Genomic DNA, 137,115 nt, shown 5'->3' on the forward strand with positions numbered 1-137,115 from the left:
GATGGGGGGAGGCTCCTGCGAGGAGGGAGGGGAAGAGGAGAGAAGGAACAAAAGGCAGGGGAAGGGAGGAGAGGCAGAGAGAGGGTGGGAGGAGCGGAGATATAATGAAGGATGAGGCAGAGAGGAGAGGAGGGAAGGGGAGGCAGGCGGACAAAGCCCAGCTCGTCCCAGGGGGCTCCACGGGTGGGTGCCGTGCCAGCTGTAAGGTCTGAAGGGTGGGAAGAGGGACCCAGTCCCTACCTGAATGTCTACCCCTTGTTTTAATGCAAGGTGTGGGCTCCATAACTGCTGCGGGTGCATGTGTGCCCTTGGCATCACAGCCACAGCACAGTGCCCAGGACCAGCCAGGCTGAATGCCACCCCCTCCTTGCCCACTGTGGCCAGAAGCACGAGGACTGTTGAACATTGCTCTGCTGGCAGAAGTACCCCAAACGGCACACAGGAAATAATCCCTGGCCTCTGATCTCCTCTTGCACCACGTTGTGGTGTAACTCCACCTCCTTGTGCTGGCAGGAAGCATCCCTCCCTTAGCACAGCCTCGTGTTTTATGAACGCCCAAGCAGTAGGCATGCCCTGAACTCCCCAAACCCCAATGTCCCTACCTCTGGAAAATACCTCCCTGGAAAATGTTGGGAAAATGAATGAGTTTGAGCAAGGCTGACTTTATCAGGAGAGCTTTCTGTTTCATCTTGGTCTTCTGGGCCTTCTTTCTTCCCAGCAAAGCTCTGCCATGGAGCTGATGTGCCTGGGAAGCTGAGGGAGGGAAGTTTGAGTATAGATGGTGGCAATGATGGGGACAGGGCAGCAGAAAACCCCAGTGCCACCTGGCATGAGTCTCACCAAGGATCTGGAGGGGGCGGGGGGGGGAAGCCCTGAGCATGTCGGGGAGCGCACAGGGACCAGATGCGGTGCCAGGCCTGGCAGCCATCCTCTTTGCTTGACTCAGCTCTGCTGGAGCGGTTCGCTGGGCTGGGTGCCAGATTTAGAGGGAAAATATAGACAAAGTGGAGAGCCTGGGATGGAAGGGACACAAATAAGATGTTTGGAAGATGTGACCTTTGAGGAAGAGCAGAAGGCGGTGAGTTCATGTACTGCAGGAGGGTGAAGACGTTGGCAGTAAGGCTGGTGGCCAGTTTCTCCTCTATCTCTTTTGAGAGCAGGACAGGAAAAACCATCTCAGGTAGAAGATGGGATCCCAGCCAGGAGCCAATTTCTCTCTGAGGATTTTGGTTGCCAACAGTGGCACCAAACACGATGATTATAGGGGGTCTAGTGACTATGAGGGGGATATTCCTGCAGGACTTCGAGAGACACTGCCTGTGGAGGTCTAGAAAAGGGAACTTTGACCAGAAGGGCAGGAAATTTCTGAACTTCTCCAGGACCTGGCTGTCCCAAAGGACTGGGCAAGACACACCTGGGGCTTGGGGCCCCTTGCTGGGTCAGGAAGGGAAGAGCCCAGCATGCCTCGACCTTCAAAGCCCCTTAGCAGCCAGCAGCATGGGCTGCTCTTTGCTTTGAGCTCATCTGGGCTCCCAGCACTAGAGAAGGAGCCAGCAGGACTCCTTTCTTAGCAGAGGGCTCTCACCCCAATTTGTAGAATAAGAGGGGTGGCCTTTCCCAAGCTAGAAGTTTACTTTGCTCTTGCACTTCGCTCCAGACCCTTCCAGCTCTCCAGCCCATCACCTCTGAGAGAACACCAGCACACAGAAAGTCTTCAAGACTCTTCCTTCCACCAGCCTTCTCCAGCAGCTCACCCAAGAAACCCAACGAGCCCAGGAGAGGCCAGACGGCCCTGGGCAGAGCCCAGTGGAGCCGCTGGCTGCTTCCCAGCAACTAGAAAAAAGCAGCACCTTCCAGACACCTCGTCCTCCTCCAGAAGGGTTCCAACCTACAAAGAACTTACCAACGCAGAGACACGCATCTGCTGCTCCGTGCTGGGAGCCGTCTGGATGGGAAACGCTGAGACCCTCTTCCCATCCACTGCCGATTGCCTGCAGACGGGAAAGGCAGATATATTTAGCTTCTCTTGGCACCAGCCAAAAAGAGCATTGAAGGGAGGGATGGGGTGGTGGGAAAACAATGCTTTGATTTTATTTGTTCTTTTTATGGACTCTTAAAGGCACAGGCTGGTATTTGATCCATGTTGAGGCATGGGGCCCAACGGGCCATGGCACGGGGAACCTCAGCCCAGGACCCGGCCTGTCACTCTTGATCTACAACATGTCAGCCTTAAAAGGATCCTCTCCGTCTCCTTAAACAATATATTACCGCTGTCCAACTTTCCCATTAATGCATAAAAAATCATTAGATATTTCTATGGAGACCCATCGCCATAAACACAGGCTTCCAAATGCACTCCGGCATTAAGCGGCCAAAGTAAACTGAAGGCGATTTCTGCGGTAATACCCTCTCATCACGCATCCCCGTCCCAGCCCTCCCCCGTCCCCGCTGTCTCTCTTCCCTCGATCAATTTTATGGTGCTTGCCTGGGGTTCATTAATGTTTCCGGAATCTCTCTCTGCCCTGTTTAAAAATTCTTAATTAAGCAAGGTTTTTTTGTTTACACTTGAACTAATTACACTTTTAAACCCGACAATAAAACATCAGCTCTGGGCCATTAGGGCCCGCTGCGGCCGGGCAATTCAGGAACTGCCACGCTTTGCAAGGAGATAGGAAGGCCGGAGACACGGCGTTCTGCCTAGCTTCAGTCAAGAGGACGCCAGGATCTTCACCTGGTACGTGGAGATGGGGGCCAAGGGTTCGAGCAGCCAGATGTCCCCTTTAGCTCTTCCTTGTTTCCTCCGGATGCGCATCCCCCAGATAAGGGCTGGCAGAGCGGGTAGACACAGACATGTCCTGTCCCAATGCCCATCGTTGTTTGCCACTCATCGGTTCTCCACGCAACCGCCCCTGTTTCTCCAGAGACACGTTGGTGTAGCAGGGCCTGAGGGTTGTGAAAGGTGGAGGCAATGGAGGCCTGGAGACTGGGCCCAATGGAGGATGTAGGCCTGGGACGCCTGTGGTTGGGTCTTCTCCAAGAGACCAGGCCTCAGCGGGTGTCCGTAGTGGGGGAGATGCTCTCCCAGGTGGCCAAGGAGCAGAAGGGAAGGAGCAGACCCCCCTGGGACATGTCCATCTCCATCCCCAAGGGAACGCACCATGGCCCATTGGTGGGAGCGCAACATTGCAGGAGCTTGGACTCAGCTTCTTGCTGCTGCCAGAAGCTCTTTCTTCCTGGTTTTTGTCTGCCTTGGGCATTTTGTGTCCATCCCTGGGGAAAGGAGGTGCTGCTGTGGTGCTGAGCCCTGGGCTGCTGAGGGTGAAGACCTTTTGAGCAAGAGGTGGTGGGGCTGGTGGTGGATGCAGTGCCCCTGGTGGCAGGGAGCTGGCCACTGTCACCAGGTGAGAGCTCACAAGTCCCCGTGAGCACAGCAATGAGGGACACCCAGCCACCATCCTGCTCCATCCCCACTGGAAGGTGCTGGTCATTGGCTCACCATAGAGGTGGCTCTCCAGAAACTACCTCCAGACTGGCATTTCCTGCTTTCTTTCCATCCTGTCTAGAAATAAGCTGCGTTACACCAGGAAAGCACGTGAGACATGATGGGGAAGGGACCAGGCTTGGGGCTGCTGAGAGTTTTGGGTTGTGCCTGCGGTGAGATGGAGGGGAGGAGAGCAGGACAAGGCAGGGTGATGGCACCTGCGCCTCGGCAGCTCCGGGGGACTCAGGTTCCTGTGTGAGGCTCTGAAGCCTGGTGGCAGAGGGGTGGCTGAGCTGCCACCCACCCAGCCAGGCAGTCACTCAGCCCCTCAAGGAACTACTGAGAGGAAATGGAGAAAATCAAGATCTTATGGCCCATTCTTTGATCTCCTCAAGTCCTCATCAGGGGGCAAACCAGAAACCCAGGGCTCTGTCTGCAGAGGGGAGTGCAGTGTTTGAGTCCCATGGGACATTTTCTTTTTCTGCATCCATCTCTCAACAAGGACTGGAGAAGGTTTTTGCAGTGCAATAACCACCAACACCTTGCACCTCTCCTTACCCTATCATTTCTTCTTTGTAGCCATCCCATACAGCCACAGCAGCACCCAAACCACCTCTGAAGCCCTCCTTCACCCCTTGCTCTTGCATGGAAGTGACAATGTTGTGAGCCACCCTACCTGGCCCCACAGCAGTGGGGGCTTTGCATGCAGAAATAAATCCTTGCTGCACTCAGGCTCTCACACCTCCCCTGGCACTGGGGCAAAGGCATCCCAAAGACCCCTGTGGTCAAGGAACCCACTCACGTGGTGAAAAGGGGCTGTTGAAGCTAACTGTTCCATGAAGATTTATTTTTTTTTAAAGAAATCCATATACAAAGCTTTTGGGGGAGAATGTTGCTAATTTTATCTATAAAAAGATTCTCAAGTGTTTCTGGGAGCCAGTGGATTCGTTAGGAAGGGACGGAAGAAACAGGACTGAAACTGCTTAAACACATCGATCATTCCTTCCTCCTCTCCCATTTGAAGGGGGAAATTTCCCACTTTGGGAGAAAACCTGGGCAAACAGCTGATTTATCCCAGCCCTCCCTTGGGGCAGGAGCAGGGAGGCAGCAGCAGCAAGGCAACCTCCGTCCTGCCCGTAAATCCCTCTGAGGTTGGTGTTATTTCATCCTTTCTGGGCTTGAGCTGCCTGGCGTTGGCTCCAAGCATGGGTCAAACCAGCCAGCCAGCCTGGCCCTGGCCCCACTGTGCCTCAGTTCCCCAAAGTGTCTGTGCTACCACTGGACCAGGAAACCCCTGGGGATGCTCCTGGGAGGCTTTTATCTCTGCACAGCAGTTGCACCTTGTCCCAAATACAGGGTGTAAGCAAGGAAGGTGCATTGTCTCACCGGGGCCATCAGGGAAACTGAGGCACAGGACAGGAGAGATGCACCCCAAGCAACTGCACCAACCTGGGGTGTACCCACAGCCCCTCTGCACCCTGGCACTGCCCAGGAACCCCCCCAGGCCAGCCCCAGCGATGCCCCTGGCTCCTTCTGGGTGCAAACTGGCTGCAGGCAGTGCTGAGACCTGGCAGACTCATTTCATACAAGAGCAGCACATGGAGACGCTGCTCCTGCACGCAGCTTGCACCGGGGGAAGCCAACCCCAGCTGCTGCACAGCCACGGCCAGGGGGGTCAGGCTGCATCTCCCCGTGGCGTTGGGAGGAGGACGAGGAGGATGAGGAGGGAGGGGGACAGGGCACGGTTTTCCAGCCAGGTCCCTCTTGGGTTGATTGACTCAGATCGCATTGATCCCGGTGTTATCAGGACATTTTATTTTCTGCGCAGGGGATGGTGAGAAAAGCCCCTGGAGGGAAGGAAAGAGCAAGAAGAAGTGGAAAACCAGAGGTCAGCATTTTCCCACCCCTCATAATGCTCTAGAGGGGGGCAAAAAGCCAGAGAACCCCCCCCCCCTCCCCTCTTTCCCAGCAGCCCCAGCCCAGGGCCAGGCAGGAGCATCCCCAAAATGCTGCCCACAAGGCACGCAGAGGATGTGGTGCAAAGACCCCAGTTGAGGCACACCAGTCCCAGCTGAGACCTGGGAGATTTGGGGTCTGGGACCCTCCTTCAGCATTGTTCCTCCTTCCCAAACCTCCAGCCACAGCCCCCTGAGAGACTCAATCTGAGACCAGGCAACTCCTCACACCCGTGGCAGGTGGCTCCGAGGAAAGGTAGCCGGTAAAGGCAGAGGGGCAGGGGAGATGCCAGCTGTGCCCCAGCAAGGTCCGGGCACCAAAAAAACATGAGTGGTGTGAACAGAGCATGGCCATGGGATGCCCCATAGCCAGTGAGGGTGCAGGGCCATTGGGTTTGGAGCCACAGGGAGCGATGTCTGGGGGAGGATTTACAGCAGGGAAAGTGCACGGAGAGGTGGAGGAGGGAAATGTGCCCCAGCACCGGATGGGGTTTAAAACAGGGGGAGGGAGGAGGAGGGGGAGAGGGATGAAGAAGAAATGAATCCGTGCACAGGGACAGCACAGAGACCTTCCCTCTGCTCCCTGCTGTCCCCACGGCAGCGCAGGCGGTGGCACGTTTTCGGGGCACATCACCGAGTCTCCTGCACTGTGCAGCCAAGCAGGGAAGGGGCTCAGCTTCTCACAAGCCCATCTCCCCCCCTCCCTCTTTTTTTTTTTTTTTTTTTTCCAATTCTTCTCATAAATGTCTTTCCACATCAAGGCCTGGAGGAAAACTGCAGCTACTGGAAACCCAGGGCAAGGTTTGCTCTTTGGGGACGTGGGGCTGAGCGAGCGGTGAGATGGGAGGGAAGGGACGGGACGGCCTTCCCGGCAAGAGCAGCCGTGCTGTGGGCTGCAGGGGGGGTGCCTGGGGGGGCAATAATGGGGGGCAATAATGGGGGGAAGGCGCCTTCCCCCTGCTTCCTCCCCCCCCCAAAAATAGGTCAGGAACTGCTGCAGGGCTTGGGCTGGACCCAGCTCTCTCAGCCCCCCCCTGCAGCAGCCGTGTCACTGGTGCTGACGTGGGGCTGCAAAAGAATGGGGTGCAGAAGTTGGTAGGGATTTGCACCCCAAAATGCTGTGCATGCACAGCCAGGTCCCCACACCTCACCCCTTTTCCCCGGCCAGGCAATGTGCCTGCAGTGGGGACATCATTTGGTGCTGCCCGGCCCCATGGGCTGGGTCTCTTTACCCCTGAGCCCACCCCAGCACCCCTAAACACCCCCTGCACCAGGCTTCCCCCCTCCTCACCCTGCATCCCACCTTTCCCCTTCCCGATTTCCTTTCACTGGGAGGGCTGCGGCCGGGCAGCAGCCTCCTCCCCGCGCTCTGGCCTTGTTTCAATTTTATGAGCTTTTTCTTGCTATAAATATGGTTTTGAGAGCCCATTTATCAGGTCCCGCAGCTCTGGAGTCAGCCTGCCGAGCTGCCCATGACAGGTCAAAATTGACTTGTATGATATTAGAATTGCTATTGATCCCTTCGGCACCTCGCAACGCTCCCGGCTCCGTGACCCAGTGTCAGGCTGGGTGCCCCTCCTTCCCTGTTCCCCCCCCCCCCAGCTCATCCTCCATACGCAGCTGGGATAGGGTCCTGTGCCCCGTGACAGCCTGGCACCCTCGGGGACCCGGTCACTGTGTCCCCCCATGGCCCCGGACCCCATTACCTCAATGCCTCATCTCTCCATGCTGGGTCGGGTGATGCTGAGCAGGATGTGGCCCCTGTGCACAGCAAACCTAAAGGGAAATCCCACCCCAGGCTGGCTCTCAGCCCTGTGTCCAAGGGTTTTGGTGCCAGGATTGGTGCTGCCCCACCCCTCAGAAAGCCCATCAGATCCCCTGTGCCTCAGTTTCCCTGCTTGCAAGCAGGCATCTTCCCACCCTTGTTCTCACAGCTTTCTGCACAGGACAAGGCGCAGGCGGCTCGGGTGTTGTTTTTATCAAAGTGGACGAACTCCGACAACAATTCAAGCTGAATTAGCCTGGTTCCTTCCACCCCCGTTTCCTGGAGGATCCGTGCCTTCGACCCAGCTGCCTCCTGCAGACTTTATAGATCCTGGCACGAACCGCTGGGGCCAGCCCTCGCAAGGGCGGTCGGGGCTGTGGGGTGCCCGCTGTGCCGGGCTGTACCAGCACAGAACCAAACCGCAGGGCTGTCCTTAAACAGCTTCCCAAAAGAGTGATTTTCACCCCCAAGGATGCTTTGCCCTTCTACCAAAGCAAACCAAAACTTTTTTTCCGTTTTCCCCTGGAGAAGGAGACTAGGACATCTTGCTGGCTCTTCTCATATCAGAATGATGGGCGTCAAAGGAAAAGAGCAGGCAGCAGGATCAAACCAAGCAGGAGAAGGTCCTGCTTTGCCAGCGTGTCACCCTGCAGTGACAGGGTACCGCGGGCACTGCACAGGTGGCCAGGGCCCACAGCTACATTCGTGGGAGACAAACCATCCAAGACCAGGCATGGCGAGGACACCAACCCTGCAGGAGTCCCTGCAGCCCTGGGGCTGGGGGAATACCTGGAGCAAGGTGGAGGCCATGGGTGGTCATGTGTGTTGTTGGCACAGGGTCCTTGTGTGGTCATTTCATGGTCATACGTTGTTGTGTGTGGTCAACCGTGGTTGGGCATGGTGGTGAGTGGCCATGCGTGGTCATCCACAGTTGTGCAAGGTAAATATGGTCACACAAGGTAAACGTTGGGCATGATCACACATGGTCATGAGCAGTGTTGAGCAGTTGGGCACGGTCAAACATAGGCATGTGTGGTCACACACGGTTGGGCATGGTCAAACATTGCATGGGTGTAGCTCACCAGCTCTGTGGGCGATACATGGCAGATCCAAAATGAGATCTGGATTTCGGAGGAGTTTGTTTGGAGCCAGGACTGGCAATCGATCAAGGGGAATTTCCGCATCTTCCAGAGCAGCCCGGGATTAATTTATGTTTGTCTGAAGGACGCTAATTAAGCTTGTTTAAGAGAAAGTTAACTTTAATACCGTGATCTAGCTGATATTAAGAAGCTGACGAGGAGAGCTGAAAGCAGCTGCTGCAACATCCAGGGCCAGCACCAAAGCCTGTGCTGCGGGAGCTGCTTGGCACAGCCCCGGCACAGGACCCTGCTGCCCTGGGGATGCTGCCCTGGAGAGCACCCCGCTGGCCTTGGCACCCAAGGGCTGCAGAAGGAAGAGCAAATCCAGCCCAAGGTGGGCCATCAAATGGAATAAAAAATACATTTTTTCAGTTTCTTGTCAATTTCCCTTTCCCCCACCTCAAAAAAATATTAAATAGAAGTAATCTGATTTGAAATGAAAACCAATTTGAAATCATTAGCGAGTCGAAAGTCAGCAGAAACCGATTGTTCCTGGTCGTGCAGCACATTTGGGTCTGACTTCAGGCGTCTAAGTACGGCTGGAACATTTTAAGGTCAAACTGACGGAAATTCTTCGAAACAAAGTTGTTCCGGTCACAGCGCTCAGCTGCTTCGGGTGGCCCCATCCTAGCCAGCCCAGAGGTGCTGTGAGGGGGGGTCCCTACAGCCCTACAGCAGCCCCTCGGGATGCTCCGGGGGCTGCCACCAGGTTGGGGACACTGCTGGCAGCGAGGGGCCAGGCTTTGAGGGCAGGGACGCCGCTCATCACCCAGGGCAGAGCGACATCCATCGAGTCAACAAAAAATCTCCTGGCAGCTCCATCTCTTTTTTTCCCCCTTAAAGCAAACATCTTCATTACAGCTCGGAGTTGTTTAAATAAATGAATTAATATTGACAAACCATCAACGAGGCTAATAAATGATTAGTTAAAGGCATACATACATCACATTACGGTTAGCATTAGCCGAGGCTTAATTACTTGTGGAGAGGATCCCATTAGAGTAGGTGCTACGTTGCCGTCACCCTCCGCAGCACTCCTCCCCTGCGGGGCTCCTGCTGCGCCCTCGGCCCCGTGCCTGGGACCTGCTGGCGTAGGGACGTGGGATGCTGCGGGATACGGAGATGCTCAGGGATGCAGGATGCTCAGGGACATGGGGATGCTCAGAGGATGTCTCATTTTGCCCAGGCAGCAGCAGAGGAAACCCTCCCGGGATGCCAGCTCCCAGAGCAGCCCATCGGTGTGACGAGTGGGACGGGCTCAGGGGGCAGTGGTGACGCTGGGCAGGGGTGGCTGCAGCCCAAGTAATTCGGCCACTCGCTTTGCGCAAGTTGGTGAAACACCCAGCTCCACGCGGCCTGTGAAAAGAGACACCGACAAATAAAATAGGCAATAAATAATAATAACAATATCATAAAATTTTCAAATTTATTGAAAACCGGTCCACTCTCAGAATATTGGATTTTTCTATTATTTACACAGCTGCTGATTTTCTGTAAATATTTAATGCCCCATGGATTTTTTTCAAAGTACAAATCTGAACAATTTCTAAATTTAAAATCTATTGCACAGCACAACCCAGCATGAGCCAGATCCTGCCACCCGCCTCCATGGGAGCAGTCCCCAGGGCTGGGCAGGGATCGACGCTGCACCCAGAGGTGTCCGTGGAGGCTCCTAATAGATGGTGACGTTTTGGGTCATCCTCCGGGTCCTTGGAGAGGACAGGTGGACAAAAATATCTTCCTCCCCATGTATCTGCAGTTTGCCCAGCACCCAGCCCTGGGTGCCACCCAAGGCCACCACACTTGTCACCCACATGACACCGCTGGGACAAGGAACCCAAAAAGAGAAAATTAAGATGAAAGGCAGCTGGTGCGAGGCGTGCGTCCATCTGCATCTCAGCTTCGAGAGGTTTGTTAGGACTAAAGAGGTGCTTTCATCCCTCTCCAAGGTGTGTAATGCATCCCCAGCTGGCTTTCATCTCCGCCTGCCTGATTGATACTCAGGGCTCTAATGAGCATGACGGGAAAAGTGGCAGAGGCTGGGGGGGGGGGACCCCACTGCAAAGGTTTCAAAACACTTTTCTGTGTTGCAGCTAATGAGGGGACCGGGCGAGGGGAGATGGAGCGGGGGGTGAGGAGCTTAACGGGGTCCAGGGGCTCCCTGAAGGCTGATGGGTGCAGCTGCCCACCCCAGAGACTTTGCACCCCCCCAGCTGCAGGTGACCCCCCAGGACCCACCTACCCTGGAGCCAAAGTTTGCTGCCAAACAACGACTTTGCTGAATTTTTGCATGTCTCCATACCAGGGAGCTCCGTGGGTGGCTGATCCTCCTCCCGGCACCATCTCCCCTCTGCCAACCCCTTCCTTGTTCCCATACTGGTGGCAGGCACCCCGTTATACCACCCCATTATGCAAGGACCCGGCTGTCACTTGCCATGGGGTCCCCAGCTGCGTCCCTGTGCTGTCACCCCCATGCTGGGGTCTGCAGGTGAGCGCTGTTTCCCTGGGCTGGGGCCACATCCTTCACCCCACCACTGCAGAAAGGCACCTGCCTCTGTGGGGGCAGATCCTGCCCTCCCCACCCCTACACCTCCTTTCCACCACCACCAGGACCCCGTCTGAGCTCCGCTGCCATTTCCAGGTATAACGGGCTGCTGAGCGATGGCCACATGCCGATACGGAGCCTGACAAATGCGGCCGTATCCGGGCTTCTCCCTCTCGGCTCCGGCCCATTTGTTTTCCTTAATGCCCCGCTCTGTCTGCAGCTGCTGGCTCCTCTCAGCGAGGAAAAATAAATAAAAAAAATAAACCAAGCAGCAGCTTCTGCAGAAATCCCGGGAGCTGGACAGTTTCAGAGCCTCGCTGCTCCCTGTGCCGATCCAGCCCCCGTGCGCCCACCTGGGTGCTGCGCCCAGGGGTGGCCGTGGCCTGGGACTGTCCCCTGCTCACTGCTGGGGTGGGTGGCACAGCCCGAACCTCGTGGGATCAAAGCAGTGCTGAGAGGGGGGGATATTTGGCACAATGGTCCTGGGGGGCAGAATTAGACCCCGCACTCCGACCACCTCCCCTGGTCCCTGAGCCGTGCCCATGCCGGGTGCTGGGCTGCGCCTCCAGCCCCCACCTCAGCAGCAATTCCCCAGCACCCGGGCTGCGGCCGAGGGACACCCGCACCGTGCCCACGCCGTGTCCCCTGCCCCGCGTCTGAGCTGGGATGCTCAAACTTCAGGGACCGGAGCTGAGGGACGAGGTGGCACCGGGGGTGTCCCCATGGCAGAGGGTTGGGAAGCCCCTCGGGACACCTCGGAGAGGCGCAGCGGTGACCGGGGGGGTTTATTCCCAGCTTCTCCCCCTCGGGGCCAGGCAGCTAGGCTCTTTAAATAGATCTGAAGCAGTCCGTGCACCTTGGCTTGATCGATCGCGGAGGGCTCCAAGCTGCTATCAGAGACGTGCTGATGAGCCAAGCGCTGCTGTCATCACCACCGCCCCCTCCTGTCCGTCCCCCACTACCTGCACAGGGACAGGCAGCACCCGGCGTCCTGCCCTGCAGCAGCTCACGCCAGTTGGACAGTTAAAAAAAAAAAAAAAAAAAAAAAAAGCACACGTCATTTATTTTCCTGGCCAGGACAAAATTTGGGGCAGGCTGTTTGTGCAGGGAGCAGCCACTTTGCACGGGCATTGGGAGTTTTGGGCTCAGCCAGAGCCTCAGGAGCCAACAGCTCCGAGGGAAGCAGGGGCTTAACGCCACCCCCAACACCGATACATTTGTGGTACCCAGGACCCATCCCTTCTCCCTGAGCTCCTGAAATGCAAAGTGGGGTTTGCCCAGGGTTTTCAGGCTTTGGTAATTCCTTGTGCATGGAAAAAAAGCAGGAAATTCACTTTAAATCCTCCAAAATTTGCTTTAAATTCTCCGGAGATTTCCCAGAACCCAAAGTTTTACAGACCAAAGCCCAGCCTGGCTGTAAGCAATTTCCTTCTAAGCAACCTCAGCCCCAGAGCAGCCCAAGGTACCCTACAACCTCAGTGCCAACCAGGGTCCCCAGCCTGCTGATGGGGACAAGTGGCTCCCGCGATGGCCGGGCCACCCCTGCAGCTGGGGACAGCACCTGAGCACCTGCAGGCTCCTGGGGCAGAGAGGAATTGCTGAAAAGCAACAATGTCCTTTCTACCTCCTGCTCTCCCAGCCTGGTGAGTGGATGCTGCAGGATATTTGGGAGATGGAGGTTAGCCCCAGGCTTCAGAAAAGCTGTTGAAGTTCATTTTTCTTGGCCAGCAGCAAAGACGGGTGTGTGGGAGGGCAGGGAGGCACATCCTCGGCTTGCTGTGATGCTCTGAGCATCACTGCTCATGGCTGGGATGTGCACCCAGGTGCCCACACCTTCTCCTCCCTGCTTGAGGCAAGGAGAGATGCTTTGAAGAGGGGAAAAGCACACAGCCCTGCCCAAAACAGGGCCCTGGGCTCGGTGGACCCACACAAGCCCAAGTCAGTGTTCCTGCCACCTTCACCCAGCAGGGTCTCAGGGATGCCAGCACGGTGCAAAGAGCTGGAAGATGGCACCAGGGGCAGGGGTGCTGCGGGCACTGCAGCTGCTGGAATTTCGGGCAGCCCCGATGGCCCCAGCCTTCTGCCTCCCCATCACACGCATGCTCGGAGCGCCTGGCTGAGCGATCAATATGTTTTTATGTTACACTGGGAGACAAAAAAAAAAAAAAAAATGGGAAGGAAAGGGAGGAGAAGACGACGTATTTAGCACCGGAACAGTCGCTGATAATTGCCTCCAAGAGATATGTCTCAATACCTGGTGGCTGCTGGACCCAGAGATGTTTGCTGTAGCACTGAATCGCCAGCTGCAAACACTGGTGCCAGACAAAAGCAGCCGTGCACGATACAAGAGACATCCTCATTTTTCCCCCAAAAATCCCTTGTCACACTTCCAGCAAGCCTCCTGCAGCCCCAGAACCATGTGTGCCCACAGACATCACCTCCTCCCAGGGTCTTGTCCCCTTCCCTCTATCCCTGCCCCTCTGCATCCCAGGACCTGCCTGGGTTTGCAGGAGCAGTCGGCATCCCCACGCCGCTGGGGTCCCCATGGGACAGCTGCTCCCTGCTCTCAGCCAACAGCACGGGGAGCCCGGGGCCCTTCCCCTCCCTCCTTGCTTTTAAAGGATTTCAAAGCCTCTCATTTTCCAAGCCCAATTACTCCAGCACAATACCCCCGACCGGGCTCGGTGCACGCTCCGCTGCCTCCCCACTGCCCCATGCCCAGCGCCGAAAGGTGACGGCGCGAGGCCAGCGCCGGCGGGATCGATACGGCGCCTTCAGCCCCTGCACCACCCTGCAAACCTCGGGCTCCTTTTGGAAAGGACTTTGCAGCATAAGCAGGATGAGTCGGGAACTGGCACTCAGTGGTTTGGGGCATTTGGAGGTGCTTTGTGTGCTGTGGATTTCCAGCAGCGTTGGTGAGGTGGGGCGGGCACGGTGACAGCCGGCACACGTGCACAGAGGGATGCTTCGCTGAGCTCCCAGGCACCCCAACTCTCTGCTGCAGGATTTCCAGGCACCATCGCACAGCTGCAGCCCGAGCAGCTTTCCCTGAGCAGCCCAGAGCCTCCCTGCTGCCATGGAAGAAGCCGTCCCTGCCCTGTCAAACCAAAAGCGCATCCGAGCTGTGGAGCTGGTGGGGTTTGGGCTCAACACGGTACCCACACTGCGGGAAGCCACCAGCTGGTGAAGTTCTTACACCTGCCTGGTCAACTCACCTCCCTTGCAGCCTGCTTGCCCTGCTTCTGCCAGGGCAATTAAACCAAAATTGGGCTTTTCCAGCTCTCTCAAAAACAGCCAAGCCAAAGCCCTGGCAGGCTGTCTGGAGAGGCTGGGACTTGTCTTTATCCAGGTGTCGTGAATGCTGAAAGGCCCTTCTTGAGTCTGGGATGCAGCTGGGCACTCCCATCCACCTGGTAATGCCCTTTTGAACAAAAATCTCCTCCGCCTCCACCACTTTGCCCCAGGGATGCCCCCAGCCACACATGCCTCGAGCTGTACCTGGTCTCAGCCCCGCAGAGCCAGCACGCCGCAGACCCTTCGCACCCCAGCCCCTCAGCGGGGAGCTGGTTTACAAGAAGAAGAGTGCTGGCTTCCCAAACAAGCCTCCCAGTCCACAACACATTTCCAGCCATACATAATCTAATATACGTTACCATAGCGCCAATCAATAACTCAGTAGGCCAGCTCCGAAATTATTCCCTTAAAGGGCCAGCAAACCTCGTGCTCCCCATACCCCGGTCCCTCTGCCTCGCGGTGCCTGGAGGTCCCACGTGCTGGGCAGGCGGGGGTGGGGGTGGCACCTTCTGCACCCATCGTGTGCCCGACACATGGGTGCCCACCTGCCTTCGCCACTCGGCAGCATCTTCCTGCTCTGCATCCCCCGATTTCCTCTCCGGCACCACCGCAGCACCCCAGGAGCAGCACCCTCGTGTGCATGCACACAGCAGCCACAGGCGAAGCGCGTGCAAAAATCAGACCTTGCTCTGCCAACCCGCCTGCTAAGTGTGATTTCCCCTTGCTCCAGTTCCCAGTAGCTCACATCAAAGCTCTGATGCGAGCACAGGACCAGGCAGCATCTGAATCTCCTGCTCCGTGGCCCCCAGCTCCTTGCATCCATCATCAGGGGTTTGGGGATGGGCACGCATCCCCTCGGGGACCCCAGCACCCTGCCAGCCCTTTCCTTTCAGCACAGCCTCGTGGTGCTGCCCCTGCTGCCTCCCCGGGGAACGTTGCTGGAGCTCACATGTCCTCAGGCAACACGGGCTCCACAGCCTCCAAGAGAGGAGGGTGTTTGGGATCAATTCCAGCATTTTGGGTTTTCCAGGAGCTACCTGTCCCTGCGTGCTTGTAGCCTTGCTCACAGAGCAAGAAGGAGCACACGCACAGGGGCACTGCCCAACAAACCCCCCCACATCCCAAATATCCAGACTTGATGCTGCCTTCAAGGTACCATCCTCTTCCTCAGGTGCCTGCAATCCTCTGCAGACTGAGGTTGGCAATCGGGCCTCGCTGGTACTCCACCAAACCCAACTGAGCTGCTTCCCCCCATTCCAAAGGGGAAAATGGAAAATAGAAATTGCAAACCAGAACCCACCAGCAAAGAGCCAAACCCCAGTGACCTCTCAGTGACCACAGTAGCTCCCCAAGCCCCTCTCTCTACATCACAAGCAAGCTCATCAAATCATGTTAACTCTGAAACCTACTGATGCAAGCTACGCTCGCCTTCTTTATCTCTCATTCTCAGCAAAGATATGAGAGGAAGAGTAATTACGTGAGACCATAACGAGCCTCAGCAACCAGCGATGGTCGTAAATTGTCTCATCTCGGGTGGAGTTCGGGAGGTTTCTGCACAGACCACGTGCTCGGCAGGTGGTTCTGTTTAACTTGCATTAGCAGTAATGGGAATCGCCCACCTGCACCGAGGGCAGGGTGGCAAGCGGCCAAGAGACTTGAAAGGGAAATGCCTCTGCTCCTGGCCCCTCAGTGCTGTGGGGAGCAGGCAGCAGTGCAGTGCTTTTGGTGTGTGTTTTTGAGGCTTTTCTGTTTTTTTTTTTATTTTTTTTCCGTGTTTTTTTTTTTTTTTTAATTTTATTTTATTTATTTTTTTTTATTCCAAGCTCGCCACCCAATGCTCTGCAAAGGCAAACGAGATGTCGGAAATGTTTGTACTTGCTCAAAGCTGGTTGTAGGCAGGGTCCTGTTTACATCCAGCTTCTCTGGGCATGGAAAGAGAACACAACAGCATGAAAGAAAAGATGACAAAGGGAGGGATTTTTCTATCTTTTATTTTCACCTGCCCCATAAAAAAAAAAAAAAAAAAAAAAAAAAAAAAAGAAAATCCTGATCAGAAACCATCTATGAGAGTTTTTTGTTCGCTGCAAGGAAAAAAAATAAATGTATACATATATTTTAGAGCCAAGGTGCCTGGCTTTTTGGGAAAGTGGCTGCAGCTGCTCCTGCGGAGCCAGGCATCCTCCGGGCATGGAGGGCGCTGCCCCAGTGGCCTCCGACCGGGAGCCTCTGTCCAAGCCGGGGCCATCCCAGAGACCCGAGGTCCCCGATGTCTCCCGGGGGGGGGCTCAGCAGCCACCGTGCGCCCGTGCCCGACCGCGCCGGCGTCCCCCGGCCCCGCTCCCCCCCCATATCGCAGGCACGGAGCCATCGCCGGGCCCCCGGCGGCATCGCCAGCTGCCTCCCCGCGGTCCCCGAAGGGCAGCCCGGCCTCGGCAGCGCTGTCAGCCAGCCTCTACGTCTTCCATTAATTCACTTCACACTGTCCATATTGATCGGCTCTGCTCTCTCCCGGCTCCCCCCTTCCTCGGCCGCCCTCCCCCCCGCCGGCTGCTGCACCGATGGGCAGCCCGGGCTGCATGCTGCATGATCCATACAAACTCACTTACTCAGGGAAATCAATGGGCTCGAAAGAGCACACGCAGCAAGGCGAGGAGCCTGTCTGGGGATCGACCGCCCAGCAAGGAGACACAGAGAGCAGCATCCTGCAGCCCGCCTGCGCCCGGCGGCCCCCGCCGCCACCCTCGCGGTCCCCCCGCGGTGGCACCCTCCGGGCGCTGGGGATCGGGGAGGGCAGGGGTGCAGCGGACGGGGGCTGCTCTCAACGATTTTTTCCCCCTTTCCCAATAAAATGGGGGGTCTGGGAGGTGGCGGGGGGATGCTCGTGGCCAGGACGCCTGCATCCCGCTCCCAAATGTGAGCGGGAGCACGGCCCCCCCTGCCCTCCGCTGCCGTGCCCTCCCTTCGGCTCTCTGCCTGCGGGCAAAGTCGCGCTGCAGCCGTGCCTCAGTTTCCCCGTGTTTAACCCAGCAAATTGCAAGGCGAGGGTGAGGATTAGGGTTAAGGACAGGTTGCTCTGGTTTTCAGCCCCACAGCAAGAATAAATGTTACCGGGCTGAAATCGAAGCTTTCAGCTTGCAGAAGCCTCCAAGCAGCCGACATCGCAGCTCTGCCTTGCCGTGGCTCCAGCCTTGTCTGGAGGTGACCACAGCTCGGGGGTCCCTGTGCCTTCCCACCCCTCCACCCCCGAGTCCCTCCAGAACCCCCCAGGAAATCGTTGCTGCTGCACAAGCAGCACACCAGCGTGATTAATAAATCCTGCCAGAGGAGCTGCTGCTGCGCTGAGTTCCCCCATCAAGGAAGGAAATCTTTATTTCTATATATTCTATAAACTAATTTTTGCATCGTTGCAATAAATCCATCTCCCAGCCGTCAGCTGTGATCTGCCTTCATTCCCGATCTCAGGGTAGCTGGGGGGCAGGCTCAGGAGCACCCCCAGACCACCGGTACAGGGACGTGTGGGAGCGGTGTCCCCAGGTTGGAGCCCAAAATGGGAACCTGGGACGATGTTATAGGGACTGAAGCTGATGCTGGCACCCAGCTCCCATCCTGTGTGGTGCCTGGTGCCTCGGGATGGAGCCGGGAGCCCCGAATCCCTGCTGTGACCGGGCTGTCACCGCACCAAAGTGACAAAAAGGGCCCAAACCCGCTGCCCCCTGAGCACCTCCAGCACGGGAGGGGGGAGGACCCGAAGGAAGCGGGAAGGCCCCGAAATGGCACTGGTGGTGGTGTACGGCCCCAGCCTTACCGGGAAATCCTGGAAATGCCCCCGTCTGCGGGTGACCCGGTGGAGGGGGGGGAGCCTTTTCCCAGCAGACCCCATCTCCGAGATGAGTGTGGTTGTGCGCTGGAGACAACGTGTCTGTGCGCTGCAGGCTCCAGCCCCCGGCCGGAGCAGCGGGGAGCATGGGGGGGGGGCTGTGGGCAGTGATAGCACGGGGGGGGAGGGGGTGGTGCCCCCCTTCCGCCCTGTCCCCAGGGTCACCCCTCATGGCTCCAGGATGTCCCTTTTGGGGTCAGTTTGTGGAATTGGGGTGGACACTTGGGACCCATCCATGCCGAGCATCCCACGCTGGGGCTTTTGACAGGGAGCTCGTCCCACCGCGGGGCTGTGTCTCTGCACCCTGAACATCGGGGCTTGCACAAGAAGTTGGGTTCCCACCCCATCTGCCTCCTGGACACGTTCTGGGGATGTCCCCTTCTGCCCTAACCAATCGGGCTGCTCCTGAGGTCCTGCACCCCAGTTTGGGGGAGATTTCAGTGCCCCATCATCCCATCCCATCCCACCCCATCCCACCCCATCCCATCCCATCCCATCCCATCCCATCCCATCCCATCCCATCCCATCCCATCCCATCCCATCCCATCCCATCCCCCTGCCCACGATGGGGCTCTGCCACCCAGACCCGTCTCAGCACAGCCCGGAGACAGCGGCCGATCGAAGCCCGCCGGGCAGGGCAGGCGGGCGTCCCAGCGGGGAGATGAGTCTGCTGGGTCTCAGCCAGCCCAGGAGGGCCCCGAGCTGTGGCTCCGGCACTCACCGAGCCCAGCTCTGCACCTGCATCACCGGGCGGCGAGGAAGACGCAGAGCACCGGGGATGGAGGAAGGCTCCTGTCACCCCTCCCCAGGGTGACCTCTCCCATTACTTGGGGGGGAACCCCCCTGCCCTATCCCGCAACTGGTGGAGAGCCTCCTGAAACAAAATTCTCCAAGCAGCACTTTTTTCCCCCATTTTTGTCCCTTTTTCTCTCCCTTCCCCGCGCTCTGCCAGCCCTGGCACTCGTTACGGGCGCTGGCAGCTAACGAAGGGCGCTGTGCATAGCAATGAGATTGATTGACCCCGCTGACCCCGGCCAGGGCCAGGGCTCCCTCCAGGGCTCCCAGGTCACCGGCTGCTGACCATCACCGGTTGCCACGGTGACACCGGCGGTCCCCCGGGACGGGGGGGCTGCGGGATGCAGGGGGGGGGGGCGCCGGGGCAGGTCAGCGTGTCAAGGCTAGTGCATTAGTGGGATGCGAGTGGATTTGGGAGGGCGAGGGTTAAACTCCGGGGGCGGGGGGCACCCCGAGGGGCAGGTCCCGGTCTGGGGGGGCCCCGGGGGTGGCAAAAGTCACCGGGGAGGGGAGGTGGAGGGGAAACTGAGGCACGGGGGGGGTGCAATGGGGAGGCAGGAGAGATTGGGGCTGGACAGGAGCAGGAAGGAGGCCAAAGGGGGAGGCCGGGGGAGCGGGGGGGTGAAGGGATGGAGGTCGGAGGGGGGGGTGCAGGATTGGGGGGGTCAGGGTGCGGGATGGAGGATGGAGGGGTGCAGGGTGCGGGTCCCTCCCGGGGACCCCATTCCTGGGCTCCCGCTGCCCTCTAGCGGGCGGCGCTGTCCCCGCCTTGTCCCCTCTTCGGGTCCCGCTGCCACCACCGCCAAGGGGGGGGGGGGGTCCCGCTGCCACCCCCGGCCCGACCCCCGCGTGCCCGCAGCGTCCCCCGGCGGTGACACGGGGGGGGCACAGCCGGGCTGCGTGGGGCCGGTGGAGGGACACGGGGTGCCGGGGGTCGCGGCCGCAGCCACCCGGGGGGGGTCGGCAGAGCGGGGGGGGGGGGAATTAATCAGAGGGGGGAGATGCTGGCGCTGCCCGCCCCCCCCCCCCGGTTTTGGGGTTACACACACCCATCAGGAGGGAGCCCACGGGAGGTCCCAGGGGGGTGCTGAAGGCACCCACGGGGCCCTGCCCAAGGGGGGCACCCACGGGGGGGGCCCGGCCATCCCCGCCCCCTCCATCCCGACCCCTCCCCGCACTCGGGGGTCCCGCGGCGCCCCCGACCCCGCAGCGCCGCCCCCGGCCGCCAGGTGGCGCCACCGCCCCCCGCCCGGCTGTGCTGGAGGCCACGCCCCGGCCCCGCCCCCCGCCACAGGCCACGCCCACTGCCAGAGGCCACGCCCCTGTCCCCAACCATGTCCCCAACCCTGGTCCTCTCCCAGGCCCCAACCCTTCGCCCTGGCCTCAATCCCAGTCCTGTCCCTGTCCCCAACCCTCTCCCCATCCCCATCCCCGTCCCCATCACCTGCACTGCCCACCCCCCAGCCCTCCCGGGCTCCACCTTTCCACCAGCTGGGGACAGGGACCCCGTTGTCCCCAGTCAGGTCCCACCCGACAGAGGGGCAGCTGCCAGGCGTTGGGGACACAGACACCCCCCCACAGCCCCATTTCTCCCTGCCTGGCCCCAAAGGCTGCGCTTGCCCGGTGCCAACGCTCAGCATCCCACAGTGTGTGACACCCCACGCCGTGTGACACCCCACACCGTGTGACACCCCACGCAGTGTGACACCCGAAAGCTGTGCCCAGCCCCTGGTGGCATCCGGCGGGCTGAGTCACCGTGGGCAGCCGCAGGGTGGTGGCACCTGGGCCAGCCCGTCACTGGGGACATCTCATCGGGGACATGTCACTGGGGACATCTCATCGGGGACATGTCACTGGGGACATCTCATGGGGCTCTGGGCTTCAGACAGGAAACCCTCGGTTCTCCTTGTGCCACTCCACCATGAGACACTGTTGTCACCTCCTCCCGCTGTCCCTTATTTCGGCAGGGTGACACCTCCGTGCCCAACACCGTCCCTCGGCGCTTGGGGACACCGATGGCAGCGGGAGGAGGGACGCGCGGTGCTGGTGGCTATGGGGGGCGGGCGAGGCCCCCTCCTCCTCCCCAGCCTGTTGCGGTTGGAGCCGCGGAGTGGAAGTAACGCGCGGTGACACCGCGGCCCAAAAAGCCGCCACCAGAACAATGGCCGGGCACCAGGGGACGCGGGCGGCCGCGCTAGGCCCAACGCTCGCCCTGTGCCGGGAGCACCCCCGGGACAGGCAGCGTGGGCACCGTCCCGCGGCGTGGGGCGGCTAACGAGGGCACAGCGCTAATGAGGAAGGCCCAACGTTTCCGACAGTGGCACCGGGAGCGCGGAGCCACCCGCTGAGCCCGGGGCTGGGTCACCTGCGGCTGTGACGGGGGAGAAAGCGAGGGACGGAGCGAGGAACTGGCAGGCCAGGCAGCGGCGGAGCGGTGCGGCTTCGCCTTTAAAATAATGCAGCAAAATTAGCAGCTCTGCAGTCATTAATATGCAAAAATGCAAATGAGGAGGTAATTAAGCTGCAGTCCTCCGGAGGATATTTCCATCATAATGAATTCTATTGTCAGGGAAAGAGCAGCCAGGCGGATTTATGTTGCTTACATGAATATAAAATCTGAGTATCCAAGGCTTGTCCTTGCCGCCTGCTGCAGTCCCCTGCCCCGGACAGCGGAGGGCAGGGGGCACAACGTCCCCGTCCCTTGTCCCCGCTGGCACTGCCCATCGCCAAGCAGGGTGACAGGCTGGGGACATGGGTACCTGCAGGAAGGGGGGCAGGAACCAGCCTTCCTGTGCTCCCCGTGCCATGTACCCGTTGGCAAACCCCGACGAACCCAGTGCCATCGGTGCTGTCCCCCACGGTGACACCGAGCCCCCTGTTGGGGCCGCGCCAGGTCTCCATCTCCCCGGGGGCTCAAGGCTGAAGTGGGGACAGGGACACCCCGCTGGGGTCGGGCTCCCCGATGGGTGCCCCCATGTGGGGCAGGACCCCCACCCCGTGGCCATGTCCCCGTGGGGACACATTGCCTGAGCCTGCTATGAGCCCCCCTCCCACTCCTGGCCAAGCCCTACTAAGCAGCACTTTGTCTGTCTGTCTGTCTGTCTGTCTGTCCCTTGCCATGGGTGACCCCAGGGCCAGGAGCACAAAGGGACACTCGGACACCACGGGGAGAAGCCGAGCCCCATGGCTGGGGTCCCCAAACCACTGTGGGAGCCGACACACGGACACCACCGGGACCCCAAATTGCTCAGCCCCCATTTACCGGCACCGTCCCACCGCCACGCGGGTGCCGCGACCCCCGGCAGCCCCCGCTCCCCCCTACCCTACAGCGGCTGGGGGGGCACAGGGGGAAGTGGGGGGCGGCTCGCAGCCTTCCCCTTTCATTCATGCGAGCGGCCGCCGTGGAAAACAAACTGAAACCCACCCAAAATGAAATAGTTGGCCGGGTGCCACCCTGCAGCTGCCGTCTCCCGTCTCAGCCTGGCATTTTTCAAATGTCAGCCCAAGCGCGGCGGGGCTGCCGGCAGCCCGGCTCGGGGGGCTGCGGGGGGCTGCGGGGGGCGAGGAGGGGGACGGGGATGGTGAGGGGGGTGGAAGGGGTGCGGAAGAAGGGGGAAGGGACGCCCGCAGCCCCTGCAGCTGTCATTGTCATCGCTGCGGTGGAGGTGGCAGGTTGGGGGAGGCGCAGGGAGCTGGGTAGGGGTGAGCTGGGAGGGAGCAGCTCCATCTTAGCGCCGCTGTGGTCGAGGCAAGAGGAGACTTTTTTTTTCTTTTTTTTTTTTTTTTTCAAAACAAAAAAAAAAAAAAGCAGGAAAGGAGAAGGGCAAACAGGAGCAGCTGCTCCCCGGAGATGCCGCTCTTGCCTTTTTTCTTGCTCTCTTTCAAAGCCACAGAAGTTCTTGCAGAGCCCCAGCCCCTTCCCACGGCCACCTCCTACCCCGGGCCCCAACCGTGTGGGTGACAAAGGGGCTGGAGACACCCAGGGACTTGGGGACCTGGACCTGAGCTCGTCCCCACCCTGGGACACCCCCGTGGCTCTCCCCGAGGCAAGGGTCCTCCCTGCCCCTCGCTGCTGGGGACGGGGCGTGAAGGCAGAGCTGGCAGGGGACGTGGGGCGGGTGGCAGGCACAACCCAGCAGCCCCCACCTGCCGCGGTCCCCGGCCCCCCACCGCTGCTCTGAGCCCCCCCCCGTGCACCTGCAGGGCCGGAAACCTGCACCGCGCTGCGGCGGGGAGGGGGCGCCGGGGGGGGGCTCCTTGGCCACCCCCTTCCTGGGGAGAGGGGCACCCTGGGGTGTGTGCACCCATGGGTGCATTGGGTGCTTCGTGGGGGGGGTGCGCACATGCAGGTTCTTTGGGTTCTTGGAGGGTACGGGCACCCATGGGTGCTTTGTGGGTGCGGTCCCCACGTGGCACCGCCACCACCGAGCGGTGTCAGCACCGTGGGGCTGTGAGCGCTGCCGTACCCGGCTGTCCCCCCCCTGTCACCACCCTCCCAAGCCCTGTTTGGGCCAGGGGCACTGTCAGGGCTCTGGGGACAGGGGGGTGCTTCCAACAGCACCCCCAGCCCCATGCCCTGCCCCAGCCCCCTGCCAGGGGTGTAGACCCCCGATGCACTCAAGGTTCTATGGGGGGGGCTCAGGAGGTTGCTCAGGGGATGGATGAGCAAAAGTGTTTGGTGAACAGGCGTCAGGTGAGCTCTTGCACGGATCTGTCCCAAATTCACACCCCCTAAGCACAGACCCCCCCTCCTCACCCACACGCTGTCCCCAGCCACTGCCGGAGCGGGGAGAGCTGCCAAACCCATCTCACAGCTGCCGGGGGGAGCAGGTCAGGGTGCCACATGGACCCCGAGGGAAGGGGACACCCTTGTGCCACCACCCTGTCCCTGTCCCCATGGGGACACAAGAGCCACACAGCCCCTGGCAGGGCTGCGGAAGAGGACGGTTGGGAAGGAGCGCCCGTGTTTACATAGGGTGACTTGCAAATCCCCCCCTCCGGCACCCCCGCCGCCCTCCCCCTCTGCGGCTGCTCCTCTTGAGGTTTGAGGTGACATCCTGCCTGCTGCGCCTCGCTGTCACCCCAGCCCGGGGGCCTCTGGAGCAGGTAGGGAAACCGCAGAGGCAGCAGCAGCTGGGCTGGGGGTGCGCAGCTCTTTGTCCAGCGCCGAAAATGAGAAGAGACAAGTCCAGCAACGCGCCCTCCTTGCACAGTTCGGGGGGAGCATATCACGGGGCAGGGCTCACAGCAGAGAGCCTGGATTCCTGGCTCCTTCCTTCAGCTCCCCATCCCCATCTCCTTCCCGTATTGCAGGGAAAAAAAAAAAAGTCGATATTCGCATATAAAACCCACCGGGAGAAGGAAAGCAGCAGAAAGAAATCAGGGTAACATCCTCCCCGGTGAGCAGCAGGTTGGAGCAGGTGAATCCTTTAGCATCGGTGCTTTATTTTGGGAGCACACGTGCGGAGGCAGGATTAGAACAAGCCCCAGAGCCTGTCCCCACCATGCCAGCCCCGGCCGCAGCACCCACAGCATGGGCACTGCCAGCAGCTCCAGCACGGGTGGCTTTGGCTTTGCTGCTCATGAAAATAGAGGCATGAAAATGATGCCCAGCATCCCCGCCTCCCCTTCCCTGGGGGATGGAGGAGGGATGCGGGGACAGGAGCCCTCCTCAGCATCCCGATTTAACCCAGGGGAAGCCGTGCCACCGGCCGGGAGCACGGTGCCCCAGCAGGCAGGGGCAGGAGAAGCGCCTGGCACTTGTTTGGCTGAGCACGGGGCGCGATGCAGAGATAAGATAAGCTGTCTGACGGCTGCCAAGTTAAACCGAGGTCACTGCAAGCCCCAGAGAGAGCGTGCCCCCGCTGTGCGAGGTTACACGCACACGCAGAGGCGCATTTTCATTTCAGGCAAATCTGCGTCCTGCAGCTCGGCGCTCCCATGAAATGGCACCGTCCTGCTCCAGCAGGGCTGGGCTCTCCAGACCCCGCGTTGCCTAAAATCCCGCTCTGCTCAGCGCTCTGCAGGAGAGGGGCAGCTCTGGGGCACAGCACGGGGTCGGTGCTTCTCCTCGGGCTGCCGTGGGTTTGGGTGCCAGGGCACGGTCCTGGTGCTCCAGCATCACCGAGCCCATCCCTACGGTGATGGGGACCCCCCTGTGCACCACGGGGACCCCGAGAACCACCAGGGCACGGCGAGGGGGCTCTGAGTCACCCCGAGCTTTGAAAGCAGCTTGGAAAGCTGGGAATAAATGCAGATCCAGGGCCCCATCGCTGCATTTCAGAGCCTTTGGGACAGCCAGCAGCACCTTGCTGCCTGTTTGCTCCATCTCCAAACGCACTTTTCTCCCCCCAGGCTCTGGATTTTGAACAAAAGCATCGTGTCCCCCTCCCTGGCTCCCTAACCGGGAGCTTTCCCAAAACCTCAAAATAGGAGACGGCCCCCGGGTGCCCGAAAACTGGGGCAAGCATGGGGGAGATCCTGGGACGGGGCTGTCCGTGGAACAACGAGCACCGGGGTTTAATAAGGGTAACCCCCCCACAGCGGCTGGGGAGGGGACGCAGGGGCTGGGGGGCGAGGGGGGAGGCACCGCAGCCGGATTCGAGCGGGAGACGCCTGACAGATGGGGCTGCCCTAGATTTCACGACTGGCTGCCGTTAAGCTGGCTTCCTGCGCCCTCCCCCCGGCCCACCCCGCTGCTGCCGAGCAGGGGGGGCCCTGTGGGGACACGGGGAGGGGGCCCCAGCGTAGCGGCGATGTCCCCAGCCCACGGAGGGGTTGAGGGAACCCCCAGCCCGGTGATAGAGCCCCAGCATCCAGCTGTGTCCTAAATGCCCCCAGCACCCCATCAGGACCCGAAATGTCCCCTCTTGTCACTCGCACTGGCACAGCCCTCTGCCAGGGTGGAGGAGGGTTTGCTGCCACGTCCTTCTGCATGCCCAGGGCTCCGCATCTTCCTCCTCCTCTTCCTCCTCCTCCTCTCCAGCTGTCCTCCCTTAACCCACCCCCATATTTCTTCCCGTCTCCCCTCTGCTCCCCCCAAAAAGCTGTGGGGTGGCTTTGGGGTGCAGCCACAGCAGGGACCGGGCTGATCCATGGGGCTGTTGGGGACATCCCCTGGGGACACAGCCAGGGTCACCGCTCAGTGCGCCCCCCTGCTCCCCCCATCCTGCAGGCTGCCCCCCCTGGACCCCCCCCGCCAGCCGCTCAGCCCTGCCATGAGTTTCTGCTTCTCCTTCCTCTCACCCGAAGTGACGTGAGCCCCGGGGTTGCCAGTGCCTAATTTTACCGGTGCGGTTGGGTCCCCCCCCGCCCACGCGTGCACCGGCCCCGGGGAAGCGAAAGAGAAGCGGAGCCACGGGCTGGGCCGGGGGGGACGCGGTGTGGGTGCAGCTGCAGCCCCACACGGGCATGGGGCGAGGGTGGGATGGAGCCAGCGGGACCACCACATCCCTGCACCCCAGCAGAAAGGGGGGATTTGGGGGCTGCCGTCCACCCTCAGCCCCCAGCATCCCCCGATCCCAGGAGGTTTGGGCTCGTGTTGCGCCGGGAGAGGCACATCCAAAGCTCAGCCCCATCGCTGGGGGTTTAATCTGTAAATTTGGGTTGCTCGAGGGCTGTCTCTCCAGAGCACCAGACTGAGTGGCATTTTTTTGTTTTGTTTTGATTTTTTTTTCAGTGCCCGATCATGTTTGCCTTGGGCTTTGCTCTGATGCCTGAGGGTTTTGGGGAGAGCTGTCAGCACAGGGGGAGGGATGAGGACGTGCTGCAGACCCAAGCACTGCACAGGGGGACGGTGACTGCTGCAGGTCCCCTTGGCTGGGCCCTGCTCCGGCTGCAGGAGGGTGTCAGGATGCGGCCGCCCCCTCTCCGCGGCCGTGCCCAGCGGGGGGACAGAGCCCGCAATTCACTGGGGTGGTTTCTATTACTCCTCAAACGATGCTGAAACTTGACACGCTATCACGAAACCCACTAAGGGAAGAAATCTGGGTGAGGCAGGGAAATCCCCAGGTGGGTCCCAAAGAAGCCACCAGCCTTGTCCTCTCCTTGCCCTGCACCGAAGGCAGAAGGGGCCACCAATGGCCCTGGTGTCCCCATGGGGGACCCTGGCTCTTCCCAGCTCACCCGGAGCAGCTCCACTTTCACGGACATTTGCAAACAAAAACTCACTGAACCTCACTTTTGTGTCATGCAGCCAGCTGCATTTCTTCCAGTCTGGTGTTGTGCTGCCCGCAGGGCCCCCTGGATGGGCGGTGTCCCCCCGTGCCTCGGTTTCCCCAGTCCTCAGCATCCCTCCAAGTGCACCGCAGAGGGGCTGTGGTCTCAGACCCCCACCCCAAGCCAGGAGGAGGACAGAGCTGGGAGCAGCAAAGGAAAGAGGTTTCCCGTCCATCGATGTCTCCCCATGCCCCCCAGCCGAGCTGATGCTCCAGGGCAGCGGGGGCACACGCAGAGCTGGCCCAGCCTTGTCCCAGTGGCTTCATGCTCCCCAGGGACGCACCCAGCTCCAGCTGGCACCCAGGGACACAGCTCCTGACCCCGTCCCTGCTGTCCCATGATGGCTGCACTATGGCCATCCATCCCCCTGTCCCCCTTCCTCTTTCTCCTCCCTCCCCCATCCCCATTCCCCAGGTCCCTCTGACATCCCCAGAGCAGGATCTTGCCAGGAGGAGCGCCCCTTCCCCTTCTCCTGCCCCCAAGCGATGCCAGTCGGCTGCACCCTCTACCCAGACACCGTGGTGGGGGAACCCCCCCCCCTTCCCTCAGCCCTTCCGGGCACCCCCGCAGAGCTCCCCGCCCAGGCGGGGGCACCCAGACGGCCCCAGGCACGGGGGTGCCGTTTCTTTCCATTCAGAGGAGATTCCCCGGGCCCCCACGCAGGCGAAAGTGCAGAGGGTTTCCTGTTCGTAGGCGGCTGCTATCCTGGGCCGCGGGCTGCAGCGTGCGTGGGGGGGGCTCCGCCCGGGCTGGGGACGCCGCGTTTCCGTGCCGAGCCGTGCCCAGGGCTCTCTCACAGCACCCAGTTATTTAGGTTTGTATTTTGGGGGGGTATTTGAAGGCAGCTTTCCCATCCCCCCATGCAGGTTTGCACCCCGCGGTGCTGCGCTCTCGCTGCGGGTGCCGCATCCTGCTGTTGGGTGGGGGAAGGTCTTGGAGAGCCGTCACCCACCCAGGGCGCACGGGGAGGGTTTCCTCAGCACCGAGCCACCAAAAAGTCACATTCTGGGGACTGCTTTCTGATGAGCCCCATCAAAGACCACACAAAAAAAACCTGAAAAACATCATTTTGGGTGTAGTTAGGAGGAGAAGTGGCGTCTTGGAGGGCAGCAATGGGGACAGCAAGTGGCAGGAACCTGCTGTCACCACCTCGGTGGCAGGAGGGCTGCAGCGTTTCTCATCGCCAACGCGGCAGGTCAGCGTTTTGATGAGGCCTTTTTGCATTTTTCACGATTTGCACGAGGCGAGGGGGTTCGCACGCACGTAAATTCCCCTCTGAATTTTCCAGCGAGCTGCCCCAAAGCTCGCTGAGAAGTTTCCATCCCAGTTCTGCCCTGGCTTGGAGGCGGGTGCAGGCGGGCGCTGTGTCCGTGCTTGCGTGGGGGGCTGGATCCATCCAAACCCACCAGGTTCCTGCTCCCCAGCAGGACCCCCCTCGTCCTCCCGCATCCCCTTGGAGGGAAGAGAGGAAGATGAGGGTCGTGATGGGAGGAAGGTGATGCTCTCAGCATCGCTTCGGTCCCCTACAGCTGGAAGGAAAGGAGCAAAAGGGGATGGAGAAGGGGACCTGGTGCTGCCCCACTGCTGTCCCTGAGGTCACCCATGGGGCTGGGGCTGGTCCCCACGGGGCACGCGGGTGGCCTTGGCAGGCAGGGATGGACTCGGGTCTATTGCATGACCCCAGGCTGTCCCCAGGGAGATATTTGCTGTCATAATTCAGTTGATAGACTTCCAATAGTCACGCGCCTCGCGAGGGCTGTCGCTAATAATAAACGACACCCAAAGGATGGCGAGCGAAGCTGATGAGGCTTTCGGAGAGCGCTCGAGCAGCGGGTGAAGCTGGTGCTGCAGGGGGTGGCCAGGAAGGAGGGGACACCCCTGGGGACAGCGTGGCCACAGGGTCCGTACCTGGGCAGAGGGAGCCCAAAGCTCCAGGGCATTCGTGTGGGCTGGGCAGGAGCTGGGGACAAAGCTGGGACGTGAGAGAGGGGTGGGTTTGTGTGTGCTAAAAAAAAAAAAAAAAAAAAAAAAAAAGTGTTTTGAGGCTTTTTTTTCCTCTCTCTGTTGTTGTTGTCGTCCATAAATAATAATTAAACCACCATTTCCAGCCGAGACCACTTGTTTTAAATTTCCTGGCTAAAGTGATGTAACAGCTGTGCGTGATGCAACCCCATGTGGAATGCATCATTCAGGAAACCAAGCACAGAACTGCCTTTCTCTCCAAATACTCAGCATAGCTCCTTCCCTGGCCCCCGCGCCAGGGGCTCCTGGGGTGGGGGTACCATCCTGCACCCCCGTTGCCAGCCCCCCTTGCTCCCCGTGCTCAGCCTGTTGGAAGCTGCTGCTGGTTTTGGTGTGCACCCCCGTTTGCCCCCCAGAGTTGATAAAGCCCCGTGGCTCAACCCCTCCATGGTGGGGTGGGTTTAACCCCCCCACACACCCCCCCCCAGTCCTAATTGTGATGGGGAGAATCGAGCCCTGGGTGCCCACGTCCATCCCCTGCAGCTCCCCGTGCCCCATGAGCCCTCGAGATGGGGCTGGCCAGAGCCAGGGTGAGAAAGGGAAGAAAAAGAGGAGAAAGGGAAAGAGAAGGGGGAAAAAAAGAAAAAAGGTTGCAGTGGGAAATACGGAGTCAGAGCTGAGGTATTTCGGCAGCCGGGGCTGGAATGTCTGACTCACACTGTGACTAAATGCAAATATGAAGCCCAACTCGCTCCTTAAAGTCACCGGGATCCAGCGCGAAGCCCCGGCTGCTCCGAGCCCCCGGCCCCACACCCCGGGGCTCCCCGGGGCCGTCAGCACCCCTAGGAGCACCCTGTGGGGTGGCAGCACCCAGAGATGTGGGCATCGGGGTCTGGAAGGAGCAGGCGGCCTGGGGGCAGGATGGCACCCCAGGCACTGCTCCCCGCTCCTCTCCTCCATGGCATCATCCCCTCTGTGCCATCGGCCCCTCCGTGTCATTGTCCCCCCCATGCCACCATCCCCTGCCAGCGGCTTTGCCACCTCCGCCACCTGAGCAGCATTTCTCCCCTCATCTGCCCGCGGGGATGCACGAGGCTAAAAGTCCCTTTGCAAAGATGCCCCTCGGTAAAAGCACCCCGGGACATCTCTCCGTGCTTGTGGCTGCCACACGGCTCCACCGGTCACTTGTGGAGGGGACAGCGGCACGGGGACAGCTCCCAGCCCCCGGCCTCCCTCTGGGTCACGGCCCACCCGAGAAACGCAGCCCCGTTTGATGGACATTTCACGGAAACGGGGATTTTTCTCAAGTCGCTGTATTTTTTTTTTTCTAAGCCAGTCCCACTGACCTGAAGCCTCGTTTGTTTCCAGTTTGGTCTGCGGAGGCCGGGAGGCTCCGGAGGAGGAGGGGTGAGGCCGGCATCCCACAGATCCCACCGAGGCCAAGGCCTCCCCCAGGCATTGCTGCAATGCCGGGGCCGGGCCAGCATCGCGGCCAAGGACAGCAGCGAGCCTGCCCGGACCCTCCCACTCACGACACGGGGACGGCCACGGGTGGGGGCTCGGAGGCTGAGCAACCTCCCCGAAAGCCACCCCGGAGCCAGCCTCCATCCCTGCCCTGTCGGGTTCAGCCTCTGCCCCTGTGCCAGCGATGCCGATAGTGCCGGGTCCTGCACCATTAAGTGACAAATTTTGCATCTTGGCCAGTTTTTGGCTGTGGAAACGGGGCCATGGCTGTGGTCTGGGCAGTGAGAGCAGGGCAGGGAGTTTGGGACAGAGCTCGGAGCTGTGCCGTGGGGCAGGGACGTGTCACTCCTGCAGCCTTGCAGAAAGCCGGGGCTTTGCAGGCTGGGGAGGGCAGCACGGGGACGCTGATGGGATGTGCACAGAAAGGTGTCCCCACAGCTGCCAAAACCCAAGGGCTCAGCTCAGATCTGCTGCTCCAGGAGGGGCAAGGAGGGATTTTCCTTCTCCTCCTTTGTTTTCCAGGAAGAGCGAAGCAGGTTGAGGAAAGTGCAAAGCTGCCCCTGCTCGTCCCGCACCGCGGCCACGGGAGCTGTCAGAGGTTGGCTGGTGTCAGGCAGCGGAAACCCAGGTTTTTTTTTTTAGCTCATGGTGGAGCCAGAGGCTCTTGTGCTTTCTGCTGGGCACCTTTGGTTTGCAGTGGATTTTTGCTGGATTGGCTTGATGCAACTGCATTCCTCTGCCTCCCGCTCCGGCTGCACCATTACCTGTTGGTATCTCTTTGCTTTGGTTGTGCCGCGCTCATGGCATCGCCTTCCTTTGGTGGGCGAGGAACCCGTGCCCGGCTCCAGCACGACCTGGGCGATTCCTGCAGAAATCTCACCCACCCATGCGATGGCCGAGCTTTGTGGGGCTGCCTTTGGGCACCGCAGCCACGGGTGCTGGGGACGGGAGGGTGGTGCTGGGGGCAGCAGGACAGAGCTGGGGGACGTGGGCTGCATGCCATGGAGCGACCAAGGGACACAGCCGGGGCTTTGTCTCCATCAGTTCCACACCCAGCATGGGCAGGAACCTCGCTGTGGGTCCGTGCTGCTCCTGTGCTGATGCCTCCAGACCCGCTGGGGTGCTCTGGACCCACAGGATGCCGGCAGGAGGCCTCTGACAACGCTGCTGCCAGCTGCCAGGGCAGCAAAACCCTTCTCTAAGGTGGCAAATGCTTTTGTAACAGCCTTGGTTCCTCCCCAGAGAGTGGTGCATGGATGGGCTCACCCTGTTCCAGCAAGGCTTGGCCCAGGGCACGTCCCCAGCGTCCTCAAAGCTTTGTGAGGAGCCTCACGGAACACCCTGCCCACGGGGGAACGCCTCCACGCCCTCCTTCAGGTCAGGTTGTGCTCTGGGGTCCCCCTTGTGCAACGATTTTTTCCCCTGCCGTGGCTCGCTCTGAGCAGTGCCGGAGTCATTGTGAAACTGCTTCACTGGAGCTCCTGGCGCTGCAGGAGCCGATCTCAGCTCTGCTCACTTCTTGGTAGCCCTGACAGCTGCAGAGATGAGAGCTGCTATCCCCATCCCAAAGGGCTGGGCTGTGAAAATCAGGAGAACCCGAGGTGTCACAGCTCCGTGCAGCTCTGCGTGGGGTCTGCCCGCGGCACACACCGCGGGGGACCTGGGGGGGCCAAGGCTGTCCCTGTGGGCTCCTCGCATCTCTGCATGGGGAATCGCACCCGAGCCCCTCCAGGGTCAGGGGTGGAGAAAGTGGAGGTGGAGAGGATGGAGGAGGAGGAGGTGTCTGCCCGGCACATGGCTGTTCAGCGGGCGACCCGTCTCCGTGTCGTACCCCTTTCCGTATTGCCGCCATCCCTGCTGGTTCTGCCCTAAAATAGCCCCCAGATGGGAAGCTGCAGGGCTGTGCCACGAGCTGGAAGGGGGAATCATTGAAAGACAGAATATCTGAGTTGGAAGGGACCCACGAGGATCATCAAGTCCAGCTCCTGGGTCCCCAGGTACCCAAAATCAGACCGTGTCTGAGAGCGGTGTTCAAACGCTTCTTGAACTCCGGCAGGCTCGGGGCTGTGACCACCGCCCCGGGGAGCCTGTCCCCATGCACGAGAAACTTTGGGCACTTCAGGAACTTTGCTTAGAGCGAAACGTGGTGCTGGAGGAGCCCTGAGCCTCGTGGGCAGGCCTGGGCACATGCTTTTTGTCATGCCCCTGCCACCGGGAGCCTGGTGCCACACTCACACCCACCTAAGCACCCGCTGCTGTTACCAGCCCACCCCCAAATCCACGCAGGGTTCACCCTTTTTCTTTCCCATCTTCAGAGCCAAACTATTTTCAACCCATGCAAAGACACCCAGCAGTGAGCAGGGCTTGGGGAAGGGAAATCTTCAAAGCTGATCATGGCGTGGGGCGTCCCAGGGAAGGGAAATCCCACAGGACCCCTGTCGCTGCCCCTGGGGCTTTGCACAGCCCTCGGTGGCAGGGCACCCGGGCTCTGAGCTTTAATTGCGATTGTTGACAGGGAAATTATGGCCACACAGGCAAAATTAGAATATAATTGCATTAGGGAAATGTTTAATCTCTTCCTTGTCATCCCGAAGAGCGGAAGGCGGAGGGGGGGGAGCGGGCGAGGGGCGACGCTTCACAGCAAGGGGAGAGCGGCTGCGCTGGGGGGGACAGGGGGGTGACAGCACCCCGAGGGGGGGGCCACCAGGCAGGGACAAAACACGGGAGGAAAGGCAAGGGGCGCTGCACGAGGCTGCTCCACTGCTCCTTTAGCACCGGGAGCATGAAGCACGGGCCATGGGGTGACATCTCTGCACCCCAGTCAGGGCTCAGCCCCGCTCCCAGCAGTAGTTTTATGTCACCCCCAGCCCCCCGGTGCCCCCGGGAAGGCTCCTGGTGGGGGCACAGCAGTGCCGAGGCTGCAGGGAACCCGAGCCAGCCATGGCAGGGAGACTGGGGCTCGATGAAGGGATGGGGCTGAAGGCAGAGGGGTGAGGATGCTTCCAGTATTGTTTGTTCTCCAGGCACGGGAGGCATTTGGGGTGTCACAGGTGCTACGGAGAGGGGGAGAGGGGACATTTCTGCTGCCATGTGCATCCCCCATGGGGTCCTGAGTCCTCCCTCCCCACCCCTTGCTCCCTTTGCCCCCCGACGGGCACCGCTCTGCTGCTCAGCACCCCAGCAGCCAGCGGGTACAACCCCAGGGAGGGCATCCAGAGAGGGGGGGAGAAAACCCCAAATCCTCCACAGAATTGGGGCATCTCCCCCCCAGCCCCGCTCAGCGTCCGCTCTGGGAGCGCAGCGACCCAGCGCCACCCCTAACCCCCGGTTAATAACCAAATAATGACAAAGCAGTAACTTTATTCGCCTCGCTAACCCCCTGCCCACCCAACACCACTGCCCGCGGGCGGCCCCCGCCCCCGCCCCCGGCCGGGCTCTTTTCTGCCCGCCCGCCCCGTCGGGGGCCCCGCGGCCGCCGGGGGAGCTGCGGGCGGCGACGCGAACCAACGCCCGCCCCCTGCCCGCGCAGCGCCCCGCCTCCCCGCTTGGTGGGCGGGCCCCGCGGCAGGGCGCGTTGCGATTGGCCACGCCTCCCGCCACTCGCGCTGCGCCCCCTTTCCATTGGGCAGCGCCGCGCGGCCTTATCAGTGTTCATCTCACCCAATCCTCGTCTGTATCCCTCCGCCACAAAACATAGTCCCCCTCTCCTCACGGCGGCCCTCCCCCCCCACACCCCCCACACCCCTCCCCGCCGCGCTCCACCCTTCCCCCCCTTTCCCCCCCCACGCTGCCTTCATCTCTGCCCTCTCCGCGCTGCGGCGGGGGGGAGATACGGAGAGGAGAGGCGGCGGAGGGATACAGCGAGGGGAGGCGCCTGAGGAGAAGTGGGCGTGGCCTAACGGAGGCGGGGGGGGGGGGGGGGAGGCGGCGGCGCTGGGGCCCGGCCAAACCCCGGGGGCGGGGGCGCGGGGCGCACGCGCCGCCCGGGCCGGAGCCAGGCGCTGCCGCTTCGCTGCGCCGTGCCCGCCGGCGGCGCCAGAACAATAGGGGCCGGGGCCGGGGCCGGGGCCGGGGCCGCCCGCCGGCACAGGGCGCCGCGGCCGCTTCCAAGGCCGGGCCGGGGCCGCAGCCACCGCCTGGGTGCCCGCGGGAGCTTCATGCGCTGCCCTTCTCCTCCTGCCCCCCCCCCCCTCTCCCCGCCCGCCGCCCCTCCGCGCACGCACCGGGGGCGCGGTTGTGCCCCGGAACAGGTAAAAAAAAAATAATAAAAAAACAGAAAAAAAAAAAAAAACTTAAGGAGGGGGGGGGGGAACGGGGACGGTATGGGGGGGGGGGGCAGACCTCGAGCAGCCGCGGTCGGGGCGGGACCCCCGGGGGGGGGCTGGGAACCGAGTGGGGGGAGGGCTCGGGAGGGTCCGTGCCCGGCGCCCCCCGGCCCGGCTCTTTTGTCCCCGGCGCTCCGCGAAGTTTGCTGGGGGGGGTGGGGGGGGAGCGGGGGGGCTGCAGGCACCGGGACCCCCCCCCCTCACCCCCTTTCCACGCTGCGGGGGGGGGCCCGGCTCTTTATGGGGGGGGGGGCCCCGTTCCCTCGCCCCGCTCCCGGTGGCTGCGAAGTTGGGGCCGGGCCCCCCCCGGGGGGGTTGTTGGGGGGGGGGGTCGTTGTTCCCCCCCCCCCATGGCTGTGAAAGTTTCGAGGGGGGGGCACAAGGAGGGGGCGGCCCGCTCTGAGCCCCCCCCTTAGCGTGAGGCCGGTGGGGAGGGGGGGCTAAAAGGAGGGGGGGGCAGCTCGGCCTCCACCCCGGCCCGGGGGGGGCTGCACGGTTTTGGGGGGGGGGCACGAAGGGGTCCGGGTGGCGGTGGGGCCGCTTGGGCTCGTCCCGGGGCGATGCGAGGGGGTTTGGGGGGGGCAAAGGCTGCTTCAAACTCCCCCCCCCCCCCCCCCCCCCCCGGCCACGCCGAGCGGTGGCTGCAGGGGCCCGGCCCGGCCGGGAGGGGGGCACGGAGCCGGCCGGGCCTTGGCAGCCTTTGTCCTGCCGGGGGGGGCCCGGGGGGAGCGGGGAATCGGCCTCGGACCCCCCCCCAGGACCCCCCCCCCCAGTCCCACGGGGTCAGCCCGGCCCCGGCCTTTGTGCGGATGGAGGACGGGGCCCGGCGGCCCTTTTAACTTTTAAGTTAAAAACAGAGTTTTGTTTTGCTTTTTTTTCCTTTTTTTTTTATAAAAAGAGGTGAAAATAGTTATTTTTTTCAAAAAGGCCCTGGCTGAACCCTGCACTGCGAGTTGTTAAAGTTGTCCCGGGGCGAGCGTTGCCTCAGGGGGCTTCGTGTGCTGGAAATGGGGGGGTCCCAAGGTGCTGCTCCCCCCCCCCAGCACCCAAGGGACCCCCAGAAGGGGGCTCCCTGCCCCCCCCCCCCCCCCCGTCACGGCCGGGAGCGGGGCTGTGGGTGGGTGAAGGCGCTTTAAAAATAATGTCCAGATGCACTGGTGACTCTTAAACTCCTTTTTTAAAACAAAAAATAAAATAAAAAATCCCCGGGCTGTTTTTCCGTGCTGGGCAGATTTCGGTATATTTTGTATTTTAAAACTTTATTGAAATGTGGTGGCTGAGCCGGCACAGCTTACAAACAGTTTGGATCACATGCAGTTGTCTTCTTTTTTTTTTTTAACCTTATGATTAATGAGTTAAATTTATTGGCCAGCTGCCCTTTATAACCATGAATGAGTTCCTAAAAAAAAAAAAAAGAGAGAAAAAAAGGAATCTTTTATCTCCTCCCAGGCCTCTCTTCCTCCCTCCCAAAGAAATGTTTTTCTATCACAGTGACTTGGCCAAAAAGATCAATCTCCCTTTTAAAAAACAAAACAAAAAAAATCCGTAAAATTAGGAAGAATAATATTTACCTATCTTGCCAGGTTGCCTGAAGAGCTTTATTTTTGCAGCCCCCTCCAAAAACAAGGCGTTTTTTTTAATTTTCTTCAGGCCCTTTTTTTTTTGGGGGGGGGGGGGGGGGCCGTTCTCACCACTCCTCTCTCCGGCGCTGGGCATCCCCACGCTCAGCCCTGGAGCAGCAGCTGCAGGTGCTCAGCAACCTCCAGGAAAGAGGCACAAGATCAGACTTTTTTTTTTTTTCTCTCGTTTTTTAAACAAAACTCGGCAAGGACAAGAGCGAGCGTGGGGGAAGGCGAAGGGGCGAGCCGAGCCAGACAAGCGCCCGAGTGATAACTTGCCTGAACCCTTTGATAAATGAGTTGACTTTTTTTTTTTTTTTTTTTTCCCCCCTTCATTCGCCGCACGCCAGGACCAGAATTGGCCCGAACTAGTGGAATTGGCAGCAAAAAACTAACATCCAAGTGTGGCTGGTCAATAGCCCGCTTGTTCCTGCCCCTGGGTGCGATGTGAGGGCTCTGCCTGTGCTCCCAGCCCGCCGGGGCGCAGCGCTCGGCTGCGTTTTCTTTTTCTCCTTCCCCCTTTCTCTCTCCTCTCGCTGTGTCTTTTTTAAATATTCATCAATGGGGTGGGTAGTTTGCTCTAGTCATTAAAATATCTCCTTCCCCTCCCCCTTGCTTTCTCTAGGACTGCCACTGTTGAGTCTGTGGGAGTATGAATCAGCAGCAGCAGAGAATGGCTGCAGTTGGGACAGACAAAGAGCTCAGTGACCTGCTGGACTTCAGTATGGTGAGCGAGGGCCCGGGGCTTCGGAGCCGCACGGGGGAGGAAATGGGAGCCTGGAAATTGGCCGTGATGGGTTTCAGATGTGCCGTGTTTGTGTGCATGCACATGTGCTGCAACTTGTTTATTTTCAAGTTAAAGCAAAGCTGCTGCCCCTCCTCCCCCCCCCCCCCTTCCCCTCGATGTATATTGTTTCCTCGCAGGGAGTACAGAGAGGTGGGGGGGTTGGTGGGTTTCGGTGTTTTTCTGTTTTTTTTTTTTTTTTTTGATGGGAAATTCTGGGGAAACGTAACGTCCTTGTGTGTAGCCTGTTTAAATGCTGGTGGTGAAAGAGCCAGGTAACTGTTTTTGAAGCCATGGATACAAAGCTAATGCAAAGATGTAACTTCAGTAGCTGATTAATCAGGCTTCTTTCCTCTCCCCAGATCCAGACTATTAAACTTTTGCTCCCACAGGTTATTCTATCTCGGTTTGAAATTTGTCCAAGCTCTCCAGCACATTATTTTTGCAGGAGTTAGGCGCTCGCGTTCCCCACGCTCTGCTCTACTGGAAACCTTTTAGCTGCCTTTAGGGGCTGTTCGTTTTCAAAGAAACAGAACCTAAGAGTTCCCCCCGAAGGATGTGCGCGGCTCAGAGGGAAGAGAAGTCCCTGGTAGCCGCAGCAGAGCGCGGGTTAGTCCCCAGCACAGCTGCCTGTGCTGCCGTCTGCAGTCGGCGACGTGCCACATCGAGCCTCTGCCACACCGGGGCTGGCAGGTGACTTGCGGAGGGGAGAGCTCGTGTTCAAAAAGAAAATAACTTTGTTGGGTTCCTCTGTCGTTTGCTGCACCCTCACGGGGCTTGGAGCGCGCGGCTTGCTTTTAAGATAAGCAAACGTACTGCGAAGATAGAGAAAACAGCTCCTCGAGGAGGAATAACCATGGGTGCCGTGGCTTTGGCTGCGGGCTGGCCCCTGGGTTGATTTTCTTGCCCTGTAGGGAGGAGGGGAGAAGAGTAAAGGGGAAAAAAGGTGGCAAAAGCGGGGGTGCCTGCTGTCCTTGTAGCTGTGACGCCTGTGGAAAGTGCTGAAGCCTGGTAGCTTTGCACCCAAGCACTGAGGTTTAGCAGTGAGGAATAACCCTTTTTGTACAGCTGGGGCTGTACCTGTCCCTGCTGGGCTCCATTCTGGGGAGTTTTGGTGGTGGTGCCTCTGTCCCACATAAAATCAAGTCTCCTGCAGAAGGATGAGTCCAATTCTAGTGCTGGGCTTCTGTCGGGAGGCTGGCTCTGTTAAATGAACAGCAGGATGTTTTACCGTTGGTCGTGGGACTGGGTTAAAGCATACCTTTAAAAACAGGGCTACCTCCAGGTTCGTTGGGGAGCGGTGTGTGGTTATTCTGCTCTCATCCTCGAGGTCCTGCTGCTCAGCAGGCGTCCTGGGGCTCGCCGGCTCGTCCACCAGGCAGTGCCAGGTTTTGGGCTGAGCCTCGCTCAGTAGCCCATAGCCTGCTCGCAGGTTGGGGCTGTGCCAGCTCCTGCTTTGCTTGGTCTCCGAGGAAAAAAAAACACACAAATCCCACTCCCCGTTCAGAGCTTTAAAAAACCCAAGCCCTTACTTTCAAAATTGACAACCCATCCTCACTCAGTTGCATGCTGAGAGCTGTATTCCCTGGAGGGGTGCTGACCTGTTCCCTCTGTATATGAATATTTCTGTCCTTGGAGATTAATCTGCGGCCAAGGGTTGGATTTGGGTTTGATTCCAGCTCTCCTACGCTGATGTAAACCTGGGGAATGACCAGAATTTGTTCTGCGCTCGTCTGAGGCTTATGCATTCAGCAGCGGCACCGGGGGCGGCTGCCTGCAGGATCAGGGCCTGCAAATGTCATTTGCCAGCGAGTGATTCGAAGACATTCCCTCCAGGATAAGTTGGCCGATGGGCTCCGATGCAGGCTGGATGTGAGCCAGGTCTGTTTCACAAGCCCTCGTCTCTCCGCACATGCACAGCCTTCTCCTGAGTTTGCATAAAGGGCTATTAGCATCTCTCCTGGAGGATGGGAAGTGGAAATGGAAAGGTTCCTCGCTGGGAGCTGGGCACCCTGGTGTTGTAGGCTTGTGCAAAACGTGGGGGTGTCAGGGAGACTGCGCTGTGGGTTTCTGTACTGGTGTCATTGGGATGTAGAATTTTTGGCTACAAATCTCATTCTCAAGTGTATTTATATGTTTTTTTGGAAAAAGCAGGAGTGGAGCCCAATAATCCTCTCTAGAAGAGTGGAAGGAGGGAAGATTCAGAGAGGCTGGAGGCATTTGTTTCAGATCAGCCTTTCAGTTCCTTTTTCCTAGGGAATGTTCAGCCCCTGTAGCCCGTGGTCCAGCTTTGTGCTGTCTTTTGGGTGGATTTTAATGTCTGGCCCTGGTGGGTTTGCGGAGTTGATAAAAGGGTTGTGTGAGAGGCTGTAAATGGGGCTTAGAGCCCTGGAAAGAAAGACTCGTGCCTTCTTTAATAAACAAATACATTGGGTAGCTGCTGAGCTGCGAAGCACTCACCCGAAGCTTTCTGCCAGTGTAATTTGACAATGAGGGTGAAAACCAAAGCAACGTGCTTCTGAGCGAGCTGGAGCCAAACGTGCAGCCCTGTATTCGGCTTGCTGCTCTGGGGTGTGCGCGGCACAGCGCTTACCTCTACCTCGGAACAAATTGCCTTTTATAATTGCCCCAAAGTGCAGGTAATTTGTAAGCTTTCTTTCACCACCGCTCCCTGGCAATAGTCCAGAACAGACTTGCAAATCTGGAGGAGAGCTTTCGAGAAAGCATCCTGCCTATTGCTTCGCCTTGCCGGCTTCCACCTTTTTAGCAGCCCTTCGTTTTGGTGCGTGACTTTGTGCCAGGCTGGGGCTGGCGGGCACGTGCGGTGCGAGCTGTGCCCGGGTGTTGCCCACACGTGCATCGTCAGATCCTCGCTGCAGCCATCCCGGACCACATCTGTGCCCTGCTGCTGGTGCCTGCGTGTCCTGGGAAGGCACAGGCATGTCCCGGGGTGGGTGCCCAGGCACGGGGCTCTGCCTTGCCCACGGACGGGGCTGGGGGCTCATCCGTGCCGCGGTGCGCGCCTGCCAAGCCGGAGAGAGGCAGGCGGCTGCGTGCCAGCCTGGGTCTCTGGCAGAAGTGAAATACTGTTAACAGCCATGATTATTAGCAGAGTATTAACCATATGCTGCGGGGATGCCGCTTGTCAGGGCGGGCTTCTAACTCGGTGAGAAGTTGCAGGGTGGGCAGAGGCTTGAGCAGTCGCCTAGGGCTGCTTCCTCGGCAAGTGACGGCTCTCGCTGCCTGCTGGCCCTCGCCATCCAGCCGCTGAAATAAGAGTGGAAACCGAACTGTTTGCAGCCAGCAGGGCTTGAGCAGCTCCTTCTGCCCCTGCTCCTGCGGCTCCCGAGGTGCTGGATGCTGCTGAAGCAGCGCCGAGTGCCCTGCTCTGGCCAAGGCGCGGTGCCTGCGTTTCCATGATAAAACTCTCGCTTTTGTTTCGAGGGAAGCGGTGGTGAAGTTTGCTTTACGCCGCGGTGGACGTTTGGGGCTGTAGTCAGGAAGGCCTGCCTTAAATGAACACGTATGAAATATCCTGCTGGCAACGTTTATTGAGTCGAATTCCCTCTTCTCCCCGAATTAACAGCTGGATGCTTTCCACTCTGCAAAATAGATTTCAGGTTTTGAGTTCAGGCCTGAGGTTGGCTCAGCCTGGAGTTCATAAGGTGGAGGAGCGGGGGAAGTGAAAACAGCTCTTTAATTTGAAAACACTGATGCACTGGTGGAAGTGCCCAATAAATGAAATGCTGCTTGATATTGTTACTTGTGTCTGGCAAATTCCCTCTCTTGCTTACAACTTTGCTGCCGGGAGCATGGGGTCTCTCAGCTGTAATTCCCCGGCAGCGAGCGCGGGTGTTGGGAGCTCCCCGTGCTCTGGGTTTGCATCTTTTAATCTGGGAGAAGTGGAGGGGGAATAAATCCTTCGGTGAGGGGGAGTTAGAGCATTAGGGCATTGTTGTCAGCTGTCAGGGAGGCCGGAGACATGACTTGAGAAACTATATACAGAGCCTTAAGATGGGGGATTTTACATAACCACTTACATCTCCGTTATTCAAATCCAACAAAGGACGAGTAATGACCCAATTACAGCTCCTCCGAGGCTGCGCCTGGGTCCCTCTGGTGTGTGCCAGCCCCGGTCATCCTCCCACCCCCCCCCCCTCGAAGTTTATTTTTAAAGCTGCGTTTCGAAGCAGAAAGGAAATTCGCAGTGGGTGGGTGAACTTTGGCTGTGAGTGACACACGCCAGCGAGCGCCTCGCGAATGACTTGCACCCAGCTCCTCGGCACGGCCGCGCACCAGCCCGCACCATGGTGGAAAAACAACTTGGCAGCAAAAAAAAAAAAAAAAAAGTAAAAAGAAAAAAAAAATAAAACCACCAAAAAACTGAAACGTTTCCTGGAGCTGGCGAGCGATAAAGGTGCTCGGAGCCTGCCTCGAGGCGCGGGGTGACCCGGGGCACCCCGCTTGGTCGCGGATCCCTGCGGGAGGGAGCGCAGGAAGGGTTGCATCAGTCTGAAACCTCGCGGCGGTGGCGCGGTGGCGAGGGCATCCCCGCGGGGGCGTGCTGGGGATTGCCGCACGCGGGGGGGACACCTCTGTGCAGGAGTAAAGGTGCAGAGTGGAACAGGGCTGCTCATTTTCTCCGCTGGTGCTTGCTGCTCCAACCGCGGGGTTTTCGGCATCGGCGCGTAGGAAGCAGAAAACCTCGCGGAAAGGAGGCAGGGGAGCTCTTGGGGTTTTGTTTTGCTGCTCAGGATGCGGGTGCCCCATGCTCATGTGGGCAGAACTGCCTCTCACTGCCTGGAAAAGGGGTCCCGGACCCCTTGGTCGTCTTCCCCACCTCAATGGGAGGGTGTGTGAGCGGGGCCGGGCCAGGTCAGCTGTGCAAATTCCATTTTTAGTCATTTCAGGGATCTTTGCAGAAAACAGCGCTGGCAAAAACAAACCAGAGCACTGAAAGGAAGGTAGGCTGCAAGCATTTGGTGTCGTCAGGGTTTGTTTTTGTTTTCTAGCCCGACTTCCTGAGGAAACAAGGCCCGTTCGATGGTGGGGCCACCGGCCCCCTGGGTGCGGGGCTGAGCCTCTGGGGGTGCAGGGGGGGCCCCAGGAGGGGCTGAGCCCCCGGGGAGCAGGGTGCTGGCAGCAGGGTGACACCGCGGGGAGGAACGTGCCTGCGGGCTTGCTGCTGGTTGTCCACACGTGCACTTAAATGCTGCTTACACCTTTATTTAAATGCGTGTGCTTCTGTACTGCTCAAGTGTGCACCTTCATAAATATATATGATCCCAAATTTGAGTTCTTTTCTGAATGGCAGTTGGTTTCTTAACTGCTCTCTTTGCATCTCTACCACATTTAACTGTGTTTTTTTTTTTTTTTTCTCCCCAGCTTTTGTAAAAACAAAGCTGGGCAGACGGTTCTGTGCAAAGGAATGTTTCTGACCACAGCCAGACATCAGCTATGTCAGGGCACGAAACGCTGCCTTTCTGTAGGCTCTTGTGCCATTACATTGTTTAATCTTCAAAGCATTAAACTTTTGAGTTACTCAGACATTGCAAAGCTAAAAATAATAAAAATTCAAATGACTTGGTGGTGAAAGTATCTTGAGTAGTAAAAGGATATTAAAATGTTAATTCACGAAGCGTTTTCCCACCAGTTGTTTTATTGGCTGGAGCTCCATTTGTGTGGAGCAGAATTAGTTTTCTGCTGCACGCAGGTGCATATAGATTTTTAAATAACAGCTTCTGAAGCCCTCCCACCTTACATTAAATATATTGACCCGGGTTGGCTGATGAGGTACGCGGTGTTTTTGGGGAAGCTCCCTGGCAGAAGATAAGCTGTGATACTGTGGCCACGGCAGCATAGCAAGCGAGTAGCCAGCGCTACTGACTTTGCAAAATATGCAAATGTTGCTCAGCGGGAGTTAAATACCTTTGAACTTGGCACGGCTTCTGCCAGCCCATGGGCTGCGTTCGCTCGTGGTGCTGCTGGAGCCCCCGGGGACCGGGGTTGGGAGCTGGCATGGGGCTGCTGGGTGGCTTTGGGCACGGGGTGAGACCTGGACCGTGCTGGGGGTCGAGGGACGAAGTGAGCTCTGTCGGGTGCTGTCGCTGGCCTGGGAGCTTTTTATGAATGAAGTCGGGCATTCGGCACGGCTCCGGGGGCACCCTCCCGGCTGGGCAGTGCTGAATAGGCTGGGGCAGAAACTATCGGTTTTGACCGCAGCAGCGATGCGTCTTGGATGGCTTTCAACTGCACCTAAGGAACCAGACACGCTGTGTACACAGGAGAAGTTTATGCACGTAGGAATGTGTGTGTATATTAGCGCACAGCTGCGCTGCTCTCCTGTCCCTCCTGCAGCTGATCTATGTAGCAGGGATGTGGGGAGAGGAAAGTTTTTTGCATCAGTAAAGTGCTTCTCTTCCCCCTTCCTCCCCCTGCCTGCCCAACACGACCCCCCCTTTGCAGCAGCACAGCAAAACTAACATACTGAAATCTCTTTTCTCTTCCCTTCCCTCTCATCTCCTTGTTTTTCTAGATGTTTCCCCTGCCAGTGGCTAATGGAAAAAACAGACCCACGACCCTAGCAAGCACTCAGTTTGGAGGATCAGGTATTGTCATCTTAATTTTTTTTTTCCTTTAACAACATAGTCTCTTACAATAAATGTGTGTTTGCTACCAGAGACCCAACCGGAGCGGTTTCGGTAGTTTTGTGTGTTGTGTGTTTTTCTGGTGGTTGTCTGCTGCTGGTTTGTCGGATGCTCTCCTTGTTGCTCTGAGTGTCTCTGGGCAGGCAGAGCTGCTCGTGCTGGTCTGCCTCTGGTTGGGAGGCTGCTACCAGAGCTGGGGGTGGTGTGCTGGACCCTGGGAGACTTTTTCTGCACATCACTGAGGAGACACTTCCTTGGTGGTGAATTCCTGGGGCTCAGCTGCCTGGAGGGAGACTCCGGTGCAATTTGGGTGTCTGCTCCATTCAGCCCCCCAGCAGCTCAGCTCCCTGCCGCGGATGAGATCTCTCTGTTCCCAAAAGTGCCTTCACAAAGCCCTCCTGGCACAAGGGAGATGGGCAGCGAGGGCGGCTGGAGCCGTGCACGAGGTTTGGGGCTGCTGGGGGGCAGAGCAGAGCCGTGCGGCTGCATCCCTGCTGGCGAGGGTGCAAGGATGCCTGCATCAAAGGGGTTTGGGAGCAGGGTGTCTGCGGGAGGAGCAGCAGGCTCTGAAGGGCACGGAGCTTTTAGATGTCTGGTTTTGGAAGCATGGTGTGGATTCATCTGAGGCTGCAGCGGAGAATTCCCAGGCCAGGCGGACGGCGCGGTGCCGTGCCAGGCTTTTGATGCCCGGGGAAGGTGTGCTCTGCGCAGGGCTCGCTGCAGCCCCTGGCATGCAGGAAGTTCGCTTAATTTGCCCTTCTTGCCGAAACATGCTGCTGCTTTGGGGATGGTTAAAACTTGACCTTCCTGCGTTGGCTCGAGTCGAGCTGTCTGGGGAAAGGGCAGTGCCCGTGGCCAGCCACAGGGAGCAGGGTGGGATTTCTGCGTGGTGGCGGAAAAGGGAAGCTCCTGTGGAAGCAACGTGCAGTGCTCTGCTCCTGCTCTTTGGGGCCAGGGGAATGTGGAACTGTTTAGCTGCTTGTCAAGATGTTTTTGAGCAAACATTTTTACAGGGAGGTAAGCCGTTGAGTGGGTGCTGGAGAAAAGGGAGGAAATTCAAGGGCAGAAACTCTCGGGTTAACCCAGATGGAAGCTGATCTCCCCAGCGAGTGTTCCTGTGTATGAATGTGCCTGCGACTTCTGCTGTTAAAATAATCCACCAAAGACATGCTACACGCTAGTGAGAGAATAGCTCTGGAGCAAGCTCCCATTAATTCGTTTCCTGCTCGGAGGCTGGCTTGGCTGCCTGGCTTGCAGAGCCGGCCAGCGAGCTGAGGCTTCAAGCAAGGCTGTGCTGGTGCAGCCAGCGTGGTGACCGGACCCCCTCTGCCTAGCTGGGCTGCAGCCAAAACGATGCAGAACCTTTTTCTTTCTTTTTATTTCTTCCCCTCTCTCTTCGTTCGGGTGAGTGAAAGGTAATGTTGACACCACCCTTCCTCTGGGCTGGTGCTTTCTGAGCCTGGCTGTGAGTAGTTCATAAAAACAGAGGACTGATATTATACAACAGCAGTTGCACAATCACTGCTGTCCTGGTTTTGGGGCTCTGGGGCAGCTCTTTTGTCCTGCAGACAGGCAGCCTGTGTTTGAAATGCATCTTGAGGCTTGGTTTAGGGGAAACCTTTTGCTGCACCAGCAGCATTCGCTCCTCAGCCTGTTGTGCTTAGCCTCACCTTTGGAGAGTGAGAGGGACACATTTCAGTTCCTCTTGACATTTGTGACTTCTGGGTGTTTGAAGAAGGATTTTTGCAGTTACTCACCCAGCAATAAGATTCCAATAAGGTGTGCAGCGTACAGGGGTGCAGTGCAGCTGCTAGAAGGATCCAGGCTGTCTACAGAAGGTCCTAGATTGTGGTTTTCATGGTCTGTGGATGGTGGTTAAGCTTAATTTACTAATTGACAGCAAGGTGCCATCAGAGGCTGGTTCATCCTCAAAGGCACAGCCAGGCAGCTAGCTCAGAACTCGATGGCGACTTGTCACCAGCGCTGCTTGGTCGGAGGTGAGGAGCAGATGGCCCTTGGATTTGGGGACCTGGACTTGCTGAGGGAGCAGAGCGCCTCGCAGCCATGGGTAATCTGGACCTGGAGATTAGCTCCTTAAGTCTGCTCGCCGCACAGCAAGGCCTGGGTTTCATCTTCAGTGTGCCTCGTGTTTTTCAAACGCTTGTGTTCGGCTGGGTCCCATGCCCCTGGTAAAACAGTGCTGTGTTTCCCCTCCACTGCCATCCCTCTCCTTGGAAGGAGGAACCGAGCGCCAATTCGCTGAAGTCTTGGCTCAGCAGCACGCCCTACAACATCAATACCTCGTTATTGCAGTAACCCCCAGATAATAAACTGATGCCTTCTGCGCCAGGAGCATTTATGTTTTGTGCTTCTGCCCACCCTTGGAAATGTGAATTCGTGGCCTCCCACTCTTCATCTCCCTCCTCCTCGGGGAGATCCTGGGGCAAGGTGGAGCTCTTCTTTTTTCCCCTCTGGAGGAGCCTTCAGCTCGGGGCTCTGTGCTGCCCAGGGGGAGCTGGAAGTGGAAGGAGCCGGGCAGGGACCCTGCTGACTCCCAGCCAAAACGCCCCGTTTGCCAGGATAAGGCTCTCGCTTCCAAAATCCGGCTGGTAAATAAGGTAGTGTGGTAATATGAAACACTGCTACTAGAAAACTGCGGTGATAAAGCTGCCCCAAATTGAAATCCTCTTCAAATCCCAATTAATGACTGCTTTGGCTGCCCCTGGCTGGGCTGCTGGCGCGTGCGTGGGTGGCCTCCTCGTGAGGGGGGACCCGGTTTGCTCTCTGAAGCCAGGAAAATTCAAAGTGTTAATGCAAGCCCTCCAGCTTTGAGATCTCTTTGCTTTTATATTTGTCTCCTGGTTTTATTTTAAGCTCTGCCACTGTTTCCCTCATTTCTGTCCTTAAATGCACCAGGGAGGAACTGGTTTAGCTATCCCGCCGCCCGGACAATTCAGCACCTCCGCTTTGCGTTTTTTTGGCAAGGCGAAACCCAACAATTGCCACTAGGACGGAGCTGACGTCATGCAGGCCGTGTCTGCAGCATTTATAGCACATATAGGTCACCGCGGGGAAGTTGGTCTTCCTGGGGCTTGGAGCTGCCACCAGCGCTTCCAGCGTGAGCCCCGCTGTTTGCTGCCGGGGCGCTCGGCACATGCCTATTGTCCTGCTCCTGCAGGGCTGTGGTTTCGTCATCCCCGTGACAAACTGTTTGTTATTTGCAGTAGCAAAACATTTCAAGCCATGTCCTCTGTGTCCCCCCCCACCATGTCATAGTTTGTAGATGACTAATCTGATCAGAAACGAGCTCCCTCCCAGCGTGCTTAATTAAACTGCGCCTCTAGCAGGAAACCGCGCGTGCTGGATTTCACATGGAAATGACCATTTTTAATTGATGCTGAGACAGTAGGAGTGGCGGGAGGTGAAGAAGTTTCATTGTCTCTTCCTGGGCCGTGGCATCGCCGTCGGGCCACGCCGGGGCTGTCACCTCGTGGCTGCTGAGTTTTTGGGGTCAGCGCGTGCCAGCTGCGCCGCTGCCGCAGCAAACACGTCAGGGCTCTGCCGAGCAGGGAAGGGAAACCGAGGCAAACGGTTGCACGAGGTAATACATCTCCTGGAGCAGCTCAGCAGCAGTGCTTTGCATCCACAATGAATGTGCGGCGCCTGTAGCCCTCTCCCCAAAGCATCAGCCAAGTGTGCGATGCCAGGGTTGTGTCCTATTGGAACAGGAGCCCAGGCTGCCTTCTGCCGACATGATTCCTGCTCACGAATAAAATCTTTGCTAAAAAAAAAAATAGCCTTAATTGTTTTCCTTCTGAGTAACCAAATTCACCGTTAAATGTCTTTTCTTTCTCGCTTCGTGCTGAAAGGAGCTCCCGTGCTTGAGGTCCCCTGGGTGGGTTTGGAGGGGAGAGTCCCCCCCTGCTCCGTGCTGTGATTTCCACCCCCAAAATTTGTTCAGCGCTTTTTTGCCAGTGAGATTGTGAGATGAGGCTCATTGTTGAGGGAATTGCTTTGATCGGGGCAAGTTCATAAAATACATTTGAAGCTGGCTAACCAGGGAGTTTTTCAAAGAGTTACAAGCTGGTGCATGTAACAAATTTTAAGTTATAGTCTAGTGAACAAAGCAAATGCATTCTCCCCGGAGGTAGGTGAGTCTGTATCCCCTTTGAAAGCCTGCTTTAAACAACGTTCAAACTTGGATACCTGTGGCAACAGCACTGAGAGTAATAAATTCTATGAAAGATGAGGTTGTCTCGTTAATTGGGGCTGTGGGTTAGCTGTTTGAAGATTTAATTATTCTGCGTGTGCACGCAGCCGCGTGTCAGGAGGATCCCGGCGTGGAAGGGAGGCTTTGGGGGGCTGGGGGCTGGTGGTAAAAGCAGCGAATTCGGGGGGTTGTGGGGAGCTGAGAGCCACGTTTTGGGCGCAGTGCTGTCACGATTGAGTTTCAGGCTGCAGAGTGGCGTTTGCAGCTATTTGCCATAGTGAGGAAAAGCGGAGCTTTTATTAGTAAGGCTGTATCACGTTTTCCTACTAACCGCCTCGAGTTCCCACATGTTTTGCTTATGCTGGAGTGGGAGTGATGGGCTTTGCTTGCTATTTTGATATGTGATGGAAGGCAGACATGAGGTACGCAATATGGGGCTTGATATTTAAAGCTGGCACTTTCCATGAAAGCGCGCACCGCAGGCTGCTTGTTTATGTTGCGGTCGGGTGCGTGCCCGTGCAGCAGGCTTGCGAAACTGTCACTAAATGGAGAGCCACCACAACAAAAAGCCAGAGCGGCGAGCTTGCTTGCTTGCCTGCTGCCACGGCTTTGTCTTTCGAAGTTCAAATGGCTTTTTGGCCATTTTTGAAGGAAGAAAAAAAAAAACTCTTGTTGTGGACAAGTCAAGTTTGCGGTGCCTTGAATGAGGCGGTGACTTCTCTGCGTGCCCCAGGGCTGCGTTCATGCGGAGGAGGCTGCTGGAGGTGCTGGGGGGATGCCCTCGGGGCCAGCCCTGGGCTCTCCGTGCAGCCCGGAGGGCTTTCAGGGCTTTCGGTGGAGTTCAGCTCCCACCTGCTGCAGCCAGGTGCTTTGAAGGGCTCTCAGCTCTGTTCTCTTTCGCTGCCTTGGGGAAGCTCCTGGTCTCCTCCTCCCTGCTTTCTGCTCGGCGTTTTGTCCGTGGGGTGGGTCACGTTAAGGATACAGAAAACAGGATTTGAGAAACAAAAACAGAAAGGTCTGGAGGGCCTGAAAGCTTCTGTAGCTGGGTGAGCAGGAAATAGCAAGCGTGGGGGAACAAAAGGCAGGGGCAGATCTTCACGCCTGTCTCCCTCAACCCCCCGGAACACCCCAGTTCCATCTCCAGTTGTGTCCCTGCTCCTGGAGCTGCCCTGCCATGGCAGCTGCTTCTGCACCATCGCAGTGAGGGTGACATGCAGCTATTTTTTGTTGCTTTTTCTTCGAATATGTTTTTTTCGCCTTAAATTTTCAGTGCAGTGGGCAAGGCTGGGAGTGAGCGCATCCCGATGGAGCAGGTTTCCAGCAGGTGCCTGAGGAGTGAACCTGGGCAGAGCACCGAGGGGGGAGCGTTGTGCTGGGGCAGCAGCGATGCTCTGGGGGCAGCTCAGCGCTCAGGAGTCCCGCTGGTGGCTGCGGGTACAGCAGAGAAATCTCCCTCACCTTTGTGTGCCTGCAGCTTCGGGGGCTCGCAGGGTACGTGTTCTCAGGGGAGGGGTATTTCTGCTCATCTCCCACCCGAAGGAAGAGTCCTCCTGGCTGGATTTGAGATTTTGAACAAGGAAAGAGCACGGGGAATGTCGGAGGTGCTAGAGAGCCAAAGCTGTACCGAGATAAGCGACAGCTTTTGTTTAGAAACTGCCAATTTGACACAGACCTTGTTTAAGCACACAGCTTTAACTTTGCCAGCAGAGTTGGAGCGGTGCAGCCATCTCCTGCCGGCAGAGCTTTTTCCTTCCCGAGATGAGGCAACGCAGCCCTGGTGTAACTGTGCCTGCTCGAGGGCTTGTGGCGAGATGAGTGGAGATGAGTGCATCTTATGTAAAGCATCACGTGCCTTACCTGGCGTGAAGCTGGGGTAGGAGGGAGCCTTCTGCCTTCGAGCTCAAGCACCTGCTTTCCTTTTAGTAAAAGGAGGTGGTGCCCGGCGCTGTTGCACTGCTTAGGCTGCTGGTGTCGTGATGGCGAGGGCCAAAACCTCGCTAAAAATGTTCTGATGGAGGGCAGCGCGCTGGGGGTTTGGTGCTGGGGCGCAGCAGCTCTGCCTCAGCCCACCTCAAACCCTGCTCACGCAGTGCTGCTGGAGCATTGTGCGTTGGTGCAGGGCTGAGATTTGGACTTCTGCATTTGAGGAGGGAAAAAGCACGTGCCTAACCTGGCCGTGCCTGGCTGTTACATCCCCGGGGAGCCCTGCCAGGGCTGTGTGCTTCTCCATCCTCTGTTCCTATTGTGTTCTCCTGGTGAGAGTAGGCAGAAAGCTGGCTTTTGGCTCAGCATCCCAGCTCGAAGCCTTCCACGCTTGTTGTGCCCTTTCCAAAGGGGCGAGATGGCTTTGGAAGGGGCCCAGCAGGTCTGGCAGGCGTTTGTGCTGGACCTCGCTGCTGCTAATTTCAAATTCTGCATGCTCGGTGGGGTGCCCGCTGCAGCACGTGTCCCGCGTGTGACCAGCCGCTGCCTATTGCATCCCCATTGTTAATGTTGTGTGCACTGACGCTCAGGTTGGAGTTAACCTTTTTTTAAAGTTTGAGATAGCAAGTGGGTGTCTTCAGGGGACAGATGGAGCGCGTGGTGCCGTTTTGTTGCTCTGGAGGGCCTCATGCCTCGTCAGGCACTGCGGTAACTCGGCTGAAGAATGCCGTAAACGCATCTTCTCTGCTCACTGGCATCCAAAATCCCTGTTAAAGGTGACATCTTTGTTCTAATACAAGAGCAGACTCTGGTGATGCTGTTTACAACATCTTCACAAGTGGGAAGGTGATGATGCTCTTACCACTTCAGCTGGAAGTAGGCAGTGTTTGCCTCCGTGGTCAAGGCCATGGGGTTGTGCGCGCGTTTCCCACGTGCTTTGGGCTGTGTGCATGGGACAGGACCATGGGCTGAGCTCCCCAGGCTGGTGAAGCCCCCCTGGGATGCACGGTGACCCCTGATAGATGGGGTTGATGCGGGATGATCCTCTAACCGCGGGCTGGAAACCTGCCACAGGAGCCATGCCGTGCCTAAAAAACACACTGCGCTCTCAGGGCGTGCTCGGTGCCTCTGCCCCGTGCTGCAGGCGTTGTGACGCAGGTAAGCTGTGGGTCACAGGCTGCTGCTGGCTGTCCCTCTTCTGCCTTGGTGCTCGCTCCTGGCTGCTCAGCTCAGCCCGTCCTGCTGGCTTTGGGTGCTGGAGCAGAGGGGTTCGCCCTCCCGCCCGCGCCCTGGCAGCCACCCCGTCCCGGGGCATGCAGCGGGGCGGTGGGCTGGTGCCGGCCGATGCAGCTGTCTCAGTTATGCCAAAAAGTTTGCCCACATCTGCCTCTCGGATTCCCAGCCGCGTGGGTTGGGATTAGCCTGCCCTCTCGCAGCGCCTCCAAATAGCTGAGACATCCCCGGAGCACGGCGAGGGGGTGGCAGCCTGCAGGCTCCCAGCTGCCTCCGAGGAGGACCGCTGGCTGTCCCACGTGTCCCCTGGCAGCGAGGAGGAGGGACGTGGGCAGCATCCGAGGGCTGCAGCTTCCCTGGTGCATCCCCAGGCCACCGACCCTGCTGGGTGCGTGCAGATGCCCGGAGCAGACAGGTTTGGGGCGTGAGGATGGCACCGACCCTCCAGCATCGCGCTGCACAAGCAGAAGGCCAGAATGCATGTTTGTGAGCAGTATTTTGGGGGAGAAAGGTTCAATTTTAGGGAAATGGGGCTTGTTGAATGATGGTTGTGCCCTGCCAGACCTCCAAGCAGAGCCAGTGTGGAGAGCATCTCGCTGCGGGTTTCGGAGGCCCTCCTGCCAGAAGGTTCCCAAGTATTTTGCAAGTCTTGATTAGCGCATTAGCTTAAACAAATTGAGTTATATATGCCACGGAGGGAAGAAAGGTACTGCACTCCTTCAGTGTTGACTTAAAGTTTAATTAATTTTGTTGCCAAATGAGGCATGAAATACGGTGTGAAATACATTGTGGTGCTGAATGCGTAATTGTACGGGGGACCGGGAGCGCAGCGGGCGCTGAGGGTTGGAGATCACCGGAGGCGAGCTGGGGCATGGCACTCTCGTGGCATCAAAACGCGCAGCTGGCAGCTGCGGCACTGCCAGGCTCCCCGCGGTGCCCTTTGTCGGGGGACGTGCCCTGGGGACACCCCTGGGGGTGTGGGACTGGGTCCCTGCAGCCCCCCCGCACAGCCCCGCGGCGCCCTTGGGCTCTCCACGGCTTCAAACCCAGCGCAGCCTGGGTTTGGGGTAGGGTGGGGAGGTTTTTGTACAGGTTCTGGGTTTGTCTGCCCCGGGTGACCTCACAGGATGGAAGCACATGTGAAAAAACATCAGAAGGGGAAAAGGATGGAGGTTTCGTGAATCGGCTTTTGAGGATTTTCCTAACGGTTTTGTTGATGCCTCTCTTGCTGCCATGACTGGTGTTTCTGGAGGGAAGATGGCTTTACAGGACTCACACCGCCTTGCCTCACCCCTAAAGGAGGTGAATACCCAGACATCTGCCTTTTTTCCCTTGAATTTTTATATTATCTCTCCAGGTAGCTCAGCTCCAAGGCGAGTGGGGCAAAAAAAAACCTAAAAACCTGGTGTCCATCTGCCTGTTAACCCTGAGTAGCACACCCCCGCCTCGAAGTGTCCGAAGGCACCATCTCTCTCTAAATTTAGCCAGAGATTGCGTCAGGAGCAAGAGGGAGGTGAAGTGAATGTGGCACAAGCCTTTTCTAGCAGGGGAGCCTTCCTGGTTAGACAGGGACCAAAAATAAATGGATGGCCCCGTTCCAGAGCCGCCGGGGATGGCAGGAAGGGCAGCCTCCAGCACCCCCGGGCGTGTTTGGGGGTGGGATTTTATACCAAGCAGGGCAAAGGGCTGTTGTACAAAACCCTGACGGGTCCTGTGCAGGAGGAAGCCTCCTGGAAGGCACGTGCCGTGCCCTGTGTCCTCTCTGCAGGCACAGACTTTGCCAGCCAGCGGTGGCCTCTCCTTCAGCGGTGGCACTTGGCTCTGGTGGCCCCAGGCTTGGCTGGCACCGCTGGGCACGGAGCCGTTCCTCTCCTCAAAGGGCATCTTCTGCCCATCCTCCATCCCTTGGCAGTGGGGCTTTGGTGCAGTTTTCCCCCTCCAGGAGCTGTCCTGGGCTCTGTCACGGCGCTGCGTGCCTCCCTGGTGGCATCCAGCACGTCCCCGACCTGGAGCAGGACCCAGCCACGCTCCGGCAGGACCCACCAGGACAGGACCCGGCTCCGAGGACGCTGGCGGTGGCGGTCACCTCCTTTCCTTCCCCAGGTGGCACAGGGGGACAGTTGGCTCGTGGCACGTGACAAAAGCTGTCCTTGCCGTGGTGAACGTGTGACCGCTCCTCGGAGAGCGGGGAGGTCCTGGGCCCCTTCTGCTTTCTGAGGCATTTTTTTTGAAAGTGAGGTGGTCTCTCCTCCAAAGGCTTGTTAATGCCCCGTTAACATTGTTATACAAAACAGCAGTATGCCATTTAATTAGGAAAAATACGTACTAACCTCTACCATATGTTGCTCTTCTCCTCGTATTTGCATTTGAAAGTCCAGCTGAATTTCAATGTGAAACTGGATTTTATCCAAATGATGAATGGCCTGAGAGGCTGTGGGAAGATGGATGTGCCTCCCTATCAAATGTCTTTGGGTTTTTTTCTTTTTTAAAGAAAAAAAAAAAAGGAAAGCGAGATGCCTTTATTCCTCCTTGTGCTGTGGTTCAAACCGTTCGCACCTTTCCTCTAAAACCTTAACCAAACGTGTCTGCCCGGGCTCTCGCTCCAGCATCTTCTGAGAGCAGAGGCTGCGGCTGAGCGAGGCAGAGGGATGGGTTTTGTCCCCTGCAGTGACCTCTCGGTGGCAGGTCTGGAGAGGAGCCTGTGCCAAAGCTGCCAGTGCTCCTGGCACGGCTGTTTCAGCCTTGTAGGTTTTGCAGCCTCCTTGCTTGCCCTAAAGAAGACACCAGCACCGACGGGCACCTTTTATTTAAAAATAAGCATGAGTAAAGTGCTCGGCTGCGTGGGCTCCGAGGCATCTTGGTCTCTGCAGCAGGAGCATGGTGCACGGAGCTGCTGAGTGTTTCCTCACTTTGTTTTCCCAACCTGGGTGAATTTTTGTTTTCCCAGCCTGGGCCACCGTTGCCCTGTGGCCAGCATCTCTCCGGCAGCTTTGGGCAGCGCACAGCTTGGTGCTGGGGCTGATTTTTCTGCTCCTCTGAGGTATGTGCGAACCGAGCTCGGCTCCGCAGCCAGCTCAGCACGATGTCACTGAGCTGCTCGTGTTCACACGGCTCTCGCTGACCTTTACCTCGCCTACCTGGCAAAAAAAAACCCTTAAAAATCATTTCATATCCTGATTATTTCACATCCTCTGCGGATCTGCCTTCAGAGGCCTGCAGGAGCGATGGGTCGGCTGCAGCAGTGGGTGCCACAGGTCTCTGACTTTTGTTCTCCTTTCCCTTGGCCCCACAGATCAGTTCAATCTTTAAGACAGTTTTTGTTGTGTTTTTGTTTTTTTTTTCAGTTGTGTTAATGCAGCTGAACTAATATGATTACATTTCCAGATTTGGGTAATGGAATAACAAGTCAGGAAGCTCTTTTTGAACAGTTGCTTTTTTTTTTTTTTTTTCTAAGTGAGAATCTATGTCACTTCCAAATTATCCAAGTTTCTCGTTGGGAAGATCTTTCTCTTTCTCAGTTACTCTTGGCACCAGAGCTCCCTGCTACCGTGGCCGTGCCTGCAGCGCCCCGGTCCTGGTACAAGGCTGCGGGCGCCGCGTGCTCCCTCCTAGGGTCACCCGTGGACCTGGGGCTGTCCCTGGCTCCCCAAAAAGTTGGGCCTTCCCTAGTAGAAGCAAGAGATGGCAGGGGCTGTGTGTGTCCCCCAGCGGTGTGTTCAGGGCAGGGACCCTTCCCCAGGGTTTCTCCAGGCACGAGCCTCTCCCCATGCCGCAGGAGCCGGCGCGCGTTGGCTCCGCTGCTCTGCGTGTTCGCTCCCGGGTGGCGGAGGAGAGGTTTGGGAAGCGGGCACCAGCAGCCCAATGAAGTCATCTCGCAGCAGCAACTTCCTTTCTAAAAAAGAGAAGGATGTTGCGGAGTTGGTGGCTTCCCATTATTTTCCCCAATTTGAGCCCTCTCTTGCCCTCGGGCCCTCGGCATCAGCCCACGCTCTGCGCTTCAGCTCGCTGAGAGCCTCGCCACCACGAAGGGCGCCCGCAGCTCGGGGCCACGTGGGTTTGGGTTCCCGAAGCTCCGGGGTCCCAGCGGCAGAGCCTGCCCCAAGGCTGTGGTGTTTGCCCTTCTTTGGGGCTGCGGCACGAAGGTGGTGAGTCACTTTCCATGGAGCGATAGTTACCCCGCTCCCGTCTTGTATTTGTGTTGTGTAGCCAGCAGGATTATTTATAACTTAGCCAGCATCCCGAGTCTATTGTTTCAGCAAAGAGCAGGAATGACTAGATGACTTCCTGAGATTTTTTTTTTACCACCCCCTCATTTTTTATTTTTTTAAAAATCTGCTTTTCCTTCCAAGTATTATATTCGCCAGTTGGATGCTTTCCCCCCACATCTTCCCCTCCTGATTGTGCATTTGTGCCGCTGACAATCCCACTACCGGTGTTGCTTTAACCCTAAAAGCAGGGTTTTCCTCGGAAAAGAGGAGGAATGCGCTCCAGCAGGCCTGCAGCACATCTGGGGAGCTCGCTGGGTCTGGAGCCAGCATCCCCGGTGCTGGGACCGAGGCAGGAGGAGTCCCCAGACGCGAGGCTCTGGCTGTGCTGTTAGCAGGAGCACGAGCTGCCGTCTGTGTGCAGGATGAAAGGCTCGCGGTGACCTCGTGCTGCGGTTGTCCTCGGGACACCGTGCCACTCGGGTGCGGAGCTGCTCCGGTCCAGGCCTCCGGTGGCAGGGGAACGTTTCAGCTCAGCTTTGTCCCAGTCCTACCAGCCCCAGGTGTTCGCTGGGGCACTGCAGGGATCTTCCCTGAGCCCGCTGCACGGGGCATAAGCCACTTCCATGCAGTCAGCCCCAGGGACGTGAGAGAAGCGGGCCGAATGCTCCTGTCCTCGCACCTGCCCGCTGGCACTGGCACGATTTGCGCAGCACAATGTGTGACAGACACCAGGGCTGCCCCTCGTGCCGTGTCCCAGCGCTGTTTCTTCTGGCTCTGAGTAACCCAGTCCATGGCCGTTGGGTGTTGATGCAGAGAAAAAGGAAAAATTGGGGGCGTATGTGTTGGGTTTTGCCCCAAGTTTTGGAGCTCTTCTACTTTCCTCTCCTCTTTGTTGCTCTGCCTGCAGTTTATTCACTGCCTGTATTGCAAGGCTCAGCAGTCATCGCGGCCTTAATTAAGCCCTTCCCTGGCAATCTGTGGGTGAAGGTGTGTGAAACAGGTAGAAAAGGGCAGGGTGGGTGGTTTGGTGAACTCTGCCCGTCCGACCCTTCTGGAAGGAGCCTCGGGTTGAGCTTCCCTGGGGGGCAGCACCCAGGGTCCGCTCCGTGGGTGCATGAAACCACAGGGGCCCAACGGCAGCGGATCCTCACCCAAGCAGCCAGGGGCTCTTTGGGTCTTCTTCCTTGAAACCAGGGTGGAAGGGGATTTGTTCTAGTCCAGTTCTCCTCCTGGCTGGGCAAGATGCCCTGAGGAGCCCTGACAGTGCCATGACCAGCGCCTTTCCTTTGTCACCTCCTGGGCTGTGACGCACGGAGCAGCCCCGAGGCTGGAGCGGCTGCAGCCCCGACCTGCAGAAGTAGTCTGGGGGCGAAACAGCTGAAGAAGAAGTCCTGGCTGCCTTGTGGTCAGCAGAGATCCTGCAGAAGTCCTCTCGGTTTCTGTTAGCTCAGAACTCAAAACTGAGCCCTCGTTTATTTTTAAGCCGCTGTTTCTAGCCGAGGTGCCTGCGAGCACCGTGCTTGTCTTCTCCCCACCGGCAGGAGCTGCCTCGGGGCCCTCCTGGGCAGGGCCCCAGGGGAGCAGTGGAAGGGACTGGCCGTGGACCTGTCTCCGAATTTGGGGGTGGATGGCACAGAGGTGTTCCTCTGGCTTTGGCTCTCCAGAAGCTGCCTAGAAGCACGAAGTTTGTCCAAATGGGCACGGTGCTTGGATGTGAGCAGCTTGGATTGGCAAATGGGCCTTGAATTCTGTCCTGTAGGGTTTTTGTGTGCCCTTCGTAGCCCCTTCAGCTTTTCCAGGTTTGGTTTTGTGCAGAGCACTAGGTGTGGGTCAGACCCAGGAGCGTTGCATAGGGTCCTGGGCTCGGGGCTGGGGAGATGCTCTCTGAAGGGCTGGGAATTGAGGGAGGCATCTTGGAGAACCGCTGTCGGAGCCTTGTGTTCACAGCAAACTCCTGGGGTCCTCTCCAGAGCTACATTTTTCGTAGCAGCTGAAAGCAGAGGTCCTTTGGGCCAGGCACCGAAGTTGCTATTTGTAGGAGCTCATCCCAAAGCCTTTACAGCCCAGGCAGGGGGATTTGGGGTTGCACCGGAGCTGGAGGAGAATTTGGGAGGAGGCTGCCGCGAGGCTGCCTCTCGCTTCTCATCCTCGGTAGGCTGAGGTTTCTGAACTCTTGTTCCCCAAACCAGGGCACTCCTGCACTGGCTCTTGCCCATTCCACCTGCCCGACTGTTTCGGTTTTGTCCCGTAGCTGGCTGCTCCAGGCAGCGATCCCCTGAGTATAGCACTGGTGTGATTCCCATCCCGTCACCGCAGCGTTTCCCTGGAGCACTGGGAGAGCCGAGCCTGGATGGTCCTGAATTTGTGCCTCCTGCTGCTCCTCAGGTTCCTTTCGACTGAACCGCACGGCAGAGAAAGGGAGTGAAAAGACGGGGAGCTGGGACTGACACTCCCCGCTGTGAAACGGCTGCAGTTGGGCCCTGTGACAGCAGGACGGGTGCCACATGGCAGGAGAAGCCCGGCACGAGCATCTCGCGCAACGTGCTGCCTCTGCCAGCCCTCCTGGGTCAGCTCAAAAATAGAGAACAGCGCTTCTCCCCCAGCACGCTGCGTATTTTTAAAAGCATTGTGGTTTTTTGTTCTGTTTTCTTTAAATAATTTTCTAAAAAGTTGAAACCGTACGACTGGTGCTTTTTGACCCAAACAAGAAAACTGAAAGCTCAGTGAGACGTTGTGGTTTGGATTGCCAGTTGTAAAGATTTTTGTGTTCCAGCGCGCGAGGCTTTCAGGCCAAGGGCTTGTTCCAAGCGGTGGCTCGACAACATGTGGGTTAATAGCTGGAGATGTGTCTGTCCACACAGGTATTTAAGGGATAATCTGTGTTGCTTTATATTGTGCCAAGAGAGGCTGTGTCAGCTCTGGTCTCCGCTGCTCCATTTCCAGCTCTGCCCTAATTTTTGGGCAAGTCTCTCCATATGTACAATAGCTCGAAACAGTTTTGTTCCCTGGAGAGGCTTTGAGGTTTAACATTTATAAAACGCTTTGAGATCTGCAGATAAAGGAAAGCAAGACAATAAACAGTGACCAAGGCTGTGCCAGACAAATACCCTGTATCACCACAACAGAGCCACGCAGGATTGGGTGGAGATGGCTTTTGTTCGAGGGCAAACAACTGCTCCAGAGCTGCTCTGCGGGCTTGGACGGAGCCCTGCGAGCAGGGGTGCAGCTAAACCCAACCCTGGCCTTTAGAAGGGCTTGTGTTAAGGAGGTAACGTCTGTGGGTAAGAGCACAGGGCACTTAGGTGAGTTTTTCCCTGCCCTTCCCATTGCCCTGGGTGCTCTCAGGCTGTGCCCAGGCTCCCTGGGCGCCTGCTCCGGAGGAGATGCGGCCGAGCTGCTCCGAGCTCCCCGGGCAGCACACCGTAAAATCCCCTGGTAAACTTAATCCACTCCGTAAACCCCACTAACTTTCTTCTAACTGCTTTTGCCTGTCCTTAGAGTGAACTCCTCCACAGTCCCCCGAACAAAGGCAGGCAGGAGTGGGCAGGGACCAGGACGGGTGGGAGGAGCGCGGGGCTGGGGCGCCCGGCACAGGGCGCTGGGCTCAGCCTGCGGCGGCTCCGTGGACATGGCAGCCCCGCGCCGGCTCTTTCGGGGTAGGTTCTTCCCAACAGATGTCTGGCAGCGCCGGGGCTTTTTTGGCAGGGGTTTGGAGGACGGAGTGGGGAGGAGTGATTTTCAGCAGTTGCGATTCTGCTCTCGAGGGATTTGGAGGCAGGTGGGCTCGAGCGGCGGGCTGGAGATCCGCAGGGGGCTCCTTCGGGTGCCGTGCCGCTCTGGGGCAGGAGCAGAGGGTGTTCACGCTGCTCGAGGACACAGGGTCCCGTTTTGGGAGCAGGATGCGTGGCACATGAGAATCGCTCATCTTTTCGTGCTGCGTCCCTGCCTTCCCCCATAACGTGAGACCCTTAAAACCTGTTGCAGCGAGGTGCTGCTGGCGGCACGGAGAGGAGAAGGGCGGGTGGCTGGGGCTGGCTCGAGCACAAGGTCGCTGTGAGCTGGGGGTTTCTCAGCCCCACAGTGGGAGCAGGGGGCTGGCGTGGTTCAGGGCTGTGACGCAGCCTGGTCGCAGGCTTTCCTTCTTCTGCAAGGGGCTTGCGGGATGGTTTCATTTCAGCTGGTTTTAGGAACAGATCCAACCAGTGCCCAGCTGCCTGGAGATGGTTTTGCTTTAGTTCAAGTGGTTTGTGCGTTTCTGGGCTTAACAGGAGAGAAACCAGTTTCTCTGAAGCGTGCCTGCTCAGAAGAGAACTGGGCTGTGTCCGGGCTCTTGCTCTGGTTTGGAGACCCTGACCTCAGTTTTAAACAAGTGCGGGTTTGTGTTTTATCAGGGCAGCGCGCTGCGTGCTTCGGGGCAGTTGGGATGCTGGGGAGCACCTGAGGTTTTGGGGATGCTGCTGGAGCAAGCAGAAGGAGCAGAACTCGGCTTGACTTGCCTGAGGCTGGTCCCCAGAGAGGCAGACACGCTCCTTGCTCCTGACAGAGCAGCAAACCCGGGGGCACGTGCTGTACCGCGATGTCCCAGGGCAGCGGGGAGGCTTGCAGGGGGCTGATCCTTCATTTTGGCTCGGGGCTAAGGGGTCCCGGCCCCGCTGGGGCAGCTCCTGCAGCCGGCTGTCCCCTCCAGCCTGCAGCCTGGCGAAGCAGACGGGGCTCTCGGGAGGTGTGGAGCTGTGGTTTTGCAAACAGCTGAGCCGGCGAGGTCTTCATCTTCCTCTTCCCCTCCCTGCTGGCCTGGCCCTGTCATGGGGGCTTCTGGGGCACTTTGTGCTCCGAATGGGGAACTGGTTTTCACTGGGTTTCCTGCTGTTTTATGCGTTCAGCAACTCCTGGAAAGTCCAGTGAGCCCCAGAACTTGCTCAAGGCAAATGTGGGGCAAAGTGTCCTTTCCTTTCCAAAGCAGCGAGTGCCTCGCATGCCCCGAGCCATCTCTCGAGCCTGGTGCAGTGAGGAACCGAAGGCTTGGTTCTGCCTGCAGGAGATCCATGTGGTCACTCACATTTGCAGTTTTTTCCTTGCTGAGGTTAGGGGTGGCTTGTTTTTTTCCCTGTTTTTATATGTGTATATTATTTCCAAAGTTGCATTTGCAGGTGCAGCTGTGGGGCAGTGGCTCCTGCGCAGCCAGCGGTGACCCAGCACAGCGGGAGCCCCTGGCGTCACCCCCATTGGGCCCCAAAACTTCTGCACCGGAGCAGCTCTTGCTGTTCATGGAGGAAATAATTCCCCTGAGCTTCTTGCAGTTAAAAGGCAGCTTTAGGAAAACTACCAGAGAAATGTCTAATGGTGAATTTTGCTTGACAGCTGTACCGGCGATCCTGATAAGAAGCGTTACCACTCGTCTAGACAAAAGCACCGGAACACAAACACGATGTAGAGGAGAGAGAGATGAGATAAAAAATGGGTCCTTTTTGTCTCCAGCCCATTCCTCTAACAGCGAGGTGTTTGTGGGCAGCACCAAAGGGCTCAGGGGGTCGTGCAAAGCCAGGCTGGTGCTTTTGGGGCTGGGGGAGACAGCGTGCGACCCGAGCAATGGGTTGGTGCCTGTCTGGGGCAGGGTGGGAGAACGGCGCAGCTGGATGATGCTCTGTGGCGGTGTCAGAATAAAACCTGTCAGAATAAACCCTGAGGTCCTCACGGGGCTTCGAGGAGCTGCAGGGAGGTATTTTCGGGGTTTTGCTGTTAGTGTGAGAGATCACACCGGCTCCTAGGGGCCATGGCTAAGCGATGCTCGCGTTGCACCCAGGAAATGGTGTGAGATGCACGTGCAGGAGGGGGGAGCGTTGCTTGGTCCCAGGAGCGCGAGGTGCGGTGCCACACGAGGAGTGCCACCTGCTGGCACCTCGCCCCAGCCTGGCACCGTCTGCCCAGCGAGAGGAGAGCTCGGTGGGAGCAGCGGGGCCCTGCGGAGGGGGGGCACAGTTGGGACGGCTTCCCTGGCTCCTTTGGGGGTGTCCTCGTGGCACGGGCACATCCTCCACCCGCCGGGTGCAGAAGGAGCCCGGACGCACGCGTGTGCCACGGTGGGCTCGTCCGTACCCCCACGGCTGGTTTAAGTGGGATGCAGCTGGTGGGAGCGGTGACACCCTCCTGTCCCATCCCTCGAGCTGGTCCCCATGCACATAGCCAGGTGACAGATGTAGGCTTAAAACCAGCCACCATCCCAGTGCCTCAGTCTGTCCTCGGGGGTCTGGGGTAACCCTGCTTGGACGTGGGTGTTGTGGATGGAGGGAACCAGGGCACGAGGTACTGGAGCAACTTTTCCGTGTCCCCTGGCTGAGGTGACTTCAGAAAGTCTCTTGAGGCTGATGGGCAGCCAAAACCAATGGCTCAGCGTTGGTTTCCCCTGAGGACAGGAGGCTGGATGAGACTTCACCTTTTGGACTCTGCTCCATAAGCTGGTGTCGCCCTTAAAACAAAACCGGTTTCTTTCTTCAGGTGAGCTCTTCTCGTGACGTGTCCTCTTGGCTTTAGGGGCAGAAGTGGAATTTGGGGCATGGAGCATGGTTATGCAAAGATGTGGATTCTCAGCAAGGAAAGGGACAAGTGAACATCTTGAAGTATTTATAGTTAAAGAGGGGAAAAAAAAAGTCGTGGTTCTTGGAAACGGTGCTTCTTAGTAGCAAGTAGATCAAATACAGCCCTTTTTAATGTAATTTAAATAATCGATGGTATATTCAATTACAGAAATATTTGGCAGAGCTCTAAATAGGTCACATCTGTCCTTAAACCGTTCTTAAGGTAAATATCTCACCATGCCGTGCCGTGTTGACTAAATTTTGCAAAAACTGGTGCCTGGGAGGGACCCCTCGTGGGCTCCACGTGCAGTTAATCCCTCAGACCCCGTGCCGTGTGTGCTGCTGGGGTGTGGGTGTGCTCTGGGGGTCCTGCTCTGGGTGTTTGGGCGCAGAGGGTCACGGTCCTGCACTTACAGCCCTCCAACCTGAACTTTTTTGGGTTTTGGCATCAGACGAATGCAGTGGGTGTGCGGCTGCTGCGCCGCCCAGCGCCGTGCTTTGGGGGAGGTCTGGGGGGTGAGCCCCACGCTGAGCCGTGTCCCCTCGGAAAAGGAGAAGGGGAAAAAAGACGAACCTCTGTTGTGGCAACCGCGGTCTTGAAGTTATTTGCAAACAAAAGCTGGAGCTCAGGGCTCGCCTCGGCCCCGCGGAGGAGGCAGGTGGTGTTGAGAACACTTTGTTTGGGAAAGTTTTTCTCATTGTGTCGAACAATTCTTCTTAGATGATCCTTCCTGTGGGCTGAATCATCGGCTCGGCTAACACGTTAGCTCTCCTCGCCAGCCCCGCGCCGGTATCCTGTGCGCTCCGGGGCATCCTGTGCCGGGGAGCGGGGCTGCCCAGCACCCTGCAGGATTGCAGCCCCGGCCTCTAGGGCAGAGCAAATGGCCTCAGCCGTGCCTCCCCTTTGCCTTCCTCCCGCCCACACGTGCTCGTGCTCCCTGGGCAGACGTGATCTGTTTTTTCCTCTTGCTCCAGGGGAGTTCGCAGGGCAGGCCGCTGGGCTGGTAGCCACATGGTGTTAACCACCGGCCCTCTTCCCTCGAAGAGAAGGCTCCCAGGTAAACTACCGAGGCCACCAGGATTGTGGGTGTTTGGCCGTTTCCCCGCATCATTTCCCCATTATTTGGAAACGGCCTGAAATTTGTCTAATTTTTAACCACCTCTGGCCTCCCTGCCCAGTGGGCTGGGAGCGCTCACGTACACGGTGCTGGCGCTGCTCTCGGGACGTGTCCCAGGGAAATCGCTGAGGAAAGTCTTCTCCTTTGATCTGAAATGTCTCTCTTGCAACATTTTAGACAGTCAGGTGGAAGTAAACGGGCTTCTGGCTCCTATTTTCCTGCTCTGGGAGCAATGGAGACCCAGCGGGGAAAGATTTATGTTCCCCTGCAAAAGGACAGCGCCACCAATGCATTTCTGACACCCTCATTTTATTTTACGTTGCAAATTAAACAATACTTGGAAAGATGCAAATCGGAGCGGAAATAGAGGTAAATGCCTCTAACCAAAATAGTCTGGGTGTGCGAGCATCTGTACGTACATGCAAAGCACACGATTGTCTGCGAAATCCGAAAGGTCAGTGCCTGGCGTCCCGGGGGACACGCAGCCATCGTATTTCACTCCCCACTGGCATCGGGCTGCTGTGCACGCTCAGCAAAATGAATTCTTTCTTCGGACAACAATGCGTGCGTTAGTGTCGAGTGTCTGCATCTTTCATGAGTGTGCAACTTTGTGGTAAAACAAATGAGCTGGAAAAAAACAGGATGTGGATTTACTCTCGCTCCTCTCTCCCCAAAGCTTTCTGTTTAATGGGATCTAACCCCTCGCTTCACAGATAAGCCTCTCTCTGTTGGATTTAAGTTGTTTTGTGGTAGCAGACATGTTGATGTTGTTGGATGTATGTGATGAAGAGTTCTCTACGGGGCTGTCCTCGTGTTTAAGTTGCCATTGGGCTCGCTGCTCCCTTGAAGCCCTTGTAGGCCTCAGAGGGGCTTGCAGATGGGGATTTGCAGTGGCATGAATCCAATGTGTAGGCCGAGGACTCCTCACACTTCCTTGGGTTTCCATATTTAATATTATTAAGCTTTTTCAAGTTTGCATGCCTGGGAGCAGACTGCAGGGAAGGTGAAGGGGGCAGCGAGGCTGATGGCCGGCGCCACGCTCCCTCCCGCTGGTTTTCCAAAGCCCCACTGGGAGCACGGCTTTGGGGCATGTTCCCGGGGGTCCTCAACACAAACGTGTGGGGAGGATGGGGGGGGGGGACACCTGCGCTGTGCCCCTCGGGGGGTAATGCTGGAAGCAGGGCCTGGGGGTTGGCCCTGCACCGCCCTCAGAGCTGCCAGCAGCTGCCTGGAAGCAGTCGCCTCTTTTTAGGCCCCTCCATCCACGGGTAGCAGAGCTGTTCCTCCGAATTACGCCGTAATCTGAGGTGCTAACAAAGCCAGGCTAATTCTGATGCTTGTTATCAGCCCGCCCTAAAGCAACATTATTCTTGGATGTGTCCCCACGATTTGTCCCTGCTCGGCATGCAGCTCCTCGCAAAGCGAGAATGGGGCGGTGGGCACGGGGGAAGCGGGGGACACGAGCGGGACCAGCCCAGGCGCTGCCGACCCGCTGAAGGCACTGCCTGGCCCGGCCCCGTTATCATCTGTCCCGCTTTCGTGCCGCTCCTTTGTGCTCTTGTTTGGTCATTGCTGTGCCGTTGTTTTCACAGCTGGTGGAAGTGTTTTGAGCTTGAAAGTTTATTTTCTTCCCTCTGGTTGTCGTCACAGGTTTGTTTTCTTTCTCCCCGTGGCATCTTGCTGGCCTTACCCGGGGCTGGGAGGTGTGCCTTCGTGCCTTGGCTGGGGGGGAGGCCCGCTGGCCTCGCTGCCTTGGCCTCGCCTCGTTGGCCGTCATTAACTTAACGAACCCGTCCAGCTTTGGCCTCTCCCCCGAGGAGAAGGGCCGCAGTGCAGCGTTTTCCCACCACCTGCACATCGCGCTGTTGTTTGGCACGGCCTTGATGGGGCTGGCCCAGGTGATTTGTTTCCTTAATTATGACTTGGAGGGGGCAAGCTCTCGTCTTCATCCCCGTTACCAACAGGGTCGGGGGCCCTGTCCCTGCTCTCGGCAGCAGGCACCCCTTCCCCCTGTGCTGGGTGCGGTGCCTGCTCCTTCTCTGCTTTCTCTGCTCCTTCCTGGGACATCGCCCTGGTCCCCAGATCCTGGCCCCAGGGCTGCCGTGGAGCCTGCCCTGTCCTGCGAGAGCTCTTGCAGCCACCCCTGGGCTCAGCAATCCAGGCTAAGCACTTCCCTAACCCACAGCAGGGGCTGCAAATGCAGCTCTGTTTGGAAACACCACGTGCATCATCTCGCAGACCATCTTCCGAAAGACTGTGAGTACAAAACACCTCCTTGGCTTTTTTTCCCCTTTCTGGCTTTGTTTTATCTGCAGATTTAATTTCTCTTTCCTGCTTTGTCTCCATACTCATCCCTTGCCCGAAGCCAATGGGGAATGGATCATTTTCCCCTCTCTCTTTGGGGAACCTCTCCCATTTTTCCCCAGCCCCAAATATTTCCTAAAATCTCACTCTGAGTGTGGACCATGCAGCAACTGCTGAACCAGAACACGACACAGGAGATGCCAGAGCAGATGCAAAGCGGAGGAATTAATGATCGCGGAAGTGGCGGCATCAGCTTTTTTTTTTTCCTTCTTTTTTTTTTTAAGTCAAAATTATGCCTGAGCATGCGTTTGGGGAGGGGGAGCCAGCAGCAGGCGTCCCCCTCAGGGCAGGGGCGCAGGCGCTTGTGTGGCATGGCCGCGTGCGCCTTGGTTTTGAATTCCTCGTGCTTTCATCGGCACAAAGATAAACGGGGAAGGGCCTGCCCCAAAAACCTGTAGGGTTCTGCTATGGCAGGCTCCGAGGTGACCTCGTTCAGAGCACCATCAGGGTCCATCCCTCCACGGGGGGCCTGATCTGGAGGGCCCACCAAAGCACTCGCTTCCTTCCCTGGCAGCAGCACGGAGCCCTCCCTGCCCTTCGGCTGGCAGCGCCGAGCATCCCGAGCTGCCCTCCAGGTGTTCAGCCCTGCTTGCTCTTGCTTTTTTTTCCTTTTTTTTTTTTTTTTATATGTGGGGGCTGGGGGGTGGAATTGTTTTGTCGTGCGCCGGGAAAAGGAAGTGAACAAATTGTATAGTCCCGTCCACAATCAACGTCCTGTAAACAGCCGGCGACTGCCTCCCATTCAAATCTGTTTTTTCCTATTCGGGGGCGGACGGGGCTGGTAAATAAACAGGCAGCCGCTCCGAAACACCCCGGTTTTCCCCTTGGCGAGGCCGTGCTGGTGGCCGGGGGGGGCTTTCCCTGAGGATGCCTCGGTGTTGGGATGTGTTGGTGCTGTTGTTTCTCACTGGGCGGCAGCACGTGGGCCCAGGGAGCGAACCCTCGCCAGGAAAAACAACTTTGCTGGTTTGACTGGGACTAAAGCTAATTACTAGTCGACTAATTTTATTGATTTCAAATCCCTTTTAGCGGAGATTTTGCTGTGAGGCTGATCGCCAGAGCGATTAGGACACAAAGCCGCTTAATTTGGAAGTGTTTATCAAGCAGCCTTCTGTCACCTCTCTTTCAAATCAAATTACGGTGGCACCGGTGGCTGTCACCGCAGTGTCCCACCTCTGCTAGAGGCAGGCGCTGGGCATCGCGTGGGCACCCCCTGTCCTGCTGGTGTGTTCACAGGCATGGCCCTGGGGGGCTTTTGCTTGTGGGGTTTTTATTCCCAGCTCTTTATTCCCATCCTGCTGCACCGAGGGCCACCAGAGCCACCTCGCTCGTGCTTGGGCATCGCCGTCCTTCAGCGAAGCCAAGGCTGTGACTGCTCCTGGAGCTGGGGCTTGGCCTTAATATTTCTAATAGATTTATTAAAAAAAAATTAAAATAATAAAGGGTATTTTGATGGGAATCAGATTAAGGAGGGCTCTTTGATGCTGACAGATTGTGCTGGGCAGGGTGGAGGCATCGGGGGAGGGAAGCGCTCAGCCCGGCTCAGCTGCAGCCTGAGCCACGCAGCGGCCCCCGGTGATGTCCCCACCAATTTCCCTCACTGTCCCCCAGCACGGGGCTGCCACTGCCTTCTTCTGAGGCCAAAAGTGAGTCATCTTCAAGGCATTTTGAACATGCTGGACCACAGTTTTGCAGCTTTACGTGCGCTCCTCCAGGTGTGCCTTGGTGCAGGGTTTAAGAGCAAGCCCTTGGTCTTGGTGCACCAGTGGTGACCGAGCAGTCTCGGGGGCAAGATGTCCCACTTCGTGTGTCCCTGCGTGTCCCCTGGGTTCAGAGGAGCGCTGCCTGCCCCATGGGTTTTGCTTGCAAAGGGCTTACTGGGGATTGAGCTCCTGTTGAAGGACCTGCAGTGGCTGGATGGTGGAGACATCCAACACCCAGCCCTGCTCTGTGCCAGCTGCATCCCGGAGCTGTGCTGGGATCGAGGAGTGGAGAGCTCTGAGCAGCGCCCCTCCTGAAGCCATGGGGCTCTCCGATGGCTCAAGGGACAGGAAAACTTTCCAGGTAGAATCCAGGGCTCTGGTTATTGACTGAAGCCAGAGCCAGCATCTCTGCATGGCGTTTTCAGCTCCAGGCATCCCGGGCGCGGGGGCTGAAGCAGCCTGCAGAGAACAGGGTGGGAAGGGGAGCGCACGTGGCTGCTGCTGGGATGTGGGAACGGGGCAGAAAACCACACAGCCTCCTTAACCAGTTCGCTGGTTTCAGAGCTGCAGGTTCCCTCCTGTGTGGGGAGCTGCTCCCAGGGCCCGGACAGCTCGTGTGGGATGGGGCAGGTGTCTGAGAGCAAACACACCAGCACCCTGCTCGCCTTCGGAAAGGGGTGCAGAGCAGGGGGTGCTTCGTAGCGTGCAAGGTTGGGGTAGTAAATGCACTGCTAAATTCCCCATTCCTCTCACTCACAACTGCAAGCCCCCGTGGTTTGAATGCGTCCTTGGAGGGTGTGCTGGGGTGGCGAGGGCATGCAGGGCTTCATGGCGCACGGAGGGCTTTTACTCGGGCTCAGTTTGGGCAAATTATTTTTATCCGTGCTGAGAGCTTAGAGCAGTTCTTGTCTATCAGCTCTTCTTAGCTGTGGCACAGAAATCGTAAGGAAAAAAAAAATGACTGTCTGACAGCTACATCTTATTCTATTAGTACATTTTAATTAGAACATGAGCAAGAAATGCATTATGAATATTCATGATCAGAGTTATTAAAATGCACAATTAATCTGTACGTTTTTTAATAACTGTATTAATGGAGAGAGGAGGTAGCTCCTATTTTTGTCTTTTCTGAATTGGAAAGTGTGCCTTAACTCGGTTAGTTGGAAAAGGGTTTTATTTTAAAATAAAGCTGGCCCCGACCAGCTGCGTGCACGTGTGGGTGTCTGCAGAAACTGCGCGCGTGCCCTGCGCTGGGAGAGCGTTTTCAGAGCTGCAAAGCTCAAAATCTGGGATATGCCAGGGTTACACTTGGTGCAAAAGTAGTCCTGCTCCCTGCCACGCGAGCTGGATACGATCTCAGCTGGGGCCTTGGCTTTAGTTCTTGCTCAGCACCTTGTGCACGTTCGTGTGCAGGAAACCTGCTCTGGGGACGGGGCAGAGCTGGGGAGGGAGGGAGGTGCCCACAGGTCCCCATCCCATTGCGGGGACGCAGGAGGTGACAGCCTTGTCCTGCAGGCAGGTCCTTGAGCCAGGGGGGATTTTTTGGAGTTCCCCTCGAGGAGTTTGGGTGTGACTTTTGGAGGCTTGGTGTGCTCGCAGAGCTGGGGGAGCCCGACAGCTCTCCCTGCAGCACGTGAGCAGTGCCCAAAGGCAGGAAACTGATGGGCAGTGCCCAAAGCACTCCCGACCTCCATCGGGATGGGGTCAAGGTGTGTGGCCTCTCTCCCTGGGCCTCTGTGACCAAAGGGTCCGGGTGGGAGGCTTGCACAGCCTTGGGCGAGCACCTGGGGATGTGCTGGAGCTGCTGCAGCCTGCCCCAGACACCACCCTGGGCCCTTCTCAGCCCGGACATCTCCATTTCCTGCTCCTTCCCCTTCCTCCTCCTCTTTTTTGGGTCCAGCTCAGCCGCTCAGTGCCGTGGGGAAGGCTCTGGAGCACCGGGAGCAATGGGGTGAGCATCACAGGCTCGGGGAAGCGTGGCCGTGGGTGGTGGTGGCAGCAGCCTTGTGGGGTGTGGGCTGAGCAAAACCCCACTGAGCTCGGGTGGGCGGTTTTCCAGAAGCACCTGCTTTTGGGCCAGCCTTTGGGTTTTCATGGGTTTGACAGGGGGCATTTGCTGCCGAGTTGTAGATCCGATACAAAGGGAGGGGAGAGCAGGTCGGCACTACATTGGGATGGTTGCCAGAAACGTAAGGTGGGCAGGATGGGTGTCTTGTCCTGGCTTCATCCCAGAAACGCCTGAATTCTTCGAACATCTCCAGGCTGAAAATGGGACATTCTGCAGGCACCTTTCGCCCCGGTTGCTGTAGCTTGGGAAGATGTGAGACCATTTTTTTGAGCTGTTTGGAAAGGCTTCGGTCTGCAGGCTGGCCCCTGTTGTGGGCTTCCAGGCACCAGAACCCCCCCAGGAGGCTGCCCCATTGAGCATCCCCCCTGGGGCAGCTCCTCGTGGTTCAGGGGGGCTGGAGAAGGACCGGGGGGGGCCTCGCTGGCTGCAGCCACCAGGGCATGCCACCCTCCTCGTCCTGCCTGCACGAGGGGCTGAGTTTTTGCCAGGGGTGGCTGAGGCTGCGGTTCCTGCTCACCTCATCACCCCGACTGCTGGGATGCTCCAAAAGTACCCGGGAAAGCAAAATGAAAAGGAGCCTTTCTGCCTCCCGATCTCCACTGGTGTTTGCGGGGTATGCAGATGAATTGCTTTAGAAAAACACATTAGCAAAGCAAAAGTTTATTCTAGGAAGTAGGAGGTGGGAGAATTGGCAGTAATTCTCCCTAGTATCCAAGGTATTATTAGAGGCTTATCCCTGCTCTGCACAGTAATCACATTGGAAATTTTTGATTAGAAAACAAAATCTAAATGAGAATTATGAATATTCATTAGGTGTGGAGATTAATATGCATAATTATGCAAATTAGACAGCAATTAAACACCAATTCTCTGGGGAAATGATTAACACAAAGGCACAGAAATAGAAGGATGTAATTTGAAAGAAGTTTCTGGTTAAATGAACAGTAAGGGGAGCGGAGGAGACAAATACGTGGCGTGTTTGCCATAATAATCAGCTTTGCTAAAATGCAGGCGGAGTGCGCCCTGAAACTGCCCGGCCCTCGCTGCTCCCCCAGTTCCTCGTGTCGGGGCTGCTCTGTTTGGAGTCCAACATCCCGTAAATCCTGCTGGAGCCAGGGCTGCTGGCACCCCGACGGAGCTGGCTGGGGCAGGGGGAGCCCACGGAGCCCCCAGTTTTGGGGATGGGAACGGGGTCCGTGCACGGTTTCAAGGCAGAGGTGGCTCCATCCCCCTTGTGGGCTCAGGGCTCTCCGCAGCAGCCCCGCAGCCGACCCAGCTCTGGCACCACCAGGGTGAAAGCAGGTGGAGGAGGCACAGCCTCTGCCTCGTGCCGGTCCCTCGTGGCACCCGTGGGTGCAGGATCCTGTCCACTCTGGCCCAGGTGCCAGCTCACATCACCAAACACCGGGTTGGAAATCCCACTGCTCGGCCAGGCCAGGGCTCCAGCCTCGCCTGCCAGGAGAAGTTTCCTCCGTGCAGTCGCGGTGCCCGATTTAACTGCAGAGCTCGGCTGCTGCGGCTCCCGGGGCGATTGTGTCCCGGTGGATGTTGGCCACCTCCCTCGGGCACCTCGTGTGCTGGTCGCCCGAGAGGCACAGCCTGGGCGGACCTGGCAGGCGATGAAAGGAGCCGGTTTCCTACCGCAGCCTGCGAGCAGGCACGTTGCAAAACCCCTCCCGTTGGTTCGCTGCCATCCTGGGCTGAGTCACCTTTGCGCGGGACACGCTTCGGAGGGCTAAAAATTACCCGGGTGGGAGCGGGCTCTGATCGGAGCCGCAGCATCCACACACCATCCTCTGCAGGAGCACGGGGCTCACACCAAAAATAGCCGTGAAAAAGCATGAGCCCCATAGTGGTGTGCCCCAGCACGTCACATCCGAGGCTCTTTTGGTGGAGAACAGAGTTTTTCAGCCCGTGATCCAGCAGTGGGCAGGCCTGTTTGCACGCTGCTCACAGGCAAAAATCGGGTCCCACTGGAGCACCGGGATGGGCACGATCGGTTCTTAATTTGCAGCCCTCTTAAACATCAGGCTTCGAGGAGAGCAGGATCCTCGGCACCGCGGGGTAACGCGGGGGTAAAATACTCGTTTCTCCTCTTCCCACTGCCCCGTGTTTTGAAGCCTTTCCAGGCTGCGGTGGGATCAGCTTTGAACTCCCAGCTGAGGTGGGAAGGTGGGGATGGAGAGGGGAGGATCGGTCACGCCAAGTGGAAGTGGTTTATTAATGAAAATATTGTTTTGTTTGTAGAAGGAAGAGTTAATTTTGCGAGAACACCTTTGAGGCTTTGCTGATAAAGCAAGAGTAACCTTTGTTCTTCCTGTTTTTCGGTAGGTTTGGATGAAAGACCGGGATCAGGTTCCTGGGGAACGGGAGATCAAAACAGCTCCACATTTGACCAAGGAAGGGTAAGGATAAAAGCACAAACACCGAGCTCAAATGAAAATAAACGGGGGCTTTGCGATGGGCTCTCAGTGCGCGCATTGTGCCCAGGCTGGCTCTAACCCTGGAACAACTTTTCTTGCCCCATTTTGAGTGTTGTTCCTGTTACCAGCGGGGGCACAGCGAGCAGAGGGGCCCTGACCTCATCCCTGCAGGCTTTGCTGCTTTGAGGTGTCACTGGAGAAGGTTTCTCCTCCAAAAACCTCACCCAGACCTGGAGCCTGCGATCTTCCCTCTCCCCATGCTCGGGTTTGGGCATGGGGAGAAGAGGGCTCAGCACAGCGGGGCTGGGGAGGGCCCCGAATGGGGCTGTGGATGGGGAGAGCTGGGAGGATTTTGTCGGGAAGCAGCCGAGGCTGCAACAGCACAAAACTGGGGCCTGAGGAGGGGAAGAGAGAAAAGACATTAACTTAATTGAAATGGTGTTTTTTTGACAGATGCTCATGTTTTAATGGGTTTGTGTGATTCGTTTTCGCAATGACACCGTTCCCTTCCCTTAGGTCAGTGGCAGAGCAGGCGCTGTATCATTTCTCATTTTTATAGACCTTCTCTCCCCCTCAACCCCCCCGGCTCGGGGGGGGCTTTGGGGCTCTCCCCCTCTCACCTGGCAGGCACTGAGCGAAGGCAGAAACTGTGCAGGAGCCTCCAGCATGGGGCAAAGCCTCCCTGTGTCCCTGCCTTGGTGCCACGTCCCCTCCAAACGCTGCAGCTGCGCTGCCCGCTCCCCGCCGCGAGGCTGGGATCGTTTCTGTGCCCTGCTCACGAGCTGCCTTTGACTTTGACCCTTCTCGCTGCGCCCTGACAGCCCGGCCTCTCGGGGTTGTGCAGTGCCTTGATGCGACTTGGGGGCTGATTGGGGTCTCTCCAGTGACTGCCCATACAGCAGCAGCTCGGGTCTTTTTCCTTCCTGCCCCCCGGCATCAGGTTGCACCGCGTTAGGTTGGGCACGCGTGGAGGTCGATACCCACACACACCTTGCATGCTCGGCTCAGCACCCCCGGGCACCCCCTGACCATGTCCGTGTTGCTTCAGCAGAGCTATGGTGAAGGCCCCCACTACGGCGAGCACAGGGACCTGCCGGCGCACAACAGCATATCTTCATCACCATTCCTGGGACCTGGACTAGTGGGTAAGTGCCTTCCGCTGCCCCGTAGGTGCGGGATTAATCCGGGGGGATCTAACAGGGAGCGGTGGGTGCTTACCAGCAGCGTTTGCACTGCCCAGCACTCCTGCTTCCCCCATCAGACCCGCTCCAGGAGGGGCTATCGGAGCTGTGGTTGAAGGGGCTGCTGGCCAGAGGGGCTCATCAGTGCCTGATGTGCGCGGCAGCCTCTGGATTTTATGTGCGTGATTATTTTTCCCTGTTCTGCTGTAGCACCCAAGGGCAATAACAGAGATTGATGCCTGCTGCGCTGGCACGGGAAGGGCTGAGTTTGCTCTCAAGGAGCTGGTAATCGGGAGTGGAAAGGCATGCAGGGGGGGAAACAGACACAGCCCGTGCTCAAGGTCTTGCAACAGGCTCGTGGTGGCAGGACGCTCGGCCTTCCAGCCTTGTTGCTGTAGGCAGAGAGCCAGGGTGCTCCTTCCTTGAGGCACTGGGGTTCAGGGGGGGGCTCTTTTTGTGGGCAGAGCCCTCTGCAGGGCTCCTCCATCCCTCATCCAGCTCCTCAAGTCCTTGTGCCGGGCAGCACAAGGGGCAGCACGCCTCGCTGTGCCGGGACCGTGATCCTGCGGGGCCGGGGTGCGTGCCACAAGTTACCCGGTTCCCTCTCCCTGCTTGGGGGTGGAAGGAGAGAGATTAAGAGCAGAAAATAGCCGTATTGAAGGTCTTAGAGATCTCTAATGACATTAGGCCAGGATTTGGGGTTAGTCCTCCCCACCTTTGCCCACGCAGTGGTGAGTCGAGCTTTCCAGCAAGCGCTCGTGGTTGCACGGGTGGGGTTAGCAGAGGGAATTGTGTTTGAAGCAGAAAATCCCCACCACGCTCTGAGGTTCCTCCTCCGGAGCTGGTCAGAAAGGGGAAGAGAAGAGCGGGGCAGCACTGGGAAGTGGCTGTCAGCGTGCTTCCTCCTCCTGGCCCGTGTCTGGGGCACGGGGCTCATCCTCAGCCCCGCTCCCCCATTCGATTGTCCTTCACCTTTCCTTCGCCTCCCAAAGGTGGAAGAGCGTTTCCGAGTGGCTCTCTTTGCGAGGGCGGTTGTTCCTTCTCATTTTCTGCCCCAGGAGGATGTAAGCAAAGTAGAAGAGATGTTCCTTAATAAGGCAGGGGAGCCTTGATGTAATGCAGCAGGGTTTTGTGGGGTGTGCGCGGGGGGGAGGACCCCTCCCAGCCCATCCCATGCCGGGGGCAGAGGCAGCCTTGAGAGCTTCCAGCCGAGAAGGAGCTGCCCGGGGAGGAACACGGAGGTTTCCCCTTTGATGTGTGCAGGGAAGACGCGTTTGGCTTCCTCTCAAAGCCAGGGCTCCCGGTGCTTGGCAAGCACCGCGGCACTCCCCGACGGGGCTGCGAACCCAGCCGGTCCCCAGCACGTGGAGCCGGAGCCGCCCCCGCCCCGGCGGTGACTTCCAGCAGCTGCCACCAAAGCGGTGGCACCCAGCGCCCCGCGCTGCCCCCGGCCCTCCTGCTGCCCGTGCCAGGTCTCGGGCGCAGCACCCGGAGCCCCACCACCAGGACGGGAGCTGGGAAAGTGCAGACAGAAGGGGCAGGGACCTCCGGACATTTCAAAGTCGCTTTTGTGCCTAAAATTGAATGCGGTTAAAGGAGAAAACACCGGCTCCTGGAGCAGGTTCCAAAATAAATAAATCGGCTTTGCTTAGCCTCTGTGCTCTTGTGCTGAGAATGACAGGCTGGAGGAAGACCACAGGTGGAGTTTTCTCTTCCTCTTTGCCAAACTGAAAACTTTTCAAGTGGCGAAATCATAAATGGAAGATGAGAGAAAGGAGAGCAGGAAAAAAAAATCTTTTTGCATATGATAGAAGTAGCGAAGTGGGAGGGAAGTGTGAGCTTTGGAGATGTCACTTCACTGTGTCACTCCCTGGTTTCCCAAAAGGTTCCCCCCGGGGGGCACAAGCTGGGAAAGGTGATGCCAACGGGGCAGTCAAGTGGGACTGATGAATTTTAAAACATAAGGCGGTGGAAGAGGCAGATTAGCATGGACAGACACACCAGGTGGTACCGGATGGGCAAAAGGTGCATGAAATGCGCTCACGTAAACCCTTCTCCAAAATAAGAGTTTGTATCCATTTCCCACTCAGCCTCTATTTCTTCAGGGAGGAGCAGAAACCACTGGAAGAAACATTTCAGGAGGATCAGTGTCCTTGTTGGAAACCACGGCCTTTTGGCCCAGGGCTCCCCTCCACGTGCAGCATGGCTGAGCAGCCGTGGGGAGAAAAACGCTTCAACAGCCCCCATGGGGTGGGGAGGACACAAAGCTCTGGAGCAAAGTGCTGGAGAGGTTTGATCCCAGAAGGACGGAGCGCGTGTGGTTCTCTGCAGCAGGTGATGGATCCCGGGGCAGGAGGCATGGGTACTGCTGGTTGCAGGCACCCGGGTGCGCTGGGCTGGCAGGGGGGCTCTGCAGATGGCAGAGATGCCCCGTGCAGCGCACGCCTCCCCCAGGACTGGTTTTGAGTTCTCAGAGCAGCCTTTGAAAGGAGAAGTGCTGCTTTCCTTTCCGTTCAGCTGGGACGCCAAATGTGACGTTTGGGGCTCACCGGTGGCCTTTGGGTGAGCGCACGGCACCCAGCACAGTGGGAGCTGGGCTCTGGGAGGCACTGAACACAGACCGGGGGGGCTGCTCCCCCAGCAGGACCCAGGAGCTCTCGGGGCTCTGAGGGCTGCCCGGGCCCCTGCTCGTGCACATTGGGAAGGGGATGGCACAAGGGCAGTCTCCAGTTAGGTGCTTTCCAAAGCACTGGGTCCCCTCTGGCACAGCTTCTAATCAGCAAAGCACTGGGAAAAAAGCGAGAGGGAATGTCTGCAAGACTGGCCGGGTGGGAACCTGGCCTGGGTTGCAGTGGACTGGATGAGCTAAGGTTATAAAAAGCCCTGGAACAGAGCTGCTGTTAGTGCCGTGAGCAGGGGACGGTGACCGCAATGAGCAGGGAGCAGTAACAGCACCCACATGCTCCATGCTCCAAGTTCCCAACCCGTGCCTCCTCGGTGCCACTCCCCAAGGCTGGGTGACGATGTCCTGGCGAGGTCCAAGCACTGGGGGTGCGCAGTGGGACGGGGACCCCCGTGGCCCTGGGTGGCACGAGGTTTATGGGGGCCATCCCTGTCTGCCGGGGGGGAGGATGCCAGGACGCAGCACAGTGACGAACAGGCTTGTCACAGAGAGCAAGGAGCGTTTTTTGTTTTAATTCACCAATCTTCCAAATCAGGCACTCTTTTACCATTCATCTTCAGCAGGGGGAGATGGGGGGGGGATTGCTTAAACAGCAGGGAAACTGATAAGCCATAACAGATTTCTTTCTAGTAATTATTTCTAGTAATTAGCTTCTTTTCAGAGGAGTGTTTCTAATCTTGTGTGCATTGTGAGCTGTTGTGGATTGTGTTCTTCCTGGACAATGGTTTTAATCTGCCTGCGGACGGGGGTTTGTTGCCGCTCCTGTTTTTTTTTTTTTTTTTTTTTTTTTTTCCAAACCTATTTCCCCCCTCCCTTTTAATGGCTGGCTGTGTTTTTCCTCCCCTTTCTCCCCAGGACGTAATTCTGATGGAATTAGCGGGGCTGGGAGAGGCGCGCTGTGGGTGGGAGCCGGGGCTGGGGTGATGCGAGGGCGCCCGTGTGAACTCCCCGCGGGCTGGAAGGGGCCGCGCGGCGGCGAGGCACCTGCGTCCTCCCGGCAGGCGCTGGCAGAACCTGTAGGCGACGTGGATCGCCTTTTCTTCTGCGCATCTGCCAGCGGGGCTTGTCTCGGGGAGAGAAACGGCAAAACCACAGGTTTGCTTGAAAGCACTGCCCGGCTTGTGTTGGAGGGGAGATGCCTGCGCTCAGCCCCGGGGGCAAAAAGGGCTGCGGGACGTGGGGCAGCGAGGCCAGACCCTGCTCCTCACGGAGCTCGCGGCTCGCCTGGAGAAAGAGGAGTTTTTATCCTGGTGTTTCGCCTCGCTCCGGGAGCAAATCTGAGTTAGGGAGGGGAGAACAGAGTTGGGAGTCCTGGGTGCTGCCCTGGGGAGGGCTTCGGCTGAGCGCCGGCGCTGCGGGATCCTGCAAGAGAGGACACGCCGGGGAGAGGGGAGGGATTGGGAAAGCACTTGTTGAGCAGGGTTGAAGGCTAGGGAAGGGCTTGGCAAACGGGGATGGATGGCAGGGCTCGCAGCGAAGCAAACCAGTGAACGCCGTAAATACGAAATGCTCCCAGCCAGTTTCTGGGTGCACCTTGTTTTTAAGGTGCTCTCCGCAGTGCTTCTCCTTTGCGTGCTAAAAGCTGCAGGGGCAAATCCAGAGGACGGGATTCCCTTGGAATCCAATTCCTCACTCAAAGGCTTTTATTCTTCGTATCCTGATTTTTTTCCAGAGTTCGCTTAATGTCTGCCTGCCTCCTCACCCTGTTGGATTTCAGTCATTTGGAGGTGGTGTTTGGGGAGATTCCTGGCATTTGCTCTACCAAGAGCTGCTTCCATCGTGGTCCATGCTGCACTGCTGGGGTTTAGCCCTGTTTTTTGGGCTGTGCCTAGTCTTGGAGCAGCCTGGTTTGCTGCGTGTGCTGCCGGGCATCTCCCCGGCACCAGAAACATCACCTCCTTCTGCAAACTTCAGCTTTGTCTGCTCTTTTTAAAATAAGCTCAGTATTTGTTACGATCCAGAAAAGTTTGCCATTCTTCCAGCCTTCCTCCTCCCGCCTTGTTTTCCTGGGCAACTGAATTTAAAACTTCCGCTGCTGACATTTTTGCTGCTTTTTTCCTTTTTCTATGTCCTTACGGAACAGAGCACACGCAGGCACCGGGGCCGCGCTCCCTGCCCGCTCTGGGTTGCTCCCGTCCCGCAGAGCGCTGCTGATCAAAGGTGCCGCAGGTCGCTGGCACCAGGCGTGCTTTGTTCCTGCCATGAATCACATCAGGTGGAAGTAGCAGGTTTTTGGGAAAGTTTGGGCAGACTTCACACCGGGCTGCAGTCGTATTTCTGTTCACGTGCCTTTCAGCGCGGCGTTGGGGACCGTCAGGGTGGACGAGGTGCTGTCCCCTGGCTCACAGCGCATGGAAGCCGCGACGTGTTTGCAGAAGAGAGGGCTCGCGGTTGCTTAACAGCTGAACCATTGTGGAATTACCCTGGTTTTCCTCTGGTTTAGGAGCGATCGCCGTCTCCCTGATGACACAACTTGGGGAGTTATTTGTGTAACGCCGCCGGCGCTGCGGCAAATATAGCCGCTAAGCGCTTTTCAAAATTAGGTCATTTAAGAGATCTGTCCTCTGACATTTTGACCTTAGTTTACTTAACATTTAAGCCTCTGAAACGAAACAGCGGCAGGGCCTGGCCATCGGGATGCCAGCACGGGGAGGAGCGATGCCAAACAGCGGGGCCAGAGCCACCCAGTCCCTCCTGGGGCTCTCGGGTTCGGCTGCCGCAGAGGAGGGACCCGCTCAGAAATTCGGGGTTGAGTTCAAGGCCCCGAACTAAGTCAGTGCCAGGGGTTGCAAAACCAAGCAGCCTCCTCTCCCGTCCCACCTCTCTGCCCGTTTCGTGGGGCTTGTTTGGGGAAGTTTTCTCCCCCCCTCCCATCTTTCAGCCGTTCCCCCAAACCTCTTCACGGCGCGTGTAGCTGCCTGCCCACTGCAGCCCCAGCGCGTTACCCTGCATCTCAGCAGGCTTTAGGGTAAGCAGATTGGCAAAATCCCCCCCCCGACATTTTTGCTTGCTAAGCCAGCCCAGGGGCAGGATGCAGTCACCCCACCTGGGGAAGGGGTTTTGCAGGGGGCTCCTGGAGCCCGTCACCACCCGGCTGCGTCCCTGCACATTGCCCTGCACCGGGACAGGGACATCCTGCCCCTGGCCAAAGCCTTTCTGAAGGTCATCTCCTGTCCCTCACCCTGTTCCCCAGGACCATTAATAGGCTGTAATGAACAGCATGGGAAAACTCCTTCTGTATTTTAAGTATTTTAAGTATTTTAAGTCCAGTTTTCTATCTATTTTTTTAAAGTGAAAAAGTGGCTGCTCCCCACTACAAAAACGTCTTGTTTTGCTTCACGTGGGGGAAAACCCCCAAGCTGGCTGTCAGGGGGCAGTGTAAACCCATTGCCTTTCTCCCAGCCGGGGGGTCCCTCCTCGCCCCCATCCCACCCACCCCGGGGCTGCGGCACTGCCCCGGCACCCCTGGGTGCTGCCTGCTGGGGCCACGGCGTGCTCCGGGGAGGTGGCTGCGAGGGAAGGGGCTGCAGGGACGTTTCAGAATGGAAATGTTTCACCGTGCCTCTTGGGTTTCTTTTTATTTTTTTTTTATTTTTTTTCCCCTCGAAAGCACTATTCTGAGCAGCGCGTGGGCAGGGTGAGGTTGAGCGCTGGCAGGAGCCGCCGCGGGGTGCTCGGGGTGCTGGGGAGCGTGGGCCTGGCTGGCAGCGGGGCTGCTCCTGATCGCAGGGACTGAACCCAGGGGCTTGGGGGAGGAAGGGGACGCTTTGCTGTTCAATGCCTGCTCTGCAGAGCCGCGTGCTTTTTGGGAAAGTTGAATATCCACCAAGAAAGGGGAAGGAGATAATCCGTGAGGAGCAGGAGCTCAGTTCTGCTGAGATTGGGTTTCCTATTGTATGGGAAGTGCGCGCAGTCTGGTCAGTCACGCCTGGCTTCGGGTTTGCTCTGCCCCTGCCTCTGCCAAATTTGGATGGCTTTTTTTAATATGTCTGGAGGGTTGGGTTTTTGTTGGGTTTTTTCTTTTTTTTTTTTTTTTTTTTTGCTCTGGTCTGAAACTGCCAGTTTCCATGGCCACAAGCACTTCCCTGCATCGCAGCCGGTTTGGGGTTTTGCTGTTTAGGGACTGAGCGAGCCCTGCCGCTCGTGAACTTGGAAGAGCTCCTGTGCCAGCAGCAAGCTGCTACCTGCTGCGGGTGCCCCTGCAGACGGGGGCAGGAAGCTCCTACAGGAATGGGCTTCGCGCCTCGGCGGGAGGGCACGTGTGCAGAACCCCCCCTTCCCTTGGACACCCAACATTCCTTGTGTTTTTTCTTCCCCTGTAGGGAAGGGCAGCGAAAGAGCCTCCTACTCCACGTTTGGAAGAGACACAGGGATGCCAGGACTAAACCAGGTAAGGATAAAACATGTCGGGATTTTTGCTTCATTCTGTGGCTGCACTGCGAGGCGTGAGAGCCCAGGGAAGGGGAATGGGAAGCGCCCTGGCAGCCTGCATCTTGCCTCTGGGCACAGGGTCCTGAAAAGCCTCTGCTCTGCTCAGGAGGGGCTGTCGGGTGCCTGCGGTTTGTACATGTGCAGTTTGTACGTGTGCTATCAGAGCCAGCAGCGTGATGGAGGTGCTGCCCCCTCCGGCTGCCTGCCTGGGGGCTGAGCGCTGCTGGTGTTGCTCGCCCTCCTCTCCCTGCTCCCCTCCTGCCCCCGGCATCTCCTGTGGGGCAGCTCCGGCTCCGACACCTCCATCACACCACGCTGCAGCTCCCGGGCGTGCTGGAAGCAGCTCGGGCTGCGAGAAGCCCGTGCTTGAAACAAAAAGGGAGCAAAAGCCCTCGCTGGCTAACATCACCCCATGCGCCAGAGGGAGTCTGCAGGATGGTCTCTGCCTTGCCTGGGGGGCATCGGGTGGTGGCTGGGTTCTGTCAATGCTCATCTCCTTGGTCGGGGAGGGACAGGGCTCGGGAGAGCTGCCCCTCGCAGCAGCAGCCGTGCCCCGCTGAGCTGCCCCGTGGGAAGCCCAGGGGCAGGACCAGGGCTGTGCAGTGGGGGGAAATTGGCTTCCTGTGGGGAATCCCGCGGGTGTAAATCAGAGCCCGGGAGCGCAGTCAACCAGCACTGAGATAATCTCACCCACTGCCACGGGCAGCCAGAAATAGTTTTTTGGGAAGGAGCGAGCACCTCCGCTTCGATGTGCTGCTGCAAGAGCCCCCGGAGCCCTGCGCCGGTGCCCGAGCGCTGCCCCAGGAAGCTGTCCCACCATTTCATCCAGTTCTTGGAACAGCTTTTGGCTGGGCAGCTTTTTATTTTATAGATGTACACACACACACATATTACGTGTTTTAATTTTACACAAATTTGTCATAATTTCCTCTTCTCTGAACTGAGGATGTTTCCTTTGCTGAAACAGCTGTGCTGGCTGTCTGTGCCAGAGTGGATTTAATTTACCACTGAAGCTGCTAAAATAAAAACGGGACAGATGCCAAGCCGTGCTTTTTAATGTTATGGTTTTGCTGGGGTTTCGTGGAGGAGGGGGAGATATAAGGTAACAGACGTGGGGTGGGCAAATGGTGCCGCGGGCTGGGAGAGGCCCTGGCGCGGGCGCACGGGGCCGGATCGGGTGGCGGTGGGCGAGACGGAGCCCGTTTGATGTGGAGGGGAGACAAAACCCCTCTTGTCGCGGGCAGCGAGCGGGGCCGTCTGCCTGCTCGCCGTGGCCCCCAGAACAGTTGTTGCTTCTGGCTCTGCTTGTGGTGGGGGGTTCGAACCTGGTTTGCTGGAGAAGTGCCGGAAAATTGTCCGATGGCAGATGCCTGGGAGCACGGTCCTCCCCAAAATGCCCTCCCCAAAATGCCCTCCCCAAAATGCTCTCCCCAAAATGCCATCATTCCTTCCCAAAACACCCCCACTGAGGCAGATTTGCAGCTCCCCACTCCCTTAACCCTTAGCTGCCTCCAGAAGTGTTACCAGGGTGAGGGAGGGGAAGAAAATGCCCTTTTCTTTGGGAAGTTGCCTTAAAACCTCGGTGGCTCTCCTGGAGGTACCTGCGGATGGAGCAGGGCAACAGTGACCGGCCACTGGCACCTCCTCCAGCCCCTTGCTTTTTTTGGCCACGCTGCTCCATGGCGCATAACGTTTTCAGCGCAAAGGTAATATGACCGGTGGAACAGATTGCAGGAATTCTACCAGCTGTGAATACATGAATACTCCTTCCCTCCCCGACCCCTTTTTTGAGGAGGCTGAGCTTTACAGCAGTCCATTTTTCTTTCCGGCTTCTCAAAAGCTCGAAGTCTTCCTTTATTTCAACTTGTCCTCTGAAGATGGCTTGAAACTGAACTTGGGACTCAAAGACCCTTTGCCAGCCCTGTTAAATTCCACGTAAATACACACAATTTTCTCCCGAGGTGCAAGAGGCAGTGCCGACAGCCATGCTGCTCCCCTGGGGTCGGGCTCCCCCCAAGGTCAGCTCGGATAAACACAAGGGAGGAGTTTCCTCTTTTTCGAAAGAGAGATTTGACCTTTCTTTGATAAAAACACAAGAGAAAACCACCAAGAGAAAAGGCATTGCAGCTCCATTGCCTTGCTTGCGATGTGTCTGGCTGCATGCCACTATGGACTGGAGAGGAACTGGGATCGTGGGCTTGGTTTTACAGGCAGGGAGGGACTTGGAGATGTGCGGTCAGATGGGCCACAGACAGCGTAACCTCTCCCATGTCTTGCAACCGAGATAAAGCGTGTGTTTAGGGCGATGTTCAGGCACAGCTGAGAGTTGAGACAGCGCAGGGGCTCTTCCAGGAACGGGGCTCTAACGCTTGGGTTTGCTGGTGGGTGAGCGCTGTGTCTTTGTTCCTGTCCCTGTGTGTCCCCCCAGCTCCCAGCTGTTCCTGAAAATGGGGAGAGAGAAAAGGGAGAGAGCTCTTACCCCAAAGTAAATGGGGTACGTTACTCAGCAGAATAAGCCATTGAAACCCCATTGAGCAGAATGAGACCTCACAGCCGGGTCCCCAGCAGAACACCACCGCCCACGGGCCCCTCGTGGGTGCCACATGGGCAGAGCTCGTGGCCTCAGGCAGATGCTTCCCACCTGCTTGGGTTTGCCAGCGGGATGGCGAGGGAGACACAGAGCCCATCAGCTTGACGGTCGCCTCTTCTTGGCCATCATAGCAGATTGTGATGCCAAAACCATCAGTGGGGTGTCATCCTGCCCCGGTGGGCAACGAGGTGGCACGGTGAGCGTGGCACCGCGATGCTCCCTGCTACGGCACCTGCTGGAGTGCACCCCTGGCTTGTAGAGAGGTTCCTCACTGGGGTCTAGTGAGAAAACACAGCTTGAAAAACCCTTTTCTTGCTGCACACGTATTCCTCCCCACCCCTGTATTTACATTATTTCCTTCTGGCCCTTTGGCTTGTTGTTTTTTTTTCTCTTGGCTGAATTTGTGCAAGGGTGGCTCAAGGCAGCTCTGTTCTATCCGAGGGAGCGCGGTGGTTTTCCAGCGTAACCACATGGAAGGGCTTCTCTGTCTCCTTGTTTGCAGACTGGTTTCCTGCCCAGCGAAATGGGAATCGCGAGTCCGAGCACGCTTTCCCCCACTGGGGTGAAAGGGGGGTCTCAGTATTTTTCTTACCCCAACAATCCTCGCAGGAGAGGTGCTGAGAGCAACATAGGTAAGTCGCTTCTGGCACCCCTGGGTGCCACTGCTTCGGTCTGTGTTGAGCCTGGGTCAGGGCTGCCTTCAGAAATCAAAGTGCTGAGAGGCTGCCATGTGTTCACGTAGGTGCAAATCTGGCATTTGCTTTTTTTTTTTTTTTTTTTTAATAAAGTATATATACAAAAACCACCTGGGAATTTGGACACTCAGTCCTGTGGAATTTCCTTCTTTCCAGCAAATGTCAGATTGGGTGAAAGATGCAAATGGCTCGAGGTTCTTGTAAAAACACCTCCAGCCACATTGCACATCAGTAGTCGTTCTTGGAAGACCTTGGGCTGCCTTCGAGGTGTTTTTGTGGCTGATGGCCCTTGGCAGAGCCCTGGTCCTGCTGCAAGCGAGCTGCAGTGGCACAAGGTCGGGGAGCTGTGCACCCCACAGCGGTGGGGTTCGCTCCAAGAGCTCTCCCTGCCCAGCTGCCCACATCTGGATCCACCTAGAAATTGGGCATTTTGCTCCCAGTGGAGGTTAAGGTTGGGTGTGAATTTAATTTTCGAGTGAAGATGAGGCCCAGTTCACCAGAACTTGTGTTTCTTGTCATGGTTCCACCCCTCACCCTCACCAAAAGTCTCTTTGTTGCTATTTCGGGCTTTCCCCAGCAAACGAAACCAGAAGTGACCTAGTGTAACATGTATTTTTTCCAGTACTTTTCAGAAAAAGGCATTCACTTTGATATTGCCACTTGAAAATGGTGCTGCTTTATGTTGTCAGCCTGGGAAATGACTTCTTGCACCGTTTCGTTCTGTGTGATGAATTTCTCCTCCTGAGCTCTACCCAGCAGAGTCCTTGGCTCCACAAACTTTTAACCAACACTTCCTCTTGAGCCATTCCTCAGGATGTTTCCTCACTACCTCCCCAAAAAATTTGTCTCCCACCCTGCCAGCTGTTTGGGGCTGGACCTGGGAGGGACTGGCCCAGATGAGCACCAGGGCTGCTGTCCTGCAGCAGGGAAACTTTCTGAAATATTTATCTTCTAAGAAGCAAATGAAAAGACAAACCCATTGCTGCATTTGTTTTCTTTCTACATCCTCTCTTCATAAACCAACTTAAACTGTGTCCAAAAAAGCTAGCGAGGGATTATTTATGGGCTCTGTCTCATCCAAGGAGCAAGCACAGCCTTTCTGTGCCTGCTGATCATCCCTTCCTGCAGCTGTCCTGTGGGCTCAGTTTGCAGGTGAAACCTGCCCTGAGGGTGCAGATGGGACAAGGAGTCAGGGACAGGAGGAGAGGCTCATCCTCAGTCGCTCTCACTACTGACCCTTTGGCTCTGGGACATCTGAGGTCTGACCTCTATCTGCGGCCGCATTTTCTGTCCCTGGCTTAGCAGGAGCTTGTTTTCCCTCCTGCTAACCCCCTTCAAAAGTTTGATCCTCTCTTCTTTTCTTTCACCCAGATGGACAGCCCAAAAAGGTTCGGAAGGTGCCTCCTGGACTCCCCTCCTCGGTGAGTCCAATAACCCAAAGATCCCTGCGGGTCTCCCCATCCCCTGCTCCCTCTGCAGCCAGCGCTGCCATCCCCGTGGCTCCAGCCGCCTGGCCAGCAAAGCATCCTCATTCCTGGGGGGGGGACGGGACTGGCATTTAGCAGGACGTGGAAGGGTTTTACTGCCCCTGCCTTCCTTCATAGGAGGAAAATGGGGAATCTCAGCGGGGCTGGGGTGCTATCAAGGCAAAGGGGTGGCGGTGCTCCCCGAGCGGAGCAGCCTGCGGCGTCTGTGCCCAGCCCCCTGCCCTCGCTGCTCTCCTCAGCCTGACGTTATGTCGCGAGTGCCCCAGTGAAATGCAATATTCGGGGCCATCAGGTTTCACTCCAGAAGGGAAACCAAACCAGTTGTAACACAGGCAGGCAGCTGGGGCTGCTCCAGGTGTGTGCGCTGCCTGCGCAGTTTTATAAGAAAGCCGAGCAGCCTGTAGGAATATGTTAGCCATGCTCCTGCGGCTGTTAGAAGGGAATAAACTGAACAATGTCTTTGTGGCGAGAAGTAATGGGATCTGCAGGAAAGCTAATTGGGGCGGGCTGGAGGGTTCTTGCAGGAATATGGGAGCTGTCTGGCCGTGCAGAGGCCGAGGCCGCATTCCTCGCCGGAGCGTTTGCATGCTCGCAGGGGCTCAGGCGGGCTGCGTCCTGTGGGGGGGCTGGAGCTGGGGTTTGGGGGGGCTGCAGACGTGGCTCTTGCCGGAGCACATCGTACCCCTACCCATAGCTGGTGCTGGCACAGCATGGAGCGAGGGGACCCCATGGACGCCCACGGGTGTCCAGCCATGAGGAGCTTTTGTGCTGTTGCTGCTAACATAAGGCATGGTCTGAAACCTCTGCCATGGGTTCTGCCTCTGGAAACGAGCCCCCGGCTGCCGGTTTGGGGAGGATGGAGGAAGGGAAGGGCACTGAGGGCTTGCTGGCATCGCCTCTCAGAGCGGAGGCGGCAGAGGGCAGCCAGCAGAAGCCCAGCTCCAGCCAGCAGCACCGGGTTGCTGTGAGAGTCTGTGTTTTAACAGAAAACCTGCTCAAAGCAGAATTCGTGTCGCTGCATCGTGCTTGTGTGAAATTCAGAGCTTCTAAACCGCAGCTGACATGTGGGGAAAACATTGCTCCCGACAAATGGCCGTTTATTGGCCTCGGATATCAAAGGCGGCGGGGCCCTCCGCCTGTCGCGCTGGCGGTGCCCGGAGGAGGGCCCCGGCCCTCCCGGAGGAGCTGTTGGTGTTTGCTGAAGCTCGGCCCCGTGCGTGTGTCAGCGCCGACGCCTGCACCCTGCTCTCCCACCCCAGGAAGCGCTGCCTCCCGACCCGGCGGGCCCTCGCCTGCGGAGCCTGGGCCTGGCTGCGTGGGCCGGGGCCGTGCCTTCACCCGACCTTCGCCCCCCCCACCAAAAAAAAGCCCACCTCCTTCGGGCTCGTCCCCACCGAGCCCCTTTCCCCGGCGGAGGCTGTCCTTCTGCCGTGACCTCTGGCTTTTTGGTTTGTTTTTGAACTTCCATGCCAGGAGAAAGAAATCCACACCTACGTGGTGAGGAAGGCAAAAGGCCTTCGCCTGCCTCAAAGGCAGCAGATCAAAGGCTCTTTCGTGTCTGGCTTGCCTGTGAAGGAGCCCGCTCTGTGTTATCGCTGGACCCCGTGCAAAATAAATAGGTTAATAAGCCTCTTATTAAAATAAAGTGCTTTAATCTGTAATTCTGGAGCTGCTTTGGAAACTGGGAGCGGTCAGCGGCTGAAATAGTTGGTGGCTGAGGTGGGAGCGATGGTGCCGAGGGCACTGACGGTGTGAGATGGTTGAAGAGGGAAGCGAGGGGCAGCTGCTGGCTGCAGACAGGCCCATGGTGCCCCCTGGCTCATGGGAACCGACCCCGTTTGGGGTCAGTTCTTGTGAAATAGGTCATCGGGTGCTGGGCTCGCATGGCACCGCATCTTGTGTGCCTCGGAGGGCACGGAGAGCCTCTGGGTCTCCACCACTGCATCTGTCCAACGCGGAGCTGTTACAGAGCTGGATGGCAGGGTCAGGGCTCCTACCTGCACTCCCCCACATGCAGGCATCCCCAGGCACAGCACCGGGGGCTGGATGAGGCCCCTGCCCCTCAGCCGGCCTTGCTGGAGGAGGCTGGGGGGGGATTTTTTGCGAGTTGGTTCCTGCAGGGTTTTGTTGCTGCAGTGAGCATGGTGGCTGGGAGCTGCTTCAGCCTGAGAATTCACAGTCTGGTCACTGCTCTGTTTGGTTTTAGTCTGCCTGGAGTCCCACCCCAGTTTATGCATTTAAGCAAGAAAAACAGGGAAGAGGGGAAAAAAATAATAACAATAAAAAAAAATCCCTGCGACTCCCAGCGCTGGGGCTTTTCACGCAGCTCCCTCGCCAGCTCTCGCCGCGCTGGCAGTTTTAACCAGAGGAAATGACCTCACCTGGAGGTCCCCGAGGCCGACGCCGGAGCTGCCGGCGAGGGCTGGGGCCGCGGGGGGGAGCGGGGACCTGGCGCTGATTTACCGCTTCCTGCGGCGCTTGGCCGGCGGCCGCGGCTCGGCCGGCTCCCCCGCGCGCAGCGGGGCTGGGATGCGCCTCGCACCCTCTCTGCTGCTCTGGGGAAGAGCTCAGACGGCTTTTTCAAAGCCTCTCCTTGGGCCCAAAAGCGAAATTAAAGATCTGTGGGGCTGGGGGCACCCGTGGGGCTAGGGTGGGAATATGGGACCCTCAGAATCGGATGGGAGGCAGAGGGTCGGGGATGTCGGAGCAGGGCAGGTTCGCAGCGAGGTGAAACCCCCTTGCTTTGCAACCCTGTTCCCTTCTTCCCCGCTATTTTATTCTTCTTATTTTCACTCTGGATTTATTAAATGGATGCTGAGGCTCACCATGGCCCCCCTGCTCCGCTGCCGCACAGCTGCCTCGCGCGCTGGCCAGGTGCCAGCCCCTGGCAGATGGCGCAGGGCTATTAGACGTGCTTCATTCGATTCCCTGTCCCAGCTCCCGCTATTTAATCAAATTATAGGAAAAGTCAATTTACTGGATTCTCATTCTTCGCAGCCTCCTCCATTCCCCCGCTCTCCCCAGCCGCCATGCGCACGCGCTGCCCACGCGTGGGGCTCCTCCAAAGCCACGCTCGGTGCGGCACAAAGGCAAAGCCCCCCCCAAATCTTCATTTGTTGAGCGAGAGATGGAGGACGGTTTCTGTCTGTCAGATTTTACCCTTCCCCTCTCTTTATTTTCATTTTCCACTGCCTCCTCAGCAGCGCTGATGCCCACAAGTTGCTTTTAGCTCCCTTGTGCCCCATGCGGTCCAGCCGCCCACTGGGGAAGCCCCACGCCGGCCCTGGGGAGGTTTTTTCGGCTCTGCTTTAGGGCAAAGCCTCCCCATTGAGGTCAGCACCGAAAGGGGAGCAGGCAGGGGGCCATGGGGGGCTGCTGGCCTTGGATGGAGCTGCCCACTCCCAGGGACAGAGACTGGCACGGATGAGAACTGTGTGCAGGGCAAGCGCTGCCCGCGGGGCTCAAGGGAAGTTGGTCCAAGAAGCAGGAACCAGGGGCCCAAGGGGAAAAAGAAGCAATGCATTTAAATATAATCACTGGTGCATTTCAGAGATTTTTTTTAATCCATTACTCCCCCTAAAAAGAAGAAATTCTCAGTGTTTTGGGCAATTGCAGAAATAGAGAACAATTTTGTCCCCCCCCCCTCTTGCTGGGTGAGGAGAAGGGGTCGGAGGGGCTGGCTGGGTGTGGGGAAATAGAAACTTGAGGCCGGTTTCCTTTCCAAAGAGAGCTGCATCTTCCAGGCAGAGCTGGCTGAGCGTGCCCAGCCAGCCCCTGCACCCGCCTCTGCTTTCGTGGGTATTAAAAAAAAAATCAAATAGCAGTTTCAGAATGAATCAAGGGGTGATGAAAATAGGCCGAAACAAAGGTTCTCACGTAATTTCGAGTGGCATTTCGGTTTCTTTGCGTGTTGAATTCCTGCTTTAAAAAATGTATGGTTTTGCACAAAGCGCATGATGGTTTTCTGCGAGGGCTTTCTAGGATGCGGTTGGTTAATTTAGGGAAAAAAAAATCCTTTTTTGCTTAATGTACTGTCAAGTACTGCATACCTGAGCGGAGCTGCAAAAATCTGGCCAAAAACCCTCCAAGAGCTGTCCTTTCCCATGTGCCATTCCGCACAAGGGACTGCTCAGGTCACAGCTTTGTGGTCTCCCCGTTTTTGGTGGTTTGCAGCCTGACCCCGGGCACAAGTACAAGGAGCGGGGTTGGGGCCAAGTACTCCCCTTGTGGGGTCTGGGGGGCTGAGTGTGTCCCTACAGCCCTGGGACACACACGGGCTGGGGTTTTGGGGGCTGTCCTGCTGCTGGAATGAAGAAGGATTGTTAAAATAAATAAAATGAAGCTGTGGCACCTTGCAGCCCACAGGTTCACAGGTGAACACAGCATGGGGATGAGCTGGTCCCGAGGGCTCGCTGGTCCCCGTCCCCACCACCCCACGCCATCTCCTCCTGGCCCAGCCCATGCCCTTGGGTGCGGGTTAGGGCGCAGAAATGATCATGTTTGTGGTTACCCATAAAAAGCTATAACCACAGAAAAGGGAACTAGAGCAGCGAGTCGAAACTTGTGCTGGTGCCGGCCTCCTGGGTGCTGTTACGGGAAGGTGCAGGCTGGTCGGCTCGACCCCACACCACTCCCAGGCTGCTTGGTACCATCCCTGTTACTTTGACCCCCACCTCTTTTGCCAAATTTTGCCTCTTTTGTTGCCTGCTGGGATGAGGGGAAGCGAAGCTGTGCTGGGGGGTGACCCTCAGGGATCAAGCGGGGCTGGCAGGTGGCCAAGCGCTGCTCCTCACCCCCTTTTCCCCCCCTGCAGGTGTATCCATCCAACTCAGGTGATGACTACAGCAGGGATCCAGCTGGATATACCCCCTCGAAACCTCCCAGCACTGTGTATCCCGGAGCCTTTTATATGGCAGGTGAGTCGTTAACCACCCCGGTGCCACAGGGGCTGCCCAGCACATTGCAGCTGATGGAGGAATTGCACGGGGAAGGATTGCACAGCGTGTGGTTGGGGCTGGAGCACAAGATGCAGCCCCAAAACAGCTCCGTGTGCCAAAACAGGGCAATGCTCAGCGTGGGCAATGTGTGAAGGGAACAGAAGCAGCCCCAGCACAGGCTGCAGGACACGTGCCGGCATCTCTGCCCCGCTCACCTCTGCCTTCCCTTGCAGACGGGCTCCATAACTCGCCAGACCTGTGGAGTTCACCCGGTGCCATGAGCCAGTCAAGTTACGGGGCCATGCTGGGCAGCTCCTCCTCCCCGCTCCCGCAGCCCGCCGGCTTCAACAGTTTACATCAGCACGAACGCATGGTAACGTCCCCGCCAGCCCCGGGGAGCCACGGCACAGCCCTGCGGGCAGAGCTCTGGTGGCTGCAGCCTTTCGGGGCCCTCCCTCACCCCTTTCTCCCCTCTCTGCAGAACTACCAGCTGCATTCAGGAGAGGTCAACGGCGGGCTCCCCTCCGTGTCGGGCTTTTCCTCGGCCTCCACCCCGTACGGCGTCTCCAGCCACACGCCCCCGATCAGCGGGACGGACACCATGATGGGTACGTAGGGCCCCGGGCACCCCGCGGAGCCGACACGCAGTGACGGGCTGTGACACCTGTGTGCTCTTTGTCCCTCCTGTGTCCTCTTTGTCCCTCGTGTGCCACGCAACACGCAGGTCACCCCTGTGGGATGCCTGGGCCACCTCTAACAGAGGCTGGGTGTGGGGTTTTGGCCTCCTGAGGCAGCAGGGGCTGGCACCCCACTGAGCGAGTCCGGGAGGAGACCAGGGTCTGCGAAATTGCCCCCTGGGGATGCCATGGCTTAAGTGAGCTGCGGGGGGGGTTGGCACCAAGTTGCAGGAGGGCGCAGGGGCTTCGTGTGAAGCCATTCACCTAAATCCAGAGCGCTGCATTCAAGTTAAAGCCCTGAGTGCTTGAATCTCTGGCCCTGCTGAACCTGTCACAAAGCCTGTTACGGAAAAGAACTCCTTGATTCCTAGGGAAACCCTTCTTTCCCCTTCTCTGAACAAGCTGGGGATTGTACGGGCCTAAAGTGCCCCGCTAAAGTGGGTCTTGTGGTGGGGACGCTTGGCTGCTGTCAGGGCATGACGCCTCCAGCCTCCTCTCATCGAGATGTTTCTGCGGCCCCAGGGAAGCCACTGGGGCACACACGCCCTTGTCCGGGCTGCTCTGAGCTCTGCCTCCATTTATTTTTCAAGAAAAGCAGTAAGAATGAGGGATTTCAATCTGAGAGCAGGTGAAGAGGAGGTCCGGTACGAGGTCCCTCATCCCAGTGGGTTTTTGGCGCCCTGCAGTGATGTCTTTGTCCTCTCCTGACAGGTAACAGAGGAACCACGGCCGGGAGCTCAGGAGACGCGCTTGGGAAGGCACTAGCTTCAGTAAGAGCTGCGGCAGATCCCCGCCCCACTCCCTGCCCCTATAGGCCTCCCCCTTTCCCCTCTTGGCAGTGGGGAAGGTAGACACAAGAAGTTTGGGCGAGCCTGTGCACCCCAGGAACACAGCTGCCCCTTAGCAGATGGGGAAACTGAGGCACTGGGCGTTACAACAGCCCCATGGGCAGACCCGTGCCCACAAGCTGACCTGCACTGCACAGCCGTGTGCCCCGCACTGTCCCTGTGGTAGGACCTGAGGGTCCTGGTGCCCTGTCCCTGTGTGCTGCTTCAAACTGGAGGGCACTGGTTCCCCTGGGGAGCGGCGTCCTTTGCTGCTGGGCTCTCAGAGCTTGAGGTTTCCCCCATCCCGTTCAGCACAGGGACCTTTGCTTTTGCAAAAGGTGCTGCACCCCGTGATAATTTCTGGGGTCTCTTGCTTCCTTCCACAGCAGGACCCCAAGAAGGGAGGTCAGCGGCAGCCGGGGGACAAAGGGAGACCCCAGTGTTAAAGGGAGACCTGCAGGGCAAAGGCTCCCGGGGTGCTGGGGGTAGCTCCGGGGCTGGTGCTGGGATGGGAGGGACGCGCTGGTCCTCGCTGCGGCGGTGCTTGGGAAGGGGAGAGCGAGCACGGGGTGAGCGCTGCTGACTGTGCCCTGCTTCTCTTGCTCCAGATTTATTCCCCAGATCACTCTAGCAATAACTTCTCATCAAACCCCTCTACACCGGTCGGCTCCCCTCAGGGCCTTGCAGGTAGGTGAAAGCGTTGCTCTTCGTGTACAGGGGTGCGTGGGGTTTGCTGTTCAGGGGGTGTAAAGCAGTGTGCTTCCCAGATCAGCTCCAAACCCTCGTTACAGACCCTATGCTTTTGGCAATCTGACCAAATCCCCCTTATTTTTGAAAGCAGGAGAGTGAAGAGGGAGGAAAGGGAAGCTGGAAGGTGCATGTCCCCCTCTGTTCCAAGTGGAGCAGTGCACAGCACAGCTCCTGTCCCACGGCACAGCTCTGGGAGCATGGCACGCAGGGCGATGGCCCCATGTGCCCCTGGGTTTGCCCCTGCAGAGGTATTTCGGTAGGTGGCTCTGCTGGAGGAGCGAGCCTGAAGCATCTCTGCCCCCTCCTCCAACTCCTCACACCATTCAGAGAGCTCCGTCCCTGAGCATCCTGTCTCAGTGGGACCTGGGCAGCTTTTCCCTGGGAGCCCAGTTTGAACTGGGACACAGCCAACTAGCAAAAAGCGTTGTCAGCCCCTGCTGAAGGTCCACCTCCCGGGTGTCTGGGTGCAGAGCGACGTGACCCCCCCGGCCTGCTGCTCCACCGAGATGGGAGCAGCCGTGGAGGCTCTGGGAGGGGTGCTGAGAGCAGCACAGCAGTGTGGGCACACTGCCTGCCTCTTCCCTGAGATAATAGGGATTTTAAAACCTCTCAAGCTCCAAAGACCTGAGCTCAGGCTCCTGACAAGGCAGAGCAGCAGGGGCCGTACAGAAAGTCCCCCGGGTGGCTGTGGGACCGGAGCACAACCCTTGGCAGCATCTCTGTGAGATGAGGCTGCCCTGCCCGGAGCCAAAGCTCCTCGGGAGCTCCTCGGGAGCGGCGATGGGGAGCAGGGGCAAAACCTGTGCCTGCGCGTGGCATGGCTGGACCTATATGTGCCAGCCCCTGTGCGTGGTGTGACCAGCGCCGTGGTGGCCCTGTGCATCTCAGGGCATGCCATGGTTGCCTGCGCAGCACTCTGGTGGCCCCGCGCTGGCTCGGCTTCCAGCCCCACCTAGCGGCTGCTGTGCCCGGTCCCCAACTGTCACCATTTGTTCGCAGGCACATCCCAGTGGTCGCGAGCGAGCGGACAGGGTGCCTTATCTCCCAGCTACGAAGGGAGCCTCCACACCTTAGTAAGTGTTGCCCAAAGTTCTCCTTTCTCCTTTTCTTCTCCGTTCCACCAGGCACCTGGTGGGAGTGGGCTGGGTAAACGCCTCCCCCAGACGCCTGGGACCCGAAGGAGGGTGGTTGGTACACGGTTGGGTGCAGCTGAGCAGATTTGGGCACCTGATTCCCCGAGCCCACAGCCTTGCTGACACAGCCCAGCACCCTCAGCCCGTTGCAGCCCACCCACATCACTGCGGGGCTGGCTCAGCCTTACAGATTTGTGCTGGTTTCTGCCCCCCTTGTCGGAGCAGACCTGCTGGTGTGACACCTCGTGTCCTTGGGGGTGGCAGTGCCGGGGTCAGGGTGTTTCTCCCCACGTCCACCTCGCAGCAGCAGAGGTGTGGTTGCAACCTTAGCAAGAGGGCTGCAAGGGGCTGCTGGCTTTGCGGGCGTTAACGCAGGTTTATTTCTCCACCCGCTCCCTGAAGCAAAACAAAATGGAAGACAGGTTGGACGAAGCCATCCACGTGCTGAGGAATCACGCCGTGGGCCAGACAGCCGCCATGCCGAGCAGCCACGGGGACATGCACGGGCTCCTGGGCTCAGCACCAGCTCACAGTGCCGCTGTGGGCAGCCTGGGCCAGGCCTTCCCCGCCTCGGTCATGTCCCTGGGGAGCAGGCACCCGAGTCTGGTGAGTGGGGGAACACACAGCGGTGGCTGGCGGGGCTGTATCGGGAACCTATGGCCTAACGTCCCCCGACAGTCGGAGGGGCATTGCTTTTGGTGTGAGAACAGCTCGATTTGTCCAGCTTGGGTGGCAGCTTTGAACTGCCACCGGTGATCCCAGGTGCTCTGAGCACCCACGGGGTCTTGTGCTGGTTCCCCAGGGTCCCCCCTTGTCCGCAGCAGCATGCTTGTGGCAGGTCTGGTTCCCTGCTAAAGTGAACATTAACGCATTTCCAGTCTCTGGAGAACCAGACGTGCTTTGCACCCGAGCTAAGCCATGGGCAACCTGTGTGTCCCATGCCACAAACCAGTGCCAGCTGCAGAAATGAGCACTTGCAGCAGGGCTGGCTCTGTCCTGCCAACGCAGTGCGACCTTGGGGAGTTCAGGCTCAGGATGGCTGCCCAACCATTGTCCCTTGCGCCCGAGCCCTTCAGGGTGACATCCGTGCTGCCAGGATGTCCGCTGCTCCGGGGGCGTTGGGGGGCTTGCAGAAATATCGGTGCTTGGTGGAGACAGGATGCGTGCAACCACGCAGGGTGTCTGCAGCATGCGAGCCGTGCAGCCCAGCAGGGAGAGGCTTTCCCGTGGGGCACAGAGCTGCTTTCTGCAGTGTCCTCACCACAGTCCCTGGAGGGGAGCCGGTGCAGGTTGGCTCTCCTCTCCTGCATGCCAGCGCTCTGTGGGAGCGTGCATGGAGGGCACGTGGCTCTGCTCGGGGTGACCCGCGCCCGCTGGCCGTGACACTTCCACCCCTCAAGGCTTGCTCTGCTCGTTCTGCTGTAGGTGGGAGGAGGTCACCCCGAAGACGGGCTGTCCAGCACCCCCAGCATGCTCCACAACCATGTCACACTTCCGTCACAGCCCAGCTCGCTCCCCGACCTCAGCAGGCCGCAGGACACGTACAGCGGTAAGGCAGCCCCGCACGCGTGCACGCTGCAGTCCCACGGCAGCTCGGGGTGGGGGCTCTCATGAGGCTGGTGCTCCCTGGTGGTTCCCGTGCTGAGCCTTTTCCAGAGGTCCTCGACGTGGCTTCTGGTTTGTGCTGCGTGTTCCTGTCCCTTCGGCTGTGGGTGCAAAGAGCCCCCGGGCCCTGCGCTGCTGGGGGAAGGCTGGGCTCTGACCCTGGAAGGGGTGGGATGGGGGGTGAAGGAGATGGGGTGCAGCTGTGGGGCAGAGCCGGTGACCCTCCAGCTTTGCTGGCTGTGGACCCCCCCTCCAGCTCGCTCCAACCCCCTCTGCTTCCTCGGCAGGCTTGTCAGGGGGGCTGGGGCGAAGCAGCGTCTCCTCGGGAACCAGCGAAATAAAGCGGGAGGAGAAGGAGGACGAGGAGAACACATCGGTGGCGGATAACTCAGAAGAGGAGAAGAAGGAGCTGAAACCCTCCCGGAACAGAACAAGGTGCTCTTTGAACAGGTCTCTCCCTTCACTTACTCTGTTACCCGTCTGAAGGCATTCGGGCTGGGGCACGGCCACGGTGACCCCCGGGTGCTTGGCTCGGCCCGGTGAGGCCGGGGGTCGTCCTGTGGTGTGGATCCACCAGCCCCTGCCCACCACGGGAGCCCTGCCCGTCCTCGCAGATGCGTGGCGTGGGCCGTGCTGTGCTGGGGAAGGCTCTCAGCCTCCTGGCCTCCCTGCCCTGCTGCCCCCATCCCCACGGCCGGAGGCTTTGTGCCTTGTCTGCGCAAGCTGCGCCCGCCTGGGTGCTCGCTGGGGGCATCGCGGCTGTGCTCAGGCAGGAAGGGGCTCTCAGCATCCCTGGCTGGAGGCTGGGGGAGTTTTCAGCCTCCTCCCTGCTTCAGTTCGGCTCTGCTGTCTGCCTCGGGGCTCCTGAACCCCCGTTGCATCCAGCCAGACACGTGGCAGCGGATCAGGTGGAGTCCTTCCAGCGTGCTGGCTTGTCCGCAGCCTCGCCATCAGCTCGGGGACCTCGGCAGGGCAATGCTGCCCAGAGGGGCAGTGCCGGCCCCGCTCCTGCCAGGCAGCGGCCACCTCCTGCCCCAGAGGCAGGTGCTGCCCGTCCCCGAAATTGTAGCTGGGGACACCAGTGTCAGCCCTGAATGCCTTCTCCGGGCCACCGCACGACCTCCCAGCGACAAACTCAGGCCTTAATCGCGTTGTTGTGGTTTCTTTATTTGCTTTGTATTAAAAAAAAAAATGCGGGGGGGAGGGGATGGAAGAAGAAGAGTCTTAATTGCTTCTCTCCAAAGTCACCGCATGTCCCCGTGTCCCAGCGGGGGCACGCGGGGCGCAGCGTCTCGGTGCCCGATGTGTGTTTCTTTTCTGTGAGTTGACCAGTGCTGAGAGTGCACGCGAGGAATGTCCCTGTCTCGTTCTTATTTTAAACCATTAGTCAAGATGAGGATGAGGAGGACGATCTTCTTCCCCCAGAGCAAAAAGCCGAGAGAGAGAGAGAAAGGAGGGTCGCCAATAATGCCCGTGAGCGCCTGCGGGTCCGTGACATCAACGAGGCCTTTAAAGAGCTCGGACGCATGTGCCAACTCCACCTAAACAGCGAAAAACCGCAGACCAAACTGCTAATCCTACACCAGGCCGTATCAGTCATACTGAACCTGGAGCAACAAGTTAGAGGTCAGTGAGGGTCCCGGAGTGGTGATATTTTACGTATCTGATCGGCACGGGGCTGTCTGTCTGTCTGTCTCCTGTGACATGTGCTGTGGTGCCTTGCACTCTCTCTCTGCCCTGTGGCCTTGGATTCTCAAGGCTGTTGATGTCCTTTTTTTTTTTCTTTTTTTTGTCCTTTTTTTTTTTTTTAATTTTTTTTGCAACCCTGCTGTTCTCTCTTTTGTTCCCCCCTGCCATCGCGTGTGCTGCATGCTGGTCCCCGAGGGGGAACCTGCGCCCGCCAGCCCCAGCGGCTGTCCCCGCTTTCCTGCAGCCAGCCGCTTTGCTCAGCTGCTTGGCCAGCAAAAAAAAAACACCCAAGCAAACAAACAGCAAATCTTCGAGAGGACCTGAAACCTCTCCAAGGGCAGCTCCAAGCCCAGTGCCCGTCCCTCCCCATGGCTGCTCGGGAGGTGCCTCCTTCCTCCCCGGCACAGCGCTGGGGAGCGCAGGCGCCATGTGAGGGGTTGGCACGGCTGAGCCCAGGACCGGGCAGCCCTCGCCGCCCCTCAGAACCGCTGTCCCTCACGAGCCGGGAGCTCTGCGTGTCCATAGCAGGGCCTGGAGCCAGCAGCGGCCACGTGCGGGCTCTCCCCCTCGCCGGGGCAGGCTCGCTCCTTCCCCACGCGTGTGCGCCCGGAGGGGAGGCGCAGGGCTCGCAGGGCTCAGCTTCCCGCTCCGGAGACTTTGCTGCTTTGTTCCCGCAACCCGCAGTGCATGCTCCTGCCTCGCAGAGCCGGGCAGGTTAACCCCCTTTCTCTCTGCAGAGGCTGTTGTAACACGAATCCGTGGTTTGTGCCTGGCTGTGCTCCTCTCTGCTGGCCTCTGCTGTTGCATTGATGTTGGAGTCCTTTGTGCCTCTCTTCAGTTTGTAATTTTTTGCCTTTCATAACGTATATTTTTTCCTGTCTCTTTTTTAATTTCCCCTTCCTTTTTATTTTTTTTTTTATTTCGAGTTTTTTTTTTTTTTTGGTTCTGTTCTTTCCGATCTCCTACAGACAGTCCCCAGCCGTGACCTCTCGGTGGTCCCACTCTCTACCTTGTACTTGCTGCTTGCGGATGGAGACAGGAGCCGAGGGGTGGCGTGGGGCCGGGTTAGACAGAGTTGGCACCGTGGTCACTTTGGTCTCCCACGCTTGTCCCTTTTTAAACCCTTCTTGGACGCAGCTGGGGAAGCAAGCCAAGCCCCGTGTGCTGCTGTCAGCAGACTTTAGAGCAGGCAGCTAGGGTCTCACTTCTCCAGCGGTTTTGGTCTCCGGGCTGCTCTGCAGGAGAGAAGCCGACCCCAAATCCCCTCCTGCGGGGCTGCAGTGGGGCCATGGGGCCCCCGTGTGCCCAGCCACAAAGCTGGGGTCTTTGTGCCGCGATCAGCGGCTAACAGGGCAGGAAGGGGAAGGAGATCAGGGAGGTGTTACAGGAGCCAGGCAGGCAGGTGCCACGAATTGGCTGAGGAGCCGCACGTCCTTACAGCCCTGAGGACACCGCACGGCCCCACAAACCAGCAGCACTTGCTGGTGGCGGGGACAGGGCTCCATCCCGCTCGGCTGCGGCGTGCAAGGCACTGAGGAGCTGCAGCACTGCCAGGAGCCACAGCCACCAGCGTTAGCTGGGAGGAACGAGCCCTGTCACTGCCAGGCTCCACTCCCCAGCTGCAGCATCCCCAGGCGCTGAAGAGAGGCAGGGACAGCGGCAGGGACAGCGGCAGCCCCCAGCCCCATGCAGGCAAGAGCTCATCCGGGGAGCCCTCGCTTCCCCTCCACGTGGTCAGGCGCAGCCCAGGGGCTCTCCAGACCCCCGAGCAGACCCAGGAAGGCTCTGCCTCTGCCACCCACCTTAGGTGGGGTCTTGTCCCCGCGTGGCTCCCCTGGAGCCAAAGGCCATGGTCTGCCCTGCCGTGAGGTCTCACCCGAGGAAGGTGTCTTTCCTGCAAGAATTTTTGCTCTGGGGGAGAAGGTCGTCTGTACAGCAAATTGGGGGCTCGGAGGGGACGGGCTGCGGGCGAGGCCACGGTTGAAGATGCTGCCAGCACGGTGCTGCCTTCCCCACCCACCAGCCTGTTTGGGGCACCCCCAGGATGCCACCAGCGGTGGAAGCTCTCCTGAGCTCCCAACCCTGCCTGGAAAAGAAAATTCCCCCCTTCCAGGCTGATTTTGGGGCTGGATTTTGGACCCGTGGAAAGACCTTGGTTCAGTGTCTGCATCCAACACTGACTTCCAGCAGCAGCCGGGGGCATTCGGCTCCCACCCTGGTGCTGCCCCCACCCGTAAGAGGGTGCTGGGCCCCACTGCCCCGCACTGCTGGGGCACAAACACCTTCACTGGGAGGACTGCAGCTCTGGTTTCTGAAGGAAACTGCAAAGAAGAATTTGGTTTCTGCCAGCAAGTCTTTGTCTTGGGGGATAAACCCAACATTTTTGGCTGGGACACCCCCCACGCCTCCCAAACTTTGGAAACCAAGCAGAATGGTGAAATTTTGCAGGGGGGGGAAGCTGTCGGTGCTGCTGCTGCATCCGCAGCCCCCCAGCCCCACGCTGGCAGCACCTTCCCACAGCTCGCAGGGGTGGCCGATGGCCCGAGTGGCCTGGGCAGCCCCCAGAACGCACCCGGGGCGAATTGGCACCCAGAGGGAGGCCGCTTGGGCCGTTGGCAGAGGACACCAGAAGCACTACCAGCACGGCAACGTCTAGCCCCCCCCTCCTGGTACCACCCCCCTGACTAACCCCTGTGGTGCTATGAACCCAGCAGTACAGACGAGGCCTTGTCACTGGAGGACAAAGATCTGAGGGACCGGGAGAGGAGAATGGCCAATAACGCCAGGGAGAGGGTGCGCGTGCGGGACATTAACGAGGCCTTTAAGGAACTGGGACGCATGTGTCAGATGCACTTAAAAACGGACAAAGCACAGACCAAACTGATCATCCTACAGCAAGCGGTGCAGGTCATTCTGGGCCTGGAGCAGCAAGTACGAGGTATGGTACCAGCTGGCAGGTGCATTTCGGGGCCTCTCCCCCCACGGCTCTGCGTGCGCGTGCGGCTCTGTGCAGCTCCTGCTTCCTTGTGTGTCTGCCTCGGGTGCGCCGCGCTGAGCTCTCCAAAGCCACGGCCCCGGGGTGGATTCGGAGCCTCTCTGTCCCTTTTCCTGTCGTGCTTAATGGGAATTTGGCACCTGGATCCCATTAAGCAGCTTTGGAAAACTCAGTCTTCGGCTCCGTTAGCTGGCTGGGGCACGTGGGGGTTTCTGAAAGCAAGCACACGTTTCGGTTGGCACGGTGGCTCGGCCGGGCACGGGGTTTTTTGCTCTAGTAGGGTCCGGCCACGTTACTGCAGCCACTGCTGGGAGCAGCAGGCAGAGAGCAGCTCTCACCGAGCTCCTTTCCTCGCATGTCCCGTGCGTCTGTCCCGGGACCCTGTCCTCTTGCTTTCGGATGCTGCTGCTGTGCACGATGCTGTTGCCCAGACTGAGGTTGCTTCCTTTCCTCCCTTGCTGTTTTTGGCATAGAGCGCAATCTGAACCCTAAAGCAGCCTGCTTGAAACGTCGGGAAGAGGAGAAAGTGTCCGGAGTGGTAGGAGATCCCCAGATGACGCTTTCAGCTTCACATCCTGGTCTAGGAGATGGTCACAACCCTGTCGGACACATGTAAAGGTATTGTTCCCTGCCCCGTGATCCCAGCCAGGTCCAGACGTGTGCTGCTCCTCTTCAGCAGCTCAGCACCCCTTGTTGGGCTGCAGCCGGCATCCTCCTTAATTTACCTCTGGGGGATGAGCCACACGTGTGTGCCATTTGCTCGTCCATGCACACCCAAAGCCTCTGCCCGAGGAGAGACACCATCCCGTAGCTGGCACAGGGGGTTTGGGCACTCTCACCACCCCGAGCAAGCTCAGCTCTGCGCTGCGCTTCCCAGCCCTGCTCCAGTCGGCTACTGGAAACCAGTGACTGCTGGTGGTCCCACAGGAGGGAGAGGGCAGGTCCCAGAAACGCTGGGGAAAGCACGGAAAGTGAAAATCCCAAGCGAGGCCGTGGCAGGCACAGGTTCTGCTGGGCTGTCCCTGGTTTTAGTCTGAGCAGTGCAGGGGGGCTGATGTGGGGTTGAACACGTCCAGGAGAGATGGGGCAGGGCTAACCCAGCAGCCTGCAGCCCCCCTGTAGTGGCCCCACATCCCCTGGGGGCATGGTGCTGCTGTGCAAAACCAAAAATAATGTTTAAAAAGTCAAAAGCTGGCAGCCCAGCGAAACAGCAAGCTCATGTCTCAGCTCTGCTCGGCCACGTCAGGCCCTCGGGGCTGACTTCTGCAGAGATGAGGCTGCGGTACAGTGGCCCTGTTTTATTCTCACTTGGGTTTTTCTCATTTGTGGCTTTTACTTGTTTTGTTTGTAGATCTTTTTGTTCCTCTGGATACAGAGATCTGTAGGAAGAAAACCCTCGGTGTGACCTGCAACCTTCTCGTACCATAAACTTTAGTACTGCTAATACTGACACACGTGGACGGATCCTGGCATGACGTAAGGGGTGGAAAAACACTTTTGTCAAAAACAAAACAAAAACAAAAAAAATTGCCTTAAGTATAAAGTGCGGAACAGTCAATACATATCACTCAGTTAGGAGGGGGTGGCGTGTTCTCTTGGCTTGTTCACAAGCAGCCAGCAGCAAAATTGTGCCTAAGCTTAATATTTCTTTTTTAAAAAAAAAGAACATTAGTTATGAGATTTTTTATGTAGAACAAATAGCAATGCCTTTTGTTTTTTTTAGCTTCTTTTGCATATGTTTTGTAAGCGACGAAAAGAATTTTTTTTTGTATAAAAAAATGTCTTGTACCCCATGCTTTTCTGCTGCTGTTTCTATAGTTAACGTTGCATCTTTAGGATCAACCAGAATATTAAAATTGTATTAAGAGAGACTGGATATAAAGAGGAATTCTCAGATTCGGCTCTGAAAGCCACTAAAAGCGAATGTAGCCACAGCGAGGAGATGTTCTTCCTTGCCTGGCTTGTACCTTCCATTATAAAAAAAAAAAAAAAAAAGAAAAAAAAAACACAAACAAACTCGTGCTGAATTCACCATCTCTTTGCTTTGGCCACTTCTGATTTGGGAAAAGGAAGTTAAACAGCAAAGCAAGTTGCAGCAGCATCCTCTGCAGTGCTCCAGCTCCTCCCGGGAGGAGACCGAGGTCCATCCCAGCTCCCTGCAGGGTTCGCGTTCCTCCTGGAGGCTGCTGGCGGCTGCATCCCGCCCCTGGAGCACCGTGGCAGGGAGGACAAGCTGCCAGGAGAGAGCAGGCACCGGGGGGTGGAAGAGAACCAAGGGACTGGTGCGCTTCCAAGGTAAGCCAAGAAGCAACGCGGGTGCAAGAGGAAGACCCAGGGTGGAGGAGAATGCCCTGTGCCCGTGCATCCGAGCGAACTCCTACTGTCAGAGGCGCTTCCAGGGGCTGTGCTGAACAAAGACGACCGAACAAAGCTGGAGGGACTGGGAAGAGGCAGAGGCAGGTGGAGCAAAGGCAGCAGCGGGGACCTTGCTCTGTCAGCGTCAGGGCGGATGGACGCACGGACACAGGAGCCGGAGGTGGTGGGAAGGGGAGCAGCCACTCCAGCCCTCGGCAAGCCGCGGCTGCAGCAGGATCCCTGCCTCTGTGGCATCTCCACGCTCTGGAGCTGTGACCACTGGAAGTGCAAGTGCTGCAGGCTCAGGAAGAGGGGTGGTTTCGCATCCTGCCTTCACCCGCTGTCGTGACTCCAAAGCATCCACAGAGGTGAGCTCAGCTCAGCACGCCACCCTCCTTGCCACCGGGGACGCGTGGTGGCCGCTGTCGAGTGCTCCCAGCCTCCTGTCTCCATCTGGGAAGGAAGGGGAGCAGCAAGCACCCGTCCCACACGACAGGCTCCAGTAGCCGAGCTGTGCCAACAACCCCTTCACTCCGAGGCTCACCGGGGCCGCTGCAGATGGCTCCAGTGCACCCAGCAGGAGGAAGCCCCAGCACACGGTGGGGGCCCCGCCGGCACAGGAGCCAGCACGGGGAGCTCAGCAGGGCCACAATGGTGCTGAGCTGCAGCAGCCCAGCAGCAGTTGGCAACAGAACAGCATCCACCGGGATTTTTTTGTTTCTTCCCTCTCCTTGCCCTTCTCCAGAATCACTTCCGAAGTGTTTTGTGCCCGGATCTTCCCAGCAGACGGGGTCAGCACCCCAGGGCAAGGTGAAGCCCCAGCTCGGCAGTGCCTCCGATGCCCAGGGCCGGCTGCTGCCTGGCTCTGCCTGGCGGGGCCGGGCTGAGCGGGACAGTCGGGGGGTGCAGGGCTGGCCGGGGGCACGTGGGGACAGCGAGCACAGCTGGAGCTCCAGCAGCAGGGCCCGTCCCTCTCCTCTTTGCTTCTCTGGCCTGTGTTTCTCGGGGAGCTGCATTGCTTCAGCATAGAGAAAGGGAAGGGCTGGTGAACAGGATTAGGTCCCCCGCAGCATTTCCCTGGCGTAACCTGGTGCTGTTTTTTTGTAGCCATGCTTTATGCTCTAGCAAAACGTGTTGGAAACACTCAGGACATCGCTCGTCTCCCCGCAGGCATCCCAGACAGGAGCCGGGTGCGGTTGCTGGAGCAGGATGGGCCCCTCTCTCCCTGCTGGTCCAGCTGTAGCTCTTTTGGGTGCTCTTTTGGGGTAGGGAGTGGGGAGTCAGCTGCACTCGTTGTTTGGGGCTTTCCACGGGCTCAGTGCGGCTGCCCCAGTATGGGGGGGATGCAGCGATGTCCTAGCCTGGCAAGCTTGAAACCATACAAAAAGACTTTCAAGTGCTTCCCCGACATTTTGATTTAGCAACAAGAATTTGAGAAGGTGGTCGTGTGTACAGGTGGATTGAAAGAAAAAGTCCTGTAAAAAAAAAATAATGCAGAAACTGTCAGCAAAGAACGTGTGAAAATTTATGATTTGGTCAAAATTTCACTGAATGCTTCATCCCCTCCGAGTGCTGCCTGACTCTGCGCAGGCCCAGGGGGCTCTGGCTGACACCGCGCCTTTCCCAGCCCCCCCAACCGCCAGGCATTCCCACAGGGAAGGGGCTTTCCATCCGTGTTTAGGTGGTTTCAATCCTTTGTTTGTAGCAAAACTGGCCAGCTTCCTTGGCAGGGCTTGGACAAAGGTGTGGCATTGAGTCCTGGAGCATAAACCCCACTGTGCCAGGGCTTGGGGAAGGTTTGGGTTCTCCGTTCTCCAGCAGGGAAGCACAAGGCAGGGGCCTGGCACTGCTGTGCCCAGGAGCTGCCTCTTTTACAGGAGTGTAGCAAGGAAAATTGACTGGATTGCCTGGTGTGCTGGGCTTGGAGGGAACGTGGTGCCTGTAACCTGCAGGGACAGTGGCTTTCCTAAAAACAATCATCAGCCAGGTGCTGTTCCCAAAGCACCAGCCTGTTGCAATGAAGCTCTTCAGGTGGAGTGGCCAGAGAACTCTGCTGCTGAACTCGGAGATCTCTTTTCTGCTCCTTTCTCTTCCCTGTCTATGTCCCTCGTGTCAGTGGTCCTGCCCAGGGATGTGCCGTGGGCGGGTGATGCGCTGCGAGGTGGACTCAGTGCTGTGCTTCCTCCCTCGGCCCCGCTCCCAGAGCCGAGCGTGCCACCAGGTGCTGGGGAGTGCCTGGGATCGGCTTTGGTAACAGCAAAACTCGCAGACTTTTGTTCTTTCTCCCTCGCTTCACCTTCACCTGCTTCTGCCCCAGAGCAAAACAGCTGCAGCCTCCCCGAGACCGCACCTCGATGGTCTCATGGTGGCAGCCCCCGCCTGCTGCCAGCGCTCCCTGGGGAGCCCAATTCCAGCTCCAGCTCCTTAGGGAGCCGCTCCCCTGCCTGTGACCCACCGCCAGACCCATTCGCAGCCGAGCCAACCTGCCTGGCTGCCGTTCAGCTCCTGCTCTTTGCCAACATCTCCTCGGGCTCTCTGCCCCCTGCTTTTACATCTCGCTCTGGTTTCCTAAGGTGCTGTGCCGGCGGGAGGGGACAGGACCCGCGACGTGTGGGCTGCAGCCCGTGCCACCTCCTGCACCGAGCTCCAGCCGGGGTGCGAGGGATGCGGCTGTGTGCAGTGTGGGGACGTGCTCTGCCTGCTTGTTCCTTGGGGCCCTGGTCTGTGCCTGGCAGTTGGGGTTTTTGCCCTGTCCAGCTGAGAAATGCAGAAGCGCGATGTGCGAGCTCCCCAGCCGTGACTTCGGCGGGCAGTCGGTGCGTTGGCGATGCGCCGGTTTCCTCGAGGTTTTGCACTTGCCGCCCGGTGCTGATCGAACAGGAAGGGCAGAAGCAGGCTGGGATTTCCCCAGGAGTCTGCAATTTCAGGTTCAGTGCAGAAGCTTCTCTCAGAGGTGCTTTGTGTCTCACGCATGCTGAAGCCGGCCGAGCCTCTGGGGCCTGGGCCCTGGCTGGGTGATTCACTGCTCCTTCCCCTCAGCCTGCAGAGGAGAGGGGGCCCTCGAGAAGCAGGAGGCTTCCAACCCCCATCCCCTTTCCTCTCCATCCCTGAGCTTTGCTTTCACGGGATGGCCGCCAACTGATGTCCCAGCAGAGCCCATGGCCCTGCAGGCCCTGCTGTGTGCCGTGCTGGTGAATCGGGGCCAGCTCCAGGTGCAGCCAGCCCCCAGCCTGGGGCTTTAGCGAAGAGCTGGGGACGGGGAGGTGACACGGAGCTGGGCTGGGACAGGCAGCGAGCCCCAGACACGGGGCTGGCTGACCTGGAGCAAGCCGTGGCTGCTGGATTCCCCCGTTCCTGCTTAACACCAGCAATAGCAAGACCTGTTCTCGGCACCACAAGCTTGCACGAGGACTTTGCCCTGTGAAATCCTATGCAACCCCCTCTCCTCTCCCCCAGGGCTCTGCAGGTCCCAGCCCAGCCCCTTCTCTCCGCTCTCGTCCATGACTGCTGAGCCCCTGCTCCCTGCTGCTCTCAGGGTCCAGCTTCATTTCTAGCAGCTCCAAAACTATTTTCAGGCCGGCGCCCCGGAACCAGGGGGGTGGATGAGTGATGAGAGCACAGGAACACCCCCCCAGCTCGTGCTGTGGGAGCTGAGCGCTGAATTGTAGGGGCAGGGCCTGTCCTGGGGCTCTTCCACGCATGCTTCACCCTCCCGTGCCTTCTGCTCGCTGCTCAGCAGCTCGCTGCCAGCATCCTTCATCTCGCCCCCTCTTCCCCAGCACCTCCGCATGGAGCAGCTGCGTCCCCACCTCCTTGCTGGGTTGGGCTCCCTTCATCCACCTCCAGCCCCGAGGTGGCTCCAGCCCGTCCGCTGGGCTAGGAGGATTTGGGAGATGGGTGCTGCAGCGGGTCTGGGATCCCTTCTGCTAAAACTTGTGTTCCCGTCCTGCGTCCCCCCCCCAGGGGGTGAGAGGCAGCCCCGCCATGGGGCTCCGTGCCAGTATTGCCATTCCCCTGCTGTTCACCTCCTGCTCCTCGGGCTTTGTGATCCCTGCTGTGGGCACCGCGCGGCTGCACCGGGCACTGGGGGGGAGCAGAGCTTGTGCTGTAAAACGGGGGGGGCCCGGGTGCCGAGGCCAAATCACTTGAAACCCACCAGTGTCTGAGCAGACCTCGTAACGCGGGGGCTCGGGGAGGGACGGGGCCGTGGGTGGCCGTGGGCTCCCCTGCCAGGGGCGTAGGAGCTGTGGGAGGGGAAGGAGGCACCCGGGGAGGCCGAGTGGGGATGGCCTCGCAGTGTGCGGGGAAGGAACCGATTTCTAAGGAGCCCTCTGAGAAAATGAAGCATCACTCGGTTGCTCTTCATATATATTTTTGTAGGAGGGTGGGGGGGGGTGGGAGAGCAGACGGGAGATGCCTGCGGAAGTTGTTTATTTTTAACCCCGTAGAAAGTTTTGGGTTGGTTTTGGTTTTTTGGCCTTTAAAAAAAAAAAAATAAAAAATTGGTCCTTGCTTTTGATGTTTATGCTGCCTACCTGTAAATCCAGATGTACTTAAGTGGCTGAAATCCTTGTTCTTAAATCAGATACACATTATAGTTTTGAACTATATATATAGTAAATATATATATATATATGCCTAACCCAGCAAAAATAAAAAAATAGAAAAATAAAGTATTTGGGGGTGGGGAAATGCGTTGTTCTCTGAAATGAATCACAATTGGGGGATTAAATTGTGTTTCTGAGTGCCTCAAGATAAGAATTGTTTTCATTTTTTTAAATAATTTTATACAAGTGTCAAAACAGCTGGCTGGATTATTTGGAATTTTTAAATAATCCTAACTTTTTTAAAGTAGATTTTGAGAACTGTCCTGTATATAACAGTAATGTAGCAATAAATGTGACATTTTATAACAATATTACCTTTTTTCCCCATATCTGTCTTTCAGATGTTGTATACCTATGAATGAAAAGTTGTAATAAAGGTTTTACCTTGTACAAAAAAAAAAAAAAAAAAAAAAAACAGAGAGAGAGAGAAAGAAGGAAAAGACGAGCCACAGCAGGTTTCCAGCTGCTGTCCCCTCGCTCTCTGTTCCTCCTGCCCACCGTGGGGCAGCCTGAGCTGCTGCTGGCCCCAGGGGGCTTTGTCAGACCTGGGGTCTCTGGCACAGCTTCTCCCTCGGCCGTGCCATGCTCAAAGAGGTCCTGGGCCTCCTCCCCGGGGCGTTGCTGCTTCCCTGCCTCTGTTCTGCCTGGGGAGCACCCAGCGAGGTCGGTGCAAGCAGGCACTTGGGATAAATGTGGCCAGCCCCTGCCAGGAGCCCAGCACAGCCTGGGGAGGGGGGAGATGACCTAGCAGAGGGGTCGGGAGGGCTGAAAGCCAGCAGGAGCGGGCTGGAGCCAGTAGCAGGAGGTCGCCCAGCCTCACGAGTGCATCGCAGGGGTGAGGCAGTGCCCTGGCCAAGCTGCATCAGGCGTGATGGTTGGTCTCACTCCATCACCTCCTGCATCTGCAGCCCACCGCTGCGCTGCCTGGCTGGGCTCTCCCTTCCCTGGTCCCCCAGCCCTCACTGGGCAGCTCCCCTGTGCATTGCCCCTCCGATCAACGGGCATTTCCCCCAGCTTGTCACCATGTTAACCTGTGTGGTTTCAGTGGTTGGGTCAGTCCCCTGCTGCCAGTTTGCTGATCACATCGGGCTACTTCGGGGGGAAACGGAGCCGTGGCAGCTGCAGCCAGGAGCACCGAGCCCCAGCGGACCCTCTCTGAGGCCCTGGTGTCGTGATGCTGCCTGACAGCAGCTCCTTCCTCAGGCTTGCTGCTGGCATTTCTGCTGCGCTGCTCCTGCCCAGGGCTTGTCCACACAGCGCCATGAAGGAAAAACCGACCAAATTAACTAAGCAGTGACTCTTGCAGTAATTAGTTAAATGTCATTAAGCCCTGTCTCCCTTCTCTCAGCTGTAAGTAAGCTCTCTTTGAGGTAGTGCACTCTTCCCGAGCCGCAGTGAGTGAATCAAATGACTGTCCTTTCAATTCAGCATCTCCTTGTCCCCGCTGATACGCTTCGCCTCGTCCTCTTTGCCTTCACTGCCTCCTCACAGGGGTTGGCTTTTCCCTGCGTTGTTCCTCGCTTGCTCGGCCCTGTGAGCTGCATGGCCGTGTGCCCAGCCTACTTGCTTTCCTCCCTAGAGCTGGCTAAGTGCTAGGACAGGTCCACAGAAGCCAAACTGCTTCAGGACATCAAATACTTTGGTTATCAAGAAATTTGAGATGTGATCTGCCAGGCCAGGGAGTGAAGAGCACTCCCAGGGTGAGGATGGAGCCGTCTACCCCTGTCGGTACAAGGAAGGGTGAGGACTGAGAAACCAAGGTTGTACCAAATCTAGAAGTGGGAGAAAAGTGTGCCTGGGAGCAAGGCTGCAGCTTGGAAGACAGACACTCAGAGATGCACCAGGTGGAACTTAAAGCAGGCAAGCACCTGGGCTGGGAGCTGAGGGCAGGAGCAACACAGGAGGTGCTGCAGAGTGGCCAAGAGCAAATACTTCACTCCAGGCTTCACTGTAGTGTACCTAAGGCAGCTCTGGGCAACCAGGCTCGCTGCCCTCTCTCCTGCTTCTAAAACTAAAGGGACAGCTGTGCCACAGAAGACAGCCATGGAAGAAAGTGTCCCTCCCTCACCTGGGTGGCCTCTTACAGCTAGGAGGTAGGCTTCAGCTCCCTGCTGTGGTCTGAGCCATGTTCTCCTCCCAGCAGCCGAAACGAAACGAGTTTCTGCAAGGAACAAGCAAGCATGGGGTCACAGTGTGGTGTCCAGAGCAGCCAGCAGATCCCCTTGTGCAGCACTTGAACTGTAGATGACAGTAAAATACGTTGGAAGAAGATAATACTGCTGTTGGTTTAACCAGTAAATTGGTAGTATTATTGCGTCTTCCAGTGTCTGCCAGGACTGTGGAAAAGCAGGAGGAAATGCCCTCAGAATTGCCTTGAAAGCCCCACGGCTTTTCTGAAGATACACGTTGAGATGTTTTTCATTGCTTCTAAAGTTTGGAGTTATTTCGCTTTTTTTTTTTTTTTTTTTTTTTTTTGGTCATCTAGGAAACTCTCATTGCAAATTGAAAGCCGAGACTGTCCTGCATTTGCATGACTTCAAGACACAGTTGAAATGTCATTAAAAGAGCCAAACCTGTGCAGAGCCTGCCCACCAGGCTTACTCCCCCTCCATACCCACAGCGGCGGTGGCAAAGGCACCGGTTTCCTGCAGGAACGCACACCATGCAGCGCCGTCTGACTTCCTCATGCACCAGCTGGTGCGTGGGCAACGGAGAAAAGCTCACAGAAATGAACCCAAAAGCCTGCACGGTTCAGTAACCTGCATCGCCCCGCTGGTATCTAGGCAGAGAAAAACTCAAACCGTCAAAATGTGGTGGTGAAGTTGATCATGCAAAGAGCTGATAAAATAGTTGTTCTGTGTCCCGGTGAGAAGGAAAAAAAAAAATACAGGCTGGATTTTTGCAAGAGATTCAGCTCTGTGGGTCTGGGCTCTGTGAAACTTGCACACACAGCGCAGGGTGTGAAGGGAGGTGCTGGCTGCTGCCATCACTCCTGGACACCGGTGCGGATGGGGTTTGCAGCCCCAAGGCTGAGTCATCGGGCCCCAGCATCCCCCTGGACTTTCTGGGACCTGCAGATTACCAAGAAGCTGAGCTGGCTTTGGGGAGTCTGAGGAACTTTATGAAACCATTGGTGGATTTAGGGATGTTTTATGAAAAAAATCTGGCTCCAAACTCCCTCTCCTGAGTGACAGCAGCAAGGAAAGTTTGCAGAGGCACAGGCAGGCGCTGGAGAAATGGCTCTGGGCAGATGCCAGCCTCCCCCAGCACCAAGGGCAAGAAGCTGAGCTGGGGACAGCCTGGGGACAGCACCGGATCCCCAGCAGTCACGTTCCTGCTCCAGCATGGGGACAGGGGGCTCACCCCACATCTCTGCCTTGTCCAGGGGCAGAACCAGCCCCTCAGGGCTTGTGACCCCTCTCCCTTGGGGTGACAGGGACAGTCCCCTCAGGGCTCTCTGTTGTAGGGACGGGGACATGCCCTGAGGGCTTGTGTCCCTTGCCCTGTGTGGGGTCAGGGCCAGTCCCTGCCAATGTCACCATCCCTGGGGGTGTTTTGGGGGCTGGATGTGGTGCTTGGGGACACGGCTCAGGGGGTGACAGCGGTGACAGGGGGACAGTTGGACCAGGTGATCTTGGAGGTGTTTCCCAACCCTAACGATGATTTATGGCTCTGGCCCCGTGTCCCTGCCCTGCTGTGGGGCCAGGCCCCGTCCCCTCACACCCCCCCCCCATGGGCACGGAGCCCCGTTGCCATGACAACACTGCCGCGCTCAGGCAGCGCCGCGGGCAGCCCCTGGCGGGGGGCCGGGGGCCGGGGGCCTTCCTCTACGCGGCTCGGGGCGGCGGCGCATGCGCGGCGCGGGGGTGACTTTGAGGCGGCGCCATGTTGAGCAGGGTGCTGGGGCCGCGCTACGCCCAGCTGCTGCAGAACTGGTGAGGGGCGGGGGGCTGGGGGGGCCTGGGGGGGTTATGGGGTCCGGGGGGGGGTTATGGGGCCCTGGGGGGCTTATGGGGCCCTGGGGGGCCGCAGCCGGCCCTCAGCTCCCCCTCTGGGCCCTGTTCCGCTCCCCTCAGGGAGCTTTGGGGCGCCCCCCCCTGCTGGGGGCTGCTGCAGGAGCCGGGGGAGCCCCGAGGGGCGCTGGGGGTGCTCAGGGAGAGAGAAGGGTCCCGGGAGACCTGACAGCGGGCTGTGGGGCCTGCAGGAAAGCTGGGAGGGACTCCTTGTCCGGGGGGGCAGTGACAGGACAAGGAGTAATGGCTTTAAGACCCAGGTCCCTCAGCCTTTCCTCACAGGGGAAATGCTCCAGGCCCCGGATCATCTTTGTAGCCCTCTGCTGGTCTCTTTGCAGGAGATCCCTGCCTTTTTTTGTACTGGGGAGCCCAGAACTGGAACTGGGAAAGCTGGGGAGGGGCTCTTTGTTGGGGGGGGCAGTGACAGAACAAGGGGCAATGGCTTTAAGCTATAAGAGAGTAGGTTTAAATTCAATATTAGGAGGAAATTCTTCCCTCTGAGGGCAGTGAGGCCCTGGTTGAGGCTGCCCCGAGGAGCTGTGGGTGCCCCATCCCTGGCAGTGCCCAAGGCCAGGCTGGATGGGGCTGGGGGCAGCCTGAACTGCTGGGGGGGTCGTGCCCATGGCAGGGGTGGGATGGGGTGGGCTTTGAGGTCCCTTCCAACCCAAACCTCTCCATGGTTCTCTCTTGGTTCGGGTGGGGTTTGCAGCACTGAGAAGTGGCTGTTGAGGTTAGATTTTATCCTACCATGGTTTGACAGCCGTGTGTGTGGCCTGCGTGTTGTCCTGGCTCACCTCAGAGCATTTCAGAGGTGCTTGCTGCAGCGCCTGAGGTTGCCAGTTCATGGCGAGGAAGGATGTGGTAGCCACAGGCAAGAATAAAGGAGACACAAGCTGGAGAGTTAGGGTAATAAGCCAGTCTGTATGCATTTTCTAAACTTAGTAGCACCTCTCTTAAATAAAAGCATATCAACCTTTTCCCGTAAAACATCTTGGTTATCTTGGAAATCAGCTCCTTTGTGCACGGGATTCTCTCCAAATTTCTGTCAAGCTGCTTTCTTGATTAAAATGAGTTTCCCGGGTACCTCAGGGTGAGTGTCTGCCAGCCCTCTGACTGGAGGGTTGGTTGTTTACCCGTGTGTTGTGTGTCTGCCTCTCTTCTTTAGGACTCCCACCCTTTTCACGTGGGGTGGTGTAGCCGGTGTCGGTGTAATATGGATCACAGACTGGAAGCTCGTCCTGCAGTATGTGCCCTACATCGGTGGCAAGTATAAAACTGAAGACTAAGCTTCCCTCTAACGGTGAGTTTGGTTTGTGCAGCTGGCAGCTTACGTAGCGGAGGTGTGTGGATGTGGCAGTTGGCCTGCCTTGTTTCTCCAGGGCACAGCCAAATTGGTGGGCCAAAACAGCGCTGCTTAATCTGGTTATTCAGTGTTTATCGCTCTGTCTTGTCCTGTTTTGTGTTAGGGGCAGGGCTTCTTGGAGTGCCAAAGGATGAAGTATTACTAAGAGCATTATTCTCAAGTGATTATGTTGTAAGCAGTGGATTTTTCACAGTTTACTGAGATTCTTGATAAGCCAAATAAAGTCTTTTGTGGTCATTTGGAACTTCTAAGGGATCCACTTATAATCTTAGCTAGAATGGCTTCAAGCTCAAGACTGGTTTTGCTGTCAGGCAAATTTGGATGCCTTTCCTTTCCATGGAATTACTAAAAATAAGCCGGGCATTCTGTGCTGGTTACTATATACAAAAAATTCATTTGAAAATTGGCTTTCTCAAGGTGTTTTTTCCTCTCCCTTTCTAATTACATATGAAATGCACTGTTTTTTGTAAGACTGATCATTCATAAAGCTAGAGCAGCAATTACAGTGCCTGCTGTTGGGCCTCTGAATACACACAGGTGTAGTAAGCAGGCTTAGAACTAGTTCATTCCTCGCTGCAGATGAGTTCTGAGGACTTTGCCTTACATTAAAGGATGCTGACAAGAAGAGGCTGTCAGGAAGCTGCGTGCCCCTCTATATTTGCTGCTGCTTCTCAGAATAACTTATGTATAAATGTTGGTAAATGAAAGTGAGGGGCTTGCCTTCAAGCTACACAGAACTTCATAGAGAAACCGGTGCTTCTGTAAGGCTTGTTGCGGAGGTACCTGTTGGACTGTAAATGTTTTACTGTGTCTTCCCTGTTTTCAAAGCATGCATCAAACAGGTTATTTATTCCTCAGCGTAACCAAAGGATGAAAGAACTTTTTCATGAAACTCAGCTGTGCTCGTAGTATCTCAGGTGACTGTGGAAGTTTGTGGAGAAGTCAGCGGAAAAGCTCTCAGGTGATGTAGGAACAATTAAATTAAGCAGAAAGGGCTTTCTGTACGTAACAACTGTCCTGGTCAGTAGTAGGAACGTGGATGCCTTCCCGAGCCCACAGCCTACATTCTCTCTCCTCACATAAGAGCACTGATGTGTCAGCGTGCACAAATCATCTGGAAGACGCTCAGTGCTGTAGAGGAAGAGGATGCTTCTGTGGTGGCCTACAGTTCCTTCCAAAGAGACTTAAAAGCCTCCTGGTGTTTGTGTATCTGTAATAGAAATGTCTTGTGTGAATACCGGAGGGTTTCGAAACCTCTCCTTAGGGCTGACTGCTGTAGCACGTTGCGGGACGCAGTGCTTAATGACTGCTTTGTGTTTATTGTAGGAAATTTATCACTGGATTGAGTGTGTTGGAGCCATCCGTCCGCTGAGACCTGCTTTGAGGTGAACTTGAAATGCCTGGTACAGATTCTGCGGTGGGCTGTCACATCCCGCTGTCTGCCACGAGCAGTTGTGGCCACTTGGTTGTGAGGGGGTTTTACTTCACGTACCAGCCTGCCTAGTGCTCTTCTCATCACTTCCACAGCTGGTCTTGGCCTAATACAAGTGATTTGTAAAGCTGATGTACAAAATAAACCACGTGAATGATGTTTTGGTGGTGCTGTTATCTTCTTTGCCTGCGTTCTTTAAACCAGATCCCTGTTCTGGTTCTGTGTTGTGTCTTCAGCTTGTTTGAGTGCGTGTCCTAAGGAGTGTGCCACGTGTTCGCCTCCTTTCATGTGCAGTTTCCTCAGGCAGCAACAAGTGCCTGCTGTTAGGGCTGGGCTTGCTGAGCCTTTGGTTTGTCCCGGGGTAGTTGTTGCTCATCACTTTAATGCTGCTGTGGTCTTTGAACTGTTCTTAGTGATGTGTTGATGGTAAGCTGGTCCTTCCTAGCTCGGTCACGTCTGTGGGCTCTTGCTTCCAGTTAACTTCCCGTAGCCAGTGCTGCAGAGTTCTGCTGTAACACAGTTTGCTGGCGTTTGGTGTAAGGCTTTGTGGTTTTTTGTTTTTTTAACATCAACTTCTGCATCCAAACAGATAGGTTAAGAGGTCAACATCTTTTTAAAGCTGTAGGCTTGTCTAAAAATAGGCTGGCTTTTTCTGCTAGCTAAAAATAGGCTAGCTTTTCTTGTCTAGGGGCTCGAGGAAGGTAGTCTGCAAACCCTGGGAGACTTTCAGTACACAAGATGAAACTCAGTGGCTTAGAGAGCTTCAGGGTTAGTTTTTTAATGTATATTATTTTCCTACTCAACACCCACATCTGTATTTCTTAGGTGTATCTATCAAAATGTAAATTAGGGACAAAACAGCCCACAGCAGAGCACTTTACATGAAAGTCTGTAGCTGTTAGATGAAGCGTGGGGATTGGTCTTGACATAGTCTCAGCCATGCAGCCACAGCAGACAACTCAGACCTGGGGGGAAGTTCAGCCCTTTTCCCCAAAGGCCAAAATTTGCAAACAAATGTGTCTGAGTGATAACAGGATCACTGCTTTCTCTCTGTTCAGTGCCAAATTCCACCTAGTTAGAAGTTTTGGGGTTTCATTAATACTTGAATCTTTTTAAAGGAAAACTTTACCTCAGTTGCAGTAGTTGTGCTGCTTGGGAGTTACACTCAGGGTTGAAGGCTCCTCAGTGATGTTTCTGCAGAAAACTTTTAAAATCTGGCTTGAACTCCTTAACAATAACTGCTTCAGCATTAGTGCAGCATCATCAGTAATTAGTTGTGTGGGGAAAACAAATTATTTTCCTATGCAAAACTCACTCCAATCAGGCAGTACAGAAGCATAATGGGCTAATTGTGTTACTTCTGCAGTCTGTCCCCTCGCCAGCTGCTCCTGAGCTCTGGGCTGGCTCCTGAAGGGCTGAACCTGTGCGTGGAAATGCTGACGACAACAGCCCTGAGCGTGTGCACGGATATCAACCCATCTTCATCTGAGGCATGCCGTGAAAGTGGGCATTGTGCTAGCTTACGTTCACATGCCATCAAGATCGTAAGATCAGGCTTGAACAGTTAGTCTGTGCTCTCTCTTACCTGTTCGACATGTCTAGACAGGACGGGCACAACGTGCTGCTGACTTCAGAGATGACCTAATTTTGGTGTGCTCCCGTGGGCGGCTGAGCCTCTGCTCCCACTGCTCAGGGAAGTCTCCAGGAGGCCTCAGGCCCGGGACCTGCCTCTGTTGCCCGCTCCTCGGAGGGCCGTGGTCTTCCCGTGTTCTCAGCCTGCAGCTCTCCCGAGTGAGGGTTGTCAGCAAGGGCCCAGTGATAGCGTTGTGCGCAGCAGATTGGATCAGCAGATACTTCAAAAACATATTCCAAACACCAGCTGCCTGCACAGGCAGGCACCGTAAGGAATATATGGACTTTGGATTTGTTTACCCTTTGGCGATTGTTCAGCTGCTTGTGTTTTCTGCTGCATTTCAAATGATGTTTTTGTCTCTAATTAACCCTAGGATTAGCCTATAACTAATTTAATTTCTAGTATTCCTTCCACAAGAGCAAGCATTCTTCAGAAATACACCATTAGAAGTGGCTTTGCATTCTTGGGCAAATTTCTGTTAAAATCTGAGTAATTACTCTCCAGGTGCCAGGGGTGATCCTTCTAGTTTTTAATATTCTAGCGTTACCTCTTTTCTAATAGTTAAATATTTTTTTCAGAATGAGCTGACAAAACGTCCCATACATTACATACATGAACAAATTAATTAAAGACCAGGAGCTGATAGAGGAGAAGCTGCCCTCTTGCAGCTGGAGAGATCCACTAGAGGGCACAGCGATGGCTCAGCCGCAGGGCTGAGCGTTTGCAGAAATCAAAAAGCGCCTTCAGCTTGGTGTCAGCTGCGTAACTTAAAAGCAAGCTCTAAAAACAGTAAGACTTGTGTTCCAGCATGCCTTTTTTTTTTTTTTTTTTTTGAATGTTTGTTTTTTTTGAATGCTTGGTCCGGACGCTTCGCTTTCCTTTTGTAGGGTGTCGGGAGGTGGAGTGGGAACACGGAGCCGTTATCACGCCCACCGCAGCCCCGTGCAGTCTGTTGCATTCAGCTCTAGAGACCTCGCCGCTCTCCCGGCTGCTGCAGCCTTCGGATCAGCCTCAGCTCCAGCCCCTGTGGTGGGCTGGCTGCTCCCTGCCGAATCCTGCTCTGAAACGAGCTCCTCTGTTGGGGCTGGGATGCGCCGCTGCAGAGCAGAAGGGAGAGCTACCCACGGAGCTCAGTGGAAGAGGTTTTTCTGTCTGGACAGTCTATGCTGGCTTCTATGTCTGGCAGCAGCTGATTTGGGTGATTTTGGATTATCTGCTAGTCCTGGAGCAACGCAGGCTGCCTGGCACCCAAGTGCACCCAGCTGGTATCAGTGTCTGCAAGTACCTTATCACCTCAGCAGCGTTCCCAAAGGAACTCAGGAACATTTTCCCTTGGGCTCAAGAGTTCCTGCCCAAATTTCCACGTACTCTTACAGTAAACATCATCTTTTTTTTGCAGCCTGTTGCCTGCACCCGCTGTCAGTGAAAACCAGTTTTCTAACTACTGCTACCCTGTGCCTGAGGTTCAGCGGACACTTAACAGGTCAGCTTCTCCATCCCCACCCCACAACAGGATCCACTCCCAAGCTTTTCCAGTTTGTCCAGTTTGTTCTTAAAAAGTGCCACTGAGGGAGAGCTTCTGGTCCCTGCACATGGCCCGTTTCCATGCTTATGCTTGGAAAAAAAGAAATTCTCTCCCCTCCTGCACAGTAATTCTTTCACTCTCACATATTTGAAGGCTGTTATCAGATCTCAGATGCTTTCTCGAGACTAAACAAATCCAGCTCTTCCCTCCTGCCTGGTAGGTCAGTTTGTAGGCAGCTGATGATTTTCATTGCTCTCCTCTTGGCTCTCTCCCAGAGTGTCTTCCTCAAAATGCGGTGTTCCAATGTGGACGCTGTGTCTTGTATGATCTTGTTCAGTGAAATGTTGTCTCCTTTTCATGGCTTTGATTTTAGTCAGTGAAAGAGGAATGGTCGGTGTGAAACACACGGCTACTGAGTTTCCAGCCCAGGTGCTGAGGAGTGTTTCGGAGCAGGGGGACGAGGAACGTGCAGGATTCTGTGCCTGCAGCGGGGTAACTGCCTCAGCTCCCCTCTGCCCTCTCGCTCCACGGACCTTTCTTATTCATCAACAAGCTGTATTTCAGAACAAGGATTCAACTGGAATGGTATGACTTTAGCTGGTCTATTTTTTATCCCCCCAAATCAGAAAAAGGGAAAGCATGTTTGTGAAAAATAATGTGGTTTCGATCAATACCGGCAATTAGAGCTTTTCTGGTCTGCGTGTTCAAGATTGCAGGAAATAACAGCGATAGCAAAGCGAGACATTTCATAAGCGTTAGTCCAGAAGGAGAGGATGTTAAACACAAACCAACAAAACCAAAAACAACCCTAGAGAGATGGAATGCCTTTAGGGCAACAGAAAGCTCTGTATTGATTAAAGTAAAGACACAATCTCCTCTGTCAGGTATCAGAAATATAAAATTCTTCCTGTACAAGCAAATGCAACCCTGCACCTAGGAGTGCACCCACCTCTTTGAAGTTGTTTTGAACTTTTACCCGTGCCTGGACAACTCATGCCCCATGTGTGTGGGACTGGGTTTCCTCTCATCCCCGACACACGTCTCACATCCTTCCTCGCGCTCCCGGCTGCTTTCCAAATAAGGGAGTTTGAAACAAGCGAGCGAGACGTGTTTTTAAAAAAATCAGTAAAACTACAACAGCTTCTTGCACAGATGCAAGCTGGAGGAAGTACTGGAAGTTCAAGCAGACTGAAGAAGTTCAGTGTCGGGAGAACTGAGCGGTGGCGGGGCCGTGCTCGTCTCCAGGAGGGCGCTGAGCCCTGCCGATGCCAGCAGGACCCAGGCACACGCCGGGAGGCGATATTATTTTGCACCTCCAATCGCGGTCGCTTCAGGACTGCCGGTCTGTGCAAGGTTCTTAACGAAAGCCTAGTGTGTCACTTGTTCATTAAAGAAAAATTAATTGCTCCGAGATGTTTTCAACAGCAGGCTGCCTCGCGGAGCTTGCTGCTGCGCGGTGCTTCCTAGACAAATGGCTCGGTGCTTTTCGGGAGGTGGGTATTGCTGTGAAACGCCCGGCTGCCAAAACGCAGCTGCTCGGTCGTGATTATCAAACCACAGGGTTCCAGGTAGACGTCGTTCACCAGCAGCCAGAGGCAGAAACCTCTCTGCTGGGGTACTGCGCTCGGTGGCTTGGCGGCACGTAGTGACTTGTGTTTGTTTCCTTGGGGCTCGTGCCCGTGGCCACCATCGTGGCGATGCCCCCCTGGGCTGGGCTTTCCCCGGTGCGTGGATGCGGTCTCGTTATGCACCCAGTCGGCAGTTGGTTGCTGTTTTGTTTCCTAAAACGCTTCTCATTGCTTTGTCTTCTCACCATCTCCTCCACAGCGGATTTTCTTCCCACTTGTGTTTTTTATATGGATCTCTTTTTGGGCTTTATCCCAGGAGAATGGATGTTGGTGCTGCTGACCGTGCTGAACGAACCCAGCAAAACCACAGAATCACGGAATCATTTGGGTAGGAAAAGACCTGTAAAATGTCCAAATCCAGCCATCCCAGAAAAAGCCTCCAGGAGGGCCACGCAGCAGACCAGCACTTTTCTTCCAATGTCCAGGCACTGCAGGAGGCAGTGGGCGTTGGGTCAGGACAGTTTTGGGAGCAGCAGGCTGGGCACGGTGAGCTGTGTGGGTCCCCCAGTTGGGCACGTGGCCGAGGAGAAGCCCCCCGTGCTGGGACCATGCCACCGCACCCTGCAGAAGCAGAGACTGGGGGTCCTAGTGCCCCACGACCCCACTGAGCACCCATGGCGCTGGCACAGCCCTGCCCACGTGCCCACAACACCAGACTGTGGGGCTGCCACTGGCACGGCCCCAGTGGCCTGTCCATGGGGCCACGTCCTGGCTGGCTCATCTATGTCCTATGTTCTGCATGGCCCATCCATAGGGCCAGCTCTGCGGTGGCCAGTCCATGGGGCCACGTTCTGGGTGGCTCATCCATGCCCTATGAACTGGGTGGCCCATTTATAGGGCCATATCTTGGGTGGCTCATCTGTGGGTGATGTCCCGAGTGGCCCATCCATGCCCTGTGTCCTGGATGGGCTGCCCATGGGGCCACATCCTTGGTGACCCATCCACGGGACATGTCCCTCATGACCCATTCATGGCCCCAGGTCCTTGGTGGCCCATCCATGGGACCGTGTCCCGCATGGCCTGATGTCCTTGGTGGCCTGGCAATGTCCTGGTTGGCCCCTACATGCCCCAAGTCCTTGGTGGGCCATCCATTGGGCCATGTCCTGCCTGCATGGCCCATCCATGCCCTATGTCCTGGGTGGTCTGTCCATGGCCCCATGTCCTTGGTGCCCCATCCTCGGGCCGTGTCCTGCACGGCTCGTTCATGGCCCTATGTCCTTTGTGCCCCATCCATGCCCTGTGTCCTTTGTGCCCCCTCCACGGCTCCATGTCCTTGCTGCCCCATCCGTGCCCCCCGCCCTTGGTGCCCATCCCCACGCCCCGGGCGCCCCGTCCGTGCCCCCCCCTCCCCCTTTCTCCCCCCTCCCGGTGCCCCCGGGGCTGCGGCGCGGGGCCGGGGCTGCAGGGGGCGCGAGCGGGCGGGGCGGGGGGCGCGGGGCCGGGCCGGGGCCGCGGAGCGGGGCGCGGGGGAAGGAGGATGCCCAAGGCGGCGCCGCCGGGACAGCGCGGGGGGGCGCGGCGGAGGGCGCCGGGGTGAGCCCGGGACAGGGGGGGCCAATTTGGGGGTGAGGGGTGGGCAGGGGTCTCCGTGGAGCTCGGGGGGGGGGTCCACGCGGAGCCGGGGGGGGGCCATGTGCTGGGTATGGGCGGCTTTGGGGGTCTCCGGGGAGCCGGGGGGGTCTCCGAGGAGGTCGGGGGAGTCCGTGTGGAGCTCGGGGGGGGTCAATGTGGAGCTGGGGGGTCGCTGCGGAGCTCGGGGGGGTTCGCATGGAGGTGCAGGGGTGGGCATGGGCGGCCGGGGGGGGTCTCCGTGGAAGTGGGGGTCTCTGTGAGGCTCGGGGGGGTCGCTGTGGAGCTCGTGGGGGGTCCATATGGAGGCCGAGGGGTGGGCATGGGCGGCCGGGGGGGTCTCTATGAAGCTGGGGGGGGTCTCCGGGGAGCCGGGGGGGTCTTTGTGGTGGTGGGGGGGTGTCCATGTGGAGCCGGGGGGGGTCCATGTGGAGGCGGAGGGCTGGCTGTGAGCGGCGGGGGGGGGGTCTCCGGGGAGCTTGGGGGGTGGGTTCTCGGGGGGGGGGGTCTCTGTGGCGTCGCCGCGGGGCTCTGGAGCGGCTCCACGCGGAGGCTGAGGCGGGGGGTCCCTGGGGGGACCGGGGGGGGCTCTGAGCACACCGGGGGGGCTCCGAGAGAGCCCGGGGGGTCCCGGGGGAGGCTCGGTGAGAACCACCCCGCCGCCCCCCGTTGCCCCCCCCGCTTGGGACTATATCCCGCGGCGTGCCCGGGCGGAGGGATCCGATGCGGCCGCCCCCGGCCCTGGCGGGAGGCGGAGCGCGGGGAGCGGCGGCGGCGGCGGGGGAAGGGGCGGGAGCGGAACCGCGGGGGCGGGCGCGGAGCGGAGCGGCCGGGCCCGGAGCGGAGCCGAGCGGAGCCGCGGCGTGGCCGAGGGGCGGGGGGGGGGGGGCGAGGCGAGGCCGTTGCTCGGTGGCCCGGCGGGAGGGACGGAGGGAGGGGGGGCGGCAGCAGCGGGAGGCAGGAGCCGGGGGAGGCCCCGCGGGGCCCGGGCAGGCGGCGAGCGGAGGCCGCGGCGGCAGAGATGGAGCGGAAAAGGTGGGAGCGGGGGGGCGGCCGGCGGCGGGACCGGGGCCGGGGGGGGGGGGCGAGGCCGGGACCCGGGGGTGAAACCCGGGGGGTGAAGGGCCGAGGGGTTCCGGGACCCGCTCCAGGGAGGGCCCGGGGTGGTGGCGGGGCTGGGCTCGGCCACCGGGGGTCTCCCGGGGGGGCTGCGGGCAACCCCCGGCTGGGGGCTGAGCTCCCCGGGGTCCCCCCCGGCTTTTCTGTGCCCACCCGGTGCCGCTCGGCTTCCCCGGATGGGTGTCTGCGGGGTTGGGGGTGTCTGCGGGCTGTGCAGCCCCCTCGGAGCCCTGCCCGCTTCGTTTTCCCTATGCAGCAGGAATTTGGGGCAGGGGGCAGGAGGCAGCGCTGGGTGCCAGCTGTGGGTGGGTGTCAGGGCAGGGGGCTCGGTGTGGGCACCCCAACCCGAGCACGGCACTGCCGGGGCAGCAAACGGCCGGGAGCCGCTCACCCTGCGAGCTGTGGGTGCCGGGGGGCTGCGGGGATCCCTCCTGCATCCCTGCGGGGCTGCCCGCAGGCGGTGTGCGGAGCTCGGGCCCGTGGGGAGCTGCAGGAGCGGAGCCCAGGCTCCCCGGGTGTCCTCACCTGGCCTTTCTCTAATCGGAGAGCCGCGCGCTATCAGCTGCTGCACGTGCGGGGTTTCATCTGGGAAATCACACTGCGATTGCGAGGGTAGCGAGCGGCGCTGAGCCGTAAGCACAGCAGCAAACGGCCGCTGCCGAGAGCACGAAGCTGAAGTGCCAGCCCCTGAGCTGAGCTCCCAGCCTGCGGGGAGAAGAAAGGACCACCTGTAGCAGCCAGGGCAGCGCAGCTGACAGCCCCGGAGATCCCTGGTTGTCCAAGGGCTTTATCTGTAAAGTTGCGGTCTCGGAGCCGCGGTTATAAAAAGAGCGGGGGGAGAAGATAAGTAGCATATTTTTATTCCCAAGGTATAATGGATTTTCCCTTTATATCAATTTGGACAGAGATCAAAGGTATAGCACGGCCCTGCTGCACTAATTTTTGGTTACTGTTGCATTTTGCATTACCTCAGAGTGGAAAATATGCGAGTGGCAATTTATTAATACCTCTGCTATTTCTGCCTGTTGTTTACCTGGCTGATTTATTTTTTTTCTTTTTGCCCAGCTGCTCCGAGCATACAGATGCAGTAAGCGTGGATAACTGCGTGCACGGTTTCACATCAGAATTGTCTGGAAACAAGCGCTCCCGTGTGCGATCGCCAGCCTTGGGAATTAACACCAGTCCGAGGTGAGCAGCGGCGGGCGGCACGTCCTGCTTTCCTGAAGCCTCCTTTAGGGCTGCTGTGCTGTATGTTTGGAGGTTTCCTTCTGTAGCCCTAAATGCCAGCAGCGAATGCTTTCCATGTGTAAGCTTGCCTTCTGTCAAATGTGAATTCTGCTTTGGGAGGTGAATGCATCTCGCGGGCTGAGCGTGCTCCGCACACTGTGCGTCTGCCCAGCGGTGTGCTGCTGGCGGTGCCCTCCTCGAGGTGCAGTCCACGAGCAGGCTGTTAGGAACAGTCCTCCAACCTCGTGCTTACCAGCTGCTGACGGTGCAGAAGTGTTTCACCTTTTTAGTTTTTTGTGTGTTCTTTTGTCTGTGATGTGAGAGCTGGGAGAGCCCAGCAGGCGTCTGGCTGATGTGGTGGGGCTTGTGGGCCACGTCCTGAGTGAGCAGGAGAGGTGTGGGGACAGAGAGCTTGGACTGGCATCGGGCAGGGGAGCACGTCGGGAGCTGTGCGAGGCAGCCAAGGCTCTCAAAGACAGTGTGCTGCGAGGGCTCTCCCCAGGCTCCGTGTCCCCACCTGGGGAAAGGAGATTGCTGGCTGCTTTGCGCGGCTTCTCTTCGTGCTGTTGCGGTTTTGATGGCAAAGTGTCTTGAGAAGTTTGGGCTTGTTGTTTGTCTGCTTCAGGAAGCTGTTGGCATCTCCGCTCTGGAAAACTTAAGTCTCTTAGGTGAAGCTTATTTTGGTGGGAATTTGTTACCTTGGCAGCACCTAAGTAAAAAGTTCAAGAAAATGTTCGTAATGCCGTCCTGCAAAGAATTACCTCCCCCCCGAAGCTGCAGAGGAGGATGCTTTCCCTGAGAGCACGCCCTGCTCGTTCTCAGTTCCTCAGCTTTATCCCACGCTCCCCCAGCAAAGCTGCCGTGGTGCGGGAGGTGAGATGAGCCTCAGGACGGCCGGCTCTCTGCATTGGGGCTGTTCCTTCACCACGGGATGGTTTTGGGGTGCTGGAGGACAGCTCGGGACAGGCAGAGCGGAGGTTACGGGGAGATGCCGACGAGGTGCGAGGACAGGAGATGGGTTGCGGTGCCTGCAGTGCTTGCCTGCTCTCGTACCTGTGCTGTGTCGGTGCTGTCCCGCTCCAGGACCCGCTTCTTGAGGTCAGCACCGAGGCAGATCGAGGGCTCGGTACGGATCCCGCTGCCACGAATACCGTGCAGGTGCCGGGGCAGTGGGTGGCGGCGTGCAGGAGGTGCCTCCTCGGGGAGCCGCGCGCCCTCGGGTGCGTGCCGAGGTCCCGGGGTGGGCTGGGAGGAGCCGCGCGTGCGGCGGCGCAGGAGGCAGCAGGGTTTGAGCAGGGGAGGAAACACATTGTGCTACACCACCGCCCCGTGCCGGGAGCCAGGCTCTAAGCACACGCTTCCCATCGCCCGTTTCCCCTCGGTTGCGGCCGTCTCCATTTCATTCAAAGGCAGACAACATCTGGGGTGGGTTGGTGGTTTGGGGTTGGTTTTTTTTTTTTTTTTTTTTTGGTCTTTTGTCCCTTGCTCTCCAAGTCGTGCGGATCTGGCGGACGCTAAATGGGGAGAGCGGAGGGGAGGAGACTTCTTGAGCGCGGCAGGAGGAGGGGAGCAGCCGGGGCTGGCGGCCGCTGCCTGGGCGCGGGAGGCGAGGAGACAAAGGCAGAGCCGCGCGGGGACAGCGGGCACCTGGCGGCGGCTCGCCCTCAATAGGCTGCCTGCCCTCGGCCCCGTCCGCGCCCCCAGAGCCCCTGCACGACGAAGGAGGGCTCCTCGGGCTTGCCAACACCGCCCCGCATTTCTGCCTGGCTCTGTTTGTTGGTGTGGGGCAGATAATGGGCAGGCAGGGGAATCCCTCGCAGCTTTGCGGCCGCCCTGCTTGGGGCTGAAGCGTGGCAGGCGGTAATTCAGTACCGGCGCCTGCAGCACCATCTGGAAGAGGTCGACTTCTGTGATTTTTGTATCATAATTTCCTTCTTCTGGGCCTCTGCAGACTCTCTGTAACAAAAACGAACAAACAAAAAAATAGAGGCTCTGGAGCAGAAAGAAATTCCCAGTTCTGTGGATCAAGAGGCACGCCAGCCTTCCAGTTACACTCGGGTTCCCTAACCACCGCTCCACCACAAAGCAAAAACTTGCTCGTGCTTTGTAGGGGGGCTCTGGGGGGCTGCTGCTCGGATTTGGGCTTGCTGGGAGCCTGTAGGTGGCCAGCAGCCGTGCCCCACCGAGCAGGGTCTGGCTGCAGCTGCCTGCTCGTGCTGCGTTCACCCCGTGAGCTCGCTGCTGGCTTTCTGCAGGAGCTTTGTTCCCTCTCTGCCGTCGCTGCAGGACGGCTCAGGACCCAGCTGCCTTTCTCAGTGTGCAATCAGAATAAAAGTTTGCCTTCTTTGCACTTCAGTGCTTTTGTTTTGGGCCAAGCGTCCCGAGGAAGGGACAGGAATCTGAGCCATTTCAGATTTTTTTTTAGCTGTAAGTTGACTTCGAGCAGCTTTTCAAATCCCTTGCAGAGCTACCAGGACGCGTACCGAGCAAAAAGCCGAGGGGCTGCAGCACGCTGCCTCCGGGCGTACCTGGCTCTGTCGTTCTGGAAGTGCCCTCATTGTAAGTGACAGAACAAGGCACTCGCCACCTCAGCACCATCCAGCCTCCCGCGTTATTTCCAAAATTCCCTCTGGTGGATTTCTGTTAAGATGCCAAGCCGTAAATTGGAGCTGCAGATCCTGGAAGAGGCAGTGTCCAGTTTTTCCCTTTTGACTTCACCACCAGCAGCAATGGCCCTGTCCTAACAGAGTTTGGGGACCGGAGCTGGGTGTTCCTCTTTTGGGGTCAAGGCACGCAACTCCCTCTATATTTTTAAGCACTGTTTTCAAATTTGGTGTCCAGTCCCAGTCTGTTTCTGTCAGCTTACTCCTGCCCTTATGCCTGAGTCTTGGGGCAGCTCCGCAGCGTGCTGGTCCTGCTGAAGAACGGCTGGTGATGAAGTGCTTCTTCCTCTTCTCCCTGCCCTCTGCAGATGATGATTCTCCCTGTCTGGATACCTCTGCATGTGTGTGAGCAGCATGGGGGGCAGCTGTGGGGCAGGATAAATGGCACGGGAGCTTCCCAGGCAGGTGCTGCCATGTGCATCATCGGTCCTTTGAGAGGCTTGTAACATTTTTAATATAATTCATACTGTCTTTGCCTCACAGTTGTTTTTTTGGGTTTTTTTTGAGAATTTTTAATGCTTTGCTTCATTCTGGCTTTCGGCTTTTCTCTTTCTCTTTTTTTAATCTTAATTTTTCCAGTAGAGAGTCTTAAGACTTGGACTAATTGACTTGCCACTGCTAGTCACTGCCGCGGGACTAGAAATTCCATGCTCGCACTATTTTTTTTCAGACTTTACTCCTATAAAGGTTTCAAAGAAGCAGATAATGTGGTGAAAAAAGGCTTTTTCCTTTGAGCTACCCTGAAAGAAAACCCTAGAGAGGTTGTTAGTATCTTCCCGCAGCAACACTGGCGGAGTGGGGTCTGCATTGCTGGACTAGTTATCAATGCTGCTTTGCTCAGCCTCTGACAGCTTTATTATTTCAAGTTATTCTTGGCCTTCTAGTATAAGTCTTGGAACAAGGTGCTTGTGGCTCTGGCTTCAGGAGTATCAGCAGGTGACTTGGTCTGTCTCCAGGAGGCATTGGAACCTCATCGGCATTAAATCATCTCCAGCAGGTTTGAGGTGTGCTGGTATCGTGTCCCTCCTCCATAGAAAATCGGGGTCTATAACATGTAGGTGCTGCTTCGAGCCGCCTGAAGTTCAGTGCTTGGATATTTGGAAGTTGCTCTGAATTTCCAAGCTCATGGATGTCACCACGTTGTGCGGGGACAGGCTGCTCCTGGGGTCTGCCTGGACGGGACCTCGCGTTTCCTAACGAGATCGCCGGTAGATCGAGAGCAGGGAGTGTTTGTAGGGTGGTGAGGAGATAATCCTGCTTCCCTGTGATATGGCTGAAAACACGGTCTAACGCTGACTGCCTTGTGATAGAAGAAAATAGATAAATGCGGGGTGGGGGGAGAAGATGAGGCTGGCATCTCTTGGTCTTAAATACCTGCTAGCTAACCTGTGCTTAGCGCAACGCGAAGTCAGCTTTTACCAGACTGGCACTGAGGCTGAACGTGCAGGTTGCCTGCTTCATAGGTAGTGGTGTCCTCTGCTTGCCAAAAAATGGAGGACTTGATGTGTTAAAGATGCAAAATAACTGAAATGAGAGAAATTAAGAGAATAAAGTGGCATTGTGATGCTAAACGAGAACATGAAGGATTATTTTGTGCTCAGTGTCTGTGTAGGTCTGACACTGCAGTCGCAGTGCATTGACTTATTTTTGCTTTGTGCATGAAATACAAAAGGGTTCAATTAGTGCTTTTTGTAGTAGTGCAAAAGGCTGAGTTCTTATTAAAATAAAACAGGAGTAATTTGCGGGTGCTTGCCAGATTGTAGTCTTTCATGGAAAATCACTGTTTAAAAAGAATCTCTTCTGCTTTGCCATTAATGGAAACTTTTGTAAGGTTTTGGCCTTTATTCTTGCATTAATTAAGCTTTGTAATTCTTTACTTTGCACCTTGTCTGCAGTTAACTTCTGTCCTCCCTGAGTACTTGATACTGCGCAATCCTGGTGCTCCAAATGCTACCAAAGACTTGTAATCCAACCCAAATGCACAGCTCCAGGGGGAGGCAGGAACCCGAGCAGTTTATGGTGCCAGTCAGACACTGCTCCTGTGAGAAGAAATTATCCTTGAAAACAGGCATTTATTATTTGAGACAATTGAGCACTAAGTACTTCTGTGTCATTGTCTTCCACTTCAGTTCTGGTGTGAACTACACCCTGTTAATTTACACCTGGTGTGAATTCTGCTCTTTATGTACAAAAACACTCTCACAGGTCCTGCAGTTGGTCTGTGTCTTGCACAATAAGCACAGGGAGCTGACATGAATGCAGCAATACCCATCTTGTGTTGAGCGTGAGCTTCACTTCTGGAAGTTCGTGAAAGAAATAAAACTTGTCACAAGCACTGGTATTGGAGTCCAGAGGGTTTTAATTTCCCTCCGTGTTTCTTTTCTACGTTTTTTTCAGCCCAAGCGGTAAAAAGTTCCGAAGCAAGCCCCAGCTGGCTCGCTACCTGGGGAGCTCCATGGACCTCAGCACTTTCGACTTCCGCACGGGAAAGATGTTGATGAGTAAAATGAACAAGAACAGACAGAGGATGCGCTACGACTGTTCCAACCAAGCCAAAGTAAGAGTAAGATGCAGTGGAAGCTTTCTGCCCGTCCACCTGTCGTGCTGGCCAGGCTGCTTCTCAGAGCAATATGTGGGATAACACAAACAGGGAGCATTTTGTAATGAATGGGGGAATGCTTTTCAGAACCTAAAAGCTGTGTCTCTGCACCTAAATGTTAAATATGGAAAACAACATAATGCTGATTTTCTAATTATGTCAACTGGTAAAGAATCAAGAACAGTACTCTGATCTAAGTGATGGGAAAATTTACATGCAGCACGAGGTGCTGTAGTGATGCTTTAAAAGAAAAATGCCTTGCCTCAGTCAGACCAGTAGCCAACACCCCTCTTAGGCTATAAATTCTGCCCAAACCTTTCAATAAATGTATAGTTACCATTAGTTTACGAATGGATTAGTGCACAAGATGATTCAGGGTGGTATTTGACTTGAATCGTTTTCTACATCTCATGAATAAATATGTTAAGCAGATACTGTGTCTGCATCCTCGAGAACAAAGTATGTCCTACAGCCATTTCGAGATTAGCACAGTAGATCTCAGGAATGAGGAACACGCTTCCCGTTTTGCAAGCAGTGTGAGATACAGTCATGTTGTGAATGCTTGGTAGTTATCAGGCCCGTTAAAAACTGAATTTTATGAGGAACTGAAGGTAAAAAAAGTGATCAAGATTCCAGCTGTATTGTTTTATTTATTGGCATAGACAGCTGAATTCCAGCAGAAGGTGTTAGAATGGCTTCTGGATTTGCAAACTGGCCTCTAAATCCTGCACAATAAACTTTTAATTATTACAAACACTGTGTCAAAACCTTCAGCGTTAGTGGTTCAAAGGTGGCTCGTCATCTTAAAATTCACTGTTCTGACTCCTGACTTCTGTCAAAATTGGAATAAAACCAACGTGTATAAACTAGAATGAGAGGTGGCTGGTACCTTAAGTAGAATGTGAGAGTGAAAAACTTGGTTACATTTTAAAGTTCTTGGGCAAGATTTAAAAATGCACAACCATCTTCAACAGTTCCACTGATACAGCTTAAGATCAGGCAAGTTTTCAAGTCCATAACATCTCTCTTGCCCACAGCGCATCTTTATAGCTGTAGTAGCATTTTGGTAAATTGGAAATGTTTGATGGGATTTTCCCTTCCTTTTGTTTTGAAATTTGTAGGGCAAGCCTGATTTGAATACAGCATTGCCTGTCAGACAGACAGCCTCCATATTCAAACAGCCTGTCACAAAGATCACAAACCATCCCAGCAATAAGGTGAAGAGTGATCCTCAGAAAGCTGTGGACCAACCCCGGCAGGTAAGGCTTAGAGCTCAGAAACTATTTTTCCAGAGCTAGGAAACTTTTGGTTTTGCTGCTGAGAAGGTCCCAAAAGAAAACACTTTCATTTTTTAACACTGAAGAAATGTCCATGGCAATTTGAGATTTTGGAAACAGTAGTTTATAGTGCTTCCAGCTTTTAAAATCAGAGCAGAAAACATTTCTAGTATACAGCTAATATTCTATCTGCACTGTTCTATAACTAGACTCCAACCTTTGGTAAGGTCACAGTTCTATTTTAGTTAAAAACGTCTTCAAGACCTATCTACAAATGTAGACAGAAGTCAAACAATTTAGAGGAAATTTACATTGTAATCATTATAAAATGTTCCAAGTGTATTAGAATTCTGTGTTTCAAGAAATCCCTGTTTTGTGTGCAGACTGCAGCGTGGTGCTTGTGATGTGCTGCAAGGGCTTGTACCCCCTGCACGGGCCTTTTTTTGGATGGGTGTATCATTAGCAGTTAACTCTGCCTGGATGAGTATGGTTAGAAATTCCCTTGGAACGTCATTAATGTAAAGTTGTTGTTTTTCTTCTCGCACTGTATATTTTCAAACAAGAGAATACACCAGAAGTAAAGGAAATCTTTCAGCTTAATTTCATCTCGTGAAAGATGCAAAAAGTGTGCTTAGGGCAAATGTACCTTTGAAGCTGGGCATTGGTTCAAATGAGGCTTACGTGTTCAAAGCAGCCTTTGGAAGGCGTTCTCCTTTCATTAGTGTTAGGTAGAGCTGACAGCCTGTTGCCTCCGCAGAGCTCACACCAGGGATTCTGTGAATCCTTTCCTGTGGCGCGTCTGTCTTTATACCTTTTGGAAACTAGACGTTCAGCTTCATTAGTCTGCTCATGCACTGTCGATGGTGTCAATTACTGGTATACCTTAAACTCTGGCAGGTCTGGTGGAATTAAAATGCATCGTTTGAAGAGGAAAGTGATTTACCTTATAAAATAACCTCTTGTGCTGAAAACTTTTTATGCAAACTTAAGAACTTATCTTTCTGAAGTGTGATTTAGATTCTATTTGAAATGGAGTGGCTTTATTTATTTATTTATTTATTTTTTAACAAGGCTTGTGGGCTTTGTTTCCTAAAGAGGTAGGACACGTGTGTTTGTGGTGTTGCTCCTCCTATAAACTCCTTGGCTAGGTAGGACAATAAGACACTAAAAGTAAGAAGTTGATGTGCAAAAAAACCTGAGCTGAATAGAGATTTGTGTCCTGTTGAGGGAGAGATTGTTACATGAATACAGTCATTAGACAGCAGAGATCAGTCCCAGTGCAGGAGGTAAGCCAGCCTCTGTAGTTTCCTGCTCACGTTACTACTTGTTGCAGTGCAGCTTTGTAGACTCAGTCTGGGTTTTCCTTACTCATTTTACCAGAATATAGTATAGTGAAACCTCTGCTCAATTGACTCCAGATGTTTCCTCAGAATTGTAAAGCACTACAAAGTCCCATCATGTGCTGGCTTTATATTTGCCTATTTGAAAGTCGTAGCTAACGAGCATCCAGCCTATGTGTTTGGGCTTTGACTGCCCTCCTTCCTCGTTTTAGGAGCTTGTAATTGGAAAAGTAGTGTGGGTTCAGTTACGCTCAGATTTTGACAGGTGTGGAAAGGGGATGTGTCTGGACTGTATAGGGTAAAATTTTCCATTTTTCAAAGCCTCAATAAAATTGCTTTGTTGTAAGAAAAAATATACTCCAGCTATGCATTGGTCATCCCTAAACACGTAGATTGAGAGTTGAAAGTTTATCTAGTTTTAGTATCTGACTTCCCACCAAATCATGGGTTCACTTCTGTTTAGGTCTGAGGAGAACCCGTAGTTCAAAATTCTTCGAAGGTCTCGCGGTGATCCTTCCCATGAGAAACGCCTAGAGAGGAATAAAACAATGTCTGACCTCATAAATAGCTTGGACGAGTTCTGCATTCCTTAACTTCAGTTCTGTGGCATATGCGAGGCAGCAAAAGAGGAACAGTAGTGTAAAAAAAACAGCTGTCCCATACTGTGTGTGCACTGGGGTGAAAGCAAGCGAGCATTGCCTTGCTGTTCCCGTTCAGAAGCAGTGAGTACCAGTCCCTGGAGGAAAGGAAAGTCTTTTTCCAGGCAGTAAATCAGGACAGAGATGTGAGATTGGTAATGAGGATTGCTCCCCGCCTTCAGACCACTTCTGCAGTAAATCCAATATAAAACTGTCTGCAGCAGCGCCCTTCCCTTTCTGCTTGTAAGCAGGTGCTTTGTGTGCTTGTCGATTCCATTTCCCTGCTTTGTACCAATAAACACTTTCTTTGATGTCAGCTCTTCTGGGAGAAGAAATTAAGTGGACTGAATGCTTTTGACATTGCGGAGGAGCTGGTGAAAACAATGGACCTTCCAAAAGGTTTACAAGGTAATCAGAGTCTGCCCTCAACTCCAGGGGTGGCGTTTTGATCCCAGGCAGCGGTGATCTGAAGGTATTGTGTCAACCTCCTCCTGCTCCTCGGTGCTGGGGACCGCTCCCGCTTCAGCAGGAGCCCTCAGTACTCCTCGGGGGATGCTGAAGCATAATGAGAGGAAGTGGCAAAGTTTCTTGACTTTGTTGGTTTGTTTTCCAGCAGCAGTGCTTGTTTAAAGAGCTTCCATTCCCAGGTTGTTTTTTATGTAACATAATGAGGAATTGATCTAGGTTTGCATAACCTTGGGAGCACAGGTGCCGTTGGAAGTGTTGAGGTCTGAGATTTGTTGTGTTGACTTTCTAAATGAGAGCGCGTGCTTTGCCGTTAAATCTGAAATTACTGCTGTTGTCTTGATGTGCCATGTTGTCGTGTGCCATGCTGATTGTTGCTTTTCCTCCGGCTTGCAGGGGTTGGACCTGGTTGCACTGATGAAACCCTTCTCTCTGCTATCGCTAGTGCTCTGCACACCAGCACTATGCCCATCACTGGCCAGCTGTCTGCAGCCGTCGAGAAGAATCCTGGAGTTTGGCTAAACACTTCGCAGCCGCTTTGCAAAGCATTTATGGTGACAGATGAAGATATTAGGTATTACCTAGAAATAGCAGATACTGCCTTGGAACGTGTTTTCTTGTGGTAAAACAGCACCACGTTTTTTTCACTGGCGAGTTGAAATGTTTGATAGAGCACTAGGGCTTGCTGAGTTAATTTTAATGTCTTTATTAGAAGAGTAGAAAGAGTTGTTACACAAAGCAGCTCTCGTGGATGTACTTAAAACATATTATTTTTTATTTTAACCCGTGCTTGCTTACTCTGAAGTTTCATGTTCATATTTGTTCTTCATGTCAGTATGTCTCCTGTTACTGAAAAAGGGGTATCTGAATTTGAGTAACCTTGACTAAGGCAACTCTTAAGCAAAGGAGGGATTGGGGAAATGCTAAAAATTAGACTTTCACCATCTTACTCCTTTGTGACAACACAAGATCAAATAAAAGCATTAGCCACTGCTGTGGCAGCAAATAAGGATGCCATTTATGTAGGTATAGCTTGCTTTCAGTGAATCAAAATTGGTCAAATTCAGCTTTAAGCACTTGATAATGTCCTTGGTATATTCCATTCTCAACCTGAAATCACACTACTTCACATTCATTAGCAGTGTACAAAGGCAGTAATTGTTTTGACTGTTCAGCTGGTAAATCTTTTTGAACTACAGGATGACTCCTTCCGTGTGATTTATACATGAATGACCAGGAAAAAAGGTCTGTTTATAACTTTCTGATTTCCTGTGGCTGAGATGAAATAGGAGTCCCATGAGCCACAAATTGTTGACCGCTTCTTTACATCACTGTGACTTTGAGATAAAAGAAGCTGTAAAATTTAAGATTGTTACTCAAAAGGAGAATGAAGGGAAAAAAAATGAAATAGTCAAAAAAAAAAAAATCCATTCTTGTTTTTGGAAATCTGAGCAGGGTAGGCTGACTTTTTCTTGCTTAAATTAATATTTGTGATTAAAAAAAAAATAAAATCTTGAACCAGCTGCAAATTTCAGCCAGAATTAAGAAATTGTACAATCAGTAGTAAGGACTCACAATAGAAAGAATTGGGCAACTTTTATAAAGTGTTTCTCAGCTTCACTTAAAGTGTAATGCCAGGCGGGTTTTTTTGCAGTGCAGTTCTTACTGAGGGCTCTTTCAAAACTGTGCTTCTCTGCCCAGCCTCATGGATGAGCAATATAAGATTTCTTTCCCTTGAAATAGCTATGTTTGAGAATTAATTCAAGTGTTCATTGATTTGGGGCAGGAAGCAAGAGGAGCTGGTGCAGCAGGTGCGAAAGAGGCTGGAGGAAGCCCTGATGGCTGACATGCTTGCCCACGTAGAGGAAATTGCAAGAGATGGGGAAGCTCCTTCAGAGAAAGAAGGAGGTGAGGAAGAAGGAGAAGAGGAGGAGGAGGAAGAGGAACAGGATCACGACCAGGAGATGGAGAATGTATAGTCCAGGTAGTATGACAACTTTCTTTTCTCCTTAAGTTGTACCGAATAGTTCTGAAGACAGAAATGGTTTCAGAGGGAATCCTGGCATATATCAACAAATCTTTGCTTCTTAGCACACATTTTCAAAAGTGCTCTTTTCACCAAAAAAATCAAATGTTTTGAGGGGTATGATGGCTGGTGAGTTTTTATTGTCATCAAATGTTTGGGGCTTTATGTTTGTGTCAGATGGGCTAAAAGCGTAACCAGAATGTGTGTGTAAGCACTTGGAGGGTTCTGTCTTGAAACTGGGTCAGTTCCTAAACGTTCACCTGTTTTGTGGTCATTTTTTTCCCCAGTTTATTTATTACTACCTATGACAGGGAAGAGGATACTGTGGGCAGGAAGGGCAGCTGCCATCTTATGGATTTAGTTCCCCTCCCTCCATTTTTGGCTAACCTTTGCTTTTTTAGTAAGCATTTTCTTGCAGGGTGTATTAGAAGGCAGAGGAGTGGAAATTTTAACTAACATTTTAGAAGTCAGAAAGGGCGACCTGACCATCAAAAGAAGGAAGTTGCTAAAATACTTTGTGGCAGGAATTAGCAAACCGAAAGTAACAGAAGAATGTATGTATTCAAAATTTGTAAATAACTGAAAAAAATGGTTAACAACGGTACCTGCAGGATTCCCAGAAGTGTGCCTTTACACCGTGTATCCCTTAAAACAATTATAATGGGCTTGCTTCTTGTTTTCAAGTCCCTCTCTGACTCCCACTTGTGCAGTGGACCTCTTTAAAGGTGCAAATGGATTTTTTTTTTGTTGTCTTATAAACCAAAATAGCTCTGAATAATAAATCCTCACTGTGTAGTAATGGGGTGGGGGGGAGGCAGTTTTATAAAGCCAAGCCAAGGTACACCAACTGTTCCTTAAGCGTTGCCTGTTGCACTAGGCAGGGACAGAGCACCATCCTGTGAAGCAAAGTGTCTCCTTGCTGTGTTGTTTGATGTAACCCTTGCCTGTGTGTTTCATCAGGGGAGCTCGTGCAATGAGATAAAAACAGAGCTCACTGGTTTTAATTTTTGATCATTTTAAGTTTTAGCCTGAGAAAAGCAATTAGTGCTCTGTCGCTGGGATAGGATAGCCAATACCCAGGGCGCTTCATTATGCAGACTCCGGTTGTGTGAGCCTGTGAGGCAAGAGTGGAGAATGTGGAGGAAGAAAGGAATCGTTAGGATGAAGAGCAGAAGAAAAGAAAACCCCCTTCGGAGGGAGTGGCAGCTGTATTTCAGTGTCAGGTAGAATGAAGAATGATTTAATGTTAAGCGATCCTTCATGCTGGAAGGTTGATTATACTGTGAAATCTGTTTGGCGTTTGGGAGATACCATCTTCTATCTGGGCTCTTTATGTTTTCCTGTTTTACCACATGACTAACAGTAGCTTTATTTGGACAGTGAATATCTTGCATTCCTTTCTACTACAAAGGTCTGGCAGCAGCAAAGAACCAGAACAAACTGTCTGCTGAAGGTGAAAAACAGGAGATAAAGAAACGGCTGTGTTTTGCCAATGGTGCTTTATTTATTCTTTTAAGAGTGTGCTTGCTACAAAGGTGTTTAAAAGTGTCTGCTAACTTACGAGGTCTTTTTTCTTTTTCTTCTAGGGAGTTCCATCTAAGAATTCCCAGTATAAACCCTATCAGCAGGGTCAGCACAACTATTTACAAAGCCAAGAGTGTCTGCAGAGTAAATTGCACCAACAATCCGACTGTACCTATGAGCATTTTGATGTACACTTCAGGAAAAGTTGAGAAGCTGATGGTTCATTAATTGCTGGGTAGTTTTGAAGATGGAACTTGACTAAACTCTACTCCCCCTCCTTTTTCTAAAGGGGTAGGGTAATCAGGAAGACAAAAATGGGAGGGGATAAAGGAATATAAAAGAGTGGGAGGGAATATAATAGGAACCAAACTTCCTGTCCTTTTTTTTTTTTTTTTTGTGGGTCAGTGATTTTTCAAGCTTTTCTAGCAAAGTATCTTTAACAATGACCCATCAAAGCCATTTTCTCTCTAATGCAAGTGAGAGAGATGCTGTTTTCACTCCTTGGCTACTCTGCTGTAGGCTACCTGTTTGTACCAGACTGTAGGGAGGTCATTTTATGTTGTGGATTGTCATTCCATGTGTCTATTTGGGTCAGTGAATTTCATTTTCCTCGCAAGACCACATTGGTCTTGAAAGCGTAGTCTCAGAGATGAACTACCAGTGCCTCTTCCACCTGAGGTTTTGATGAGTAGGGGAAGTTACACGTGAGGAGCTGGTCAATGGCAATCTGGTTTTTAGCGAGTTCCAACACCACACCGAATGCACTACTGTGCACATTTTAGATACAGAGTTCTGTGTATGTCCAAGCATAGCAGAACAGAGTTTTGAAGATAAATATACCCGCTCTGTGGTATATTTTGCGTTGGTTTAGGTCTGGTCAGAAGGACCTTCTCAACTCAGAATGGAAGGATGACTCATTTCTGACTGACAATGAGGAAGACTTCCTCTTTTCTCTTCTGGTGCCAAGAACCCTGACCTCTGTTTCTGTGTGTGTGGAGGGAAGGGGATCCATTCCAATAGGTGTGTCTACACATCTGCTTTCATGTGCAGTAATGTTCTGACCTCTTTTAAAAACAAGAAAGGCAAAAGGTTGATTTTTCTATAATTGATATCTAAATGAATCTAAAGCTTTTTATTAAGTATTAAATCTTTCTTATTTGCATGTGCAGTGAAGTGACCAGCATTTTGTGTCCAAAAAATGAAATGATGTGAAACCTGCCTTAATGTGTTTATAAGTATTTGGCTTCACCATGGGTACCTTGATTGATTCATCAGTCTCTTCTAGTACAACTGTGAGCATATTGGGGTAACTTGTGGCTAAAAAGGGATTTATCTGGGGAGGGAGGATAGAGAGATGGGAGAAAGATGTGTGTGTAGCTTGGAGAATGCGTTGACTAGGTTGCAGAAGTTATTTTAGTCTTAGGGTATCCATTGCATAATTTGTGCATGGATGTCTCAGCTGAAAGTACAGTATAAAGTGGTGGATGAAATATTGTGCCACTAACCAATTGTACAAGTTGTTGGTATCCCAAAACTTGGGGAAGAAAGTAGCTCCCAGAGCCTTTATCATGTAAGAATGATTAGCAGGAACAGCAAGGGACCAGGGGAATTGCCTGGCGAGTAATAGCCTTTGGGAGTAGTTCAGTGTAGTGATCTGAATAGGTTTAAGCTCCTTGAAAAATATCCCATGCCAAAGTGACTGATACTATATTAACTCTTTTCTTAAAGATGTGAGAATACAAAATTCTTTGATACTGCTCATTTGGAGTACTGCAAGAAGACTGAATTGTACTTTGCTGCTGCTCTACCAGGTATTCCTCTGGGGAACTTTACCTGCTACTGCAGCCAGTGAAAATTACTTTCCTTTTTGAACAGTCTGTTACGGTTATTATTCTGTAAATCTGTCCTCTTGTAATTCATTGTGTTGAATTAAATGTTTCTCACAAAGTAGAGATTCTTCTGGTCTCCCTCAAGCCCCTGCTTGGAGTTTTTGTGCTGTGCCCCTTGCAGAAAAGCTCTTGCGTTTCTGTGGTGGGCTCTGTTCTGACATTTGGATCTTGACGTTTGAGACCCAGAAGAGGAGAATGGATGAAACTTGTGGAAAGCCAGTTCCTTCTTGCTGCAGAGTCCTCTGTGTCCTCACTGAGGAAGAGGCTACCAGGATGTCCTGTGTAACGGGCGAGTTGCTGATGTGGTCGTCTGAATCTCAACTCTAGCAGTTTACAATCCATCCTGGAGGGGGTTTCTTGAACATGGCCATCTTGTTCTGACACTATTTCTTTTGACTTTTTAAAAACTTTTTAAATATCTAGTGATGTCTTTTACTTTTTATTTTAATCAAAATAAATTTTAAACATATGTAAGCACCAGGACTCAGATGATTAAGAAGTTGATACTAGTCTTTTGATGCATTGAAGATTCATTAAGAAGAATTAATTAAGTTTAAATTGTTTCTAACTTGTGTGCCAGCTCTTTTGTTTTCATACCTCTACTTTCCTTGCTGAGCTCTTTTTTTCCCTGTCAGCCCTTTAAAAAGTTTGTTTTCACTCATATGGAGTTGATTGTTCAAAGTACCAAAAAGGGGCCCGGGTTTCCTGTCACATCCCAGGGAATAACTTTACCTGCTTAGTGAGACAGGTAAGTGAATGAAACGTTCCTTTTAAGTGAGCCTGTTGTCTTTCTCATGGTGCTGCACCAACAGCTGGGTTAGTTTGTCTTGCCACAGCCTACTGCCATGG

At 56.3% G+C, this 137,115-nt stretch overlaps 3 protein-coding genes and 1 long non-coding RNA gene across 15 annotated transcripts; 3 read left to right on the plus strand and 1 right to left on the minus strand.

Moving 5' to 3' along the window:
• Positions 1-8,439: 8,439 nt before the first annotated feature.
• LOC137844980 (uncharacterized) lies at positions 8,440-30,716 on the minus strand. The gene is made up of 2 exons (XR_011090060.1): positions 30,377-30,716; positions 8,440-9,696 (listed from the first exon to the last, which is right to left on the minus strand). It is a non-coding gene; the product is annotated as an uncharacterized lncRNA (long non-coding RNA).
• A 3,723-nt stretch (positions 30,717-34,439) lies between these two features.
• TCF3 (transcription factor 3) lies at positions 34,440-106,647 on the plus strand. Of its 11 annotated transcripts, none has more exons than XM_068661814.1 (20): positions 34,440-34,744; positions 37,064-37,165; positions 43,758-43,830; positions 71,603-71,676; positions 72,743-72,839; positions 79,881-79,948; positions 83,082-83,211; positions 84,646-84,695; positions 89,575-89,677; positions 89,932-90,071; positions 90,180-90,306; positions 91,087-91,145; positions 91,811-91,889; positions 92,952-93,025; positions 93,488-93,691; positions 94,511-94,634; positions 94,978-95,140; positions 96,078-96,316; positions 99,848-99,992; positions 100,726-106,647. In XM_068661814.1, exons 2-19 carry the CDS (start codon positions 37,091-37,093, stop codon positions 99,988-99,990), a joined length of 2,022 nt encoding a protein of 673 aa, XP_068517915.1. In that variant the 5' UTR covers positions 34,440-34,744; positions 37,064-37,090; the 3' UTR covers positions 99,991-99,992; positions 100,726-106,647. The 11 variants fall into 11 exon arrangements, with proteins under 11 accessions (XP_068517915.1, XP_068517918.1, XP_068517919.1 ...); XM_068661817.1 differs by lacking the exon at positions 96,078-96,316 and adding an exon at positions 99,091-99,317 and having other exon boundaries at positions 34,441-34,744; XM_068661818.1 differs by lacking the exon at positions 96,078-96,316 and adding an exon at positions 99,094-99,317 and having other exon boundaries at positions 34,441-34,744.
• A 3,559-nt stretch (positions 106,648-110,206) lies between these two features.
• On the plus strand, positions 110,207-113,303 carry UQCR11 (ubiquinol-cytochrome c reductase, complex III subunit XI). The gene is made up of 3 exons (XM_068661829.1): positions 110,207-110,271; positions 111,515-111,649; positions 113,039-113,303. Exons 1-2 carry the CDS (start codon positions 110,222-110,224, stop codon positions 111,633-111,635), a joined length of 171 nt encoding a protein of 56 aa, XP_068517930.1. The 5' UTR covers positions 110,207-110,221; the 3' UTR covers positions 111,636-111,649; positions 113,039-113,303.
• Positions 113,304-119,325: 6,022 nt separating this feature from the next.
• Positions 119,326-136,743, plus strand: MBD3 (methyl-CpG binding domain protein 3). 2 transcript variants are annotated; one of them, XM_068661827.1, is made up of 8 exons: positions 119,326-119,463; positions 121,684-121,806; positions 126,906-127,065; positions 128,229-128,366; positions 130,680-130,770; positions 131,224-131,401; positions 132,614-132,811; positions 134,440-136,743. In XM_068661827.1, the coding sequence occupies exons 1-7, from the start codon at positions 119,408-119,410 to the stop codon at positions 132,804-132,806; spliced, it is 939 nt and encodes a 312-aa protein (XP_068517928.1). In that variant the 5' UTR covers positions 119,326-119,407; the 3' UTR covers positions 132,807-132,811; positions 134,440-136,743. The 2 variants fall into 2 exon arrangements, with proteins under 2 accessions (XP_068517928.1, XP_068517929.1); XM_068661828.1 differs by lacking the exon at positions 119,326-119,463 and adding an exon at positions 120,340-120,534.
• Positions 136,744-137,115: the final 372 nt, after the last annotated feature.

This window comes from Anas acuta, chromosome 26 (assembly GCF_963932015.1).
Source record: "Anas acuta chromosome 26, bAnaAcu1.1, whole genome shotgun sequence".
Taxonomy (NCBI): Eukaryota; Metazoa; Chordata; class Aves; order Anseriformes; family Anatidae; genus Anas; species Anas acuta.

Bases quoted from the DNA above. Each gene is read 5' to 3' on its own strand.
- MBD3 (XM_068661827.1), top strand. From the start codon at position 119,408: ATGCCCAAGGCGGCGCCGCCGGGACAGCGCGGGGGGGCGCGGCGGAGG. The intron at 130,771-131,223 runs GTAATCAGAGTC...TCCGGCTTGCAG, and splicing joins CCTTCCAAAAGGTTTACAAG to GGGTTGGACCTGGTTGCACT. The intron at 131,402-132,613 runs GTATTACCTAGA...GATTTGGGGCAG, and splicing joins GTGACAGATGAAGATATTAG to GAAGCAAGAGGAGCTGGTGC.
- TCF3 (XM_068661814.1), top strand. From the start codon at position 37,091: ATGAATCAGCAGCAGCAGAGAATGGCTGCAGTTGGGACAGACAAAGAG. The intron at 91,146-91,810 runs GTAAGAGCTGCG...CTCTTGCTCCAG, and splicing joins TTGGGAAGGCACTAGCTTCA to ATTTATTCCCCAGATCACTC. The intron at 96,317-99,847 runs GTCAGTGAGGGT...TTTTTGGCATAG, and splicing joins CCTGGAGCAACAAGTTAGAG to AGCGCAATCTGAACCCTAAA.
- UQCR11 (XM_068661829.1), top strand. From the start codon at position 110,222: ATGTTGAGCAGGGTGCTGGGGCCGCGCTACGCCCAGCTGCTGCAGAAC. The intron at 110,272-111,514 runs GTGAGGGGCGGG...TCTCTTCTTTAG, and splicing joins GCCCAGCTGCTGCAGAACTG to GACTCCCACCCTTTTCACGT.